Source organism: Oncorhynchus tshawytscha, linkage group LG15 (assembly GCF_018296145.1).
Source record: "Oncorhynchus tshawytscha isolate Ot180627B linkage group LG15, Otsh_v2.0, whole genome shotgun sequence".
In the NCBI taxonomy this organism is placed as follows: Eukaryota; Metazoa; Chordata; class Actinopteri; order Salmoniformes; family Salmonidae; genus Oncorhynchus; species Oncorhynchus tshawytscha.
The window spans coordinates 18,509,312-18,637,298 of record NC_056443.1 but is presented as its reverse complement, the minus strand read 5'-3'; the positions used below and the strand labels follow the sequence as shown (position 1 = coordinate 18,637,298).

The 127,987-nt window shown below is 42.6% G+C and overlaps 6 protein-coding genes and 1 long non-coding RNA gene across 23 annotated transcripts in view; 4 read left to right on the top strand and 3 right to left on the bottom strand.

The window, feature by feature from the left end:
• LOC112214556 (cerebellin-1) overlaps positions 1–747 on the bottom strand; it is a 5,670-nt gene extending 4,923 nt beyond the window's left edge. Inside the window, exon 1 of one of the 2 annotated variants that reach the window (XM_024373387.2) lies at positions 591–747. The gene's annotated coding sequence lies outside the window, so the exon portion shown is untranslated. The remainder of the gene's footprint in view (positions 1–590) is intronic. The other variant, XM_024373388.2, reaches the window with a different exon arrangement.
• Positions 748–19,064: 18,317 nt separating this feature from the next.
• On the top strand, positions 19,065–28,887 carry LOC112214555 (E3 ubiquitin-protein ligase TRIM39). The gene is made up of 8 exons (XM_024373386.2): positions 19,065–19,320; positions 22,284–22,861; positions 23,127–23,222; positions 24,360–24,593; positions 25,125–25,272; positions 25,482–25,508; positions 25,681–25,862; positions 27,683–28,887. The coding sequence occupies exons 1-8, from the start codon at positions 19,314–19,316 to the stop codon at positions 28,046–28,048; spliced, it is 1,638 nt and encodes a 545-aa protein (XP_024229154.1). The 5' UTR covers positions 19,065–19,313; the 3' UTR covers positions 28,049–28,887.
• Positions 28,888–33,204: 4,317 nt separating this feature from the next.
• LOC121839391 lies at positions 33,205–42,742 on the bottom strand. Its single transcript, XR_006078929.1, has 2 exons — positions 42,125–42,742; positions 33,205–34,150 (listed from the first exon to the last, which is right to left on the bottom strand). It is a non-coding gene; the product is annotated as an uncharacterized LOC121839391 (long non-coding RNA).
• Positions 42,743–59,015: 16,273 nt separating this feature from the next.
• LOC112214554 (E3 ubiquitin-protein ligase TRIM39) lies at positions 59,016–63,318 on the top strand. Of its 3 annotated transcripts, none has more exons than XM_024373382.1 (8): positions 59,016–59,070; positions 59,590–60,260; positions 60,417–60,512; positions 60,736–60,969; positions 61,118–61,265; positions 61,361–61,387; positions 61,667–61,848; positions 62,127–63,318. In XM_024373382.1, exons 2-8 carry the CDS (start codon positions 59,685–59,687, stop codon positions 62,523–62,525), a joined length of 1,662 nt encoding a protein of 553 aa, XP_024229150.1. In that variant the 5' UTR covers positions 59,016–59,070; positions 59,590–59,684; the 3' UTR covers positions 62,526–63,318. The 3 variants fall into 3 exon arrangements, with proteins under 3 accessions (XP_024229150.1, XP_024229152.1, XP_024229151.1); XM_024373384.2 differs by having other exon boundaries at positions 59,017–59,070; positions 59,683–60,260; XM_024373383.1 differs by having other exon boundaries at positions 59,029–60,260.
• Positions 63,319–66,874: 3,556 nt separating this feature from the next.
• Positions 66,875–78,425, top strand: rpgrip1 (RPGR interacting protein 1). Of its 3 annotated transcripts, none has more exons than XM_042298232.1 (28): positions 66,875–67,069; positions 67,368–67,601; positions 67,834–67,947; positions 68,299–68,416; positions 68,547–68,758; positions 69,211–69,313; positions 69,820–69,963; positions 70,247–70,352; positions 70,456–70,479; positions 70,575–70,721; positions 70,830–70,903; positions 71,015–71,235; positions 71,542–71,648; positions 71,796–71,846; positions 71,964–72,143; positions 72,408–72,525; positions 73,001–73,513; positions 73,765–74,060; positions 74,316–74,667; positions 75,528–75,724; positions 75,830–75,889; positions 76,015–76,353; positions 76,737–76,812; positions 76,934–77,031; positions 77,168–77,357; positions 77,475–77,559; positions 77,727–77,860; positions 78,036–78,425. In XM_042298232.1, the coding sequence occupies exons 2-28, from the start codon at positions 67,514–67,516 to the stop codon at positions 78,284–78,286; spliced, it is 4,398 nt and encodes a 1,465-aa protein (XP_042154166.1). In that variant the 5' UTR covers positions 66,875–67,069; positions 67,368–67,513; the 3' UTR covers positions 78,287–78,425. The 3 variants fall into 3 exon arrangements, with proteins under 3 accessions (XP_042154166.1, XP_042154167.1, XP_042154165.1); XM_042298233.1 differs by having other exon boundaries at positions 67,834–67,887; positions 69,817–69,963; positions 78,036–78,424; XM_042298231.1 differs by having other exon boundaries at positions 69,817–69,963; positions 78,036–78,424.
• A 216-nt stretch (positions 78,426–78,641) lies between these two features.
• On the top strand, positions 78,642–96,559 carry fam113 (family with sequence similarity 113). Of its 4 annotated transcripts, none has more exons than XM_042298229.1 (13): positions 78,642–79,315; positions 79,724–79,805; positions 80,163–80,242; positions 80,828–80,908; positions 81,061–81,212; positions 92,806–92,956; positions 93,181–93,427; positions 93,626–93,691; positions 94,548–94,634; positions 94,937–95,014; positions 95,228–95,343; positions 95,632–95,815; positions 96,056–96,559. In XM_042298229.1, exons 1-13 carry the CDS (start codon positions 79,313–79,315, stop codon positions 96,208–96,210), a joined length of 1,482 nt encoding a protein of 493 aa, XP_042154163.1. In that variant the 5' UTR covers positions 78,642–79,312; the 3' UTR covers positions 96,211–96,559. The 4 variants fall into 4 exon arrangements, with proteins under 4 accessions (XP_042154163.1, XP_042154162.1, XP_042154164.1 ...); XM_042298228.1 differs by having other exon boundaries at positions 78,643–79,315; positions 94,548–94,646; XM_024373375.2 differs by having other exon boundaries at positions 78,646–79,315; positions 94,548–94,646; positions 96,071–96,559.
• A 71-nt stretch (positions 96,560–96,630) lies between these two features.
• On the bottom strand, positions 96,631–123,789 carry LOC112214550 (dynactin subunit 1). Of its 9 annotated transcripts, none has more exons than XM_042298226.1 (32): positions 123,610–123,789; positions 119,369–119,623; positions 117,962–118,046; positions 117,606–117,637; positions 117,409–117,426; positions 116,723–116,746; positions 116,247–116,300; positions 115,375–115,545; positions 115,033–115,056; positions 114,437–114,634; positions 114,016–114,220; positions 110,944–111,022; positions 110,645–110,804; positions 108,440–108,544; positions 107,851–108,042; positions 107,505–107,621; positions 107,148–107,300; positions 106,849–107,015; positions 105,462–105,630; positions 105,078–105,146; positions 104,796–104,917; positions 104,625–104,715; positions 104,295–104,456; positions 103,494–103,625; positions 103,185–103,310; positions 102,876–103,018; positions 102,392–102,558; positions 98,701–98,831; positions 98,212–98,410; positions 98,026–98,099; positions 97,832–97,921; positions 96,631–97,738 (listed from the first exon to the last, which is right to left on the bottom strand). In XM_042298226.1, exons 2-32 carry the CDS (start codon positions 119,594–119,596, stop codon positions 97,601–97,603), a joined length of 3,825 nt encoding a protein of 1,274 aa, XP_042154160.1. In that variant the 5' UTR covers positions 119,597–119,623; positions 123,610–123,789; the 3' UTR covers positions 96,631–97,600. The 9 variants fall into 9 exon arrangements, with proteins under 9 accessions (XP_042154160.1, XP_042154158.1, XP_042154159.1 ...); XM_042298224.1 differs by lacking the exon at positions 123,610–123,789 and adding an exon at positions 121,431–121,543; XM_042298225.1 differs by lacking the exons at positions 115,033–115,056; positions 123,610–123,789 and adding an exon at positions 121,431–121,542.
• Between the last annotated feature and the right edge of the window lie 4,198 nt (positions 123,790–127,987).

Here is a 127,987-nt window from a genome sequence, read left to right as displayed (position 1 = left end):
GGAAGCCAGCTGGACACAGGAGGAGGGCAGGAGAGGGGGAGGGGAGGGAGGAGGAGAGGCCTGCATCATCACTTCTGAGCTACCATCTGTAGGACACACTCTCCTCACATTCCTTTACACACACACACACACACACACACACACACATGCATACACACACACACACACACACGCACACACACACACGTACACTTACGCACGCATGCGTAATCGCCCATGTATTTGCAATTCCATATATTTATCCATATACAAAAATGCACATAGAAACTGTACATTTCCCCATTGTTCCCCATAGTCTAAATTCCGTTAAGCTCATTGGATGGTGAAGGACACACAGTTCAAAATTAGCAGTTTTACATAAGACGTCTATATTTGCCCCATGTGGAAAATGTTCTCTTTATTGACAAAGATTATTACAGAAAACATAAATGAAAGAGTAGTAAAGTGACTGAAATATGTCATGACAACAATATTGAACCATTTTCAAAAAAACATCTCACATTACCATGGAAAATGTTTTTTTTTTTGTGTATAGCAGGAAAAACAATACATAATTACAACAGTGAAAAAACCGAAATATTAAATCTTACCTTTTACGATGAGTATATTTCCTGTATCGATGTGGAAGATACTCTGTCCCAAGAGGCAGATTCCCCTTTCTCTGTCTCTTTTCACCGACTCCCTCTCCCTTTCTTTTTCTCTCACTCACACTTTCTCTCCCACTCCCCACCTCTCTCTCTCACACACCCACTCTCACACCTCTCCCCCCTTTCTCTCCTTCCTCGATCTCATCCCACCCTCTCTCCTTCCATCTCCTCCCCTCTCTGTCAGGGAACCCCTGTGTTCAAACAGACGTTTAATCATATCACAACCATCATAAATCGTGTTTTCTCTCGCCCACAAACGCCTACCTGTTCCACACTCCTCCCTCTTCTCTCCATCATCTCAGATCCTCTTTCCATTCTCTATCCTTTCCCACTCCCTTAAATGCCATTGAGCTACTGATAAAAGGTGATTTTTGCTTACACTTGTTGCACATTTAGACACTTAGATTTAGAAAAATGTAAGAATTGAATATAGACTTCTCACAGTAGAATAAGAATATCTATATCAGTAATTTGACCTTACGTGCTTACAAAATGTTGATTACATTTGTTTTATCCGTCCATCAGTACAGTTAGTTATTTCTATTTCTGGCCAGTATTGAGAGACGATCTCTAGTCAGACAACAGTCTCAGAACAACGTGATGTGATCGAACGGATGATTGACGGCTCCTCAGTCAGGAAGTTAAAGCTTGATTGCAAATGGGTCTTCCAAATGAACAATGACCCCAAGCATACTTCCAAAGTTGTGGCAAAATGACTTAAGGACAACAAAGTCAAGGTGTTGGAGTGGCCATCACAAAGCCCTGACCTCAATCCTATAGAACATTAGTGGGCAGAACTGAAAATGCGTGTGCGAGCAAGGAGGCCTACAAACCTGACTCAGTTACACCAGCTTTGTCAGGAGGAATGGGCCAAAATTCACCCAACTTATTGTGGGAAGCTTGTGGAAGGCTACCCGAAACGTTTGATCCAAGTTAAACAATTTAAAGGCAATGCTTCCAAATAGTAATTGAGTGTATGTAAACTTCTGACCCACTGGGAATGTGATGAAAGAAATAAAAGCTGAAATAAATCACTCTCTACTATTATTCTGACATTTCACATTCTTAAAATAACGTGGTGATCCTAATTGACCTAAGACAGGACATTTTTACGAGGATTAAATGTCAGGAATTGTGAAAATTTAGTTTAAATTTACTTGGCCAAGGTATATGTAAACTTCCAACTTCGACTGTATAAACACAATACATGCCATTTATCACCTTCAGCAAACCCTTACAGTGCTCTGTGAAGTCCTTTAAAGCACAGTTGATGCATAACTCAAGTCGGCGGCGGAAGCACTCCTTACAGAGGGGGCACTCAAAGCGGTCGCTGGTGTCCCAGTAGCCTTTGACACAGGCCAGGCAGAAGTTGTGGCAACCGGGTATAGAGAAAGGGTTAGTGAAGATGTCTAGGCAGATACAGCACTGGAACTTGTTACAGGAATCAGGGATCGAAAGAAGAACCTTCACTCTGTTACATCACCTTTTATGTGTGTTTTGCACATGTGCAATTATGTTAAATAAGCCTGAACCTGTTTCTTTGTTTGTATGAGATTTACAACTAGACTACTTTACAACTAGCTGAAGCATTAAAGGGTAGGTAGCATAAACGTAACCACATGTAACATATGCATTTGCATTAGCATACACATCAAAGTACCTATGCAAAGTTTTACCTTATTTTCAATTTTTTGTTGTTATTACATAAAATCGATCAGAATTCCGATGTCGAAAATTTTTTTTCTGGGGTGTGATGTCATATGGAGGACCAGGCAAGAGCCTATTCCCTATCATGTAAACTCCAACAGAAATAACTTAAAATGTACAACTTTAAATTAAACCAAATTGTTGGCACTCATCACTACTGGTTTTAATTATATTTTCTGCCAATTTACAAGCAAACATTTTATGAATGTATTGTTACAAATCAACTTGCAAGGTTGCTAGCCAACTAGCCTGCTAACAGTAGCCCTACTATTCTGCTAACGTTCAGCATAACCAGTCAGTTAATGTTACGTTAGCACTGAATGAGTCAGCCAGTTGCTATAAACACCTAGCTTACAGCTACATTAAAGTGTTCGCCAGCTAACATGAGCTATTTAGCCAACTAGCTATTAGCCTAGCCAGACTAGCCAACCACCATGGTTATGCTTGGCAAGCTAGAGCCCAACAGCTAGAACACAACTAACACACCACAACACAACTAAAATATAAATAGTGGAGAGACTTACAGACTGATGCATGGGGCCCCATCTGATGGTAAAACTTTTAAAAGAGTGCAGACTGAGTTAGCTGCCAAAGTGAGTGCAGACTGAGTTAGCTACCAAAGTGAGGGGGAGGTGGGCGCTTCACCGGGCCGAAATCCCCAAAAATAGATTCCAGATATCAGTCAGCTAGCATGCTAGCACTAAGCCAAGGTGGTAAAAGTTACAAAACCCATAACCTACTATACAGAGAACATGTCGAAAAGTAAAAAATAAAATAAAAAGTCAAAAAATAAGAAAAAAAAAGCAGAACAGACAAGGTACTACACAATTAGAGCAAGCAGATATGATTTTCTCTTTAGTTTTGAGCCCACGGCAAGAAAGCACCGGAGCCTGCCAAGCTAACGTTTCCCATTAGATAACCCAGCCACAAAGTCTGTGAATAGTTTGAGGTTTGGCTAATGTTAGCCAGTTTGAGCTAGCTACCGAGCTAGCATTTCGAATTCTGCTTTTTACATTTAATTTTTTTTATATTTTTTTATTTATTTTTTATTAATATCAAATCAATACATAAAGCACATGAGGGAACACAAGCATACATAGATTACAAACAATAGACAATCGAGCTAGGGGGTACAATATCACCTTACAATTACACAAGGACCTTAAGGGACATGCATATACTTACAATTCTAGAGCATTTAACCGTCTTAAAATACAGTTCAATTTCTTTTTGTAGGGTACGAAAATGTGGTTTTCTGTTTGTAAATTTACATTTGTGTATATGAAATTTGGCCAAAAGAATAATGAAATTAATTACATAAAAATGATTCCGCTTATTTCTATTGTATGTAAAGAATCCAAACAGTACATCTCTCCACAATAGTGTAAAATCTTCATAAATGTGTTCAATTATAAACCTACTGATATCTTGCCACAGTTTTCTTACATGCATACAGTGCCAAAAAAAGATGCACAACTGTTTCTGGGTGGTCATTACAAAAGGAGCAATTTGAGTTGATGTTTTCCTTAAACTTCTTCATATAGTGGTTGGCAGGATAATATTTATGAATAATTTTAAAGGAAACTTCCTTAATTTTTGTTAACAAGTAGGTATGTGTGTGGCAACATCCAAACTTTTTTCCAACATATATTATCAATAAATCCATTCCAATAAGGCATGACATAAGGTATAGATACAACATCCTGCTGAAACAAGGATCGTATCGCTCTGTTGTTGAATGGACCAAAAGAGAAACAAATCTTTCCTACTGATGAGTCAACAGGGTCAACAGAAGGTAGGCTCTGAGGGTCAGGTCTTAACATGTTCCTGAATAACATAGCAACACCTGAGGGAATGGCATCTAAAACAATTGCAAAATCTTTAGGTGTTACAGGGACCTTGTAAAGTGATAAGAATTCTTTATAACTGAGTAAAAGACCCTCTGCATTTACCAGTTGGCTCACCAATAGGATATTATTTCGGAACCAATATTCTAAAAACAGAGAGGTATTTTTATACAATATATCCCGATTATTCCATATATAATATCTGTGTGGAGAAAAATTGTGTTTATAAATTAAGGACCATGACAAGAAAACCTGCCGATGAAAAGCAGAACGTTTCACTGGAACTTTGTCAATATTATAATTGCAAAACAACATGAAGTTAAGGCCACCAAAAGTAGAGAAGACATGATGAGGAATAAAATTTCAGATAGAAGTGGGTCTTCTTAGGAATTGTTTTATCCAATTGATCTTAAAAGTATTATTTAAAGTAGTAAAGTCCAGAAAATTCAGTCCACCATTCTCATAAGTGTTCATTACAACAGTTTTCCTAATGTAATGGGTACGGTTTCTCCAAAGAAAGTTGAAAAGCATCTGGTCTATCTCCTTGCTTATTTTACGGTCAAGATATAAAGATAGAGCACCATATGTTAGTCTAGAGATACCTTCAGCCTTGGTTATTATCATTTCGAATTCGGCATCACAGAGTAGATCCTCCAAATGACGTTGAGAAATAGTGCATTGTGGGAAGTTTAGAAGTTATCCGGAAATAAATAAATAAATATGTATTAATCCCAAAACATAACTATGTTTGTACTTACACGTAACTAGATCGTGACTACAACTAAGTTACTAAGTAAAATCTCATGCTTCCTACCCTTTAAATAACAACCAAATTGACCTCAGACAGGAGGCCTTAAGTTAGACAGAATGGACCTAAAGTTAAGTACAGGAATCCTAAGGCCTTGGAGTTCCATTTCATGTGTTTTGTCATCCAAAAGACAGGGAGGGGGAAGTTGAGGTACATGAATCAGGATTCAGGGTAGAGTACTATAAAATAGCCTGTTGATGCCGAAGGGAGGACAGAACTCTTAACTGTGTTTGTTTTGTTTATTTGAATACATGCTGTTACCCTGGATCTACTACAACACCTGAAGCAAGGGCAACCAAATTGACCTGAGGAGAACATTTACTGAAAAGCTGCAGCTGATGATTTGAGTCATTACCAGAATGTCAAACCATTAACTGGTTAGGTAGCACACAAACTGAAACCTTAGGAAAACAAAACAGTTTTTCATTGTCACATGACTGGAAATTCCTCGTCCGTAGCCTTCTCCTACAGTGACTCAACAGTGCTTGGATCACATCCTGTGAAATTGCACAACAATCCTTCTTCTGTTCTTATTCTTTTACGCTACCAACAATGGAATGCTGCTGAGCTTGTGCAGGAATGATGGTATGATAGAGCTGGTGCAACAGTGGTGTAGTGGTGCCTGGAGAAGTGCATGTACTCTAATTTTGTCAATTTGTTCAGGTTTTCTTTTTCAAAGTCACACTTAAAGTCACACTTTTGAGGCCTCTAAGACATGTTGATTTTTGACAGTAGTTACCCTTTAATTGAAGTGTGCAGGCACTGAGCACTATTGTTTGATCAGCAGTGTTTTTGTAGAACATGAGATGTTAAGGGTGTTGAGCCAGTAACCAAAAGGTTGCTGGTTTGATTCCCCGAGCTGACTAGGTACAAAATCTGTCGATGTGCCCTTGAGCAAGGCACTTACAAGCATTTCGCTACACTCGCATTAACATCTGCTAACCATGTGTATGTGACAAATAAAATTTGATTTGATTTGATTTTAACCCCAAGTGCTCCTGTAAGTCTCTATTGATGAGTGTGTCTGCTAAATGACTAAAATGTCAACTGCATCATAACAAGCCAATATCTACGAAGAATATGTGTATATGTCTCTATATGAGATGTGTTTTTCATAGATATTGGATTACACAAACAATGTAAGATTGACTCTCACGTTCAAGGGGTGATACAATTGTGCAATGGATATAATTACGTAAAAGTTGTTTTAAAGTGTTCGTCCCATGTTTCATGAGCTGAAATAAAAGATCCCAGGAATGTTCCAAAGCTTGTTTCTGTTTGTTAACATACCTGTTAGTGATAATGGTATCCTTTGGCAAGATAATCCATCCACCTGACAGGTGTGGCATATCAAGAAGCTGATTAAACAGCATGATGTTGTTACGTTTTTTTTCGGGTGAAAGAGAGTCGGACCAAAATGCAGCGTGGTTAAATCGATACATGTTTAATTACCGAATAAACACGAACAATACAAAAACAATAAATGTAACGTGAAAACCGAAACAGCCTAAACTGGTGCAAACTAACACAGAGACAGGAACAATCACCCACGAAACACTCAGAGTATGGCTGCCTAAATATGGTTCCCAATCAGAGACAACGAGAATCACCTGCCTCTGATTGAGAACCGCCTCAGGCAACCATAGACTATGCTAGAAAACCCCACTAAGCCACAATCCCAAAACCTACTAAAAAAAAACATACATAAACACAACACAAAATAAACCCATGGCACACCCTGGCCTGACCAAATAAAGAAAGAAAACACAAAATACTAAGACCAGGGCGTGACAGAACCCCCCCAAGGTGCGGACTCCCGGCCGCACACTTAAACCCATAGGGGAGGGTCCGGGTGGGCGTCTGTCCACGGTGGCGGCTCCGGCTCAGGACGTGGACCCCACTCCAACCAAGTCTTAGTCCCCCTGTAACGCGTCCTTTGATTGGCGACCCTCGCCGCCGACCTTGCCCTAATAACCCTCACCAAGGACCCCACTGGACTGAGGGGCAGCTCGGGACTGAGGTAGAAGAAGCTCGGGACTGAGGGGAAGCTCGGGACTGAGGGGAAGCTCGGCACTGAGGGGAAGCTCGGGACTGAGGGGAAGCTCGGCACTGAGGGGAAGCTCGGGACTGAGGGGAAGCTCGGGACTGAGGGGAAGCTCGGGACTGAGGGGAAGCTCGGGACTGAGGGGAAGCTCGGGACTGAGGGGAAGCTCGGCACTGAGGGGAAGCTCGGCACTGAGGGGAAGCTCGGCACTGAGAGGAAGCCCGGTACTGAGAGGAAGCTCAGGCAGGTAGTTGGCTCTGGCAGATCCTGGCTAGCTGGTGGTTCTGGCAGATCCTGGCTGACTGGCGGTTCCGGCAGATCCTGGTTGACTGGCGGATCCTGGCTGACTGGCGGATCTGGAAGATCCTGGCTGACTGGCGGCTCTAGCTGCTCTGGCTGCTCCATGCAGACAGGCAGCTCTATCTGCTCCATGCAGACTGGCTGCTCCATGCAGACTGGCAGCTCTGGCTGCTCCATGCAGACTGGCAGCTCTGGCTGCTCCATGCAGACTGGCAGCTCTGGCTGCTCCATGCAGACTGGCAGCTCTGGCTGCTCCATGCAGACTGACATCTCTGGCTGCTCCATGCAGACTGACAGCTCTGGCTGTGCTGAACAGGCAGGAGACTCCGGCAGCGCTGGAGAGGAGGAAGGCTCTGGCAGCGCTAAACAGGCGGGAGACTCCGGCAGCGCTGGAGAGGAGGAAGGCTCTGGCAGCGCTAGACAGGCGGGAGACTCCGGCAGCGCTGGAGAGGAGGAAGGCTCTGGCAGCGCTAGACAGGCGGGAGAATCCGGCAGCGCTAAACAGGCGGGAGAATCCGACAGCACTGGAGAGGAGAAAGGCTCTGGCAGCGCTGAACAAGCGAGGCGCACTGAAGGCCTGGTGCGTGGTGCTGGCACTGGTGGTACTGGGCCGAGGACACGCACAGGAAGCCTGGTGCGGGGAGCTGCCACCGGAGGACTGGTGTGTGAAGGTGGCACAGGATGGACCGGACCGTGAAGGCGTACTGGAGAGCCTGAGAGCAGGACTGGCACAGGACGTGCAAGGCTAGGGAGGTGCACAGAAGGCCTGGTGCGTGAGGCTGGCACGCACAGAAGGCCTGGTGCGTGAGGCTGGCACAATCTTCACCAGCCGACTAACACGCACCTCAGGACGAGTATGGAGCGCTGACCCAGGTGCTATCAAATCCCCGACACGCTCCGTCGGGCGAATATCTTGCATACTACGCCAAATCAACTGCTCTCTCTCTTCACTCTCCTCCAATTCGCCATTCTGTCCAATAATTCCTCGACCCTCTCAGACTCAGCCCTCAGCCCTCAGCTTCGCCGATAGCTCCGATAACATCCATGACTCCTTACGGTAAACAGGGGAGTTGGCTCAGGTCTGAACCCTGACTCTGCCACACTCTCCCTGAGCCCCCCCCCCAATTTTTGGGGCTGACTCTCGGGCTTCCTTCTGCACCGCTGTGCTTTTCTCTTCAACTCCATTCTCCTATAGCTCTCCTCGCACTGCTTCAGCGAATCCCAGGCGGGCTCCGGCACTCTCTCTGGATCGACCGCCCACCTGTCTATCTCCTCCCAAGTAGTATAGTCCATACTCTTGCTGTCCATAACGTCCTCCCATGTCCATTCCTCTTTTCGCTGCTGTTGCTGTCGCTGCCTGTCACCACACCGCTTGGTCCTCTTGTGGTAGGTGATTCTGTTACGGTTTTTTTCAGGAGAAAGAGAGTCGGACCAAAATGCAGCGTGGTTAAATCAATACATGTTTAATTACCGAATAAACACAAACAATACAAAAACAATCAATTGTACCGTGAAAACCGAAACAGCCTAAACTGGTGCAAACTAACACAGAGACTGGAACAATCACCCACAAAACACTCAAAGAATATGGCTGCCTAAATATGGTTCCCAATCAGAGACAACGAGAATCACCTGCCTCTGATTGAGAACCGCCTCAGGCAACCATAGACTATGCTAGAAAACCCCACTAAGCCACAATCCCAAAACCTACGAAAAAAACCCCATACATAAACACAACACAAAATAAACCCATGACACACCCTGGCCTGACCAAATAAATAAAGAAAACACAAAATACTAAGACCAGGGCGTGACAGATGTCACACCCTGACCATAGTTTGCTTTGGATGTTTCTATGTTTTGGTTGGTCAGGGTGTGATCTGAGTGGGCATTCTATGTTGGATGTCTTGTTTGTCTATTTCTGGCCTGATATGGTTCTCAATCAGAGGCAGGTGTTAGTCATTGTCTCTGATTGGGAACCATATTTAGGTAGCCTGGGTTTCACTGTGTGTTGGTGGGTGATTGTTCCTGTCTCTGTGTTTTGCACCAGATAGGGCTGTTTTTGGTTTTCCACGTTTTTGTTAGTTTATTCATGTCTAGTGTCTTTATTAAAAAACATGAATAACCACCACGCTGTGTTTTGGTCTGCCTCTACGTCACCTAAAGAAAACCGTTACACATGATCATTACACAATTGCTCCTTGTGTAGGGGATAATAAAAGGCCACTCTAAAATGTGCAGTTTTGTCACACAACACAAAGCCACAAATGTCCCAAGTCTTGAGGGAGCATGCAATTGGCATGCTGACTGTAGGAATGTCCACAAGAGCTATTTAATGTTAATTTCTCTGCCATAAGCCACCTCCAACGTTGTTTTAGAGAATTTGGCAGTGCATCTAACCGGCCTCACAACCGCAGACCACAGACCAAGTATCTCAACATCTGGCTTCTTCACCTGCGGGATCGTCTGCGGGGTATTTCTGTCTGTAATAAAGCCCTTTTGTGGGAAAAACTCTGATTGGCTGGGCCTGGCTCCCAAGTGGCTGGGCCTATGCACTCCCAGGCCCACCCACGGTTGTGCCCCTGCCCAGTCATGTGGAATCATAGATTAAGGCCTAATTAATTTTTTTCAATTCACTCATTTCCTCATATGAACTGTAACTCAGCAAAGTATTTGAAATTGTTCCATGTTGTGTTAATATATATATATTTTTTACCTTTATTTAACTAGGCAAGTCAGTGAAGAACAAATTCTTATTTTCAATGACATCCTAGGAACAGTGGGTTAAACTGCCTGTTCAGGGGCAGAATGACAGATTTGTACCTTGTCAGCTCGGGAATTTGAACTTGGAACCTTTCGGTTACTAGTCCAACACTCCACTAGGCTACCCTGCCGCCCTGGCTACACTACAGGCCTTCATATTTATGTTCAATATATACAGTACTAGTCAAAAGTTTGACACACCTACTCATTGAAGGGTTTTTCTTTGTTTTTACTGTTTTATACATTGTATAATAATAGTGAAGACATCAAAACTATGAAGTAACACATATGGAATCATGCAGTAACCAAAAAAGTGTTAAACATATCAAAATATATTTTATATTTAAGATTCTTTGAAATAGCCACCCTTTGTCTTGATGACAGCTTTGCACACTCTTTGCATTTTCTCAACCAGCTTCATGAGGTAGTCACCTGGAATGCATTTCAATTAACAGGTGTGCCTTGTTAAAAGCTCATTTGTGGAATTTCTTTCCTTTTTTTGTGTTTGAGACAATCAGTTGTGTTGTGACAAGGTAGGGGTGGTATACAGAAGATAGCCCTATTTTGGAAAATACGAAGTCCATATTATGGCAAGAACAGCTCAAATAAGAAAAGAGAAACAGCAGTCCATCATTACTTTAAGACATGAAGGTCAGTCAATGCGTAAAATGTCAAGAACATTTCAAGTTTCTTCAAGTGCAGTCACAAAAACCATCAATCGCTATGATGAAACTGGCACTCATGAGGAACTCTACAGGAAAGGAAGACCCAGAGTTACCCCTGCTGCAGAGGATGACTTCATTAGTTACCAGCCTCAGAAATCGGCAGTTAATTGCACCTCAGATTGCTGCCCCCAAAAAATACTTCACGGAGTTCAAGTAACAGACACATCTCAATATCAACTGTTCAGAGGGGAACAGGCCTTCATGGTTGAATTGCTGCAAAGAAACCACTACTAAATTAACATGTTTGGAATACAGTGGGCAGTATTTTCACGTTCGGATGAAAAGCATGCCCAGAGTTAACTGCTTGCTACTCAGGCCCAGAAGCTAATATATGCATATTATTAGTAGATTTGGATGGAAAACACTCTGAAGTTTCTAAAACTGTTTGAATGCTGTCTGTGAGTATAACAGAACTCATATGGCAGGCAAAAACCTCAGAAAAATCCAACCAGGAAGTGGGAAATCTGAGGTTTGTAGTTTTTCAAGTGATTGCCTATCCAATATACAGTGTAAATGGGGTCATATTGCACTTCCTATAAGGCGTCCACTAGATGTCAACAGTCTTTAGAATGTTGTTTCAGCCTTCTACTATGAAGGGGGAGCGAATAAGAGCTGTTTGAATCAGGGGTCCTGCAGAATGCCCTGAGCTAAGTCTCGCGTGCTCGAGCTCCGTTCCTTTTCATTTCTAAAGACAAAGGAATTGTTTGGTTGAAACATTATTGAATATTTATGATAAAAACATCCTAAAGATTGATTCTATACATCGTTTGACATGTTTCTACGAACTGTAATGGAACTTAATTGACTTTTCGTCTGGACTTATTGCTCGCGACTTGTGAATTTTGATTGGTGAACTAAGCGCGCTAACAAATAGGAGGTATTTGGACATAAAGATTAACTTTATTGAACAAAACGAACATTTATTGTGGAACTGGGATTCCTGGGAGTGCATTCTGATGAAGATCATCAAAGGTAAGTGAATATATGGCATGTTCGTCGTATGAAGGAGACCAAGCGTACCCAGCGTGGTATGTGTACATTCTCTTTATTAAAAGAATGAACACTGAACAAACTAACAAAATAATAAACGAAACGTGAAGCTATACAATATAGTGCTGACAGGCAACTACACATAGACATACAAAAACCCCTAGACATACAAAAGCTAGAGTACCCACCCTAGTCACACCGTGACCTAACCAAAATATATAGAAAAACAGAGATATCTACGGTCAGTGCGTGACAATATATTTATAATGCTATTTCTGACTTTTACTGACTCCACAACATGGCGGGTATCTGTATGGCTTGTTTTTGTGGCTGAGCGCTGTACTCAGATTATTGCATGGTGTGCTTTTGCCGTAAAGCTTTTTTGAAATCTGACACAGCGGTTGTATTAAGGAGAAGTATATCTTTAATTCTATGCATAACACTTGTATCTTTCATCAAAGTTTATGATGAGTATTTCTGTAAATCGATGTGGCTCTCTGCAAATTCACCGGATGTTTTCGAGGCACAACATTACTGAACATAACGCGTCAATGTAAACTGAGATTTTTGGATATTAATATGAACTTTATCGAACAAAACATACATGTATTGTGTAACATGAAGTCCTTTGAGTGCCACCTGATGAAGATCATCAAAGGTTAGTGATTAACTTTATCTCTATTTCTACTTTTTGTGACTCCTCTCTTTGGCTGGAAAATGGCTGTATGTTTTCTTGTGACTAGGCGCTGACCTAACATAATCATATGGTGTGCTTTCACTGTAAAGCCTTTTTGAAATCTTATGGCTAGATTAACAAGTAGTTAAGCTTTAATTTGGTGTATTGCACTAGTGAATGTATGAAAGTAAAAAATTAAAAAATTTAAACGTGAATTTCACGATCTGCCATTTCAGCGGATGTTGTCGCTAGCGGAACCCCTAGCCATAACAGGTTTTAAACCAATAAGAAAAAGAGACTTGCTGGGGCCAAGAAACACGAGCAATGGACATCAGACCAGTGGAAGTCTGTCCTTTGGTCTGATGAGTCCAAATTAGAGGCTTTTGGTTCCAACCGCTGTGTCTTTGTGAGACACAGAGTAGGTGTACGGATGATCTCAGCATGTGTGTTTCCCACCGTGAAACATGGAGGAGGTGGGATAGTGTTGGCTCAATTTCCATTGAGTACAACAAATTCACATTCCTTTGTTAACTGAACCAAATTGCTCTTTCACTGTTTTCACTGTTTTCACAATGCAATTCTCACACTACATTATAGTCATTGTTGTCACTTCTTATTCCAACTGCTCAAAACGGATAGCTACAACAACTAGTTTGAGAATTGCTAAATTCAGTCAAATATATACAGTATTTTAGATAATAAATATATCAATTAAAATCAATTTACTTTGGAAGGTAAAACATCTTTACCAAAAGATGTGAGGAATGAGTACCTTCGTCAGCCACTGTGCATCAATATATAAGACAAGGTGGAAAGAGTCACGATACGCTAACATTTTATACAGAGAATCCAATTACGAAAACTTAGCTCTCACACTTCAATTCAACGTATATTGCGACAGTATCAATTAAGAAGATCGGTGTTTAACTTAAAATGAAAGATTTTCGGTCAGAAATAGTTTTTTTTTATGTCAACTGTTTGTACTCAAATTGGGTGCATTGTTTACTTCACAGGGCTTAAAATAAGACTAATAAATAAGACTCATAACGCATCCAGAGTTAACAAAACAATTAAGATTGGTTTAAAATTTCAGAGAACTATCCCTTTTCACCCCCTAGAGTCGATTGACCAACCTGTGCATCAATCTAAGTTACACAAATCCGTCAGTTTAAGCTAGAGAACAGTATTTGTTGTATTGGATGCATCTCAATCCACTGCATCTGCCAGTGTCACACTTCCACATATGCCAGTGTCACACTTCCACATCTGCCAGTGTCACACTTCCACATCTGCCAGTGTCACACTTCCACATCTGCCAGTGAAAGGTGGCATTGCAAGAGCGGTGTTTGTCAGACCATGAGACATCCTGAAAAATCAATCTTCTCACGAAAATGTAGCATCCGAATAGTTTGACCTACAAACTCTATGGAAAGTGGAGCTTCTCATTGAACATTATGGTGTTCTATTTTTACGCTAGGGTCCCCACATGTGTCACGGGACTGTCTGAATGTAACTGGTACAGGTAAAAAAAATAAAAAATGAAAGTATGAAGGTAGTTGTGCCTAGCCAAAAAAGGGGGTTAAATGTATACGTAAAAAATACAATTGGAAAAAAGTATATACAAATGGAAAGTATTCAGACCCCTTGACTTTTTCCACCATTTTTTACTTTATAACTTTATTCTAAAATGTATTCAATTGTTTTTTTCCCCCTCATCAATCTACAAACAATACCCCATAATGACAAAGCAAAAACAGTTTTTATAATTTTTTTCAGATGTAAAAAAACTGAAATATCACATTTACATAACTAATCAGACCCTTTTCTCAGTACTTTGTGGAAGCACCTTTGGCAGCGATTACAGCATTGATTCTTCTTGGGTATGATGATGCTACAAGCTTGGTACACCTGTATTTGGGGAGTTTCTCCCATGTTTCTCTGCAGATCCTCTCAAGCTCTGTCAGGTTGGATGGGGAGAGTTGCTGCACAGCTATTTTCAGGTCTCTCCAGAGATGTTCAATCAGGTTCAAGTCTGGGTTCTGGCTTGGCTGTGTGTTGAGGATCAGGTTTTCATCAAGGATCTCTGTGCTTTGCTCCATTCATCTTTTCCTCGATCCTGACTAGTTTCCCAGTCCCCGCTGCTGAAAAACATCCCCACAGCATGATGCTGCAACCACCATGCTTCACTGTAGGGATGGTGCCAAGTTTCCTCCAGACGTGGCACTTGACATTCAGGCTAAAGAGTTCAATCTTGGTTTGATCAGACCAGATAATCTTGTTTCCCTCCCCCCTCCCCCAAAGTGTTAGACTCTAAGGAATTAAATACTGGCACCTATTTTAGTCCAATTCAAGCACTGAGTAAGACTCATAAAAATGAATGACATTGGGGTAAAATTTCAGAAAACTATCTCCTCAATACATTCACTGCAAATAAAGATAAAATCTATTATAAATCTATAAAAACATTTAAAACATTTTATTGGTCCATATTTACAAAAAAACATAAACTGATTAATTACTCAGTTTGGATAATTCAGTTTATATTCAGAAATTTTAATTAAAGGATATTAACCTGTTGAGTGGGTCTGGCCTGGTCTCTCTCTGGTCTGTGGACTGAGGTCTCCCTCTTGTTGTGTGTCTGGTGCCGTCTCTGTCAGTGGTTGTCTCTCCTCTATGCAGAGGTCCTTTAGAGGGCTAAGATGCAAAGTAACCCTCCAAACAACGCGTTACAGTGTCTTTCCACTTCGACAGGTGAAACAAAATGGCCGCCGCTGCCGTGACTCTAAGTCATCCATTAGAGACTCCTAATGACTGGTCATTTCCCTAGCCTCGCTCACCATGTTAATCGAATTGCATTGCTTACCATGGTAATAGGCACTCCCTATATTAGCCTGTCAAATGCCAGTGGTCATTGATGAAAATGGCTACAAAGGCACTTGGGTTGGAACCTGGGTTACCTGTCTTCACCAGATGACTGTGTTAGCCCTCTGAGCTAAAGCATATAGCATAGGCATTAGGTTGCCAACATGGGGCGTTGAGTGTAATTTTTAGCACTTTGTGACAACTGATGTAAAAAGAGCTTTATATAATACATTTGATTGAAAAACATGTGTTTCTACTGTGCTCCAGGATGATGTTACACCTAGGTACAGATCTATGATTAGCTCCACCTCCCTCATTCCTTACCTTTAACATTAGTGGGGGAAATTCAGAACTGTCCCTGGTTCAGCATCTATGGGCAACTTCCCCTAAACCTTCCACTGTCACCCCCCCCCCAGCTGAGACTGAGGATGGAGCCCGTTAGAGGTCCAAGTGCACCAGGTCCAAACCTTCATGAAATTGTCACACAGGCGCAGAACCATTATGGTCCTGAGGGGCTGCGAAGAAAAGGGGATGAATGAGAGAGACTGGTGTAGGGTGAAGTTTCCCCTAGACACTGATCTCGGGTCAGTTTCTCATTTTCCCTACTAATGGTTACGTTTGGGATGGGGGAGGGGAAGCTGATCCTAGACTTGCAACTAGCAGAAACTTCACCCCAGAGCGAAAGAGACTGAAGAGAAAGAGGAGAAAGTGAGGGGGGAAGAGGAAGATGAGTAAAGGCAGAGATCTGGGCCTTTTCTCGTTTGGGCAAAAGTCCATCCTCTGTCCTCTCTCCTCCGTGCTTTCTCCTCCAAGACCCGGAAACCGATAAGTGGTCAAGTGGTTCAGAAGCATGTCAATTCGTTAGTAGGCAAACGGAAGAAGGTCCTCACCTCATCGATAGCCTCCTTTTAGCGAGGAAGCACAAGTGTATCATACCACGGAAGAGTTTTGACATCTGCCACACCCCCTTTGATGTTGCATTGCTAGATGACAAAAAGCATGCACGCAATTTTTTTCAATATGCTACTTACAGTGCCTTCAGAAAGTATTCATAACCTTTGTCTTATTCCACATTTTGTTGTGTTATAGCCTGAATTCAAACTGGATCAAATTGTTTTGTTTTCATCACCCATCTACACACAATACTCCATAACGACAAAGTGAAAATATGTTTTTATACATTTTTTTCGCTAATCTATTGAAAATTAAGTACAGAAATATCAATACAAGTCAATTCAGGTTACAACTGTGAGTCTTTCTGGGCAAGTCTCTAAGAGATTTGTACACCTGGAATGTACCATATTTGCCTTTATTCTCTTAAAATTCTTCAAGCTTTTTCAAGTTGGTTATTGATCCATTTGCAGATGTTCAAGCCCAATTTAAGTCAAAACTGCAACTAGGCCACTCAGGAGCATTCACTGTCTTCTTGGTAAGCAACTCCAGTGTATATTTGGCCTTGTGTTTTAGGTTATTGTCCTTCTGAAAGGTGAATTTGTCTCCCAGTGTCTGTTGGAAAGCAGACTGAACCAGGTTTTCCTCTAGGATTTTGCCTGTGCTTAGCTCTGTTCCATTTCTTTTTATCATACCCATAACATGATGCAGCCACCACCATGCTTGAAAATATGAAGAGTGGTACTCAGTAATGTGTTGTGTTGGATTTGCCCCAAACATAATGCTTTGTATTCAGGAAATGAAGTTAATTTCTTTGTCACATTATTTGCCGTTTTACTTTAGTGCCTTATTACAAACAGGATGTAATGTTTTTGAAAAATGGAATTCTGTACAAGCTTTCTTCTTTTCATTCTGTCATTTAGGTTAGTATTGTGGAGTAACTAAAATGTTGTTAATCCATCCTTAGTTTTCTCCTATCACAGCCATTGAACTCTGTAACTGTTTTAGAGTCACCATTGGCCTCATGGTGAAATCCCTGAGCGGTTTCCTTTCTCTCTGCCAACTGAGTTAGAAAGGACTTCAGTATCTTTGTAGTGACTGGGTGTATTGATACACCATCCAAAGTGTAATTAATAACTTCACCATGCTCAAAGGGATATTCAATGTCTGCTTTTACATTTTCTACCTGTCTACCAATTGGTGCCTTTCTTTGAGAGCAATGAAAAACCTCCCTGGTCTTTGTGGTTGAATCTGTGTTTGAAATTCATTGCTCGAGTGAGGAAGCTTACATATAATTGTATGTGTGGGGTACAGAGATGAGGTAGTCATTCAAAATATAATTTTAAACACTATTACTTCACACAGAGTGATTTCATGCAACTTATTGTGACTTGTTAAGCAAATTGTTACTCCTGAACATGTTTAGGCGTGCCATAACAAAGGGGTTGAATACTTACTGACTCAAGACATTTCAGCTTTCCATTTGTAATTAATTTGTAAAAATGTATAAACACATAATTCCAGTTTGACATTATGGGGTATTGTGTGTAGGCCAGTGACACAACATCTCAATTACATCCATTTTCAATTCAGGTTGTAACACAACAAAATGTGGAAAAAGTCAAGAAGTGTGAATACCTTCTGAAGGCACTGTATTCTTTTAATCATAAAATGTCTTGCACAACTAACTTCATTTGTTTTTATCACTTCACACATTTATTTTGGGATTCACCCCTGTAAACATCATTTGCTTCATGATGCACGAATGGAGAAGGAGCTTCTTGTTTCATACAAGTGCATTTTCGACCACGTTCCCTCTCCTCGCCGCTTCTCCTCGATTACCTTTGACCTTTTTTAATAAGAGAAGGCGAGGGAGGACACATTAGGGAGGATGCAGGAGTTGATCAAATCTAATTGAGAGAAGGCCCTGGTTGGATTGAGGATGGGATACTCATATCAGGAAATGAACAAGAGGGTATGGAGGATCCAGCCCTGACAGACACAGATATATTGATACTTACTACCCCCTCGAGGTTGCTGTTGAGATGAGCAGCTCTCTTCAGTCATTCTAAATAATATGCTAGTATTGATATTGAAAGAGATCCAATTGCCTGGGTTGTCTGAGTTCCCATTTGTCAGTAAGAGCTGGAGTGGGAGGGACTTAATAGATGCAGGCAGCTCAGGTGCTGCTGTCGAGTCATGACACAGTCACACTGATTCCACATGACCTCATAGTCACACCCATAGCCTAGTTAGTGAACACACCTTGGACTATTGTACTTATCATTTGATTTATGATTCATAGTGCCTAGAGTTTTGCAATTGTGTTACTGTAATGAACTTCAGTTTGTCAGTGTTATGTTACTCTGACCTCCTTGCTTGGTTGTTTGTGTGTGTGTGTATGTGCGTGCCTATGTTTGTTCAGCTTTAATTTGGAAATGCAGCATTCCACATGTCAGGTGGTCAGCTGCCCATTTAGGTGAGTCATCATGGCTGGAAAACGTTGCCACATGGACTGAATAGGGACGCCCCTAACACACACACACACACACACACACACACACACACACACACACACACACACAAATAAGTCATTGCATTGTAAAGTGAATGCGTCTACGCAAAACAAATAACCACGATTGTGTTTTGTGGTGAATGCTTTCGCATTAAGGCAGGTTTTAAACAGAGAGAGAGAGAGAGAGAGAGAGACAGACAGAGAGAGACAGACAGACAGACAGACAGACAGACAGACAGACAGACAGACAGACAGACAGACAGACAGACAGACAGACAGACAGACAGACAGACAGACAGACAGACAGACAGACAGACAGACAGACAGACAGACAGACACCACTGAGGCACATGAACGGGAGGGGTTAACTGACCTGTGAATAACTGCATTGATACCTTATGACATTTACCTGATTTACAGCTAGCCTTACAAAGTCTACCTGCCACACTCACAAGTCACCTATCCCGATGTGCGTTAGAAGAGATCTTCAGGGCTGGCTGCTGCTAACTGCAGAGAGCTGAAGTAGGTACCCAACACAATGAAGAGTAAGTATCGATATTTAACATTCAAGAAAAATTGACAGTGTAACCGATACTGTTATGTTGACAGCTACAGTGCAAGGGACTGTATGATCTATTGGAGGGACAGTAGTTATATGCTTGGACTGTCATTATGTGTCAGAGAAGACATACCGTACCAGTCAAAAGTTTGGACACACCTACTCATTCAAGGGTTTTTCTTTATTTTTACTATTTTCTACATTGTAGAATAATAGTGAAGACATCAAAACTATGAAATAACACATATGGAATTTGTAGTAACCAAAAAGGTGTTAAACAAATCAAAATCTATTTTAGATTCTTCAAAGTAGTCACCCTTTGCCTTGATGACAGCTTTGCACACTCTTGGCATTCTCTCAACCAGATTCATGAGGAATGCTATCTCAACAGTATTGAAGGAGTTCCCACATATGCTGAGCCCTTGTTGGCTGCTTTTCCTTCACTCTGTGGTCCAACTCATCCCAAACCATCTCAATTGGGTTGAGGTCGGGTGATTGTGGAAGCCAGGTCATCTGATGCACCACTTCATCACTCTATTTCTTGGTCAAATAGCCCTTACACAGCCTGGAGGTGTGTTGGGTCATTGTCCTGTTGAAAAACAAATGATAGTCCCACTAAGCGCAAACCAGATGTGATGGCGTATTGATGCAGAATGCTGTGGTAGCCATGCTGGTCAAGTGTGCCTTAAATTCTAAATAAATCCCTGTCAGTTTCACCAGCAAAGCACCCCCACACCATCACACCTCCTCCTCCATGCTTCACAGTGAGAACCATACATGCTGAGATCATCCATTCACCTACTCTGCATCTCACAAACACACGGCGGTTGGAACCAAAAATCTCAAATTTGGACCAGACCAAAGGACAGATTTCCACCGGTCTAATGTCCAATGCTCATGTTTCTTGTTTCTCATGTTGATTGGCCCAAGCAAGTCTCTTCTTATTGGTGTCCCTTAGTAGTGGTTCCTTTGTACAAATTCGACCATGAAGGCCTGATTCACACAGTCTCCTCTGAACAGTTGATGTTGAGATGTGTCTATTACTTGAACTCTGTGAAGCATTTATTTGGGATGCAATTTCTGAGGCTGGTAACTCTAATGAACGTACCCTTTGCAGCAGAGGCAACTCTGGGTCTTCCTTTCCTGTGGCGGTCCTCATGAGAGCCAGTTACATCATAGCGCTTGATGGTTTTTGCGACTGCACTTGAAGAAACTTTCAAAGTTCTTAAAATGTCCCAGATTGACTGACCTTCATTTCTTAAAGTAATGATGAACTGTCATTTCTCTCTTTGTTTATTTGAGATGTTCTTGCCATAATGTGGTCTTGGTCTTTTACCAAATAGGGCTATTTTCTGTATACCACCCCTACCTTGTCACAACACAACTGACTACCTCATGAAGCTGGTTGAGAGAATGCCAAGAGTGTGCAAAGCTGTTATCGAGGCAAAGGGCGGCTACTTTGAAGAATCTCAAATATAAATTATATTTTGATTTATTTAACACTTTTTGGGTTACTACATGATTCCATATGTGTTATTTAACAGTTGTGATGTCTTCACTGTTATTTTACAATGTAGAAAATAGTACAAATAAAGAAAACCCCTTGAATGAGTAGGTGTGTCCAAACTTGTGACTGGTACTGTACAGTATGACATTAAAAAGGCACTGTCACGTTTTACTATTTCAATGGTGAGAAATATACTGAACAAAAATATAAATGCAACAATGCAACAATTTTAATTATTTTACTGACTTACACTTCATATTACGAAATCAATTGAAATAAATGAATTAAGCTCTAATCTATGGATTTCACAAGGCTGGGCAGGGGCACAGCCAATAAGAATTATTATTTTTTCCCCACAAAAGGTCTTTATTTACAGACAGAAATAGGTCCTGGGGTGACGTAGTTACACGTGGTCAGCAGTTGTGAGGCCAGTTGGACGTACTGCTAAATTCTCTAAAACAACATTGGAGACTGCTTAAGGTAGAAAGAGTAACATTCAATTATTTGGCAACCGCTCTGGTGGAAATTCCTGCAGTCTTTGGCACTGCACATTTTAGAGTGGCATTTTATTGATCCCAGCACAAGGTGCATCTGTGTAATGATCATGCTGTTGAATCAGCTTCTTGTTATGACACACCTGTCAGGTGGATGGATTATCTTGGCAAAGGAGAAATGCTCACTAACAGGGATATAAACAAATTTGTGCATACAATTGGAGAGAAATACGCTTTTTGTGCGTATGTAACATTTCTGGTATCTTTAATTTCAGCTCATGAAACATGGAACAAACACTTTACATGTTGCGTTTATATTTTTGTTCAGTATAGTTATTTAGAGTGTTATAATCCGTAAATTGCATCGCAATGCCAAGGGTGTTGTGCTAATAATGTTTATGTTCAAGTAGTGTTACAAGGGTTTGTCTTTTTAGTTTGGAAAACAAGGGTGAATACGGGGTGTTATCTGTAAGAACGAAGCTTGACTCATTTTCCAGTGTAACCTTATTTATATAACAATCAATATAGGAAAGAGAATCTACTAAAATGATTATCAGGTAAAGAAATTAGAATACTGAAGGCGGAGGAAACGCACACCTGGTTAAGCGAGGTGCTGGCTAGCAGAGTAGAACACTATCAAAAATAAAGGAGAGCCGCACCCTGTAGGAGCTCAGATAAGATATTTTAATACCAACGTTTCCGAAATGAGAAATAACACTTTTTTGAATTGTTATCATAGCACAATTGTTATCATACCGATCTTGTATTGCTTGTCATTGGTCGTCCACTCAACACTGACTTCCTCTCTCAGTGATCATTATGGACTGTATAATATCAAACTGTCTGTGTCCTAAATGTCACCCTATTTCCTAGGGCTCTGGTCAAAAGTAGAACACTACATAGGAAGTAGTTTGCGACGTACACTATATGTTCCTCTTTTCTCTCCAGGGATGGCTTCCCCTACTAGTCTGTTATCAGAGAATCAGTTCCAGTGTTCTGTCTGTCTGGATGTGTTCACTGACCCAGTCACGACCCCATGTGGCCACACCTTCTGCATGGCCTGTATCAGAGGGCTCTGGAAGATCAGTTATGGCTGTAAGTGCCCAACCTGTGAGAATACCTTCACAGTTAGGCCCCAAATCAGCATCAACGTTGCATTCAAAGAAATCACCGATCAATTCAAGAGGATTCAAGTTGGCGTCTCAAACCTAACTGTGGCTAAGCCTGGTGAGGTGGCCTGCGATGTCTGTACCGGAGGGACGATCAAGGCCCTCAAGTCCTGCTTGGTGTGTCTGACCTCTTACTGCGAGCCTCACCTGGAGCCTCACAAGAGAGTTGCTACGCTGAAGGTCCACAAACTGATTGACCCTGTGGAGAAGTTGGAAGACAGGATGTGTAAGAAGCACGAGAAGCTCCTGGAGTCGTTCTGTAAGACCGACCAGATGTGTGTCTGTCAGTTCTGCACCGAGACGTGCCACAAAACTCACCACACAGTTGCTATAGAGGAGGAGTGTGGGGAAAAGAAGGTACTGTAGGCATCGGGGGATGAATGTTGATACACAATAGTGATTAACTTTTTCGTGATCAATTGCTTTTTATTATTTTATTTTTTTTAAAGGACAAGAATCAATAGGGCCCAAACTCTGATATTGGGTTTAACCCCAGTTTGGAAAAATCTACTCCTGCCAGCTCATCTTGACCCAGATCTTCACCCAGAATTGCAACAATTACTTCCAGACTAGTACTACTACACCTTCTTCTTAGATGGTTTGCCTCTCCTTCTTTCTGTAGGCTCAGATAAAGAAGATGGAGTCAGGAGTTCAGCAGATGATCCAGGTCAGACAGAAGAAGGTGGAGGAGATCAAACATTCAATGGAACTCAGTAGGGTAAGTTCTGCAAACAATCACAGATGGATGCGCAATCAATACGGCAGGGTTGAATTATTGTCCAAATGTATTTAAACTTAAAGGTGCAACCCTATATATGTAGCTGTAAGCTGTCCCCAAATGCAATATTTTGTAGAGCATTTCTGTCTTTGTGGGGTAACATAGGGTCAGTAGTATAAAATACTTAAGTAAAAACACATGACTATTTAAAAAAAAAACATTTTTTACAACTTTTACTTTTACATTCCCAAAGGAAAGATGATACTTTTTACTCGATACATTTTTCCCGGCACCCAAAAGCACTCGTTACATGTTGAATGCTTTAGCAGGATAGGAAAATGGTCAAATCACATACTTATCAAGAGAACATCCCTGGTCATCCCTGCTGCCTGATCTGGCGGACTCACCAAACACCAACGCTTCATTTGTAAATGATGTCTGAGTGTTGGAGATAGCCCCTGGTTATCCATAAAAAAATGTATTACAAATAAAATAAAAATGGTGCCGTTTGGTTTGCTACATATAAAGGAATTTGAAATGATGTATAAGTTTACTTTTGATACATAGCCTTTCCTGCAGTCAGATGACCTAGTGGACTCATGGGTGGAATGTTATTAATAGTTTTCATAATTTCATAATTAATAAACTTTATTTTAAAGATCCTGCCAAAAATACGTTGTTTCTATTTCACACAGTTTTGCTATATTTCAGTGTTCTGTGATGTATATAAAGTGTAATATTGGGATTCAAACTTGAATACATTTCAGCTCTATATCTGACATGGTACAGGTTTCTTCTTTTTTGTAAGCCCATAACCATGTGTGTGAGGTGTATACTTTTGTTCCAAAATAGATTTGTTTAAAACTACTAAGAAACACTCTGCGTGACCCTGATTTAGCCAACTTCAGTAAATTAAGTATATTTTAGCAATTACATTTACTTTTGATACTTTTGATACTTAATTATATTTCAAACCAAAGCCTTGTAGAATTGTGCTGGGTGACTTTCCATTTTACTTGAATCATTTTCTATTAAGGTATCTTTACTTTTACTCAAGTATGACAATTGGGTACTTTTCCCACCACTGCACAGGGTTCAAGTCTCAGTCCAATTTTTTTCGAAATGTATTTCATTTAGATAACTTCTAAGAAAGAGATGGAAGATGGTGCACAGATCTTCACTGCTCTGGTGAAATCCATCGAGAGAAGCCAGGCCGAGCTCAATGAGGGGATCGAGGAGAAGCAGTCAGCAGCAGAGAGGCGAGCTGAAGGGCTTGTCAAAGAGCTGGAGCAGGAAATCACTGAGCTACAGAGGAGAAGCACTGAGCTGGAACAGCTATCAATCACTGAGGACCACCTCCACCTCTTACAGGTTAGTGTCCCTCTATCTGGTCAATATGGACAATTGAACTTATACGTTGATTTTAAGACTTGACTAACCAATAGACCAGGGGTCCCCAACTACATTCAGTCACGGTAGTCGGGGGACCAGAACATAACTACAAATCATTTGTACGTTGTAAATTGACTGCAAGAAGCCCAAACAGACATAGCACTTGACAAAAACATAATAATTTCAAACCTTGATGACATTGATTAAATTGGTATACGATCACATAATGTCTCTCTATTTATGTGTGGGAATATTTGGGGAGAGATTCACTTCATTGCAATCACTTGGAGCTGATTTCCTGGTGAATTACAGTCTTTTAGGTACAACAATGAACATTTTTATCAAATAAAATCCTCCGAAAACTTGGGTGACCAAATAAAATCCTACACAGGCAGAATTTGGCCCCCAGGATGCAAGATTGGGAACCCTGCAATAGGCCAACTAAACAATCACAAGACAAGACATCATTCTCCAGAAAGATGGACGTGTTTCTTTTTTGTCCTGTCTTAGAGTTTGCCATCGCTGTGCACCACTCCACCCACCAAGGACTGGTCTGAGATCAGTGTTGACTCTGACATGTGTGTGGGGAATGTGAGGAGAGCTCTATCTCAACTAGAGGACACACTTAAGAATGAGTTAGAGACCCTGAAAGAGAGAGGTAAATTAAACGCATTCTACTTTTTTTAGGACTTGCGGAAAACCTATGCATATGCACAGATACAGTATCAATGAAGTGGGAAATTATACTAATCAAGCACATGACTATAATATTATACTGAATGTTACTTTCATGATGAGAATAATATGTAGTTCTGGTAATGTATTCCTGTAACAACTGAGAATATTTCATTTTCTATTGTGCCCCAGAATTTAAGAGGATCCAGAAGTATGCAGGTATAACTTCCCTATTACTATTTTCATAATGACTCTCACTATCTTCATCATTCTCACTATCTTCATATTGCTCTATGCCTGCAACTCTGAGGTGCCATGACTGTTTCTAAAAGGCAATATAACACTTCATAAAGCATTTACGAGAATTTCCATGCTCTCTGTATCTCAACAGTGGACGTGACTTTGGACCCAGACACCGCACACCCCAACATCGTCCTGTCCTCTGACTGCAAGCAGGCACGGCGCGGTGACATGTTGCAGATTCTCCCTGACAACCCCCAGCGCTTCGACCCGGTGCTTTGTATCTTGGGGAAGAGAGGTTTCTCCATTGGGAGGTTCTACTTTGAGGTTCAGGTAGACAAACATTGGGCGAATCCTAACTTCCACTGATATTAGATCAGTTTCTGCAGTTTTTCTTTGCCTAAACCCTGTGTTGGGGAAGCTACTCTGAAGATGTAGTTTACCAAGCTAACCCTGTGTTGGGGAAGCTACTCTGAAGATGTAGTTTACCAAGCTACCAATTACTTCACAATAGAAGAAGTTAAGCTACCCTAAAGCTACCATTATGAAAAATATAGTTTAGTTAAATAAAGTTACTTTGAATAAGTAGTTCACTACATCTAAACTATCATATCTAAATCTGAAACGTCATAGACTACAAATTGCAAGAACAGATCACACTGGAGTCAGCCTACAAAACAAAAAAACTGTTTGAAGTGATAATTTGGCATGTCTGACATTCTTGCCTATGTAGCCGATGTGAAATGGCTAGCTAGTCAGCGGACGTGTGCAAGGGCGAGGGGACAGACGTAAAGTCTATACTGTTACACCTACTTCACCCATATTTTCATTTATTTTGACAAAAAAAGTAGGGTGTATTTCAGTGGAGGCTCCTCAGAGAAGGAAGGGATGGACCATCCTCCTCAGTGAATTTCATAAAAATAAAAATAGTGAAAAATAAAAGTAATCCTTTTTAGATAAAACTACACTAAATATTTTCACATACCAACAAATAATTTATAAAAATACACTGTTTAGCAATGAAGGTCTATAGTAGCCTCAACAGCACTCTGTAGGGTAGCACAATGGTGTAGTCGGAGGACAGCTAGTTTCCGGCCTCTTCTAGGATACATTGACTTCAATACAAAACCTAGGAGGCTCGTGGAACTCTTCCAAGTCAAGGTAAACTTTTGTTTTTATTAATTTATTGCCAGAGGGGCTCCCCGGTATGACTGCTAAACTGATTGCTAACTGTACACCGCACTGCACGATTGTAGCAGGTTTACTATTGTGTTAGTTCTAGTAGCTATGTTTACTTGACGTTAGCTAATATGTTTGTAGCGTTAGCTGTTATGAAAGTTTGCCTTGGAAAGTATTTTTTGCCTGGTCACAGACAGCTGATGTATTGAACACTGAAGTCCATAGGCAAGGGGAAAAGGTGAGAGGAGGAAAGCGTGTAGATGCAAAAAGGAATTATACAATTATTAAAGGGATCATGCTGTCTGTATGTGGCTGCTATGAAAGCGAACTGTTTGCGTGTGATCAGGGGGGTATTTATTCCACAGATTCTGTTGAAAAACATTTCTTAAGCGGAAGCAAACAGAACGAAACAGGGATAAACATGCCTGAATTTGTCCAATAGAAACTCTTGTTTGCAACTGTTGGAGTAATGATAATGATTACACCCTAGATCAGCTAGAAGAAGGCAAGAGTGTGCAAGGCGGTATTGAATGTGTCAGTCTGTCCACTTGGTAAAGTTTCATTCATAAGCTAGGTTGTAGCAACTTCATGATGGGTGTAGAGATATTTCGGTTATCATGTAGTAGCCTAAAACTATACATTGAGCTGGGTAAGTGGAATATGAATGACAGTCATCCAATATGCTGTAATAGAAATAAGACCACGCTCATAACTAAAATTACCGTCCTCCCTTATCTTAAACGGCACCAACCGCCACTGGTGTAGATCCAGTACTACACCGCTACATGGCAAAAAGTTATTAATTACTGAAAACACTACCTAGATTTAAATTTAGTTCGACTACCACCAAGCTACTGCAAATTTGGTTTGATTACTTGTTGAACTACACATAGTTCACTACCCAACACTAAACCTAAGCCTAAACTTAACCCTAACTCTAGCCCTAGCACTTATCATATTTTTGGTCTTCACAGGTGGGGGACAAGACCTACTGGGATCTGGGCGTGGTCAGAGGGTCCGTCAACCGGAAGGGGATGATAACTTCGACCCCAGAGAACGGCTACTGGACCATTAGGCTCAGAGGAGGGGAAGAGTACCGGGCCCTTGCATCCCCCTCCATTCTCCTCTCCCTGGGGGAGAAACCCCAGAAGGTTGGGGTGTTTGTGGATTATGAGGAAGGGTTAGTGTCCTTTTACGATGTGGAGGCCAAGGCTCATATCTATTCTTTCACTGGATTCTCCTTCACTGAAAGGCTCTATCCATTCCTCAGCCCCAGTGTTAGTGATGATGGTAAAAACTCAGCCCCATTGGTCATCTCCCCTGTCAATCATGAAGGTTAGGTTTCTGATTTGCCTCTAACCATTCCTCAGTTCCAGTAGGTGTGTTCAGCAGGACACAACGTTTTGGAACTTTCAGATAGAAATATGGATTGTAGAACACACATGCCTCTCTGACATGTAGAATAACGGTTCATGTCAGCTCTATTTATGGCATTTCAATCTGCAACATTCAACAATGTTTGGTTATTTAATGTGGCACACACGACACAATACGAATGCAGCCATTGTAAAAACATATTTTACTTGTATTTTACCTGCTTGAGTGAAAACACATTCTCATTCACAACAGTAACCTGGGGAATAGTTACAGGGGAGAGAAGGTCAGAATTAAATGAGACAATTGGAAGCTGGGGATAATTAGGTGGCCATAATGGTATGAGGGCCAGATTGGACATCGGGGTTAACACCCCTACTCTTACAAGTGCCATGGGATCTTTAGTGAACACAGAGAGTCAGGACACACGTTTAACATCCATCCAAAAGACAGCACCCTACACATGGCAATGTCCCAATCACTGCCCTGGGGAATTGGGATCATTTTTTGGACCAGAGGAAAGAGTGCCTCCTACTGGACCTCTACCACCACTTACAGCAGCATCTTTGCTCTCCCATTCAGGGATAAAATAACCTTGTGATTAAAGACAAACAAGTCGCTTAAATGCTTTGATTGACATTGCACTTAATCTTGACCAGTTGTCTACAAATTCTAATAAATGTATTGTTTTAGATTTTTCAATTAAACTGTCTCTGATAAAAGTTTGCATCAATACTTGTCACATGACTTATTACGCCCTATGTATTATAATACTCAATGGGAATAAACATTTTGAATGTGCTCATTTACTGTAATGTCATGCTTTTCCTTCCATCTGAGTGTAACTTACTTGTTTGCATCCACCCAGAACCAGAGTTTCCATGTGTTTTGCATAGGCCTACTGGTGCTGAGAGCTCAGATGCATGCAGAGACCTTAGAGGACATTGTCTGCATCCCAAATTAAACCATATTCCCTTTATGGTGCACCACTTTTCACTGGGGCTCTGGTCAAAAGTAGTGCACTATTTACTGTAGGAAAGAGGGTGCTATTTGGGACTTGATAATTTGCTAAATGAACCATGGATATAACCACCTACTTTTTTAAAGGGGCAATCTTGGATCCAAACAACAACAAAACTTGTTTATTGTAAATGCCTCAAATTACCGATGATAGTGTTCTTCCACGTCTTATCAGTCAGTGAACCATACCAGGAATGCTCAAAAAATGTTACATTCTCAGGTTCCAATTCCAATATTTATATATGCTTCTAATTCTAATAGTTTACTATAGGGTTCTCAAAGTTTTTGCGTCCGGGGACACCTTTCGTGTTGGCAAATTCATCAGGGATCCCCTTCATAATCAGAACCCCACTCGAGTGCGATAAAAATAGCCTACAAGGAGTTGTACTATGACGTCTTCAGTACATGTCTGTACGAACCAAGTCTCTGGCCCGGAGAAAGAACATTTAAAAGGCCCACCTCTTGGCATCGGAGAGAACATTTAGCAGTTGTCAAGCTAATTACCTGCAATTCAAGGGGAAGAGATATTTTTTGTTACTGCAGCTTATTACATTATATTGTATTGTATTACACACTTTACACTTATTTAATGGATCCCTTGACTTAAAGTCGTTTAATCTGTTAGTAATATTGATTAAAAAAAATGAAATGCACTTTTTTTGTTATGTATTTTTTGATCTAACTACGGACTCCCAGCAATAACTGGGCGGATCCCCCACTTTGAGCAAACCGGGGCTAGTAGACCCTACAACTCTAACGGCCCACAGAAAGAGATACCTATTGCATTTTGAAGGTCAGGGTCAACTTGTGGACTGGAGAATATGTCTTAGAAACAGCATGTTTACTCAATAAAGGAAAACGTGATTTGGTTGACATAGTGACAGTGATCTAGCCCTAACCCTAACCTTAACCCTTACCCTAACGTAACCTTAGCAAGCAGTTGCTTAGCAACATATAGTTTGTTGATAGTACTACAGATTAAAAATCAGGACTATCCAAATAAAGTGTGACCTGCATTTCCCCCACTAATGGTTAGGATTGAGGAAGGGGAAGCTGATCCTAGATCTGTGTCTAGGGGTAACTTCAAGGAGCCTAACACACATGCTCACATACAGGTGACTGAGTAAAGGGGAAGGAGGCCATGTCACCTATATGTCTAATGTTTGCATCTTTCCATTTCATCCCAAATGGCACCCTATTCCATGAGTAGTACATTACTTATGACTAGGGCTCTGGTCAAAGGAAGTGCACCATGTAGGGAGCTAGGGCGTCATTTGGGACACAACCTCCAGGTCAGAGAGAGAAAAGACCCAACTGCAAAGGAGGAGGGACAGATAAAGAAAGAGGGAGAGAGAGAGAGTGCGGCAGTGTATCTCTGGGGTTGTCTGTGCATCATACACAGAATTGCATTTCTCCACAGGGCTGTGCACCCTCTCCTCCTGCCTCACCCATGAGTACAACTATGTAAACAACCCTAAAAACTGGACTGAGGCACAGAGCTACTGCAAAGAGAAGTACACTGAGCCGGTCACCACATTGAAGACATGAACCGGCTGTTCAACACTGATAATGGATCAGTCTAGATACGCTGGAGAAGGGAGACACCATGGTGTGGCAGTGGTCTCTGGCAGACAAACATTACTACAGGGATGGATTAACCAGTATTTTCCATTAGCGCCGGTTGTAGGCAATGTAATTTAATTCTAATTAGCGCCAATTTAATTCTGAATTTAGACGAGGTACGCAAAAACTGTCACACCAGTCGTTATAGAGGGCCAAGAAAGCAAGAAATATGGTGATGGCACAAGCATGGTATGCATTGCTATGGTAATTACAGTAAACAAACAGTGCAAATCAACATCCGGTAGATAACAACGCTACAGCAGACGGCAAAAGTTTAAATATTTGAACTCAACAGCATTTACGTTCGTTATCTCATTGAAAACAATGACATCTGGTTTGTTGTCTACCATCTACCCGGTTCCATCTAAACACAGCATACGCGGTAAAGAGTCAAAAATCACTTAGCCTAATTATTGTTTTCTGGCACATTCATTTCTTTTCTTTTGCGTGTTTCACATAGTCAGCCAAGCGGAGTCTAGACGTATTTCAACTATTGACTGTGCTTTGATTGACAACTGAATAGCAAGTGTTTACTAATCGATAAAAGATGTCGAACTGACTGAATAAACTCGATCTCCTATATCCCTTTGCCATTCATAAATCATGCAACGTGGTTATATGTCCATGGTATCACATCCCGAAAAGGAAATCAAATTATTTCCTAGGTTTCCTTTCTTAGGATGTCGGGGCTTGCTAGACAGTGGCGCCAAAGTGAGTGACTCTTCCCTTGTCAGTCAGTGTAGCCTACCGAATGAGAGCCGATCATTTAGCTCCCTAATTTGCATAGGCCACTGGTAGTAGATCTAGACATTTTGGAGATTATCTGCAGAAAAATTATGAAAACATTCGATGAGGATGGTGAATCATCACTGCAGGAACAATAGAGAGAGAGCCTCATTCTGGTCCAAATGATGTAATCAGGGCCGTCACAAAATCCAGGCTTTGAAACAGAATTCAACAATATTCAAAAATGTATTGACCTTAGTAGAGAATAAACTAAATGTAACTATATCCAAAACCCTAAATTTCTCTGATTGGTCTCCTGGTGTGATTTAAGAACTGTTTTTATTTTACCCGTCTACCAATCAGTGCCCTTCTTTGCGAGGCATTTCAAAATCTCCATGGTCTTTGTGGTTAAATCTGTGCTTGAAATTCCGTGCTCGACTGAGGGACCTTACAGATAATTGTATGTGTGGTGTTCAGAGCTGAGGTAGTTATCCAAAAATCATGTTAATATTGCACACAGAGTGAGTCCATGCAACTTATTACAGGACTTGCTAAGAACATTTTTATTCCTGAACTTATTTATTTAGGCTTGCCATAACAAATGGGTTGAATACTTATTAACTCAAGACATTTCAGCCTTTCATTTTTTGTTATCTGTAAAGTTTTCTAACAACATAATTCCACTTTGGTCTTATGGGGTTTAGGCCAGAAACAAAATATCTCAATTGAATCAATTTTAAATTCAGGCTGTAACACAACAAAATGTGGAAATAGTCAAGGAGTATGAATACTTTCTGAAGGCACTATATTTCTCTGGGAGTGAGTGGATATATAGCATTTAGCAAAAAACATTATTATTTGTCTGTAATAGATTTTCACCAAATACATGTCTGTTACTCATGCCATGATTAGATAGCAAAAAACCCTCAAATCTCTTCTATAATTTCTTAAAACAATAAAAGCTAATTTACCAACATTTCTGAAAATGGACATATAGCATTTTGGAATTAAACTCTTCATATGTATGATCCATATAAATCATGTTTGAAATTAATTATAAACGTGTTTGTAAAATACTAATTCAATACATGTGAGTTAAACCTTGTAACTCTGGGCAGTGAAATAATTTCCACTTCTGTGTGATGATGTCATGGCCGCTGGTAGTGTGACTGTGAAGGTTTGGGCCTGATGCACCTTGACCTCTCACCTGCTGCATCCTCAGTCTCAGCTGGGAGGGACAGTGGAAACACTGAGCTTTTCCGGTCTGTCATTCAAAGCCACATGTTGGCAGCCTAATGCCTAGGCTTTAGCTCAGTGGTTCTCAATCCTCTCCTTGGGGACCCTCAAGCATTTAAACATTTCTGAACTACCTTATAAAGGCCTTGAGGATGAGTTGAAAAGGTGATTCAGGTGTGCTAGCTCTGGAAAAATATAAAAATCATGGAATGGCTGGGGGTCCCCGAGGAGAGGTCTGAGCATCACTGATTTAGCTCATAGGGCTAATAGTTGTCTGGTGAACACAAGTGACCTGGGTTCAATCCCATTTGGTCACCTTGGTCACATTCATCACTGGCCATTGGTATTTGCTAGGCTAATGAAGGGAGTGCCTATTACCATGGTGAGCGAGGCTAGGGAAATGACCGGTCATTAGGAGTCGCTAATGGATGACTTGGAGTTTCACCTGTGTTAGTCTGCTTATGTGCATTTTCACGGTAATGGAATTATGCTTTGAATCAGATGTTACACTTTAGAATGGCACTGTGCAGATGCAAAGTTTATTAACAGAATTAGGGTAAAATCTCTGGAGGGTAAAATCTCCCCCAGTTTCTTTATTCGACCACATTTTCCAAAAACTCCAACTTGAGATTCAAATGTCTGCAGAAAGAATGGGGTGTCAGTTATGACATGACATCTTGAGTTTGAAAAAAAAAATATATACCAATTTGTTTTGGTTACTGAACAACAGTAGGTGAAGTGGATTTACATCCGGTAACCAAATTACATCATGGGTCCATGATCTGTACTATACAGAAATGCATAATTATGTTTATAAATATAATTCTCTTCATGGTGATGTACATTTACATTTGAGTCATTAGCAGAGGGCCAAGAGTCCAGAGATGGCAGAGTGGAGTGGTTGGGTTGTAGAGTTTGAGCATAGTCTGAAGGTAGCATAGTCAGCATAGTCAGTTCCTCTTGCTTCTCTATAGGCAAGCACCATGGTCTTGTAGTGGATGAGAGCTTTGACTGGAAGCCAGTGGAGTGTGCAGAGGAGTGGTCTTTGAGCAGACAGTATTCCTCGGGAGGAAGAGCAGTGCCGTCTTGTCGAGGTTGAGCTTGAGGTGGTGGGCCGACACCCAAGCTGAGATATCTGCCAGGCACGCAGAGATGCGTTTTGCCACCTGTGTGTCAGAAGGGGGAAGGAGAAACGTAGTTGAGTGTCATTCACATAGCAATGACAGGAGAGAACATATGAGGATATGATGGAGCTGAGTGACTTGGTGTATAGAGATAAGAGAGCCTAGAACCAAGCCTTGGAGGACACCAGCGAGTACATGGTGCAGACAGATCCTCTCCATGTCACCTGGTAGGAGCGGCCTGCCAGGTAGGATGCAATTCAAGAGTGTGCAGAGCCTGAGAAGCCCAGCCCTGAGAGGGTGAAGAGGAGGATCTCATGGTTCACGGTGTCGAAGATAGATCTAGGAGGATGGGAACAGAGGAGAGACGAGTCAGATTTGGCAGTGAGGAGAGCCTATGTGACACAGAAAAGAGCAGTCTCTGTTGAGTGACCCATCTTGAAGCCTGGTTCGGGCCAAGAAGATCGTTCTGAGAGAGATAATGAGAGAGTTGATGAGAGACAGCACGCACAAGTGTTTTGGAAAGAAAAGAAAGGGATACAGGTCTATAGTTTGACGTCAGATGAGTCGAGTGTTGGTTTCTTGAAGAGGGGAGCAACTCGGGCCATTTTGAAGTCAAAGGGGACGCAGCCAGTGGTCAGGAATGAGTTGATGAGGAAATTAAGGAATGGGAAAAGGTGGTTGACAAAGTCGTCTGCAGAGAGGGGGGTGGAGGATTAAGGAGGGAGGGATAGAGGCAGAAGCTTGACGTTTAGAAAGTGGCTTTAGCTGTGGATACAGAGGAAGAGAAGGTAGGGAGCGGGCCGTGAAAGGACAATAGGTCTTCCGGAAGTTTAGTTTTCCATTTTCGCTCAGCTGCTCACATACCTGTTTTGTAAGCTCGCAATGAGTCACTCAGCCACGGTGCAGGAGCGGAAGGCCAAGCCGGTTGTGAGGAAAGGGGACAGTATGAGTCATAGGATGCGGAAAGGGAGGAGAGTAGGGTCAAAGAGGCAGAATCAGGAAACAGGAGGGAGAAGGATTTAGCAGAAGAGAAATTATAGGACAGAAGAGGAGAGAGTAGTCGGAGAGAGAGCGAAGATTGTTAGGGTTGGGTTGGAGGAAAGGGAGAAAGAAAAATAAACAAAGTAGTGATCAGAGACCTGGAGTGGAATTGCAGTGAGATTAGTAGGTGAACAGCCTCTAGTAAAGATGAGTGTATTTGCCATGCCCTGACCTTAGAGAACCTTTATTCTCGATCATTATAATGATCGTGACAGAAAATCCCACCACACCTGGACCAAGCAGCGTGCCCGGGAGGAGATGGCATCCTGGTCTTTGGAGGAGGTCGAGGAGAGAATATTCTGGATTTGGGAGAAAGTCTTGGCAAGATGTGAAAGCCTGCCGGGGAAAGAGACGACAGGAGAGAAGGGAGGACAGTGACGACGCCGGGGTTCGCGGCCACCGAGTAAGCCCAAAAGACGTGACACCAGGAGGAGCGTGACACCAGTCCGGTGTCATATGCACCAGTTTCACGCATCTGGCCTCCAGTGCACCTCCCCAGTCCGGTACATCCTGTGCCTGCTCCTCGCACTCTCCCGGAAGTGCGTGTCCCCAGTCCGGTACGTCCTGTGCCTGCTCCTCGCACTCTCCCTGAAATGCGTGTCCCCAGTCCGGTACATCCTGTGCCAGCTCCCCGCAGTTGCCGTGCGAAGATTGTCATCTGTCCAGGACACGTTGTGCCAGCTCTACGCACCAGGCCTCCAGTGCGTCTCCCCAGCCCGGTACGTCCTGTGCCGGCTCCACGCACCCGGCCTCCAGTGCGTGTCCCCAACCCGGTACGCCCTGTGCCAGCTCCATGCACCAGGCCTCCTGCAACGGTCTGCAGTCCAGAGCCTCCAGCAACGGTCTGCAGTCCAGAGCCTCCAGCGAAGGTCTGCAGTCCAGAGCCTCCAGCGACTATCTTCCATCCGGAGCCTCCAGCGATGGTTTCCAGTCCGGAGCCTCCAGCGACGGTTCCCAGTCCGGAGCCTCCAGTGATGAGCCACGGCTCAGAGCCTCCAGTGAGGATCCATGGCCCGGAGCCTCCAGTGATGATCAGGCCCCGGAGCCTCCAGTGATGATCCATGGCCCGGAGCCTCCAGTGATGATCTATGGCCCAGAGCCTCCAGTGATAAGCCATGGTCCAGAGCCTCCGGCAAGGGTTCCCAGTCCAGAGCCTCATGCGAGGGTCCCTAGTCCAGAGCCTCCTGCGAGGGTTCCCAGTCTGGAGCCTCCTGCGAGGGTTCCCAGTACGGAGCATCCAGTGAGGGTTCCTAGTCCAGAGCCTGCTGCGAGGGTTCCCAGTCCAGGGCCTCCTGCGAGGGTTCCTAGTCCAGAGCCTCCTGCGAGGGTTCCCAGTCCAGAGTCTTCAGCGAGGGTTCCCAGTCCAGAGCCTCATGCGAGGGTTCCTAGTCCGGAGCCTCCTGCGAGGGTTCCCAGTCCAGAGCCTCCTGCGAGGGTTCCCAATCCGGAGCCTTCAGCGAGGGTTCCCGGTCCGGAGTCCCCGGCGATGATCCACGGTCCGGAGCTTCCGGCGACAATCCACGGTCCGGAGCCTCCGGGGACGATCCACGGTCTGGTTCCTCTTGTGACGATCTACGGTCCGGTTCCTCCGGCGACGATCCACGGTCCGGTTCCTCCGGCGACGATCCACGGTCCGGTTCCTCCGGCGACGATCTATGGGCCGGAGCTTCCGGCTTAAGGTGACAATCCCCGCACCAGAGTTGCCACTGAAGCGGGCGGATCCGCGAGCGGAGCGGGGTCTACGTCCCGCACCGGAGCCGCCACCGAGGCTAGATGCCCACTCGGACCCTCCCCTATAGAGTCAGGTTTTGCGGCCAGAGTCTGCACCTTTGGGGGAAGGTACTGTAACGCCCTGACCTTAGAGATCCTTTATTCTCTATTTTGGGTTAGGTCGGGGTGTGACTAGGGTGGGCATTCTAGTTTTGTTATTTCTATGTTGGCCTGGTATGGTTCCCAATCAGAGGTAGCTGTCTATCTTTGTCTCTGATTGGGGATCATATTTAGGCAGCCTTTTCTCACCTGTTTGTTGTGGGATCTTGTTTTTGTGTAGTGCCTGTGAGCACTGCATTGACTTCACGTTTTGTTTGTTCTGTATTGTTTTGGTGAGTTTAATTTTATTAAACATGTGGAACTCTATGCACGCTGCGCCTTGGTCCGACATTCATGATAACGATCGTGACAGTATTGCCTGCCTTGTGAGTTGGAGGGGATTGGGAAAGAGTGAGGTCAAAAGAGGCAAGGAGGGGAAAGAGAGATTTGGAAAGAAATTAATCAAAGTCTGACATCGGGAGGTTGAAGTCGCCAAGTACGAAATGCGGTGAGACATCGTCAGGAAATGAGCTTATCAAGGTGTCAAAAAATTTTAAGCTTCAGTGGACAAGTGACAGTGACAACATGGAATTCTAATTAGCAGATGGACAGGTGAGAGAGAGAGAAAAGAGAAAATCTCCAGTTAGGAGAAATTAGTAACCCTGTGGCACCACCACGATGACAAGATGCTCTTGGACTATGAGAGAAAACGTAGCCAGATGGGGAGAGCAGCTGGAGTAGCAGTGTTCTCTGGGGTGATCCAAGTCTCCGTCAGGTCCAAAAAGTCAAGGGACTGAAGGGCAGCATAGGCTGAGATGAACTCTGCATTCTTGACTGCAGATCGGCAGTTCCAAATGCTGCCAAAGACTTGGAATTCCACATGGGTTGTGGGCTCAGGGTACACAAATTTAGGACGGGTTGCAGCCAAGGGGTGGGGAGCGTCTGTAAAGCCTACAGGGAGAGGAGCGTAAAGGTATAGAAAACACACATAGTTTCCAAAGTTACAAAAGCGCAAAATGAGATCATCAGAAAATAACTAGGTAAAATGCTCAAGTGAGAGTGTGGTGTGGAGACTTCCTGTCTTTTCTTCCTCTGAGAACTCTGAACCATCTTCCTCGAAGAACGCAGAACCATCGTTGTTTTCGGCGACGAGACTGCCACTGACATGTCCACCGCTTACAGCTGCCGCTGAGAGGCCAGGGGAGACTGAAGTACTAACACAAATTGTTAAATGCCTAGCAGAGGTGAATAGAACACCTCCCTGTACTAATTGCCAATACAAGTCACAAATTGCCCTGCCCCTTGATCTTGGATGATGTGTCAACAATCATCTGCAAGTTATGAGCAGTCAGCACTTCACACACCAAGTAGGCTACTGGGAAGACAGGCAACATTTAAAATAGATGGTCCTAGCTAGCAAAAAGACAGTACTAGAGAACAGATAAAGACATGAAGATATCAGGAGTCCTCAAGCAAAATATGATTTTTTATTTAACTAGGCAAGTTAGTTAGGAACTAATTATTATTTACAATGACAGACTAGGAACAGTGGGTTAACTGCCTTGTTCAAGGGAGGAGCGACAGATTTTTACCTTGTCAGCTTGGGGATTTGATCCCAACACCCTAACCACTAGGCTACCTGCCGCCCCAGCATATAAAGCCTGATGTATCCTGAATAGGTAAATAAGGTAAAAATATGCACTATCCTGCTTTTGCACATGTGGGTATAATTCTACACAATGGCTATTATAATAAGGAGCTCTGCATAGGGCTGTTACCATGACCGTATTACTGCCACACCGGCAGTCACAAGTCATGACGGCAGTCAAATTGGGCTTTCCAAGCTCTGATGCTGCCGATGGTCATTAGTAGCCTACCAAACTTGCTAACTGCCTGGTACTCAACACTATTGTCCCTCTAACCACTCTAACATCAATGAAAATCTAATCAAAAATCTAATCAAACACTTGTTATGCAACATTTTTTATAGGCTATGCAATTACATGAGAAAGCAGTGATGGCCTCTATTAAAAAGAGGAGGATTCCACCAGCTTTGTATAGGCTAGGCCTACTATATTTATTTCTCAACTTTCCTAATATGTGAACGACCGGCTCAATTCGGTCTCATGTAGCAAAATTTGAAATGGTGTTTTTTGGAATCATTGGATAAAAGTAGGGACTCAGAGCTAGAAAATGGTATATCATACACTACAGTTGAGGAAGAATGGGAAAGTAATTATGTTTTGAAAGTTGATTAACTTGTAACCTCACTTTTGAGAAAATGGTCCTTGAATGTTTTGATACCTATTGGAGAGTTGTTCTTTGTCTACACCCATTGAGCATAGTTAACACCCTCTTAAGCTTTAGCCCCACCCACCTCTTTAAGGATTCACATGAGAGGCTATGTACTAAACAACCAAAGAGCACAAGACTATAGGTTGGTTTAAACTACAGGTGTGTTCGTAAATGTAATCTGGAGTGCCAGAGTGGGCTCTGAGTGTTAGAGTATTGTCAGATTGTCCGTTCATAAATTCAGAGAGATTCGCTCTCAGAGTGTTCAGAGCGCACACTGGATGCTCTGGACGAGGAGTAGTGGTTGATCCGAGTGTTCTGACCTAAAAACAACAGTCGATGCACCCAAGCTAACTGGCTAACGTTGGCTAGCTTGCTAGCTACTTCCAGACACAAATAAGAGAACAGCTCACTGACCATTGAATTTGCCCTTGCAGAGCTGATTAGGCTGTTTTTATGTTATCCAGAGCGTTGGTGACTGCAACTGTGCTGCTGGCAACAATTTCATTGCAATTTTTTGCCAACGTTTGCTGACAACGGCCATATTCAACTGGTGTTGAGTGTTCATAAATTAATCAGTTATTCTGCGCTCTGGCACACTCAGACAAGAGTGCTCTGAAATCGGAGTAGATAGCCAGACAGAACATTCTATTGAAATAGGTACTTGCATAGCGGAGTCGTTTGTTTAGACATGTAGCTAGCCAGCTAGCTAAACAATTAACCATAATCCCAAACTTGAAACTCACACATATAGCCCAAAGGCGTATATGTTTTGAAAAGGTTTGTAATCACAACTACAGTGGCTAAATAACTTCTTAAAATTAAGCACATTAACCCGCTTTACAACTGGTGTAGAGCCTAACTGGCCTACATACGCAGTGTGAGTTTCAAGTTTGGGGAAGATAATTTTCACCATAAAAATGCACCTTTATAATAAAAGCATTCCATGCATAATCACATTTGCAGTCACTTTTAAAAATGGTGTTTTTCACTAATGGAACATTCGCGCTTATAGCCTGCTGCCGTGTGCGCATTGCTGTGCTTATAAAGTGAAGAAATAGCCTAATAGTTTATCAACATTTTAAACTAAACGTTCTCATCTGTTACGTCAGGCTCATTGCTTAAAACATTTTTTTATTACTAGTGGTTGTATTAATTTGGGATCTATCACATCCCACCACTGTTCTAAACTATGTTTGGAATATTTATTTTTTGCACAGAATAGAATAGGTCAACTTTGGTACTATGGGGGATAGTAGATTGTCACAGGCTAGAGCTTTTGCTGTTTGTTAGGCCTACTCATTTTGTTGGCTGACGAAAAGTAAATGTCTACAGTTCTTCCAATATCTTCAATATAAGCGCAGTTGCATCCCCGATGTGTCTGTCTTCACTTGGAGCCTGTGAGAATGACCCGATCACGTGGCGGAGAGACCTGTGAGTGAGAGATGCTTCGGCATGCAGCTGGGAGAAGGGAATTATAATTACTATATTCAGCCCAAGGGCACAATGGTCAGTGGCTGCAAAAGGCCTGGATTTGTTTAGGGGGTATTACAGCCACACAAAGGGGATGCAGTTGGGAAATTCGAGGCATTATCAAGTGCTCGTCAAATTGGGAATGAGAGACTGATGAAGTGTGTGCAGCCTGAGCAAAGAACAAAGCAGAGCTGATGCCTTTCATGCAACTTTTTTCAAATCATCATTGGAGTCGCATCATGCAGCCTTAGAATGTATTTAAAAAATCTAAACATATAGCCAAACATTTGTATCACAACTAAAATTACATAAATAACTCTAAATTAAGCATATAGGAGTACCTATGTCTTTGTTAACTGCTCAACACAGAATAGCCACATGTGCGCACTCATTCAAATCATTTAGAGGAGAAAATATCCTTTCTATTTTATTCAGCTATGTTAAATTGTATTCCGAATACAATAAAATATATAAAATAATGCCACGGAATTCGAAGCAAATCTTGTCTGCTATGTGAACAAGTGTAGCCCACAGCCATACGGCATAGCCAGATCAGACCCTAACATAAGGACAACTCAGAGTATGCTATTCATTCTGTTTTTCTGATATAGACTACATGTTCTTCATATCATGTTTCTTTCGACCTGTCTAAAATAAATAATGGATTTATTGTGATGGTGTGGGCTATATTAGATGGATTTATTATATATTTTTTAATGTAGATGTTCCAAAGGTCTGCATCAGTGGCTTGTAGGCTATGCGTGGAAGCCAGGAGATTCTAAATGTGTTTATATTCATTAACGGTCAATTACCATGAGGCTGGCAGTTATTTGCTTGACAATCACCAGCTGACAAAATTACACGACCGCCACAGCCTTAGCTCCACCCCCAAACAAGACCACATTATGTTGGTCCGACCAGACCAAATATGAAACAATTATAGATGTCTGTGTTTCACACGTTTGGACATCACAGTACAGCACAGTAGTGTTCAGTACAGTACAGTACAGTACAGTAGAGTACAGTACAATGCAGTACATTATACTGTACTCTACTCTAGTGTGCTCTACTGCATGTACTGAACTCCACTGTACAACAATCTACTGTACAATACTGCACTCTATTTGTCTCTACTGTACTCTGTTGTGCTGTCCAAACCTGTAAAACATAGACGTCTATGATTGGTTCAGATTTGGTCTGGACTGACCAAATTTCAACTACTTTTCAACGTCCATAGACGCCCGGTGTCGGTCGGTGCTCAGGCATGAGGATGCTTGTTACAGTAAATGGAACGGTGGTAGGTGGTAGGTATCATGGTACAGTAGGTGTCAGTTAGAGCCGGGAGAGTATACATTAACTGGAGAGAGAGAAGATAGAGAGCGCCAGAGAGAGAGGGAGATTGAAAGTGAGGGGGTTCTCCAGACTGTTTTCAAAGTCTTGCTTTGACCACCAGACAACAGAAAGATAAAATTACTCAATAATTCATAATGCAAGGTTCTGAACAAATAGAGTATAAATTCAAATGAACGAGTAGGAAAAAGCTCAAACCAAGTTTATTCACCCCACTGGGTCATACAGCTGCAAAGACAACATACAAGTCAAACAAGCACATCTTTATACCGTCCAACTAGGTGGAGTCATCTACTTGTATATGTCTAAGATAGACACTCCTCTGTTGTTAGGAAGGTATTTACTTACTGGTATTTTCATTGTCCTTCTGAAGTCTAGGACCCTCATGGGCGTGGAAATGTGTCTGCTAGATAGGACTGTAATCAGATGGTCTTTGAGGTGGGCCCCTGTGGCCCACCTCCCAGCAGTCTTATCTCTTCAACTGTTGACGTTATCTGGAGTTGAGTTCCACATCCCTCAAGGTCCTGGTCCCGCACAGGAACTGCCTTATCAGGAACTGAAACTAGACTGTTGCACTTTGCATCCCTCCTTAGGAACATTCATTTTCAACAGCAACATATTTGAACAGAATATGAACTTTCTGCACTTCCCCCTTTCTCACTCAGTAACTTTCCATACCACTCAGTAACTTTCCACACGCAAAGTTCTAATTTACCCTTCCTTGACCCTTAACATATACATTCTTATACATAATTAATAACATAATTAATAATTAATTAATCCATTAATCATTTCTGGTATGGTAACATGAATAAGTATATTTCAAGCTAGAATTCAACAGTCCCTGCTTTTTGAATAGTAACTCCATACGGTTCAACGTTACACAAACTTGAAATTACTTATAAATGAACAGAAAAAAAACATGATTAATATTCTCACAATGAATTTGTATGTTCACACCTCCGAGGCTTCTGACTATGTAATCTGCTTCCATGGCATAAGGCCCTGGTCTCAACTTCTCATCACACTAAGCACACTCCTACTTCCCCCTATCTGCCATTACTCCTCCTATTGTAGAACTGATAATGACATTTCAGCTGGAGCTTTTGACTTTCTCATCCCTCTTCGGGCTCCTAAGAGAGTGATAGCAAAAGACTTGAAAAGAAAAACACCAAATATGACAAGTTTTGGTAATGCGTTAACCTATGCACAGGTTTGATAGGTTCTCCCTTACTGACTATATACGTTAGGGATACTATTCTACAGGGGTCCACAAAAACAAAGGCTCTATACAACTCCTCATGCTAATACCCAGACGTCCCCCTCCTGGCTGCAGGTTTACAAGAGGTGTTCCCACGCGATGTCATCCTCACTTTGTCCTCTATTCCCAGACAAGCCCTCCCCCCTCCTGAGTTTAGGATGTACAATGAATCTCTGTGGCTAGACAGGTGGTGTTTTCGTCCCATCCCGAGTCCCGAACATTTGGTACTCCTCCACACATCTCCCAGTCTTCTTACAAGTAGGGAATTCACATTCTTGCACCCTGCCCCAGTCTATTGTTAATTATCCAGACTCAACCACAAAGAGCTATTTGAGAACAATACTCAAGTGAATATCATGATGCAAAACATAGAGAGAATACAATAATATAAAACAGGGAAGCTATAAGACTATGTTATAGGGCTATAGTTCACTATCTATAGTATTTGCTCTATCATATGACTCCTATCTCACCCTTACGGAAACATTCTGTCTCAGAGAAAGGCCCCCTTTGTACTTTGCACATAGAACATTCCATCTAACCCAAAACAAGTTGGTCACTACTGCTAGGCCACTTACAGTGCCTTGCAAAAGTATTCATCCCCCTTGGCGTTTTTTTCTATTATGTTGCATAACAACCTGTAATATAAATATATTTTTATTTGGATTTCATGTAATGGACATACACAAAATAGTCCAAAATGGTAAAGTGAAATGAAAAAAAGAACTAGTTTCAAAAAATATAAAAATGGAAAAGTGGTGCGTGCATATGTATTCACCCCTATGATAGAGAAATTAACATTCAATTATCTGGAAACAGCTCTGGTGGACATTCCTGGAGTAAGCATGCCAATTGCAAACTCCCTCAAAACTGGAGACATCTGTGGCATTGTGTTGTGTGACAAAACTTCAGATTTTAGAGTGGCCTTTTATTGTTCCCAGCAGAAGGTGCACCTGTGTATGATCACGCTGATTAATCAGCTTCTCGATATGCCATAATCGTTAGGTGAATAGATTTTCTTGGCAAAGGAGAAATGCTCACTAACAGGGATGTAAACACAAACACAACATTTGTGACAATTATGCTTTTTGTGCACATGGAACATTTCTGGGATCTATTATTATTTCAGCTCATGAAACATGGAACCAACAGTTTACATGTTGCATTTATATGTTTTTGTTCGGTGTATATTACACTCCTGTCTATGATGTGGACAGTATGTGTTAGTACATTACACAAGCTGAAGTTTTGACCACATCGAATTGGGGGGAATTACACATTATTTTTACCTCAGATTGGTGATGTTTGTATAAAAGTTTTAAAACTTTTTAACACAATAACACAAGATCAATTGCGTAAAACAGATCAATATCTTTGGTTTTGTATTGTTGATTTTGTCATACACGCTGGGGGTGTAGGACTGAGAATGGAGCTATCATTTTCTTTCTCAAAATAGAATGGATAATTTGGGGTGGTCTCTCTATAAAAGTCGCTAGCCCCACACCAATAAACTGATTTGAGAGTCAAACTATTACTTAAATAGCAGCCAACCGTTGTCACTTTTGATATCCTATGCCGGGTCGTGATTCCTTGAAGTTAAACTAACAACAACAACAAAAAGTGGTTTTCAAAAATAAAGGAGGACCAAGGCACTCTTCATCTTCAGATAATTAATTAAAATGGCTTTATTTGTATGGCATGTTCATTGGACACGCCATAGAAATAAAGGCATTTTAATTAATTATATGAAGAGTGCCTTGATCCTCCTTTCTTTTTGATGACCAATTTAACCCTTTTACTAAAGAGCACATTCTGCCTACCAAAATCTACTATTGTGTACCTTAGCAGCGCTTCCCTTCCTCATCTTTTTTTTTTTTTTACCAGAAAAAGTTGTTTGTTCCCTTTTACGTGATGGCAGCCTCCTTAAATCAACATCCACTATTCCAAAATATAGATAGAAGCCTTCTACCAATTCTCATCTAACCAACCACGTATAGGCTATTCCAGGTTTCTGTGTGTCCTTTGAATAGCGTTAGTTTAAACAGCTCTATGTTTGTACCGTTCTATTGATTTCAGAGTGATATCTATGGGAGTCATTTTTAAAAAGGTGTTGCGTTACACTAACCGCACTGGTGACCTTCTTGAATCAAAAATGCAACACTTCAAAATGTAGCTATCTGTCTTCTACAAATTGTCCTCTAAACAGTGATGTACACACTATTCCTGGTCTGTGTGCTTCTTGAGCTGTGTTAGTCTTAACAGGACGTGCAACCTCATCTACCCCCTCTCCCAATTCTTTTCAATGTAATAATCCATCGGAGTTATTTGACAAAACAGTTTGTTTCTCTTTCTGCTACCAAAATGTCGCTGACTGTGTTCGGCAGGTTGTCCTCTAACCAGTGCTGTAAAAATATGTCCAACAGCACATATCCCTCCTAATCGATGAGTGATTTGTTGTCACTTGACAAAACAGGGGTTTTGGTTTGTGTGTAGTTTATAAGGTGGTTGTTCAAAAAAATACAAGTAATATGATTACTAGTATCGTTTTAAGGAAACCAATGCTAATACACTGCACCGTGAAAGTCCAGCATGTTCGTTGCACTTGGGCCAGTCAAGTTCATTTGAAATGCAAACATTTGCTTAAATAATACCCACCCAGGATGATTTTAAAACCCATCCACAACAAACATCTGAGATTTATCATAGTAAATGAACCCCAAAAAAGCTGGTGTGATGCTCAGAGCTACTGCAGAGTTCACTACACAGACCTGGCCAGTGTGAGGAAGCAGGATTAGATACAGACACGAGTAGACAATGAGGCTGTGTGGCTCGGCCTGTTCAGACTCCTGGAAGTGGTCAGACGGAAGTGACTCCTCCTTCAGATACTGGTGGCCTTGACAACCCAATAATGACAGAGGGATTCAGTCCTGTGATGCTGCAGTGCACAAGGCACGAGACACGTGGTCAGACAGATGGTTCAATTGGAACTGGAATGACAGCTATCCTTTCGTTTGCTACAGTTGTGAGTTACTGTATAGACTCTTCTACTAAAGTGACAACTGTATTTCTTGTGAAAGAAATACAGTATTCTGTATTCTTCCATTTGTGGTCTTTACAAAATTATAGTGTTGCAACCGTGAAATATAGCTATAAACAGTTTTCCATAAACAAGGTCTAAAACATGTTTGATGCAATTTGTAAGTAAAAATTTGTGCAGTACAAAATGACGGTATAACTTTCCTTTTACTTTGTAACATTCACTGTGATCAACATGACGTTTTATCCACGTCAGTGTATTTCTAAGCTCCTCCAGTGATGAAGACAAAGTCGGTGGTGAGAATGAGGCTGACCCCAAATTACCAGAACATGGACCTGAATGAACCTTGACTTATTCCACATTTTGTTGTGTTACAGCCTCAATTCAAAATGGATTAAATCGATTTTTTATCTTTCACCCATCTACACACAATACAGCATAATGACAAAGTGAAAACCTGTTTTAAGACATTTTGCAAATCTATTGAAAATAAAATACAGAAATATCTCATTTACATAAGTATTCACACCCCCTTTGCTATGGCACTCCAATTTGGGCTAAGGTGCAACCAGTTTCCTTTGATCATCCTTGAGATGTTGCTACAACTCGACTGGAGTTCACCTGTGGCCAATTCAATTGTTCGGACATGATTTAGAAAGAAACACACGTCTATATAAGGTCCCAAAGTTGACATTACCTGTCAGAGCAGAAACTTTACCATGAAGTTCAGGGACCTGTCCGGAGATCTCTGAGATACAATTGTGATGAGGCAAATGTCTGGGGAAGGGTATACAACTATTTCTAGAGTGTTGAAAGGTTCCAAGAGCACAGTGGTCTCCATCATTGGCAAAATTCAAAAATCTGGAACTTCCCAGACTCTGCCTAGAGGCACGTGAAAGACTCTGAGATTATAAGGCAAAAGGTTATGTGATCTGCTTAGAGAGAACTGTAACTCTTTGGCCTGGAGATACCCAGGGACAGCTCATCACCCGTCTAACACCATTTCTACCGTGAAGCATGGTAGTGGCAGCATCATGCTATGGGGATGCCTTTCAGTGGCAGGGACTGGAAGACTGATAATAATAGAGGGAACAATGAATGGAGCCAAATACAGGCAAATTCTTAATGAGAACCTGCTTCAGAGTGCAAACGACCTTAGACGGGGCGAAAATTTACATTCCAACAGGGCAATGACCCCAAGCATACAGCCAAATCAATGCTGGAATGACTTCAGAACAAGAATGCAAAAGTTCTTGAGTGGCCCTGCAAAAGCTCAGACATGAGTCCCGTTTAAAAAATATGTGGAAAGACTTGAAGATTGCTGTTCACCATGTACTGTTTCCAGCTAAAACAGTCATTTACAACATTAACAATGTCCACACTGTATTTCTGATCAATTTTATGTTATTTTAATGGACAACAAATGTTATTTTCTTTCAATAACAAGGACATTTCTAAGTGAACCCAACATTTTGAATGGTAGTGTAGGTCCTAGATAGCAGGAAGCTTTGCCCCAGTGATGTACTGGGCTGTACGCACTACCCTCTATAGTGCCTTACGTTCAGATGCAGAGCAGTTACTATACCAGGCGATGAGGCAACCGGTCAGGATGCTCTCGATGGTGCAGCTGTAAAACTTTTTGAGGATCTGGGGATCCATGCCAAATCTTTTCAGTCTCCTGAGGAGGAAAAGGTGTTGTCGTGCCCTCTTCACGACTGTCTTGGTGTGTTTGGACCATGATAGTTCATTGGGGATGTGGACACTAAGGAACTTGAAACTCTCGACCCGCACCACTACAGCCCCGTCAATGTTAATGCGAGCCTGCCTTTTACTGTAGTCCACGATCAGCAACAAGAGGTTGTTGCCCTTAGTTTGAAGTTGTCATCTGTAGCCTTCTGTGTTCTCTTTTCGACCCAGTCTGCATATTTGCAATCAAACGCCAGAATTGTCACCATCTCCTTAGCTTTCACATTCTACTTCCACTGATGTCAACACTTGGTCATCCAGAAAGTGGAGAGCATCACTTATGCAGTTCTACTACGTGACATCTTTCAAAAAAGCTGTGTCAGAAAAGATTACCTACACATACTGACCAGCTCATATTATAGCTAGAAGCGTGCTACATGGTAGACCAATCCGAACTCATCTCTCGGCATGTTCAGTCCACTCATTATCTCAACCAATCATGGCTAGCAGGAAGGTTTGCCGTATTTTTCCATGGCTAAACAAACTAGGCTCGTAATTTAACAATTTATTTCATATTTACAGATGGCATACAAATTTGCCATTAAGGCACATGAAAGCTCACATGTTCCAGAAGGCATTTCTGCCAAAAAATGCATTTGGATAAAAAAATAAATGTCAAATGGCGCTCCTGTGAGGTATTGACACATGATATATGCTTAGTTTTCTGAAACGAGTCACATTTGGATAATAATGCATTTAAAGACTGACAATTAGTTGATTTCCAGATTTTAAATATATATATATATTTTTTTAACAATGATTGACGGGAAAAGTATCGTCATACCCATCTCACTGGATCCTCATTTACCATGTCTTGAAATATGAAGACAGACAAATTAAAAGTACATTTCCATTGTAATACTTCTGACAGCCAACTCTCTAACTCCGCCCATAAACTTTGTACTTTATAACATTCCCAGAAGGCATGGATTTTTATTATGTAATGAAAAATTTGCCTGGTAATCTAATTTAATTTACTGTGGGCCTAAGACCTATGGGTTTAACCTTATGAATGTATTATTATATGAGTTCCCGAGAGCCCATCCATTACACAAAAAGAATAACAGGAAAGTATTTAGCCTTATTGCTTTTATGACTATATACAGTAGGCTATTAAACCTATTTTCCTGCATGAATTAATTTGTCTGCATGTCTATTCAGCAGCATCAATATAGCTTCCCTCCCTCTCCTCGCCCCTACCTGGGCTCGAACCAGGGAACCTCCGCACACATCGACAATCGTCAACCTCAAAGCATCGTTACCCATTGCACCACAAAAGCCACGGCCCTTGCTGAGCAAGGTGAACAACTACTTAGTCTAAAGTAGGCTAATGCAATTGAAGGCAATAAATAGTTGCTTACAAAAACTCCCAAAGTCGTCCAATTTTTTTAATAGGATTTGAAGCAATAGCCTACACGCGTGTGTCCAACTATTTCAGCACCGTTTTGCGCTGCTTTGAGACTAGCATGGGGATTGGTTTCGATAAATCCGATTTTTATTTTCACTGAATCTTTGTTTGGATATTGGTTAGGCTACAATTAGGCTGTGGAAATGCAGTGGTGGAAAAAGTACCCAATTGTCATACTTGAGTAAAAGTACCTTAAGATACCATAATAGAAAAGGACTAATATAAAAGTGAAAGTCACCCAGTAAAATAATACTTGAGTAAAAGTCTAAAAGTATTTGGTTTTAAATATACTTAAGTATCAAAGGTAAATGTAAAAGTATGAATCATTTCAAATTCCTTATATTAGGCAAACCAGACGGCACATGTAAAATTTTTTTTTACAGATAGCCAGGGGTACACTCAGACAATTTACGAACAAAGCATTTGTGTTTAGTGAGTCCGCCAGATCAGAGGCAGTAGACCAGGAATGTTTCCTTGATAAGCGTGTGAATTTGACCGTTTTCCAGTCCTGCTAAGCATTCAATATGTAACGAGTACTTTTGGGTGTCAGGGAAAGTATATGGAGAAAAAAGTAAATTATTTTCTTTAGAAATGTAGTAGAGTAAAAGTCGAAGTTGTAAAAAATATTAAAAGTAAAGAACAGATACCCCCAAAAATTACTTAAGTAGTACTTGACACCACTGTGGAAATGTTAGGATTATTTAGGTGTACTAAATGACTGGTCAAGGTGTACAGCGCCACATTTTCCTAACGGAAACCCTGAGGCCTACATATGCTACTGTGAAATGCATTTTTTGTTTTTCTTGGAATAGAAACACCATAATATTGATCAAAGATGCCCTCTGGTGGTTGAACTAGCATTAATGGCAACAATGGCGACAGTAAAATACTATGATGTCATGCACTCAAACATGCCATGCCATACCATACTTACTGCAAGCTGTGCTGTGGTATGACGCAACTCTTAAATGAGGACCCACTGTAGTATTTGAAATAAAGGTTTTAGTATATCTACCATACTGTAATGTGTGTTTATTCTTAGATAAATTTTACTATAGGAACACTGTTTTTCTACTGTATGGGGGGGGGGGGATAAAATAGAACACTGTTGTCATAGCATGTTCTACCCCCATTGGACACTTGAAAACAATTTACTGTGTTTTGCTTGGGATACGTCCCAAACGGCACCCTAGTCCCGGCCTATATAGTGCATTACTTATACAAAAGTAGTGCACTATATAGGGAATAGGGTTGCATTTGGGATGCATATGTAGCGGTCTTTATATGTACCATAGAATAACCAAGAAATGAAAAGCGACACCACGGCTGTCTTTTTGGGCTTTTATGCAGATCTGCAATAATATTATAAAAAGACAGGACAGTAATACATCAGTCTCCAATGCACCATAAGACAAGTTGTTCTTTCTCTCAGTGTTTTCTCTGACTCACACAATTACATTCATGCATATAGCCATAATGTATAGAATATTTAATACAATGACTATATAATAGTAATTCTTAGACAGTAGAACCATACCTGCAATAGTATTATGAAAAGACAGGACAGGAACACATCAGTCTCAAATGCACCATCTGACAAGTTGTTCTACAGAGGAGCATGAAGAAAGGTAAAACACAAACCCTGTCTTACATCTCCAATACATTACTAGGTGCTTTCAGTGTTAACAGTATTAAAATACAACAACTCGTGTACAAAAACACCGTAATACAAACAAGCTACAACGTGAAATCGCATTTATCCCGTTCAGACCTTTGAGGGTTAAAACTACATCTCCCATAATGCAATGCTAGAATAAATAAACAGCTCAGCTAACCATCTGCACCACAGAAAGACATGCTAGCTCTGTAAAACTATATCAATAACGATAAAACTCTGAAAGTTACATGTTTCTATAGTCTCACACTCCCTTATAACAATACCTATAGCATTAACCTTGGGATGCGTTATTAGTTAACGTTATGGATTTCTAATCTGCGACACACCTTTCTCTCAGTGTTTTCTCGGATTGAGGAGAACGGGTAGTACCAGGGTGATTGTAGGTAATGTATGCACCCAGATGAAATAAAAAACATTTAATTTAAAAAAACGAAGATGTTAATATCATCCAGCTACTGTAGCTGCCTACGTAAAATCAACAGGCAGTACTAGTAGTTCAACAATTGAAAATAGAAACCAAAAGTAAAGTTCCTGTTGATCATAGCGATCTGACTCCCCCTTCTGTCTGAACTTGGAAGATTCCCTTTCGCGGGTTTTGGCAACTGATTCTTAACCTGGATATATTTTCTACATTGTGTACTATTCTAATAATTTCAAATTTGATGGAATAACCATATTAACTCTCCTACACATCCATGGTCCCAAAAACTACAAGGAAACATTTGGTAAGGAACAGAAAGGGTAAGCCCTTAAGTGAGAGGAAGCCACAAAGGTTTTCTGAGATAGAATGACATCCTGGATAGTATCATTCCATTATGTAATGTTCTGAGTGTACTGCATTTACATGGAAAGGTGTCGAGTCAGCTCCAGAATTCATGCTCCCTTAATGTACAGCATGTGTCACATTACGACCTGTGACTATAAATGGAAACAACAGTAAAACGTCACATTACAGTGCCCTTTTTACTATGTAGATTTTATCCAAGTGTTACCATAATTGGCTTACTGGCATGGTGAAACATGGCACTCATAAACATGTGACATAATATCTGTGGTCTGTCTGATGATAATGTTGTAATGTAGTTCATTCATCCTTGTGGAAATACGAAGTTACTGTAGCTGCCAGAAACTAAGGGTGTGTCCCAAATGTCACTCTATTCACTATGGGTCCTGGTCAAAATTAGTGCAATAAAAAATAAGCTTCCATTTGAGGCACAACCTGACAAGAGAAACATTTTTTTTAGAAAAGAGATTTTGATGAGGAGCTCGCACAACCCTGAACACTAAGGAAATGCAAATAACCATTGCCATATATGGATCTGTGCCATTCACTTTGAACTGGGCATGTATAGGTCGGAATGCGGTTGTTTTGAAATCAAAGCGAAGGCTCCAAGTAGCCACATGGGCACATTTGTTCATATTCTTTGCTAGTAAGTGAGTTATTAGCCCAGTTATAGCTAATTTATAGTCAACAGTGGTTGCTTTTAACAAGAGCACAAAATGTGTGCATTTCTAGCCATCTTTGAAAAGCATTCACGTAGAGAGCGTTTTTTTGTCTTAAAGGGGCAGTGTTGTATTTTGAGACATCTTGAAAAAGCTAAGTAGCCACTAGGCAGAGTTTAGCGTAATTTGTCTGATTGTCTGTAAAAATAGTATGTGAATAATAATGCATTTTATTTTGTCAATTGATTTCTTTCATCAAACACAACATTTTAAGTCACCTCCTTGTCTGAAAGACAGGTGGATAAACGGGTTAATGTCAAGCTCTGCATTTTTTTCCCCCAGGAGTCTCATGGAATGGTAGGCCTACATTGAACACCACACCTTGGCTGCTACTGTAGGCTGAATGATAGAACAGCTATTTCCATGTTAAAATGTTATGGAATACATTTTCTCCACGTTTTTGATGGTAGGCCACTCTGGTAGGCCTACATTATGATCAAATAGCCACAGTAACTTACTTGGCCACTGTTAAAACTGGAACTTTGAGCAGGTACAGCCTCAGTGTTCACAGTAAACGCGCACCGGAAGTTGCACGTCATTTTTAGTTAGGGCTCAGCAGACCTGAAATCAGTGCTGAAAATTCTTTGAGGGAACATTGGTAGGGGTGCTATCCTGGCCACAGAGTAAACCTAATCATGGAATAAAAAGTATTTTCAATTGAGATTCTCCATTAGGCCTAGTAATAGACGTAATTTAAAAGTAACAATGTATTACTGCCACGTTGTATAATGATAGGAGACAAGCGCAGGAATACGTAATAGTTTTTAAAATTTTCTCCACCCAAACAAAGAGCGTGGTGTAACCCTCTAAATAATACACAGGACGAGACCCGTAAAACAAGTGCACAATAACACATAGCATGGAAGCCGATACAACAGCACAGGTGTTCACAAGACCAACGGACATGGTAACAATAACCGTCAAGGACAACGGGGAACACACATATACACATACTAATCAGGGGGAATGGGAATCAGGTGTGTGTAATAAGACAAGACAGTCCGGGGTTGCTGGTAATGATTCCAGTTCAGTGACGCCTAGAAGGCCGGTGACATAGACCTCTGGAGCTGGTGAGTGGAATGAGCAGCAGTTACAGGGGGATCCTTGACAATTACCTGATTGTTAAACAAATCACTTAAAAAAGTAGGCTACCTGTGCATGTTTGTCCACTCCAAAATAATTCCAGCATCCAAACGGTGCGCTGCATGTACACTCGCTCCATCTGTTAACAAAACACCAAGCAGTGTGCCTTATGACATTCAGTGATTGCCATTGATTAGGCCTACATTAATAGATGAGTCTTGCTGACAAATTGACTTTTGTTGTAGCCTGAAAAGTTGGGACACCTGAAATGGGGCTGAAACTGTCCAGGGAAAAATGGGATGATCACCCTAACACACATGGCCATGTAACGGATCTCGTCCTCCTCTTCTGAGGAGGAGTAGCGAGAAGGATCGCAGGACCAAAACGCAGCGTGGTAAGTGTTCATGATGTAATATTTAATGAATCAAAACTGAACACTGAAATACAAAAACGTGAACGAACGAAAACCGAAACAGTCCTGTCTGGCGACATACACAAAGACAGAAAATAAACACCCACAAAACACAGGTGGAAAAAGGCTACCTAAGTATGATTCTCAATCAGAGACAACTAATGACACCTGCCTCTGATTGAGAACCATACTCGGGCACAACACAAAAAGCCAACATAGGAAAACAAACATAGACTGCCCACCACAACTCATGCCCTGACCATACTAAAACAAAGGAACTAAGGTCAGAACGTGACAGGCCAGTTTACTAGACTAGGCCACAATGTGTATTACCATGAACATCAAATAGGCCTACCGGTAACAGTGACGTGGTGGTAAAGAAATAGGTGGGTAGACTCTGATCACCGGTCACGGTGAAAAAAGTACTCTCCCTACTCTTTCAACAATGCATTTTTTGGGGAAAAAAGTGGGTAAACTGTGTTTACTTGCGTTTACGCCTGAGTAACAGGCAGTTTGGGCACATCAGGCACTTTGGGCACATCAGTCATCCGAAATTCAGAACAATAACCAGTATGCCAAAGAAGTTATTAAAGCAGCAGAGAGACAGGCTGAAGCGCTCGTCAAAGAGCTGGAGCGGGAAATCACTTGGCGACAGAGAAATGTGTGTGTGTGTAGACAGAGGTTTCTGGACATCACGTCACAAGGAAGTCGAGTGCTTAAGAAGTAGACTGGTACATATTGTTATCCCATTGAGTGGGACTGCCAAACTATGATTCACACTCAGTGGAATATCACATCCTTGAAACAGTTCAATTCAACTCTTGTCTAGCTAAAGTGAAATCAACCCAGTTAAGCCATGGTTTATTTTTGACCTTTCACTACTAAATATTTCACAGGACTAACAAATCATTGTCTTCAGTAAGGTGGGGTTTAAGACATTATTTTGAAGATACTGCAGATAATGAATCATAAATCATTTTGCACCAAACAACTCACCTGAAGATAATTCAGGCTAAGATAATTCCAGGTGTTTTTCCCTACCTTTACCATGGGATCACTTACACATGTCCTTGTTTTTGAAAGAAAAACTACATTTTATGTCCATTAAAATAACATCAAATTGATCAGAAATTCAGTGTAGACATTGTTAATGTTGTAAATGACTATTGTAGCTGGAAACGTGTTAAGGGATTTTTGGTCAATAATGACTAATTATGTATACATTTCAATCAGGACTGAATAATCAGAATACTATTGTTACTGTATGAATTTTCTTTTAATCCTAGTACTGAATATAATGTGTGTAAATATAATCAATAATTAGAACAATGACTGTCTGTTGCTTGGTAGAAATGAATGAACTTATCGTCAGACTGGCTAGAATGCTTATCTACACAGGGAGACCTTGGCTCGGTCATAAATTATATTTAATTGGTGGGAGACGATGTGGGAAGGCTTGAGATACTGCCTTTGTACCAGGGTGGAGAAGAGACGGGACAGTTCGAAAACTAATGACGTCATTTTCAGTTTATAACCTGTGGTAAACTGTATTGTGTTCGGTACTCTCGAGAATAAACGCTACTGATTGATTTTGAGACTGGTCTCTGTCCATTTTATGCAAATAAGGGTCTTACAAATTCTTAGGAGTGGACAGAGTGTTTAATTGAATTGGTTAAATAAAACATAAAGGAATTTAATTCCTGTAACAAAACGGCAGATTTTTTTATGGAATATCTACATGGACGTACTTCTAGACAGAGTTGCAAAGAAAAAGCCATATCTCAGATTGGCCAATAAAAATAAAAGATTTGTAACGGTTTTCTTTAGGTGAAGTAGAGGCGGACCAAAATGCAGCGTGATTGTTATTCATGATTTTTAATGAAGAAAACTATACATGAATAAACTAACAAAAAAACAATAAATGTGAGAAAACCTAAACAGCCTATCTGGTGACAACAAACACAAAGACAGAAACAATCACCCACAAAACACTCAAAGAATATGGCTGCCTAAATATGGTTCACAATCAGAGACAACGATAAACACCTGCCTCTGATTGAGAACCACTCCAGACAGCCATAGACTATGCTAGATACCCCCACTAAGCCACAAACCCAATACCTAACAAAACCCCAAAACAAAACACACCACAATAAACCCATGTCACACCCTGGCCTGACCAAAATAATAAAGAAAACAGATTAAGATGAGCAAAATAACTCTTTAATGAAGCTGCCAGTTGGGTAATTGTGAGGCAAACTGAAATGGTCCACCCACACAGACAGCATGGTGAAGAAGGTGCAACAGTCCCCCTTCAACCTCAGGAGGCTGAAGAATTTTGTCTTGTCACCGAAAACACTCACAAACTTTTACAGATGCACAGTCAAGAGCATCCTGTCGGCCTGCATCAAGGCCTGCATCCACCCACAACCATAAGGCTCTCCAGAGGGTAGTGCGGTCTGCACAACGCATCACCGGGGACAAACTACCTGCCCTCCAGGACACCTACATCACCCGATGTCACAGGAAGGCCAAAAAGATCATCAAAGACAACAACCACCTGAGCCACTGCCGGTTCACCCCGCTATCATCCAGAAGGCGAGGTCAGTACAGGTGCATCAAAGCTGGGACTGAGAGACTGAGAAACAGCTTCTATCTCAAGGCCATTAGACTGGTAAACAGCCATCACTAACATTGAGTGGCTACTGCCAACATACAGACTCAAATCTCTAGCCACCTTAATAATTAATAATTGGATGTAAGAAATGTATCACTAGACACTTTAAACAATGCCACTTTATATAATGTTTATATACCCTATATTACTAATCTCATATGTATATACTGTACTCTATACCATCTACCTGATCTTGCCTATGCCACAAAGCCATCGCTCATCCATATATTTATGTGTACATATTCTTATTCATCCCTTTACACTTGTGTGTATAAGGTAGTTGTTGTGAAATTGTTAGATTACTTGTTAAATATTACTGCACTGTCGGAACTAGATTTGATTTGATTTGATTTGATTTGATTAGAAGACAAGCATTTCACTGCACTCGCATTAACATCTGTTAACCATGTGTATATGACCAATAAAATTTGATTTGATTTGTTGTTGTCATGTTGTGTTGCTACCATGCTGTGTTGTCATGTGTTGCTGCCTTGCTATGTTGTCTTAGGTCTCTCTTTATGTAGTGTTGTCTCTCTTGATGTGATGTGTGTTTTGTCCTATATATATATTGTATTTTTTTTATATCCCAGGCCCCCATCCCCGCAGGAGGCCTTTTGGTAGGCTGTCATTGTAAATAAGAATTTTTCTTAACCTCTTGAAACTAGGTTGTAAATAAGAATTTTTATTAATTAACTGACTTGCCTAGTTAAATAAAAAATTGAGTCCTGTTCCTTGAAAGTGACAGGTTTGGCTTCTGTTGGCTTCTGTTTGGGGTATGTACGTACAGTCACTGTGGGGACGACGTCATCGATGCACTTATTAATGAAGCCAGTGACTGATGTGATGTACTCCTAAATGCCATCGGAAGAATCCTGGAATATATTCCAGTCTGTGCTAGCAAAACAGTCCGGTAGCTTCGCATCTGCTTCATCTGACTACTTTTTTATTGACCGAGTCACTGGTGCTTCCTGCTTTCATTTTTGCTTGTAAGCAGGAATCAGGAGAATATAATTATGGTCAGATTTACCAAATGGAGGGTGAGGGAGAGCTTTGTATGCGTCTCCGTGTGTGGAGTAAAGGTGGTCTAGAGATTTTTTCCCTCTGGTTGCACTTTCAACATGCTGGTAGAAATAAGGTAAAACTGATTTATGTTTCGCTGCAATAAAGTCCCGGGCCACTAGGAGCACCGCCTCTGGATGAGCATTTTCCTGTTTGTTTATGGCGGGACACAGCTCATTTAGTGCAGTCTTAGTGCCAGCATCGGTCTGTGGTGGTATGTAAGGCAGCTACGAAAAATGCAGATGAAAACTCTCTAGGTAGATAGTGTGGTCTATAGCTTATCATGAGATACTCTACCTCAGGCGAGCAAAACCTTGAGACTTCCTGAGATTTCGTGCACCAGCAGTTGTTTACAAATATACATAGACCGTCACCCCTTGATTTACCAGAGGCTGCTGTTCTTTCGTGCCGATACAGTGTGTATCCCGCCAGCTGTATGTTATTCATGTCGTCGTTCAGCCACGACTTGGTAAAACATAATATATTACAGTTATTAATGTCCTGTTGGTAGGATATACTTGCTTTTAGTTTGTCCAATTTATTATCCAGCGATTGTACGTTGGCCAATAGAACCGATGGCAAAGGCAGATTAGCTACTCGTCGGCAGATCTTCACAAGGCACCCGATCTCCTTCCGCGATACCTCTTCGGTCTTTTTCTCCTGAAAATGACGGGGATGAGGGCCTGTTCGGGTATTTGCTTTTGAGAAATCATGGAAATGTATTTTTTGTCCTTCTTAATACCTGCCTATTTTTTTGTCCTTCTGAATACCTGTCTGTTTTTATCCTTCTGAAAAAAATATATATTTTACCTTTATTTAACTAGGCAAGTCAGTTAAGAACAAATTCTTATTTTTAATGATGGCCTAGGAACAGTGGGTTAACTGCCTGTTCAGGGGCAGAACAACAGATTTGTACCTTGTCAGCTCAGGGATATGAACTTGTAACCTTCCGGTTACTAGTCCAACACTTTAACCACTAGGCTACCCTGCCACCCCAATACCTGTCTGTTTTTTGTCCTTCTGAATACCTGTCTGTTTTTTGTCCTTCTGAATTACCTGTCTGTTTTTTGTCCTTCTGAATACCTGTCTGTTTTTTTGTCCTTCTGAATACCTGTCTGTTTTTAGATGTCTGTTTTTTATCCTTCAGAATAAAAGGAAAGGGAAAGAGAACACAATACCTTCCTGTTTGACAGTCACTTTTTACATTGGAGTAGCACCAGGAAGAAATCTTTACTATTGTTTGTGTTTCTTCAAGTATTGTGATGCAATGTTATAATGTGTGTCAATGTAGCTCAGTGGTGAAATGGAGTGGAAAGAGTTAATCCATCAGGAAGGTCACATGCATACACTATCCCACTGTATGAGGGGAGGGGCTTGAGCAATTGATTGGAACACAGCAGAACCTAGATAACTCTACTCTGCCTGCCAAGGTAAGTGACAACTTTGATGAGGATAAGTTTAGTTTCAAGGAAGAGGTTATGACTTCACACCGAGGCAAGAATTAAGGAGAGAGAAACTCTTCAATGCAGTTATTTCCTATTGACTCTAACCTAAATCGCTGGGTTGGCTGTCACAGTACACTGGTTTCCTGCTCTGAGTATGGGCCATGATGACTCTTTGTACTTTGACCGCTGATGTTTTTCACAGACAGCTGATAAGGCACAAGGGCTGTATTCACTAAGAATCAAACAGGTCAAAACGGGGAGGGACTAACCTGAACTTTTCCAATAAGAAACACTAGATTTCATAGAAAAATGTTCTGCTATGGTGTGCACTAATGAATACACCCCGGGGCTGAGTTTTAAGGTCATGGTTTGTCGATAAAACAACTGCATGCAGGGAGCTACACTATAAGTTTGAGTTAACTGTTTGATTTACTTTCTCTGAAGCATAGTGTTTTACATGGGATTATAATACATTTGAGTTTTTTTTTTTTATGATCAAATTAGGGAGTATTTGATTCCATTTACAGCCAAAATACATTTGAAAGACTGCTTTATTTTGGGCTGCCTTTCTGAAACGGTGTTTGATCCTATCTGAAGACATGGCTTCTTCAGGCGATATATTATCTGAAGAGCAGTTCCAGTGCTCTATCTGTCTGGATGTCTTCACTGAGCCAGTCTCCATCCCATGTGGCCACAGTTTCTGCATGGCCTGTATAAAGAGACACTGGGATAGCAGTGATGCCTGCTATTGTCCCAAATGTAAGAGGGTGTTTGCGGGACGCCCTGATCTCCTCGCGAACTCATTCGCTAAAGACATTTCAGAAAAGATCAGGGCGAACAGACGGAACGGAATCAAGCAATCGGATGCCAAATCTGGAGGCGTGCACTGTGATGTCTGCATGGGGAGAAAGCTCAAGGCCCTGAAGTCCTGCCTGGTGTGCCTGACTTCTTACTGCGAGACTCACCTGGAGCCTCATCAAAGAGTGGTGACTCTGAAGAGACACAAGCTGGTGGACCCTGTGGAGAAGCTGGAGGACAGGATGTGTAAGAAGCATCAGAGACTCCTGGAGCTGTTCTGTAGGAGTGACCAGAGATGTGTGTGTGTGCTCTGCACGGAGACGGAGCACAGGGCTCACGACACCGTTCCAGCAGAGAGAGAGAGTACGGCCAAGAAGGTAATGCTCTGATTATTCTTTCATTTAGACTAAATCTCATATGTATTTTTAGCCAAGACAAATTCCTACGTTCCTGATTTTCATTCGGAATCTGATTCCAATTCTGGTTCCATTTCTGGTTTCAATTCTGGTTCTTCATCTGATTCTGATTGACAGGCTCAGATGAAGAAAACTGAGGCAGAGGTGCAGCAGATGATCCAGGCCAGATTGAAGAAGTTGGATGAGATCAAACACTCAGTCAAACTTAGCAGAGTGAGTCCTTATGTTGAGCATCTTGTTATCTACTATCACTGATTCAGTTCCATAGGCACACCCGAATGTGACTGTTTTCTACAGTATTTCCTTGTTGTCATCAAGCAAGTTCCAAGAAAGAAATAGAGGGAAATGTGCACAACGTCAATGTTCATTTCTGGGTGGGGTACCATAGGGTTCAACTCTCGGCCTAACTGTTTTCAAATGTATGTCATTTGATCAGATAAATTCAAAGAAAGAGATAGAGGATGGTGTGCAGGTCTTCACCGCTCTGGTGCGCTCCATCGAGAGAAGCCAGGCTGAGCTCATCGAGTTGATCGAGGAGAAGCAGTCAGCAGCGGAGAGGCGAGCTGAAGGGCTCGTCAAAGAGCTGGAGCAGGAAATCACTGAGCTACAGAGGAGAAGCACTGAGCTGGAGCAGCTCTCACACACTGAGGACCACCTCCACCTCCTAAAGGTCAGTGTCCCTCTCTTAAGTTGAATTTTCACCTACTCCCTCATTTCCATCAATGAATGACTAAATGAAAAAGTGGAAGTTAGGATTCACCTCACTGTCAACATCAGAGGATGTTGTCTGGAAGTGTTTCTCCTGTTTCCCATGGTAGATTTTTCCATGCCTGTGCACCCCTCCACCCACCAAGGACTGGTCTGAGATCAGTGTTCACTCTGACCTGTGTTTGGGGAATGCGAGGAGAGCTGTATCTCTTCTGGAGGAGACAGTGGAGACAGCAAAAAACAAACTGTCAATTAAAGGTCGTTGTCATCTTCTGTCTTCTCACTACAGTTATAAAATCCATTGTAAGACGTACATTTTTATGCTGTGTTTTCTGTGGTTCCTTACCTTGCAGAGCATGAAAAGATACAGCTGTGTGCAGGTAAAGTTTTCTTTGGTGTTGGAAATGGAAATGTATCATTTGAATGAATACTTTTTCTCTTCATTGTTCAGCTGTTGCTTCCGTGATGGTGATTCCCTATAGAAGAATGGCCATGCAGTACAAATATAACAGAATCATTTGAACGTTGACACATGTAAATGTTCAATGTGTTTAATGTTATATGCCTGTTGTTACCTTTTGACCCTGTAAATTAGCGCACCAAAGAAAAAAATGGACAATAACATTTTGTTTTCTTATCTATTTTCTGTCTCCTCAAAGTTGACGTATCCCTGGACCCGAGCACTGCCAACCCCTGGCTGGTCGTGTCTGAAGATGGTAAGCAAGTCTGGGACGGGGACATGGAGCCGAGCCTCCTGAACGGTCCTCAACGATTCGACACGGCACCCTGTGTCCTTGCCAAGGACGGCTTTGCCACCGGGAGGCACTACTGGGAGGTCGAGGTGGGTTTGTACTGAAATTAAAAGGAAAAAGCATGTTATATACGTTGTTTAATTGATGTAGGTCTATCAGACTAAAACATTGGTTAAAATACATGAAATCTGTGGGGCATCATGATCACCAAAGTTCTGGAGATTCTTTTATTTTTCAGTGTACAGTTTTTCTCCATACCCCTGGTAATACTGTAGGTATAGGTAAGCCTATAGGCACCTTACCTTTAAGTATTGGTAAAGCTACTGGACTATAGGGGTGTGAGTTATACTTTTTTCAATTGGTCAAGGTCGGAGACAAGACGGCTTGGGACCTGGGTGTGGCCAAGGAGTCCATCAACAGGAAGGGCATGGTCACACTGAGCCCTGAGGACGGCTATTGGACGATATGTTTGAGGAGAGGAAGTGAGTACAGAGCATGTGAGGGACAGTCGGTGTTGCTCCACTTCAGAGAGAAACCACGGAAGGTTGGGGTGTTTGTGGATTACGAGGAGGGGAAGGTGTCGTTTTATAATGTAACCGACAGGTCTCATATTTATTCGTTCACGGGCTACCAGTTCACTGAGAGGGTGATCCCTTTGCTCAACCCAGATATGCGTGACAGCGGGAACAACATATCACCGCTCATTATATGTCCTGTTGGTGTTTTCAATGGAGGCGGTAGTTTGGATGATGACATAACAATATGAAATTTACTTTGTCATGGACAATACATTTCATTTTGAAAGTGTCCTAAAGAGGAAAATAGAAAACAAAATGGACTTGAATTGCCATGGACTAAAATTGATAAATGGGTTGGTTATAGAAAGATTCAGTAAGATTCACTCCATTTAATTTTGCTGAATTCAATTAAATTATGAATGCTATTTTAAATGCAGATAGGTTGTGTTTTATTTATTTATATTTTATGTCATTGTCTGAGAAGAAGACAGAAGTTAATGCAACTATCCAAACCAATCTTTATTAGCTCATGTCATTAGCAACGGTCATCAAAATTGTTAAAAGTTTTTTTTTTTAAACTATTTGAATGAATGCAACAGTTGTACAATAGATGAAGATATTCCAAACTTTTCAAATCCATCATATACTGACTGAATAAAACATTGTTCTAGCATGGACAAATCATTTATAGATTTGGGGTATTTAGGTTGGAATTCAGGTATTCAATGTACTGTAAAATGTTTTTAAAAATATATACATTGTGAAAAATAAATCTATATGTGCCTCATTTGCATACAGTCTATACCCTAGATGTATTTGCATACATTAATACATTAATATAAAGGGGTGGAACAGGGCTACAACCACCAAAAAATGTATCCGTCTCAGACTACCTGAGCTGTCTAGACCGCCTCATTAATACTTTTGTCACATTTTATTACATAATTTAACAAGTGTGTCAAGAGAAGGATGATGTAGTAGCCAAAAAAGGGTTAAACAAATCAAAATTGGTAAAAGACAAAGTCCATATTACGGCAAGAGCAGCTCAAATAAGCAAAGAGAAACGACAGTCCATCATTTCTTCAAGACATGAAGGTCAGTCAATCTGGAAAATTTCAAGAACTTTTAAAGTTTCTTCAACTGCAGTTGCAAAAACCATCAAGCGCTATGATGGAACTGGCTCTCATGAGGACCGCCACAGGAAAGGAAGACCCAGAGTTACCTCTGCTGCAAAGGATACGTTCATTAGAGTTACCAGCCTCAGAAATTGCAGCCCAAATAAATGCTTCACAGAGTTCAAGTAACAGACACATTTCAACATCAACTGTTCAGAGGAGACTGTGTGAATCAGGCCTTCATGGTCAAATTGCTGCAAAAAAACACTACTAAAGGACACCAATAATAAGAAGAGACTTGCTTGGGCCAAGAAACACGAGCAATGGACATTAGACCGGTGGAAATCTGTCCTTTGGTCTGATGAGTCTAAATTTGAGGTTTTGGTTCCAACCGCTGTGTCTTTGTGAGACGCAGAGTAGGTGAACGGATGTTCTCCTCATGTGTGGTACCCTACCGTGAAGCATGGAGGTGGAGGTTTGATGGTGTGGGAGTACTTTGCTGGTGACACTGTCAGTGATTTATTTAGAATTCAAGGCACACTTAACCAGCATGGCTACCACAGCATTCTGCAGGGAAACGCCATCCCATCTGGTTTGCGCTTAGTGGGACTGTTTTTCAACAGGACAATGACCCAACACACCTCCAGGCTGTGTAAGGTCTATTTGACCAAGAAGGAGAGTGATAGAGTCGTGCATCAGATGACCTGGCCTCCACGATCACCCGACCTCAAACCAATTGAGATGGTTTGGAATGAGTTGGACCGCAGAGTGAAGGAAAAGCAGCCAACAAGTGTTCAGCTTATGTGGGAGCTCCTTCAAGACTGTTGGAAAAGCATTCCAGGTGAAGCTGGTTGAGAGAATGCCAAGAGTGTGCAAAGCTGTCATCAAGGCAAAATGGTGGCTACTTTGAAGAATCTCAAATATAAAATAGATTTTGATTTGCTTAACACTTTTTTGGTTACTACATGATTCCGTATGTGTTATTTCATAATTTTGATGTCTTCACTATTATTCTACAATGTATAAAATTATTTAAAAAATAAAGAAATACCCTTGAATGAGTAGGTGTGTCCAAACGTTTGACTGGTAGTGTACGTTTGCGAGATCAGACATAATATTACTATAATTCGAGTGCTGATTTTTGGAAGATGCTTTTATATGCAAACATTTCGACTGTATTAAATCTTACTTTTTCAATTGCACAAAGAATTAACACCCACCAAAATAAAGTTATCTTTCTTCTCTTTCTTGTGATGTAACTGTCGAGCAAAGCTTTAGCGCTCTTATCGATGCAACAGAAAGCCAATGTATTCCATTGAGCCCATTTTAGCCATTGCCGGAGTGTGTTTGACAGGTCATTACAAATGTTTCCGCAATCGTTATGTTAACAGGAAAACACTAATGTTACAAGCAAGTGTGGGAAAGATTTAAGTGACACATGGATTTTAAAAGCAATCAATCCAGCGAGATGTAGGTGCAGTAGCAATTTTAGCATGTATATCTTGGTGTGGCAAAACAAACAAAAAGATATGCATGCCAGCAAGGCCACTACAAAACACAACACTAAACAGTACATTAATTGCACTATAATGGTGACAAACGGTGCCCACAAACTGTTAGGGCCTACATAAAGCTGTCCCAACAGCAGTCCCAACACCTTACCACTGGTACACCTGGCTATCAGCAGAGCCTTGCCTGGCAGCGAAACAGTTCATTCAGCCTCATTTACTGCCTTTAAAAAAAACATACCTGACTTGTTTAAACAAATGTGGTTTCTACTGACAATTGAGATGTACAAACTATGGCATAAGGGAACGATGAGCGGACAAGAGGCAATCCGTAATGTAGATTAAGATATTAATGAGCGAGCTAGGACGGACGTAGTGAATATAACTATTTGTTCAGCACTTTTGAAATGTACAGCGACAGAATTCAGGACATGGCCCGTTCTTACCTTATTCTCCCTGTACACCAAGTCAGAACCGTAGGATAAATAACAGAAGCAGACAATGAAAGCTCTTACACTATTCAATGGTAACATGTCTCTAAAACAGGCTATAGGCTACATGTGCACCACCAAGTCAGAACAGTAGGTGAAATCAAGACCAGAAAAGGGACCAACTTATTATCAAGAGGCACATGGGCTACTAACAGGTTACTACACAATATACACTTAGTATTACTTTCTTTGCTACGGTATACATATCTCCCTGACATATTACATAATTTATGCAGCAACATACAATACATTTTTGGAGCTGTGTTCACTTCCTTCCAAACAACTCATTGTTGAATTTGCGATTTCCAACTTGTTGTGTAATGTTTATGTCCATGATACGTTTTATCTATAATTTCTCTTCATTATTTATCCTCATATGACAAGGATTGAAATGGATTTGCCAGTAGATTGTTGACTTGATTCGTCTTGATGACGACTGCTAGCTAAGATTTTGAAAGTATGATATTGGCATGATCAGTCCAATCAAAGCTACTGTACATATAACGTGATTTGACATCATTTTATCTGTGGCCAATGACATTCCAATGTAAATCTATGGCAGCTCCCAAAGAGCTAGAATTTTCAATGTCTACCCTTAGACTTTGCAGTGACGTAGTGTCCCCAGTGACAGAACATTGAGCCAATCACGGTGCAACGCTCTGTATTTTCTGCTGGCTTGCCCCACCACCACAGAAAGCACTGAGCTAGGATGAAACACCTGCATTTTGGAGCTGCCTAACTCAAGAAAACAAAAAAGAGACCATGTTTGTGCATATAGCCTAGCTCAGACTGTATTAACTCAATGACATGTTTTTTTTTTACATTGTTCGCGAACTGATATGTTACATGTATTAATATTTATACTTTTTTTGCTAAAAATGTGGGGCTCAAAACAGGTTCTGCCCCACCTGCCTTTAATGACAGGTTGCCACTGATTAGGTGATTAGGTGATTACGTGGATGTTGCACCCCTCAAACACAGGAAATAGATTGCTGAAAAGGAAAGATCCTCAGGTGGGGCATGCATGTTGCTAATGTCATGTATCCCTCCTTCTTCCTTTCCTTCTCTCCTCCTCCCCCTTCACCTAATAACCACAAGTGGCCCTGCCCACCTCTCTTCCTCTCACCCTCTCCTCCTTGTCCAGTTGTCTGTACATATCTAGGATCAGTTTATCCTCTCCTAATCCTAACCTCAGCCAGTTAAGCCAAAACCTAAAAACTGACCCCCAGTGTCTAACTTCATCCTAGACCATTCCTTCAGCCTAGCTAATCAGATTAAGACTGAGATAGGATTAGTAAAGGAGCAGGTGGGACACTAAGAGTGTGTCTTAAATGGCACCCTATTCTCTACATAGGGTCCATTCGGGCTCTGGTCAAAAGTAGTGCACTAAATAGGGTGCCATTTGAGATAAAAGACTGAGACAGGCTGGAGGCTGTACACCAAGCGGGGGGGGAGAAGTGGGGGAGGGATCCTAAGGATTAGTTCTATTGGGCTCTATCATAGTAGCTGAGTTAGAGACACTTATAGTGCCTGGAAGATTGTGACGGGACAAAATGTAACCCTCAACTACTTCATTTTCATAATTGGTATCGTCATCATAACATTTAACAGCATCGACTTTGTCATCATCAACACTTCTTCTGTAACTGATTACCTGCATGCTACTGTGACGAAACAGGTAGGTGACAACACTGCTAGCTACCATACTGACACTGTGCTGTGCTCAATGAGCTGTAAAAGGAATTCAGCTTAATGTCTGGGCTTGAAATGTCAGTGAAGTAGAGGTAATATGCTCAAAGGTAAGGCCCTTACTATCGTTTATGTTAAAAGTACAGAGTAAATAGGCATGTTTCTTAAGATCTATTCTCTACCAGGTATGAGTCATCTGTGTGTTTTCTCCTAGCTCAGAAATTATTGTAAGGGACAACAAACATAATATCTGGAAGTCTACTGCATCGTATTCTGTTGTTTATCAGGAAGCACCAAAAGAAAATGGATTCTGTGATCATACCGACCCACTACGTGTGATGTCAGTCCCATCCTCTGTGATGACATCACCACCAGAGCCCCATCTCCATAGAAATAAGCATTGTGATTGGCTGAACCTTCATTAGGACCAAGCATGTCTCTGACAGTGGACGAGACAGCCGGAGATCTACCAGTGAGGGACGTAGGGCTGATGAGAGGAGGGCTGATGCCCACCGTACCAGGTAAGAAGGATGGAGTGGGGGAGAGTGAGATGGGAGGGGGTGGGGGGAGAAGAGTGAGGGGACAAGAGAAGAAAAGAATGTAGAAGAAATTAGTAACTGAACAAAACAGTGCATTTACATTTTAGATTCATGTCGTATAAAAGGTTAGTATCAGGAAATAAATAGATTTGATTGAAGCAATGTGGTTTAACACCCTGTCTCCTTCGCTTTCTGTCTGTCTCTCCTTTGCCAGACTCTGTGAGAGACGGAAGGTCATGGAAGAAACCACAGGTGCTCAAGTTAAAAGGTCAAACAAAACCAGGAACTCACAGATCAAAAGCAGGAACTCACAGATCAAAAGGACAATGTATCTATTTCTGGGAGTTTTTCACCTCTAATCCCTTCTCTATCTTTCTTCCTTCTCTTGTCTTTCTTCTCTTAGTCTCTTCCTCTCTTTTTTCTCCCTTCTCTCTTTAATCCCTCCTAATTACATTTCTTTCTCCTCCTCTTCACTGTCAGTTTCTTCCACCTCTCCCTCTCTCTTTATTCCCTCTCTCTTTCTCCCCTTTCTCTTTATTCCCTTTCTCTTTATTCCCTCTCTCTTTATTCCCTCTCTCTCCCCTTTCTCTTTCGCTCCCCCCACACTTTTCCTCACCTCTGTTCCATTCTCTTATTTTCCCTCTCCTTCTTCCCTCTTTTTCTTCCTCCTCTCCATCAGACCGTCAGAGGGTGTTCCAGGTGCCCAGGGAGCAGCTGGAGGACCAGTGTTTCCGTCTGCAAGAGGAGAACAACCTACTGAGACAGCACACACGCACACAGGAACAGAGGCTACGGCGGTACTTTTCCAATGAGACACGCTTCTTTTTGTTCTGCATTACATAACGTTTTGCTATGGTGTGCCCTAAATCAACACAGCCAGCTGAACCAGACCACCCAGTGTATATCCTCCATGTCCTCTCTCCTCAGGATGTCCACCAAGTTGATGCGTCTAAGGGAGGGGCGTCCGGGTGAGGCCGGTACCAGGGTCAGGGAGGGGGACACGGAGGACATGATCCAGGAGCTGGAGGCGCGTGTGGCCACCTTGGAAAGCCAGAAGGGGGCACTGCAGAGCAAACTCAGCATGGCCAGGCAGCACATCATGGACCTGGGGCCTGGACGGAGTTACCACAGACACAGAGGTACTTAGCTGTCTGTGTAACTATAGAGCGATATTTTGAGTCATCTTTGTGAAAATAATTTTACACAATATTGTTTATGAAATTATATTTATTTGTCCTCCCTCCCTGTACGTCATCACTGATGTGACATGACTAAATCTCCACCTGGTACAGCCAGAAGAGGAGTGGCCAACCCTCAGAGCTTTGTTCCTCTCTAGGTTTCTTCCTAGATTCCTGCCTTCTAGGGATTTTTTCAGAGCCACTGTGCTTCTGCATCTGCATTGCTTGCTCCTCGAGGTTTTAGGCTGGGTTTCTGTATATCACTTTGTGACAACTGCTGGTGTAAAAAGGGCTTTATTAAATACATTTGATTGATTGAGTAAAGGAGTGAAAGCTATCCAGTGGATCCTCTGTAGGCTTTCACTGATCCAATCACATATCCAATCATACACCTTTTCCCTTTCTCCTTTCAGGGCGGGGAATGGATGGGCAGGGAGGAGTCACACGAGCAGCACAGACAGCTCCGCCCTGCTACGGCCTCAGCCTGGAGGACACCAGAGGAGAGACAGAGAAATTGTAAGGAGAGAGCGAGGGAGAGGGAGAGAGTGGGTGTGTGTGTGCACGCAAGAGACCATGAGCAAAAAAACAGTTGAGTAGAGAAGCAAGTGTCCAACATTCGTCCAACGTTCTTCCTTCCTCCCCTCCACCACTGTACCACTACTAAACAAACATACGCTCCTCAGGTCTGTGAGTGAATGCCTGTCTGCATAAAAACATACCATTACAATTGCAAATCACTCTGCTGTAGAGCTGGGCAAGCAACCCATGAGGCAGATCATAGGCCATGTTCCAATATCCACACAAGCAAACCACTTAGAATACATGCTTCATTTAATACATTGCTTCGTTCTAAGTGGTATTACTATGAAACCACATCAATTTCCTAACAGTACACTAACAGACCCATAGATGACAATGCTTTGCTGTGAGGCCTGTGTGATCTTGCCTTACCAGAAGCATAACTACTCCTCTTTCCTCCCCCTCCTATATTTCTCCGTCTTCTTTCCTCTTTGATCCAGCAGGTCCAGTGTGATCGAGACCCAGAAGGTGAGGGTGACAGAGCTGGAGCAGGCTGCCCAGTCCCTGAGAGACACACTTGGGGAGAAGGAGAGAGAGATAGAGGACAGTATGAAAGAGATGAGGAGACAACAGGCCAACGGACACAGGTGGGGGCAGTTCACACACACACACGCACGCACGCACACACACACACACACACACACACACACACACACACACACACACACACACACACACACACACACACACACACACACACACACACACACACACACACACACACACACACACACACACACACACACACACACACACACACACACACACACACACACACACACACTTACACACTTACCCATTCCTACTTATTAGCACACCTCTGAGCTGTAGTATGTTGTGAATCTGAACGATGACCTTTTCCTTCCCCAGGATCACTATAAAGGACAATGTGGACGTGATCCGCCTGCAGAAGCATCTGTCAGACAAGAGTGCTGCCCTGCGTGTCAGCCAGGAGAAGTTCAACGTGTTGCAAGAGGTGGGGGGGGCTCTCTCTACCTCGTTCATCCTTCTTTCACTTCATCATGATGAGAAACTGACAACTTCTACCTTGTTCTTTCTTTTCTCCCCCCCATTTCTAGGCTTATGAAGCTCAATTGGAAGAGGTAGTAAGAGAAACCTTCAGTGTAACTATGAACAATCAGTCAATAACATGAAAGAACTTGTATTGACCGTCTAATATTCCATGTGTCCGCTAAAGGGTCAGAGGTCACTGAAGGAGAGCCAGGGGGCATTGCTGGAGAAGGTAGAGGAGCTGAGTGAACAGCTGAAACAAGAGAGACAGAGAGCGCTGACACTGGAGGGACAGCTCACCGCTGCCACTCTTTCTATGCAAGCCCTCGAGGAGGTATTGCAACGAGTCTGCAAGTAGGGGTGGAGGAAGTAGGTAGAAGTTGTCCCTCCCTACCCATTGATACAAGGCCAAATACTTCTAACTGTATACTATTCCATTCAGTTCCAAGAGAGAGTGTCAGACCTGGAAGGAGAGAAGAATCTACTGAAGGACAGCTATGATACACTCCTGGAGAGGTGAGGAATTAATTAACTATAGTAAATGGACTGACACTGTTTCTGTCTTTCTCTTTCTTCACCTGCCCACCTCTCTCTCTCTCTTTCTCTCTCTCTCTCTCTCCTTCTCAGCACTTTATCTGCCCACAGTCATGTGGAGGAGAAGGTGGATAGAGAGAGAGAGCGGGAAAAAGATAGGGAGAGAGAGAAAGAGGAGATCTGGAGGATGGACATAAAACGGCTTGAGGAGATTCTGCTAGTGGAGAGGGAGGAACGAGGGAGGCTGGAAGAGGAGAAAGAAAGGTTGCAACTGGACAAAGAGAGGATTGAGGAACAACAGGAGAGGGAGAGAGGTGAAGGAGAGAAAGATTAAGTTCAATACTACTTATTGGTAAAGCCAAGAGTTTCTTCTTGACCATGTGACCTGACCTAGGATGTGTTCCAAATAGTACACTGGCTATTCCCAATTTTAGTGCACTACATGGGGAATAGGGTGCCATTTGCACAAAGCTCTGGCATATAACTAGGACCTAGGGCTTTTCCTGGTCAGGTCATGTGGTCTAGAAAAACTCATTACTTATTGGGTATCAATTGTGTTATAAATATCATAGGCAGTCTATTCTGTTGTTTGACAATTCTTTTTATATGCATTTTCATAGAGTCCGTTGAGTCGATTAGAGGAAAACATGATCGAATGGAACAGGAAGTTCTACAGTACAGACAGGAAGTGACATCACTGCAAGAGAGACTGGACTCAGTCACAAAGGTGAGAGATTATTATTGACACGAATAACATGTAAAGAATATGTTAATAACAACTTAATAATATACTGTATGTTATAAAACTGTTTTGCTCCGTTTTTCATGTCTCTCCATTCTCTCTTTTTCTTCTTTCTCCCTCCGTTTCTCTCAGGAGTTTGACATGAGTGTTGAGGACCTCAGTGAAACCTTGATACAGATTAAGGTTAGTCCCTTCTCAGATTAGTTAAATAACGACAATATAACGAGGTAACAATATAAGAGGTCCTTTAAACCTTATTAACTTTCTCTCTTACTGTGCATTTTGAAATCCCTTTCGTAGACATTTAGGTTACAGCAGGAGGGCCGTGAGGGTCTGCGGTTCCTCGGGATTGATGGGAAGGTGGAGGACTCATCGAGAGAGCTGAGGGACCTCCAGGCATCCCAAGCAGAGACTGTGTTAGAATTACAGAAGACCAGAGACTTACTGTTACTGCAGTACCGCATCAATAATGATTTGCAGGTAGGCAGATAGGCCTACCTGTTTTTCTTTTTAATTTCTATAATTGTAAAGCAATTTTGGGTCCTTGAAAAGAGATATATAAATCCCATGTATTATTATTATTATTATTAACACACACACACACATGCTTGTCTGTGTGGACGCTTGCATACACACAAAGGTAATTATAAAGGTTATCTTCAATACTCTCCTCTTTCCTTCCTTCCAGCCTTCCATCTTAACCCCCTCTCCTCTGTTCTCCTTCCTATTCCTGTCCTGTCATAGGCTGAGTTGAACACAATGATAGAGAGAGCAGAAAGAGAGAGGGAGGAGACCAAGAGGAGGGTAGCGGAGAAAGATAAACTACTTGGAAGAAGAGCCTTGCAGATCAGCACTTTACAAGGTACGAAGAATGTGGTAACACTTTATTTGAAGGTACACATATTAGCCACTCATTTGTAGTTTATAAGTGTGTAAATTAGTAGCTTATAAGGCCTTTATAATGTCTTATTAGCCATATATTAGGTCTTAAGGAAGTGTTTTCTAATTCAAACATTATAAGTCACGTTTTACCGGCCAATCCTTAATAACCTCATTGTAAGCCATAAGAGCAAGTTACACAAGAAACACACTCTTAGTAAGCGGTCTGCATCATATGATTCATTTTCATGATGTGGCAAGTTACGCTTTTCGTTTTAAAAGTCCAATATCTTGAAAACTTGACTGCTGACATGCAAAACATTTTGGGCAGAAATGAAAAAAATACATATAGTTTTTGAGTGAATTATTCCTTTAATATCAAAAATTAAATTGAGCGTTATCTACTAAAGCTCAGCTCAATGAGTTTAAAATCACTTTTTTCTTCTTCTTCTTTAAAGCGCAGCTGAAAGAGTTGGCCTACAGCCCTAGGAACTACAAACGGAGCATACCACTACAGTACACCTGGCCGGGGTGGGACCAGGAAGTGGTACAGCCCATTGAAGACGACACCACTTTCTCTCAACTACGAGCGGGAGAGTCCCTTTTGGAGATCCACCTCAGGGGGGCAGCTTTCACCCCTGGGGGGCTACGGACCATGGGGGGCGCCGGGAAAGGGGCGGGGTCAAAAGATGAAGCGGTCGTGACCTTTTGCACTTACGCCCTCCTGGACTTTGAAATGCACTCCACACCCCTGGTTTCGGGAGGGCAGCCCAACTACGGGTTCACATCGAAGTACCCCCTCTCTGCCCGTGATTTGGGGAGGCTCGGGGGTCAGGGGGGAGGGGTGCTGGTGGAGCTGCACCAGGCATTGGGAGGGGTGCGTTTTGTGACCCGAGGGGGGGCGCAGGTGCCACTGGTTGGAGCGGTAGAGAGGAGAGGGGAGCAGGTGAGCGGACGAGTCAACATCGCAGGTAAGTCTTAACATCACCTGGTGTCATTATATTGCAGCAACAACGGTTTCAGCTATCATGGATCAACCACTGTTATAGCCACAATTGTGGCTTTATTATGAGTTCTAATGTGCATCATTATTAGCAGACACTATGCGAGGCCATTCAAATTTGGCCCAGTAGATCTGAAACATTAGATATACAGTATACCAGTAATATGACATACTGTGTGATTGCGCCCATCACTGAGACTCACCTATTATCCCTTGAAGGCTCGGAGGGAGATGTCATAGGGATCCTGGACTTCCGGGTGCGTCTCTTCCCTCCTGCGGAGCCCGTGGACACACTGATAGAGAGAGGAGTGGACAGAATGACAGAGAGAGGAGCAGACAGACGGATAGAGAGAGGAGCAGACCGAATGACAGAGAGAGGAGCAGACAGATGGATAGAGAGAGGAGCAGACAGGATGACAGACAGACTGATGGACAGAAGGACCATCAGTCCACAGAGACAGTGGAGCCCCATCTGGGCCCAGAGAGGTCTAGGCTTGGAGGACAGTGTGCGTGAGGTAGGCTACTGAGACAATTTTACAACAGGTCTGTCATTTAAAATCCCCAGGTTTTATAGAAATCCTAATTGGAAGATTTCCTGATATCCAGCTTATTCCCTCCTGATTCCAGGAATCTTCTAACTGGGATTTCTGTATACCTGGGAATTTAGGGAAAGTTACCGGAATATTGTAAGCCTAGCTCTGCTCTTAAAAGACCAAAGATTCACTGGGTGGTTGAATTCATGCAGAGCACAATGTTATTTTCCACTACAGCAGGAACTATTTGACTATGGCAGAGGTATACCCAATGAGCTGGAGGTGGTGCTAGAGCATTGCGTGGGTCTAAGCGCCCGTTGGCCGGAACTACTTCCGGACTCCTACCTCATGTACCGTCTCTACGACCTGCCGCCTCACACCTCCACCACAATACCGTGCAGCGCCGACCCACTGTTCAACGACACGGTCAACTACCCTCTGGCCGTGACCACTGACGTTCTGGAGTACCTAAGAGGGTGCAGTCTCTGGGTCTATGTGTTCGATGACAATGATGATCAGCCTCCACCTGCTTACCTGGCCAAGACACCCATACCACTCCGCCCGCTGGCAGCAGGACGACCTATCAGAGGTGAGAAAATGACAGTTGTCATCAACTCTAATCCTACCCTATCTATCACCAATTCTGTAGAGCTACAGGGTGCCCTTGATTAGATCCGTCAGGTGTCTTAGTGCTGAGTTGGAGTAAAATCCTGCAAAACCTTAAACTCTTCACATTGTTAAAGACATAATAGATCATATTGATTCATAGAAATAAAAAGTATGTCTCACCCTCATGCTCTGACCTCTCAGGTGACTCATCCTAAAGGTCTGTGGTTCCCAAACTGTGCCCCCTAGCTCCCAAACTGTGCCCCCCCTTCCCCCTATGGAACTCTGTCCGGCTTTCAACTTACTCCTGAGAGTTGTAATAGTTGAATGCACAAGGTGCAATTTTAAAACTAGGTATTGAATCAGCAGCTTTCCTCTTGTCATGTCAGTCATTGCAGACCTTAGAGAGCTATTTATAACTTGTCAGAAATGTCCAGATCAACTAGCCCATGTCAGCTACTCAAATATCACATGAACACACATAAGAGATGGCAAAATGTGCAGAAATGCAGGAAATTAGCTTCAAATCTGCAAAATTGTCTCTGCACACCATGACAAAATGTGTAGAATGAAAGGAAATTAGATTTAAAACGCACCAAAAAAAAGTCTCCATCCTATGGCAAAATGTATACAATTGCAGAATATAAGCTTTAAACCTGCAAAATGTTCTCTCCGTCAACAAGAGGGGTGTGAACAGTGTGTCATGAAGCTGATCCTAGATCTGTACCTAGGGGAAACTTTGGTCGCACCCCGAAGCCATGCTTCCTGCTATACCTCGCTTCCAACTGCATCTTCCTTCCTTCCTTCCTTCCTCCCTTCTTTAATTCCTTCCTTTACTCTCAGGTGACTATGTTCTGAGGGACACGGGTGGCGGCCGGCGGGGGATGGTCCGCGTGTTCATACGATGGATTTACCCCTTCCAACCACCAGAGGGCAGCACCCAAAGACACAAGGAGATGGACAGGATGGAGAGAGCGATGGAGAGGAGGAGCGAGAGAGTAGAGGAACTGCCGAGGCCTATTGCCAAGCCTAGGGTGAAGGTATGGTTCACATTTCATTTTTACATAGACTGGTCACATTAATTGTTAGCATCTCCTTTCTCTTAAAACCTTTTTCTACCTCTCGTTGTATTCTCCTTATTTCAGTCAAAGGCTGTTGAGCCCAGAGTGGACAGACCTGCTGCACATAAAGAGACCAGCATTCAGGTATGGCACACACTTGCACACAAACAACCAACCATTGTCATCTGAATATGCAACAAAGTATTTGCTCTATTATGAGATTTGAAAAACTCAAGAGATACTGAGTTATCACTCTCTCTACTTGTTAGCCCAAGCCCCGTCCTCCACCAATCAAGCTGCGATTACCCCAACCCAACGCCCAATCAGAGCGAGCCACACCTGTGACGTCCCCGGAACCCAGTGTCGCCACACCCCTCCAATCTCCAGCGAGAAAACGGGCCACGCCTCTTAGATCACCTGCCACACTCTTGACACCTGGGACGAGTCAAGCCACGCCCTCCCAGTCGCCCACCAGGAAGCAGGCAACCCCTCTGAGGCTACCTGAGGTCAGAGGTCAGAGTTCGCCTGTGTCAGAGTTGACCCCATCTCGACCTGACTCGGCTCGTTCCACCAGGAGTTCCGCCAGCGATGATAAGAGTTATTTTAAGGTGAGTGGATAACAAAAATGTAAATGCAGACAAGGGCCATAAGCAGTGCTGGAAAGACAATTGGGCTCCCGAGTGGGACAGTGGCCTAAGGCACAGCATCTCAGTGCTAGAGGTGTCACTACAAGACACGCTGGTTCGAATCCAGGCTGTATCACAACCAGCCGTGATTGGGAGTCCCATCGACCGGTTTTGGCCGTCGTTGTAAATAAGATTTTTTTTATGTCTATGTCTAGTTAAATAAAGGTAAAATATATAACGAATTATAGAGAATAATTGCAAAAGCAGGATCACATTTAAAAGGTGTGTACTAAAAGGACTAATGATTTGATCATTATACGTTTAAGAGTGAACGTTTGACACCTTTGTCTCTTCCTCCCTCTCAGGACGCCCCCTCACTGGAACAGGTGTCTATGGAAGAGGAGGAAGAGGAGGAGGAGCAGGAGGAGAAAAGTGACGAAGGTGATCATTCATTACAGTGCTATCTATATCCTATTTAAGAACAATAAAGTACTCTTGTCCTGGAGTTGAATAGGAATCTCCTGATGTCATGAACAGTCATTGGTTCTACTTCCCTCTGTAGCCAAAGTGGATAGTGAGGTCATGGAATTCAGAGAATCAAGGACCTCCAACCGTAGTGACGTCCTCATTATTCCTCCATCTTCAAGGAGAATCAGAAAGGTAAGAATCAATCAATCAATGTATCAATCAATTGGGTCTGGTGACTAACTGATTGAGGTAAGAATGAGAAAAATAGAAAATAGACATCTTACATTTTTCTCTCATTTTCATTGAAGTCTTTATTTCTGTGTTTCAGGGAGACAAGTTGAGAGTGGAGATTCTCTCTCTCTCTTTTGAGCCCACCTCCCGAGTGGCTCTCGATGAGTCAGTGCAGCGCGTCTATGTGGAGTACCGCCTCCTGGGAGTTCCCATGGAAACCACAGAGACACCCATGTCCCTCCGTAAACCATCGGAAGGGGAGGAGATACATTACAACTTCACACGAGGTGTGTGTGTGTGTGTGTGTGTCTCTGTATGTGTGTTTGGATGGGTGTAAGTGTTGATACTCAAAATCCCTATCTCACCATATATTCTTTATTTCCCTCATTCTCCCCTTCTCCCAGTCATCTATGTGGATGGCTCTGAGGCAGCCCCACTAAGACAGTACCTGTACACCATGCTGGAGGGAACTGACCCAAACCAGGGCAGGTGAGAGAGAGAGAGAGAGAGAGAGAGAGAGAGAGAGAGAGAGAGAGAGAGATGACCCCCCCCCCGCAATTTATAGTGTCACCAGCCATCACTGGATGATACCCCTGAATGTGTATGTGCCCTTTCCAATAGAGTCAATACATGCTATAATGTGTGTGTCTACCCAGGTTGAAGTTCACAGTGGTCAACGAGCCAATGGATGATGACGATGACGAGGAGTGTACCGACGTTGGCCACGCTTTCCTGGACTTACAGGAACTGCTGCTAACAGGAAATGACATCACCGAGCGGCAGATCGACAGTGAGATTCTATATTTCTATTGTTGTAAATATTTCTGTGACATATTCTGTAATATCTCCTCCCTTATGCACTGCATTTCTTACTCTACTCACCCCTATTTCTCTACCACTCCTCTTTCTCTTCCTCTCTCCTTCTCTCCATCTCCCCCTCTCTCTCGCTCTCTCTCCCTAAATAGTTGTCAGTGTGGATGTAGAGAAAGAGGTGATGGGAAAACTCAAAGTCTCTCTGGAAGCAGCAAAGACTTTGACTGGGATATACTGGGACTATCGCCAGAAGAGAGATCAAGAGACCAAGAAGGATGAAGAGAATGACGAGAAGGAGGAAGATAAGGAGCAAGAGGAGGAAGAGAAGGAAACATTGAAGAAAGTAGACAAAATACAAGTGATAGATTATGACATTGATGATGATGACAGTGACTTTTACTAAAAGTGGAAATATGAAAAGGATATCATGAAACAGATAGGAATTGTGGTCCCTGTGAATAGATTGTGTGACTGACAAACTGGCCACTCTTAAATAAAGAATATTGAATAACCGTAAACGTCTGACATTGTATAATAAACATATTACTGTCTGATAAAGTTATTATGTTTCGGCGTGTAAACTAACAAAATACTGTATAAATAATATTTGTCGAACCTTGTAGAAATGGAGATCAAACTGCATCTAAAAAAATTGCTGCATGTTTGTTTGATCAATGAGTCCAATGGCAATGATACTGTTTATCATCTCGTTATGATCACAGTGACTTTAATTTACTACCATCTGCTGGACAAAGTTTGTCATTACGACCGATGAGCGCTCTTTACGACTTGTCATAATAAACTCGACGCCCGCTCCGCCAAGTTCTCAAATCAAATTTCACGGCGCGAAGGGTTTGCAGATAGATGGAAGTCATCGGACCCAGAGATTAGCCACATTTCGATGCAAAATTATTACAGTGTTTTATCAAACCATAGAGAACTTATCGTCTAACGTGCGTCTAATGCTAATTGAAAATACATTTCTGTTGATGGCTTTCTCGCAATGCAGGTGGAATTGGACTTCTCATTCCCTGTCTTGCTAGCTGGCTCCTACTGGCTAGCAATACAGGTGCAAATTGGTGTTGCAATTAATTCGCGTGCGAATGACTAGTCATATGTTCAATAAAATCAGACGAGGATTGTTGTGGCGAAAGAATCACGTACAAAAACTGCATATTTAACCAAACCGCTCTGGAAAATCAAGTTACCAGCAAACGGCATTACTTTTTTTCGCTCCAAAAACTCAACAGGTTTGCTAACGTTACTAGCTAATTGTAGTAGCAGCAGCCAACTAATAATTGGATCATTTGGACAATAACTCGATTATTCAGATCAGGGGCGTCCTGGTTAAGACAGATTTGACTTCAACCAACTGCATACATTTATTAATGTTAATAGCTAAATCAAGATAATTAAAGTTCAACCAATCATGGTAAGTATGGTGACCTGGTTGATAGCTCTGGTCCAGTGCGTTAGTGTCCGTGAGGAACGAGCACGAACGCCTTGAACCAGAGCTAACCTGAGACATTATCAAGGATTTAACATCCTTGTTAATAACAGTCTGAAATAGTTGCAATGAGTTACCAGATAGCCTTTTGGCCTGCTTAGCAATGTGTGTTAGCTTTATGTGGAATCTGCAACAATTGGACCCCATGCATTGGTGACTATTGAAGTGAGTAGGCTACTTCCCAGCAATGTCTATGAACACACCACTAACTATATAATTGCTACTCTGTCCTCTGAACCTCTGTTATCCAATCAGTGCTCACACAATTTTAAATTAAAGTCTGATAGGCACTCCTATAAATATTGGGAACCTAATCTGTACTTTAATGAACAGAGGGAGAACATGAAGGCTGTGAGCCAGCAGCAAGCCAGCCAGCTCTTACACAACAAGTTTGTTGTTGTCCTGGGGGACTCAAGTAAGTGAACCACTGACATACATTGGTTTGTACAGTCTTGCATAGCTCCAGGTCCAAGAAGCCCTAGCCCAGGGATATCATATCTTACCCAACGACGTCTGGATACTGCAGTTTTTTTTGTTCAACCTGTTAATGAATTGCACCCACCTAGTGTCCCAGGCCTAAATCATTGCCTGATTAGAGGGAAACAAATAAACACTAACAAACAAAGCAGTAGAACTGGCTTCCGGGGTCCAGATTTGAATTTGAGTGCTTGCCTGTGGTTATCAAATTGAATGTGCAGTGCACCCTTTGGATGACAAATTGCCAACTGAACTTACGTTGTCAGTCAATGTCCATAATTTGTGTTCTCCACAGTTCAGCGCTCAGTGTATAAGGACATTGTGCTTCTGCTGCAAAAGGACAAATATCTCAGCTTGGCTCAGCTCAAGAGTAAGGTAAACCTTGACTCACAGATTTGGTAGGTGAAAGTGAGATATCCCATGCAACATTTCTAGAAAGAAATTTGATCTATAGATTAAGTCTGGGTGATATATTGTCTTTTAAGATATAACGGTATGGATCCACATACCGGTATGGATTTTTACAATACTGTCTATAAAGGTATTATCATACAGTGCTAAATAAATGAAAACTTCACTGTCAGTTTGGTTGACTGTTTTTATACAAATACAACATTTGATTGGAGAAAGCACATTAAAACCATTTAGAATGCATTAGTTGCCATCCTAGGGTCATGCACTACTCATAAAATAGATAACTTGTATTATTCAGAAACATAAAATACTATCATAACGCCATGCTGTAAAAAAAAAAATAAGAAAAACATTATGATATTTTGACCATATTGTCCAACCCTACTGTAGATACATTCTCTATCTCTATTGTAATATTTTTGCAGCTTTGCTTTCAATGTGTCCTAAAAAAATTATTAAAAAACAGATCCATGATTGATTTAATAATACCAGGACTAAAGTGGCTTCTAGCTTCTTCCCCCTCACAATCTTCCCCCTCATCACCAGGGAGAGATGAGCTTCGAGCAGGACATCCTGGTGGAGGGCGGACGGCTGGGTCAAATGACCAACGGGACGGAATACCGTGAGGTGCGTCACTAGGATGAGAAGACGGTGATTCTTTAGGAAGTATACCTGCACTGGGAATGAATGGTCCTATTTGACACAATTATAACTCTTGGCTTCCACGTGCACTCCCTGATCTCTTATGACATCGGTCTTCTCCTTTATCTCGTCCTAAGGTGCGTCAGTTCCGCTCAGACCACCACCTGGTGCGGTTCTACTTCCTGACGAGGATCTACTCGCGCTACATGCAGAGCATCCTGAGGGACTTTGAAGACGGTCTCAAACCAGATGTCGTCATCGTTAACTCCTGTCTCTGGGACGTCTCCAGGTGACCAGTCTGTTAAGGATGTCTGCTGGTTTTACACACACTTGTTTTCCCCGTCAAGCATTCATGATACCTACTAGGTCTGTTTTATAGTGTTGACATTGTTAATCTTCTCAATCTGAAAAGTCCATGAAGAAAAGGGGGCAATCAACTAAAAGGCAAGACGAGGACAGTCTGCTTATGGATAATTCCTGTTTTCCTTTCATGTCTTCAAATCCGAAATAAGTTTAAGTTGTCATATTGCTGAAAACAAAAAAGCACTCATTATACAAGTAGATAATGATGAGCGAAGATAAAGAATCGGTTCCATTTCTCATTACTGGTGATGCGGGTGGGGCTAAATCTCTAGTCCTGTATCAAAATAAGAGTTTGGTGTATTGTGCGACAAATCTTTGTTTTAGTTGCAGATGCCAATGCTGAATAAACCAATAAGCCATTAGACTGAATGGTTTTATTGGTTCTGTAGGGATGTGTAATGGACTCTAGTTTTCTTATTATGGTAAAGTGTTTCCTAAAAATGTTTTTGCTGTGGCGGTTGACTTTGCATTGCCTCCTTGAGGGCTGGCTGCTACAGTCATAGCTTTAGGCTATTGCATTCGGAAGATATTCAGACCCTTGAATTGTTCCACATTTTGTGACGTTACAGCCTTCTTTTAAAATTGATTTAATAGTTTTTTCCCCACCTGAATCTAGCCCATAATGACAAAACCATTTTTTAAAAATAAAAGAAATGTAAAAATAAAAAAAATATCACATTTACATAAGTATTCAGACCCTTTACTCAGTACTTTGTTGAAGCACCTTTGGCAGCGATTACAGCCTCAAGTCTTCTTGGATATGACGCTACAAGCTTGGCACACCTGTATTTGGTGAGTTTCTCCCATTTTTCTCTTCAGATCCTCAAGCTCTGTCGGGTTGGATGGGGCGTATCGCTGCACAGCTATTTTGAAGTCTCTCCAGGGCTCTGGCTGGGCTGCTCAAATACATTCAGAGACTTGTCCCGAAGCCAGTCCTGTGTTGTCTGGGCTGTGTGCTTAGGGTCGTTGTGCAAAGGACAGATCTCTGTCCTTTACCCTGTTAATATTTCCCTTGATCCTGACTAGTTTCCCAGTCCCTGCTGCTGAAAAAATCCCCACATCATGATGCTGCCACCACCATGCTTCACTTTAGGGATGGTGCCAGGCTTCATCCAGACATGACGCTTTGCATTCAGGCCAAAGAGTTCAATCTTGGTTTCATCAGACCAGAGAATGTTGTTCATCATTGTCTGAGAGTCCTTTAGGTGCAAACTCCAAGTGGGCTGTCATGTCTTTTACTGAGGAGTGGCTTCTCTCTGGCCACTCTACCACAAAGGCCTGATTGATGGAGTGCTGCAGAGATGGGAGAATCTTTCCAGAGGGACAACCTTCTCCAGTGACCATCGGTTTCTTGGTTACCTCCCTGACCAAGGCCTTTCTCCCCCGACTGCTCAGGTTGGCCGGGTGGCCAGCTCTAGGAAGAGTCATGATGGTTCCAAACTTCTTCCATTTAAGAATGATGGAGGCCACTGTGTTCTTGGGGACCTTCAATGCTGCAGAAATGTTTTGGTACCCTTCCCCAGATCTGTGCCTAGACACAATCCTGTCTCGGAGCTCTACGGACAATTCCTTCGCCCTCATGACTTGGTTTTTGTCAACTGTCAACTGTGGGACCTTTTTATATAGACAGGTGTGTGCCTTTACAAATCATATCCAATCAATTGAATTAACCACAGGTGGACTCCAATCAAGTTGTAGAAACATTTCAAGGATGATCAATGGAAACAGGATGCACCTGAGCTCAATTTTGAGTCTCAGCAAAGGGTCTGAATACTTATGTAAATAAGATATTTCTTTTTTTATACATTTGCAAAAATAAACTGCTCGCTTTGACATTATGGGGTATTATGTGTGGATTGAGGGGGGGATGTTTAATCAATTTCAGAATAAGGCTGTAATGTAACAAAATGTAGAGAAAGTCAAGGGGTCTGAATACTTTCTGAATGTACAGTATATATTGTGCTAAGGATTCTTAGCTACATGTGATCTACATAACATGCGGAAAACCTATGCCAATCTTATGCAATTTTCTTAATTTGGGCTCAAAAGAAGTGTCCCCCTCTTACATCCGGTAGGCCACTTTTATATTTCGCTGTATTTTGTTGTATCTGCCTGGTTTTTGTGCTTTGGAAAGGCACGGTAGAGCCGCCCTATATAATGAAGCCAAAGCAAGTCTCAGTCATTCATAGTCTTACCTAGCCTATCAATCACAATGTCCAGAAGACTCAGACAAACCACCAGCCGCCCTGTCCGCAGGAGCCGCCGTCCCAGGGTGTACAGTCCAGGCATTGCAGGAGCGAAGGTTGCGGGAGGCGTTAGACAGTCCGGGTAACCTACGTGCTCTAACCGTCCCCCTCACAGGTTTCCCTCCCAAACCGACCCCTAGTGTAGTTCGTCTGCTTAAATAAAAGATGGGCTTTTAATTAATGCTATTATGATGTTGACCTTTTTATTGTTACCTGGCTTATGTTTGTTTTAAGTAGTAGAAATATGTAAAGTTTATAATGTAGGCCTGAGTTCATGAACCATTGTAGAGGTAAATCATTATTATCAAATCGAACTATATTTGTCACTTGCGCCGAATACAGCAAGACCTTACCGTGAAATGCTACTTACAGGCCCTTAATCAACAGTGCAGGTTAAGGAAATGTTTACCAAATAAGTTAATGTAAAAAATGAGTAACACAATAAAATAACAATAACGAGGCTAAATACAGGGGTACTGGTACAGAGTCAATGTGAGGGGGTACAGGTTAGTCAGGGTAATTTGTACATGGAGGTAGGGGTGAAGTGACTGCATATATGATGAACAGTGAGTAGCAGCAGTGTACAAATCAAATGGGTTTGGGGTGGTGTCGTCAATGTAAATCGTCTTATGGCTTGGGGGTAGAAGCTGTTAAGGAGCCTTTTGGTCCTCGACTTCGCGCTCCGGTACCGCTTGCCGTGCAGTAGCAGAGAAAACAGTCTATAACTTGGGTAATTGGACACTGCCTAGTACACTGCTCAAAAAAATAAAGGGAACACTAAAATAACACATCCTAGATCTGAATGAATGAAATATTCTTATTAAATACTTTTTTCTTTACATAGTTGAATGTGCTGACAACAAAATCACACATTATCAATGGCAATCAAATTTATCAACCCATGGAGGTCTGGATTTGGAGTCACACTCAAAATTGAAGTGGAAAACCACACTACAGGCTGATCCAACTGATGTAATGTCCTTAAAACAAGTCAAAATGAGGCTCAGTAGTGTGTGTGACCTCCACGTGCCTGTATGACCTCCCTACAACGCCTGGGCATGCTCCTGACGAGGTGGCGGTCTCCTGAGGGATCTCCTCTCAGACTTGGACTAAAGCATCCGCCAACTCCTGAACAGTCTGTTGGTGGATGGAGCGAGACATGATGTCCCAGATGTGCTCAATTGGATTCAGGTCTAAGGAACGGGTGGGCCAGTCCATAGCATCAATGCCTTCCTCTTGCAGGAACTGCTGACACACTCTAGCCACATGAGGTCTAGCATTGTCTTGCATTAGGAGGAACCCAGGGCCAACCGCACCAGCATATGGTCTCACAAGGGGTCTGAGGATCTCATCTCGGTACCTAATGGCAGTCAGGCTACCTCTGGCGAGCACATGGAGGGCTGTGCGGCCCCCCAAAGAAATGCCACCCCATACCATGACTGACCCACCGACAAACCGGTCATGTTGGAGGATGTTGCAGGCAGCAGAACGTTCTCCACGGCGTCTCCAGACTGTCACGTCTGTCACGTGCTCAGTGTGAACCTGCTTTCATCTGAAGAGCACAGGGCGCCAGTGGCGAATTTGCCAATCTTGGTGTTCTCTGGCAAATGAAAAATGTCCTGCACGGTGTTGGGCTGTAAGCACAACCCCCACCTGTGGACGTCAGGCCCTCATACCACCCTCATGTCTGTTTCTGACCGTTTGAGCAGACTGGAGGTCATTTTGCTGGAGGTCATTTTGCAGGGCTCTGGCAGTGCTCCTCCTGCTCCTCCTTGCACAAAGGCGGATGTAGCGGTCCTGCTGCTGGGTTGTTGCCCTCCTACGGCCTCCTCCACGTCTCCTGATGTACTGGCCTGTCTCCTGGTAGCGCCTCCATGCTCTGGACACTACGCTGACAGACACAGCAAATCTTCTTGCCACAGCTCGCATTGATGTGCCATCCTGGATGAGCTGCACTACCTGAGCCACTTGTGTGGGTTGGAGACTCCGTCTCATGCTACCACTAGAGTGAAAGCACCGCCAGCATTCAAAAGTTACCAAAACATCAGCCAGGAAGCATAGGAACTGAGAAGTGGTCTGTGGTCCCCACCTGCAGAACCACTCCTTTTATAGGGGGTGTCTTGCTAATTGCCTATAATTTCCACCTGTTGTCTATTCCATTTGCACAACTGCATGTGAAATTTATTGTCAATCAGTGTTGCTTCCTAAGTAGACAGTTTGATTTCACAGAAGTGTGATTGACTTGGAGTTACATTGTGTTTAAGTGTTCCCTTTATTTTTTTGAGCAGTGTATATAGGTCCTGGATGGCAAGAAGCTTGGCCCCAGTGATGTACTGGGCCGTACGCACCGTCCACTAGCGCCTTATGGTCAGATGCTGAGCAGTTGCCATACCAGGCGGTGATGCAACCGGTCAGGATGCTCTCGATGGTGCAGCTGTAGAACTTTTAGGATCTGGGGACCCATGTCAATTCTTTTCAGTCTCCTGAGGGGGAAAAGGTGTTGTCGTGCCCTCTTAACGACTGTCTTTGTATGTTTGGACCATGTGTGGACACCAAGGAACTTAACTCTCGACCCGCTCCACTACAGCCCTGTCGATGTGAATGGGAACGTGTTCAGCTCACCTTTTCCTGTAGTCCATGATCAACTCCTTTGTCTTGGAGAGGTTGTAAATGTCAGGGAAGACACTTGCCAGTTGGTCTGCGCATGCTTTGAGTACATGTCCTGGTAATCCGTCTGGCCCAGCGGCTTTGTGAATGTTGACCTGTTAAAGGTCTTGCTTACATTGGCTACTGAGAGCGTTATCACACAGTCGTCCAGAACAGCTGGTGCTCTCATGCATGCTTCAGTGTTGCTTACCTCGAAGCTTGCGTAAAAGGCATTCAGCTCGTCTGGTAGGCTCGCGTCACTGAGGGTCTCCCTTTGTAGCCCATAATAGTTTTCAAGCCCTGCAACATCCCGAGGAGCATCAGTCGGTGTAGTAGGATTCAATCTTAATCCTTTATTGACGCTTTGCTTGTTCGTCTGAGGGCAAAGTGGGATTGCTTACAAGCGTCCGGATTAGTGTCCCGCTCCTTGAAAGCGGCAGCTCTAGTCTTTAGCTCTGTTAAGTTCTTACTCTGATAAATAGAACCTGACGGACACCTTGAAAGCTTAAACTAGTGATGCACCGATAAGACTTTTTTTTTTTGGTCCGATACCGAAATCCAATATTTTCCTTGCCCAAAAAAACGATACTGATAACCGATATTAAATGTTAGTGGCCTTTTAAGCATTCTAGTACAGTTAACTATTTAACAGGCACACGGACGCAGTGGTCTAAGGCACTGCATCTCGGTGCAAGAGGCGTAACTACAGTCCCTGGTTCGAATCCAGGCTGTATCACATCCGGCCGTGATTGGGAGTCCCATAGGGCGGCGCACAATTGGCCCAGCGTCGTCCGGGCCATCATTGTAAAACTGTCTTAGTTAAATGAAGGTTATACCCACACACACATACACCACACTGACCAAAAAGTTATTTTGTTGGCATTTACTTTTTGTCCCCATTACCAGTAAAACCGATTTTTTTCACTTACTTGCTGTGCTGTTTTGTTGTTCAGTCATTTCATTCTCAACCAGGATTTCTATTGAATGGCGTTTGTTTTTGTGTGTCAAAAAAGATACACGTCAAATACCACTACTATTTGACATGTTAAGTAACACTATTTTTACCAATCAGGACCTGAATACAACATAATATGACATCACATAATTTAATACGTTAGTTCATTTGTTACGTAGTTATTACACATTGATTACACTTTCCCTCATATTTCATATGTCACAACGATTCATCGATACTTATGCTATGAAGCTGGTAAAGTTGTCTCAGGCACCTGCAGGGCTGGTCATAAAAAAAATGCTAGCTAGCTTATGGATGCAAACAATGTTCTTCCCCCAAAACATAGCAAGCTAGCTAACTATATAGCTAGGTGTCATCAAAAATAACCCTAATTTATAAGACAGTTATTTGATTAATGGTGGTCGGACCCATCTATGTGAAGCTAGCCACAATAAGGATTTGCCACAATAGTGGACTTTGCGGTTAGCCTTCAAAATCAAAGTTTGGCATAATTCTATTTGTATTAATTTGCATCACTTATTTTTAAGGTAAACTTCAAATTCCACTTTTGTGCCTAATCCTTATTATGGCTAGCTTCACAACACATTACTCGGTCCGGTCAAGCTCTCTAGACTGATGAAGCTAGCTGGCTGCTTATAACGTTAGCTTTGGGCAACAGGGTTAAGTAGCTGGCTAGCTATTTATTTTCATGAACTGAAGTTCAATTTCAATAGACTAACAACAAGTGGCAACCTAGCTAATACTTACTCACAAGGATTCCTAAATCATTGCTAAGAATAATGAAAATGACTGCAGTTTCAATTGGTCATTGTTTTCAGGCTGGTTGTATTGGTGCTTGCTAGGTACCAAGCTAAAGCTAGCTATCCCAGAAGTTGCGGTATTGTAAACACATCATTTGTGGTCTGTGTTTGCTTGTTTGCAGACTTTTTTGTACAGCTTTGACAGTGCTACTGTATCTTTTTTGACACTCAAAGACCAAAACGGCATTCCATAGTATGTATGTATGTCGTGAAGCTAATAGCAGTGACGCTATTACTGTGTAACTCTGGTAGGGCAACATCTGAAAAATAGCGCACTTGGTAGTGTGTACCGGTGCTCGACCAGTCGGCAAAAGCCAACATCCACGACAGAGAACGGTGATTGTCAAGGGCTTTAATGGATTTCACCTTTGAGTTGTCTCGCTGAAATTCTCTTACTCTTTCAAATGACTGCTTGACTTGTTGACTGCTCTTTTCACACAGCAGTCATTGTGTGTGCTAGGTTAGGAATTTTGTGTTGCCACGTTAAATTTTGCGCCATGTACCTATGTTATATGGGTATGCATGGTAGCTTTGACATCGGTTTTTAACATCAGTGTTAAACTAGACATCGGGCCGATACCGATGTTGGCATTTTTAGCGAATATCGTCCAATTCCGATATGTTCACCCCTATATCGTGCATCCCTAGCTTAAACCAAGTTTATTCTTCCAAGAGGGTCAATACAGCTGCATCAGACAGACACGGTTCCACCCGTGGTAGTATACATACCCCAATTTGGGTGGAGTCTCCTCCTTATCGCTAAACATTCCATATTTATTGCTTGGCAGGAAACTAAGTGATACGAGCAATAAACGGTTCCCTTAACGTGACCTGACCTTGACCCCCTTATCAGTACTTCCACATGTGACCATTTTCCCTGCACTCAGCCCATTCCAAGCTTAATTGCTCCCACCATAACCCTTCCTCCTACAGATAACCACTAACTCCAGATATCCATTAAGACCCTCGGCTATGGCACCCCTCATGTCTCTTATAACTAATGATTAATAATGGTTAAAGCTCGGAAATCCAAACCCATCAGCTCGGAAATCCAAACCCATCAGCTCGATGCAGATGTTGCCTGTAATCCATGGGTTCTGGTTGGGATATGTACGTACGATCACTGTGGGGACAACGTCGTCAATGCACTTATTGATGAAGCCGGTGACTGAGGTGGTATTTATAAGAGTTAAAACGGCCAAGAAGTAGCCAATTCTAATGGAGGCCTATTCATTTTCTAGAGTACAGACACAATTAAAACATTGACAGATTAAATTGTTTCTGTAGGGCCTATAAGAAAAAATAAAATAAATGGGCACATTTGAAAACGGGCATAGAGCCACTTGGACCATGAGATCAAATCTTTCCCCAAAATGCTTTTCTGGCCATCCCTTCCCATTTTCAAATCCCCATTTGCAGCTTTTTTCTTAACTGAATTACACATGTTAATGCCACTGAATAGTGGCTACAAAGCACAATAAGGCCGACATCAAACGCCATAACGGCTACTCAGTGAAAGCAAACGCAGGACAAAAGTGGAAATAAAAGGCATAAATCAAAGGATTGGTTACACTAATCAAGGGAGCGAAGAAACTTGACTGAACAAATGGAGAAATCAGGAAGTAGGCCTAGACTACAAAAGAAAACTCCACGTTTTTAAAGGGAGCCGAGGCCACACCTGGCCTTATTCAGCACAGCTTAACGGACAGTGCATCTCCTGCATCTCCACTCTTTGACACTGGTACGCCTATAGCGGAGCTCTGTGGTGCTGAAATGGACAACTCCTCTGTTCAGTTGGCAATAGATACTGTATATCCCCTTTAGGGGAATGCTTGACAGGTTATAGGCGTTGTCCTTTTTTGCCTCAGTGGATTAACATGAACTTTTTCTGACCAGAAAGTTGATGCAATTTAGTGGCTGCAAGGGGAAGGTATTTGGCCCACTAACCGAAATGGAATAGAATGCTTAAAACCTTGGTATTATATCTATGGCTTAAAACACACAACCACCTTTAAGGTCATACACTTGTAGCCTAAGCTTGCCAAATCATGGTCCTTTGCTTTCACAACAAACGCTCAACTCTTATTTTGAAAGCTAGGTTGGACAGGATATGCATATGGTAAATGAGATGGGACTACAGATATAGCCCCACCCACATAACAAGTGATGAGAAAAATAACCAATTCCTTATTTTCTCTCATTTTGAAAAATAGTGCTTTTTGGCCGTTTTTAGGCTAGTTCCAACTATAAGCAACTTGTTTTTTGATATTATGGATTTAAAGACATGAAAATGTGAACAAATGTATCGTACTTGGAAATATAATTAAATTTTGAATTATGTGGAAAAGCATTTAGCATCTGACAATTTTGGGCATAAAAATGGCCTAATATGTTTTTCACTGTTACTACATTTTGATTAATTATTGGAGTGGCTCGCAACGCGAGTGAAGTGGATACGTAGATAGATACCTTTTCATTTCGCCTGTAAGAACAAGTTCTCCAGTCTGACTAGTCTTCGCTGTCACTGCTATAGAGGAATAACGGAGCACAGTGACAGTCATGCTTGTGCCTTAACATCACTGAAAACTGCAAGTTTCTAGCCCAAACCCCATTCTACCGCATATGTTATATAATTTTATAAGCCATGTCGCAGGCTGTTTTTTAAAAATTACTCATGGTCTGTGAGGTTTTTGGTTTGATAACACACGACCATGTTTAGTCATGTTGCCTGGCTTGCTAGCTAACATGGTACCCCTTGGTGATGCACACATTTGGATGGCAAAAGAAAAAGGGATAGTTGGCCTACGTATAGTAGTGCCTCAAAAGTAGGAAGTGTATGCCTAATCAATGTAATTCTAAGCTAAATCTGAATCCAAAATCCATATTTTTCTGGTGTTCCTTATTCTGTTTGGTGCCTAACTTTAGGGAGCAGTGTGTGTGTGAGAGAGAAAATGGATGTGTGTGTGAGAGAGGGAGCGTGTGTAGGCTGTGTGTAAAGTTGTCTGAAGAGTAGGCTAAAGATGTGGGGTCCCCCGCCTTTCTTAATGAAAAGGCAGATCATTATGCATTTATTACTTACCTCATTCCTCCTGCCCACATGTAGGCCTTTGGATATGTGCAAATCAGCTATTTTCTGCAATAGCCTTTTCTATTATACAGTAAAAAGTTCAGTGTTTCCCCTATATTAATTTAGGTCACAGTTATGAAAACTTAGGACACTAAAGAGGCCTTTCTACTGACTCTTAACACCAAAAGAAGGATACCCAGGGTCCTTGCTCATCTGCGTGAACGTTCCTTAGGCATGCTGCAAGGAGGCATGAGGACAGGGCAATAAATTGCCATGTCCATACTGTGAGACGCCTAAGACAGCTCTACAGGGAGACAGAACGGACAGCTAATCGTCCTGGCAGTGGCAGATCACGTGCAACAACACCTGCACAGAATCTGTACATCTGAACATCACACCTGCGGGACAGGTACAGGATGGCAACAACAACTGCCCGAGTTACACCAGGAACGCACAATTCCTCCATCAGTACTCAGACTCCGCATTAGGCTGAACTGAGGGCTTGTAGGCCTGTTGTAAGGCAGGTCCTCACCAGACTTCATCGGCAACAACGTCGCCTATGGGCACAAACCCACCGTTCCTGGACCAGACAGGACTGAAAAAAGGAGGTGGAGGGTCCGTCATGGTCTGGGGTGGTGTGTCAGAGCATCATTGGACTGAGCTTGTTGTTATTGCAGGCAATGTCAACGCTGTGTGTTACAGGGAAGACATCCTCCTCCCTCATGTGGTAACCTTCCTGCAGGCTCATCCTGACATGACCCTCCAGCATGACAATGCCACCAGCCATACTGCTCGTTCCGTGTGTGATTTCCTGCAAGAGAGGAATGTCAGTGTTCTGCCATGGCCAGCTAAGAGCCCAGATCTCAATTCCATTGCGCACGTCTGGGACCTTTTGGATTGAAGGGTGAGGGATAGGGCCATTCCCCACAGAAATGTCAGAACTTGCAGGTGCCTTTGATGGAAGAGTGGGGTAACATCTCATATTAGGAAATGGCAAATCTGGTGCCGTCCATGAGGAGGAGATGCAATGCAGTACTTAATGCAGCTCGTAGCCACACCAGATAATGACTGTTACTTTTGATTTTGACCCCCCCTTTGTTCAGGGACACATTCCATTTGTGTTAGTCACATGTCTGTGGAACTTGTTCAGTTTATGACTTAGTTGTTGAATCTTGTTATGTTCATACAAATATTTAAACATGTTAAGTTTGCTGAAAGTAAACGCAGTTGACAGTGAGGACGTTTCTTTTTTTGCTGAGATTGTGTGTATGTTTATTTATTTTTATGAGTCAGTCTGATGGCATAACAACATGGCAAAATGTATAGAATTGCAGGAAATTAGGTTTAAAACAGCAACATTTTCTCTGCGGCCAAGAGGGCCTATATAATCTACAGTCAGAAACCGCTCTATTGTCCACAGCCACTACTACGCCCCGCCACTCCCCCATGCCAACTTTGCTGCTGATGAAAAATATCCTAGGGGAACACTGAACTGTGAAGTTAAATTCAATTTGTTGTATTGTGTAGAGGTGTAACTATCAGGGACAGGTTTTTGTGCAGAATGTATCCAAAACCGGAACATGCGTTCTGGGGGGGGCAGGGCTAACCCCTTGGGTATCCCGATACTACTCTGTATTGCGATCTTGAGCAAAATGATGGTATTGTGACAACTTCATCCTGAAAATAGACACATTTTCTTGCATTATACAACTTTTTTGTGTGCACATTTAAACATTGAACTTTTTTAGGGCCTTCACCAGTTTGTCCCTGGTCTTGTCACCCAGGTATAACCCTAAATGGCACGATGAGTACCAGGAGAACCTTCATAAGCTCTTTGACAAGATGAACTCCATCCTGCCTCCTGAATGTCTGGTCATGTGGAACATGACCATGCCCCTGGGGAAGAGGATCGTAGGGGGCTTCTTCGTTCCTGAGGTAGATGGATGACGAGGCCGGGTCGTGTTCAATAAGCGCGGATTTGGAACCATCTTGATTTACAACCCAAACTTGAATGCTTATTTTTGGCATTCTGCTTTAAGAATGTTTGCTCCTATTTAATGTGACCCAGTAATTTCTCAATTATAATAAATGATGTACAGTGCACAACAATAATGGCTAAAGAACTATTATAGCTTCCCCTTTTAATTTCTCCCAACCAGATAGAGCACAGGGGCCCAACGCTGTGCTATGACGTGATCCAGGCCAACTTCTACAGCAGCAAAATGGCCGACGCCTACGGCCTTGACGTCCTGGACCTTCACTTCCAGTTCCGCTTCTCGCTTGAGCACCGCATGAAGGATGGGGTCCACTGGAACTCTCTGGCCCATCGACGCATCACCACCTTACTGCTGCAACATGCTGCAGAGGCCTGGGGAGTGGTGCTGCACTGTCCTGCCACTACGATTGGTTAGTACACACATACACACTGGAACTCTCTAGCTCACTGATGCATCACATCCTTACTGCTACTGCACAGGTCTGGGGGTTTGTGCTACACTGTCCTCTCACCACACACATACAGTATAAGAAATATACATACACACATCACCTGTCTGTTTTTGAATTTGACTGTCAGTTGAAAGACTGGTATTCTTCTCCCTGTAGAGCACAGTTATCATTCAGAGCAGCAGCAGCTCAAAGCCTACACAAAAAACATGACCAAGAACACAGGTAAGTGGTGGCTTCCTCCTCACTGTATTGGTCAGTACAGTTTTACCATGCCAGGTTATTGTGACGTTGAGGTTATAAGAATATTTTGAAGATAAATACACAACACAGAGGATGAGAAGAGTAAAAACTAGAGTACTAATGGGGAATTGTAAATAGGAGTTGGGTTTCAGTTCAGAATCTGTGGAATGTCACTCTTGAACTCAGAGCTACGTGTGCTACAGTCTGTACATTGAGTCTGGAGCAGGATACTTATTTGGCCATTGGCCCAGTTGTACTGCAAAGACTTCTCAAATCAAATTGTATTTGTCACATACACATGGTTAGCAGATGTTAATGCGAGTGTAGCGAAATGCTTGTGCTTCTAGTTCCGACAATGCAGTAATAACCAACGAGTAATCTAACTAACAATTCCAAAACTACTACCTTATACACACAAGTGTAAAGGGACAAAGAATATGTACATAAAGATATGAATGAGTGATGGTACAGAGCGGCATAGGCAAGATGCAGTAGATGGTATCGAGTACAGTATATACATATGAGATGAGTACGTAAACAAAGTGGCATAGTTAGTGGCTAGTGATACATGTATTACATAAAGATGCAGTAGATGATATAGAGTACAGTATATACATATGAGAAATAATGTAGGGTATGTAAACATTATATTAAGTAGCATTGTGATTGGTCAACCCCAGGCTAGGGTGGGGGGGGGATTATAAATGGCATCCTGTTCCTTTTGTTCTGTGGACAAAAACTGAGGACAGGGGAGACTGAACATCTACCTCCCAGCATAACATCTATGATTTGTCCTTCTCAAATAAACCTATTTTTCTCCCCCTGATTTGCTTTGGAGTTGGTGTTATTCCCTCATTGCTACACACCTGGCACTACCCCCCAGAGCCTCATTTCAGGAGACCAGACCCCAGGATGATGAACCCAGGTCACTGCAGTGGTAAAGTGATTGACTTGACTGCCTGGTTCACTTGACTACTGTGGAGTTTAACCTGCATCTTCACCTAATGCCACTTTAAAAAGGCTGCTGTCATTCACACCCACTTGACTTGCCTCCACACCTGTCCCTCTGTGCACAGCACCTGAGTAACCAATTCATTCACAAGTCCCACAACTGTGTAATGATTCATGACCACAGGTTATGGGAGGGTTTGGATCCTAAGGAATCTTTCGGTGAGTGGAGACAAATGTATGTATAATGTGTACTGACCCTGCGATGTAATTCACCAGTTGTCTGGGCAACGGAGAGGTTTGGACACTATGACGGATACGAGCCTCAGGCAAACTATTTCACTCCCAATTCAGCAGGTATGAATCAGATATTTGTATAATGACAACTTCATAATACAGCTCTTGTGAAACCTTTCTGGGAAGAACAATTCTGTAATTCAACATCAGTCTCTCCTCGTGTCCTGTATCTCTAAAGGTGGCAGCCTGCATTTGACTCTGTCCTTCAGATCTATGGAAGGATAGCTTACGTACATTAAACTGAACAACATTTCTTTTTCTTTTCTTTTTTAGCTCTAGGATGGCATCCTGCTGAGGACTCGGGCCTTGAGCCCTACAGACCAGCTTCGGATGAACCCTACAGGCCTCTGGAAGGGAAATACAATGACTGCGGAGAACAGTTCTACGAGGTAAGGGGCAAACACCATTGAGGGTTTTAAAGGGACACTTCACCACTATTTCCCATTTTCTCATGTAGATACGGGTATGTTGCCTAGAAATTATGACCACTTTAAAAGTGGTGAGGTTGAAATTGCACTTAACTCCACCGTTTTAGCTTGGCCTTTAATCTGTGATTTGATTGCCTTTTGTTTGCTTTTATTTATTTTTATTGAAGTGTTGCGAATTCTAAATGCACTTTTAAATTGTCAAGTCACAATTTAACAATGAAGACACACAATTTGACTTGATTCTATGAGGACGCGCTCCCCAAGTTCGGCGCTGGCTACTTCGGCTTCGAGGAGAACCAAGCCAACAAACCGGTCAACAGACGGCCGACTGCCCCAGTGCATCACAGACACACGGCGGACTACAGACATCCCCCAGTCAGACACTCACTGAACAACAGATGCAGTGAAAATAACAGGATGGTCCGGAACAGTAGTAAGTTGAAACGCGTGCACACAGTAGTTTAATCATGGGACCTCTGACACTGGCCGTAGTAGGCAAGACAGATTTTGGACACAGCCATGAAGTGTAATTCTTTGTACCTATCCCTCTAGATTCCATTGTGAAGTCTCTCCTCCCTTGCTTGATGCAAAATGAATTTACAAGTAGAGCTTCTGCTCTGTAGCCAAGAATTGTATCAATCCTGGGGTGATTGGGCTATAAATTACTGTTTAGCACTCTCTCTTCCAGCTGGACACTCCAGGCCGGTGCAGCATAATGAGGCCTACCACCCCAGACCCTACGTCCCTCGCCGTCCTGAGAACAAGTATGTGATGAGGAAGAAACAACCCAGGAAGCACTACACCCCATACACATGCCAGAGATACTGACTGGAAAGTTCTTATACAGGCCATGTAGCTCTTTGCTGTGGACTGTGCAAACTAGGACAGAGCTTTTCCTGGTTGGATTAGGGGGGGAAACTCCTGGACCATGTATATAGTGTTCAAACTCACTGTACTTGCAGTGCTTAAAGTTATTTCATAATTCTGTCATTTGCTCTTGCCTCACAACTACATTCCTAGAGGGCTGTGTTGTCTTCTGCTCAAGATTTTTTTTTACTATTTTGAGGCTGAAAGGCTGACATTCTGTCAGTCTATATCTTAGTATTTTCTTGTCCTGGTAGGGGTTGGTTGTATGTTTAGGCATACTGGAAACATTTTACAATAAAATTACACTGATTTAATGTTTAGTTCTCATTGAGTCTCCTTGTGTTTTAGTCCAGGTCTAGGCATGGAAGGAATTTCATGTAATCAATTTTGTTAGGTAAGAACTTTATTGGTCTGTTTTTGGATACAGGACAGATGGATAGTCGCTCAGTCCACAATGAACACTGTTGGAGAGTAGGTATATATGGTTGAAATGTTCTGCACTGAACACGTTATACAGTATAATGGCTTTTGAGATTAGGATGTGGCTAGTGCTGAAAGTTAGACTATTCAGCATTTACAATTCATGTCTTTTCCACCCAGACATACTTGCATTCATCTACCATAATGACACCGGTACATATGATAGACCACAGTTGAATGACTAACACCAACACTATTTATAAATCAGTGAAACCTGGTTGCTGTAGGCATGTCAAACACCCTACATTTCTCAAATTAGCGTCCCATCTCAACATAAGTTAAAGGTGTCTGAATTGGAACTTCATTGTCATAGGGTGCCTTGACACCTGGATTTAGAATACATTAGTCCATCTCAAACGGGAATCACACATTAACGTGGCTAAATGGCATTTATTTCAGTGGTGAATTTGCTTGGTCCCGACTGCTGGTTTACACAGGTGTAGATTTAAATAATCACCACAGTACAAAAAAAAAAGTGCAATGCATGAATAATTGTGCCATCTGCCGTTAACCAATTTCTGCTCCATCATCTCGCTTGGTGTGCATACATTTTGTTATTTGTTTCTCCATACTTTTAAATCAATTCTAGAGATGCAACATTTACGAGTCAAGTCGTTTTAAAGACTTCTGACAATCATGTAGAGCGTGTTGGTAAAGAATAACAATTACTATGTATTATAACTAGACGAGAACACTTGTGTGTCTCTTTGGCATAGATCGGTAATACCTTTTGACCAGGTGGTGTAGTGTAACCGTGTCCTGAGAGAATCTGATGAATAGGAAATGGACTGGAACTGAAAACATTTTTTGCATCTGCTGTGATCTGATGAGCTTGCTATCACTTGTGGACGCAGGCCAATGGGATGGCATCTTAGGTCATGAGGAGGCGGTGCACCTGCTGCAGGTGCTGCTGTGATAGGACAAGACGGTGCACCTGCTCCTGGCCCTTGGCACATGGGATGGCCACGCGCCCTATGAACACCGTACCCCCCTGCTTCTCCTCCTTGGCCTGAGAGGACAAGAGAGAAGAACAGGTCAAAGGACAACAAATACAGTCTTCTGCCTAAACCAGGTATTTGAGTGCCTACAATGTGTGTTTTACCTTGACGAAGGAGGAAATGGGGAAGGTGGCAAAGTCAGAGGAGACCTTCGCCCCAGGTTGCTGAGAAACCACATGCTCTGACACTTCACCCTGAGAGAGAGAGAGATGTGTCCATTTCCATGATAGACAAAATCTGTGTGGTGTAGAGAAATACCATGATTATTACTAGGGTTGATCATATAAATTCAGGTCACCTTCAGTTTGTCCAGAGCGTCACTCAGAGACTGCAGTCGAGCTGTCTGGTCCAGGAGCTGAGCACTCGCACTCACTGTAGGGGAGAAAGAGACGGTACATATGGGATTTTATTATCTAACTCAACACGTACTGGAAAACTACGCTCCACACTCACAAAACCCTTCACACACCCACATCCCTCCCACCTGGAGTCTTCCCGGTGATGTCGACCACCTTAACGGCGGCACTCATCTTGAGCAGGGTCCCCAGGAGCTGGTCTGTCTTCCTGTAGAGAGCCCCGTGGAGAGGCCCCTCAGCAGGGGGAGAGGTGGAGGCCTCTCTCAGAGGAAGCTTGGGGACGTGGAGGGGAGGGAGGGAGGCTAACTGGGCTCTCATCTTCTCCGCCTGGAGGAGAGCGATATACAGAGTTATCAATAGAGACAGAGACACAGTCATCAACACAGAGCCAACTACAGTCAAACATACATGCATACATTAAAATGGACAACTAGTGAATATATGTTCCATGGTAAATAGACTTCAGTGAACTACATCAAGAGAAGCATACAACACAGACTTCAATGATCTGCAAAAATACAGTTCTCGTTACTGGTAACAAGAGAAAGAATGAATCCATATTTTGATTAGGACAATAGAGATGACACACACAAGTCAGTTCCCTGCAGTGTTCTGACCTTCAGTCTGTTGTTCTCGTTCTTCAGGTGTTTGATGCCCAGTCTCTGGGTCTCCACCTGCTGACGGAGGAGAGGGGAGTCCACCACCTGCATCGGCCCAGACAGGCCCCCTGCTCCTGGGGCAACACCCGCTGGAGAGGAGGAAGGGAGGGGGAATAGGGAGGGGTAAGACATTTGTAAATTAAAACAGTCGGAACATATTTAGCAGATTATAAACCCTAATCACATGGCTTTAGGATTGGATGACATTATGATACTATCGAGGATGATTGACAGCCATCGATGGTGATATGACAGATGATACCAAGCCTATTTCAGCTTGACTGTGGCCGCACAGTAAAAAGAAGAGTCAGGCAAAGCCAGCAGAGAGTTTCATGGGTGACATTGAGCAAATGGCCTATATATTTCTATTGGCTATAGTCCATTTAAAAAAATATGTTATATTTACATGCAAGAGAACAACGTAGACAGCTAAGAGTTTCACCAAAGCAGCGCAAAATGTTATTTTTTTCTCGAATGTCAGCTGATCTGGGCCAATAAACAAAGTACATTTTTATAGTGGACACACCGGTATCTTATTGATTTAAAAGCCTAATTTTCTCTCCATTTGATATGAATATGACTTGGTCTATTAAGGCACTCTTTCAGTTTAATGCATACTGGATTTCTCCCACCGCGCTATTTCATGATCTATCTCAGAAAGTTGCGTTTTATTTTAATAACCTGAATTGCCTAAAAACATGGTAGGCCTGAGGTATAAATGAGAGAACAAACCTTAGGCTACAGTTGAGCAAAGCATTATAAGACAGACATTATGCATGAGAGACCCTTATCCTACTAACTGAAATATCATAAAAGCAGTATCCCTTTCCACTCACAGTCAGTCATGCCTTATACGGGTTGAAATGGCAGATTGTCATTGACATTCGCTGTACAGTAACATGCTATACATGACGTCAGAGCTCAGGTTCTCTGCTTCACAGCGCCGTTATAAATTAGAGCACCGCGCGTGATAAGACACCTACCCCTCCCTCCCGCTAATTGGGCTACTTTTGCACATTTGCTGTCTGAGTGAGGGAAATGCTGTAAATCGAGAAGAGTTGATGTGTTCTGAAAGATGAGACGTTAACAACGACAATAAATACCGCTTTGACGTCATACAAGCAAACCACACACGCCCATGAGTCCAAATGTGCACTCTACATTCCCATATTTGAAAACTCATGTCATTTACACTATCAACAATTACGATCGCTCTGTTCGATCAACATTTGAATGCACTCCAAAATTACAATCTTTTTGTCTGAAGTGCCTTTTGAAAACCTAACACTAAGATCATATTTTAGAACTTAGCTAGCCATGTTGGCAATAGAACCAGCTATCAAATGATGCCTACCTGACCCAGATTGGAATTTATAAATGGACCGTTTTTTTTGGCTAGCGTAAACAGCAACAGTAATGTGTGTGATGGTGGGGATGCAGGGCTGTGTTCCAAACAAGCGTGCTTGCTTCAATTCCTAAATGGCAAAGCTACGAGCTCAACAAAAAAGCACCTGGTAGTTGAAGACTATTTCCTGGAGTCATAAAAGTCCATGGAAATTACTTAGTAACTCTGCACAGTCTGGGAGAGGTGTATGGCCACTTGAAGACACCAATTAGACCACTCGCTCAAAACCTTGCAATCGTGTTTTTCTTATCTTGCACTACTTCAAAAAAAGTAAATGAATATTCGTATTGTTACTGGATGTAACACGGGTATTTTCAGATTTCGACATTTACAAAATGTTGTGAAAAGTACAGTAAATGTAAAATGCACATAAAATCAACAGTCTTGTATCAGGTCGAACAACTATTGCGTCCTCACCTTTGGTCGGATCCTTTCCTCATCATCTGCAAAGTGTTCTTGTCAATTGCTACCATGGTCATGCATATGCTTTTTATAGTTCTTCTATTAGGAACATTTAACATCACCTTCAGCATTCAAATGTTTGTAAAATAGCTTGCGCAAAATTACGCTTTATTAGTTGAGCGACAACCAATGTAATATCGTAGGTTATTTTTTATCAAATGTGCTGTTGAATGGTGTTTTACCGGAATAAGAGTAGCATAAGTTACCGCCAGAGATAACTCATCTGGCTCACATGCTGATCGGGGGGCACTTACATTCAATTTCATTTTATTGCTGAGGGTGAGGGTGAACCTGAACAATTAGTTTTGCTTGAAACAAAAATCTGTATATTTTAGATATACATGGTAAAGTTGATCATTTCACAACAAGGACAGCAATCACCAAGTCTTGTCCAAATGTAAACTGTCTAAATCATTCGATTATGAGACGGAGTACATCCAAAGTTGTGCTTTATATTCATTGGCTATGTTATACCAAATGTTTTAATTCAATCTTGCTCTAACACTTTTTATAAAATGACAAATTAAATAGTGGGTGATGTTGATTTCAGATCAAAAGTGTGGGGGGCGGGACGACAATAGCTAACATTTAACAGGCTGACTCATCTGCGTTGCCAAGAGCTAAAATAAAAGTCAGTTCTGTTTGTGACGCAGATCGCGGTGCAAGTCCTGCCTCTCCCATCTCCTCATTGGTTTATAGAAGCAAGTACCCACGTGCCATCTCCTCATTGGTTATACCCACGTGGGTGACTGAACGAGGTCGGTGGCGGTAATGCACCTAATTTATGAAAGTTGCCAATCGCAATATAAAGTCAAGAGAAGAAAAAGCCTAGAAGGAGGAGATATGACTAGAAACTATTCGGTTGACCGTTTTGTGTGTGGATTAATTGTCGGAGTAGAGGACCTTGTGCATTTTAGCAACTGCAAGCTAGCTAGCTAAATTGCCATAAATGTTTAATGCTTTTCGACCTGTCCTCAAATTAATATAATTGGTTCAGAGTTTGTTTTGATATTTTAACCTGCGTGTTGTGATAGCGTTTGGTGTGGGGGGGCAAAATAAATGTGTGCACGATGGCGCACGTGCGCAGCCGGTTTGGGTTCCGTGTGATAGTGGGGTGGTAAGTTTCCCTTATGGCTTAGCTCAGGTGCCTACATACACCATACACACACATATCACCTCAGACAGATCCAGCTCATGATCTCCATCAGCAGAAGATTTTCATTTAGAACGGAAAGCTTGTGTGTATGCAACAAATTTTAATGCACCGGATTGTACCGCATCGATCTCTTCCCATAATCAAACCAATCGCATCGCTCATGTAACGTTTCTGAGCCAATGTATCGAGATACGTACCGAATTGTCTTGAAAAGGGAAAGATGCATATCCCCCCAGAGAGGCCTACACACCTCTTTCGTGCCACAGCTCCACCCAAATGGAACAGGGCAGGCTACTGGAAAATATTTAGCTTCAATAATTTGCTTCGTCAATGTCATGGTAACCCTGTCCCTCCCGTAGCATGCGAGCTCGCTGTCTTTAAAAAATAAAAAAAACGACGTTAGTATTTGACATTTTTGGGATGGACACTAGGAGGCGATAATATTGTCTATCGGGCGATTTTCTAAGTACAAACTCACGACTAAAGTTGATTTCGTCCAAACCCCACATGGCTTTTTACATGTCAATCTTCTGAAACAGCTTCATCAGAATATGAGTGATTGTATAATGTGAGGAATAAGGTGTGTTATATAGGTATAAAGGCGTGTGAGGTATCATGAGACTCACCTCCGGCGGTTCCTGAAACGATGGATGCGATGCCAGAGGCAGGCGGGGCCCTGAGGCCCTCAATGGTCACCTTTGACTGGTTGGAGAGACGCTGCTTCAGCTCTGCTTTCTCTGCCTCCAGCTGGTCGATGTCTGCCTGCAGGGCATCCATGGTTTCCTCAAACTCCCTGGGTTGGGGAGGGAGAGTGAGAGAAAAAAAACGTAGGTTATACACAAATACTTGATCAATGTAATACATTCACTATGTGAATTAACAGAATGTCCTCTTCTGGCTCTACAGCAGGCAACGATGCGAAAATATGCCATCTACCATATTCACCCCTACTCCTCTCTTACGTCTCCCATATGTTGATCTGAAAGGCACTGGGATAGGAGAAAGCAAAATTCTTTGCACACAACTATACACAGACAGAAGTATCCTGATTCTATAACATCCTCCTTCCTTCCTTAATAGTCCCACAGCCACCGTGTTCCCCAGTCCTACTTCTCTTTCTTCTTGAGCAGGGCGAGGGTCTCATCCAGTTTGGTCTGGATCTTCTCCACACGTTCGTCTGCATCTTTAGTGGACGTATCCAGCTTCTTCTCTAGCAGGCTGAGACGGACGTGGGCCTCACTCAACTCCTCTCCCTGGGTTAGAGAGACAGGAAGGTGGAAGAGAGAGATGGAGAGTGTGCGGGTGTTAATGTGAGAGATGGTGAGTGCATGCGAGAGAAAAATGTGTGTGTATAAGAAAAAGTGCAAGGATGAGAATATTTGTGTGTGCGCGAGAGAGAAAGGAGAGACATGTCCGTACTTTGATCTTCAGGGACTTCTTGAGCTCCTTGATGACAGTGTCTCTGTCCTCCAGTTTGACTCCCAGACCCTCTGCGTCAGTGATCTCTGCCCTGAGGGCCACTGCACGAGCCTCTACCGGGGGAGTCTATGCAGGGAGGGGGGAGACAGGAAGGGGATGAACTGTGAATGTCAATTAAATGAGGGGAAAATGTGCTACAGACGTAGTGTTCTTAGTTTTGAAAAGGCTAGAAAATTTGAAGAAATTCAGTCTCCAGCCATACCTCCCGCCTAGGGCTGGGGGGGAGTATGACACTAGTCCCGTACATACCTTTCCCTGTGGTCGCTCGGCGTCATACTCTCCCTCCTGCATGGCGGTAGCCATCTTGTTCATGGTGGAGATGACAGAGCTGCAGGACTGACGCAGACACTCATGGGGATTCAGGCCATGGGACCCATACACCTAGAGAGGAGGGAGAGACAGTCGGAGTGTTTGAAGGGGTCAGTTTGAGCAAGACAGAATCACTACTCTTGATCACAAAGTAGTTCTTCGGGATGTAAGATGATATTTTCTGTTTATTATTGTTATTCTTTTTATTGTAATTTCACCCCATTTTTCTCTCCAATTTCGCGATACACAATTGGTAGCTACGATCTTGTCTCATCGCTGCAACTCGCCAACCAGCTCGGGAAAGGCGAAGGTCCACCATGAACAGCCGAGCCACACTGCTTCTTCACACACTGCTCCCTTAACCAGGAAGCCAGCCGCACCAATGAGCCAGAGGAAACACCTTTCGACTGACGACTGAAGTCAGGCTGCAGGAGTCCGGACCGCCACAAGGAGTCGCTAGAGCGCAATGAGACAAGGAAAGTCCCCCGGCCAAACTATCTCCTAATCTGGACGGCGCTGGGCCAATTGTGCGCCGCCCTATGGGGCTCCAGGTCACGGATCAAACCCCAGACTGTAGTGGCACCTCAGATCTGCAATGCATTGCCTTAGACCGCTGCGCCACTAAAGAGTCCCTCAAGGGGATTTTTAATATTAGATCAATGATTCCGTGCAATCCAACTGCAATGTAGTCAATCGCAAACATGCAATGATCAGTCTATATTCAGTATATGGTCACAGTACCTGTTCAACAGCCTTGAAGGCCACGTCCTCCAGTTTGAGGGTGTTGAGCCCCTCCTGTTCTCCTAGAGGGGCGACCATCTGCGCCCCCGCCGCAGCTACCTCCTGTAGCACGGCAACCACCCGAGTCAGCTGACGCCTGCAGTCCGTTAGAGTCTCTGACACCTGCCATTGGTCCACAGAACTGTCAGTCAAATTCTCATGCAGTAGTCCCGGTTCCACAAATGCAAAGTTGAGTTGCATTACTGTACTTTGAGCTACTGTAAACACTTGGCCTAGGGCTAAAACTCACCAACCTAAACATAAGACCTAAGCATAGCACTCGGCACATACCGGTGCGCCGAAGGCCAGAGCGGCGGGCACCCCTGGCACGTCGGTCCCTGGCATCCTGCGTCTGATCTTCTTGCAGAACTGTTTGATGTCGCTGCAGGGGGTAAATAACAAAAATATAAATTGAGATAAATTGATCTACATAGAAATGACATATTAAGTATTGTATTCGACCTGCAGGATGTGTCTAGGTCCTTCAGCAGGATGTTCAGGTCAGCCCCCTCTTGCCCCGGCTGCAGGAAGGCCCTGAGACGCACCACCTCTGCACCCATACAGTCCAATGCACTCTGGATGAACTGGAGGTCAGAGGTCAAATTCGGTTCAGTGTTATAACTGATTTTATGTAAGATATGTTTGTAATAGGCTACAAGGGTATTTTCTTTTTTTAAATATAGTCTTTCTAGCAATTGTATAATAAAATGTAATTGCGCTTTTGTTGATCAAGGATGGTTGTACCTTGATGTGATCAGCCAGCTGCACGGTGCAATCTTCAGTCTGATCAGCCAGGTGGATGCTGTACAGTTGCTGCAAAATAAAAACAGATTAGTCAATGAGTGGCTTACAAGGCCTTACTCATAGCATTGATTAACTTGATAGTATGTCAGTGCTGGGGTGTGCGAGTTGAGAGAATGAGCACAATTGAGTGGACAGAGCGTGTGGAGTGTTCTGTCAAGAGTGGCCAAATAATGGTATGGTGAAGCAATAGTACGTCTTGGTCCTAGCGCTTTCTCAAGAGTGTACAGCATGTGCGGTCAGTGTGTTATATATTGAGTGTCAATAAGAGTTTGTGTGTGAAGTGTGTGTTCTCTGTAGCGAGTGTATGGAGTGTGTATTGCCTACCTGGTAGTACTTGATGGCCTTGGTGAGAGGCTCCACGTGTACAGTCTCATCCAGCTGGTCTTTGTGCAGCAGGTCTATAAAGAAGTCTAGAGAACGCTCATGGACACTCATCTCTGAGTAGAGAGTCCCCATCCGCTTATACACCTCCACACTGCAGCAGTTCAGAGATCTGAGGGAGAGGGGAGAGAAAAGGAAATGTATGAACTTCCTGATTTGGCCTCGTTTTCAGTAAGAAATTAAGTGGCCATGACTGGAGCCAAACAAGAGATGTCTTGGGGGGGGTTAATGTGGGTCTCTCGTGTGTGTTCGCACGTGGCAAGTGTTTGTCCATTCACTCTGCCAAAACAGTACAAAGTTAGTCATTCACCCATTTAGATAACTTACCAGGTCTTGTGTCTTGAAGTCACCTAGGCTAGCTAGTGCTAGTCAACTTTTCTCACCAATTAGTTTCAGCTGGCTGGTGTGCAACCGTGGTAAAGATGGTTTGGCATTGGATAGCCTATCTCTGTGGCTAGTTATGGATCGTAAATAAATGAACACAATGTAAATGTTACACATCTTAGTTCTCATTAAATGCTATTAATATTTGTATACACATTTCTAGAATGCATAGTTGGTTTGAGGTTTTTAAGTTATTGAAATTCAGAGCTATCAACCTTTTAATATATTGTCCAATATTGTGTAATTTACTGATGGTCCCCAACTACCCCCATGGGGATATCAAATGTCAAACCAAATTGACCATGGACATTAAGATCGGGCCATGTGCAGCTGCACTCCAAATTGATGCTTACTTGGGTGCAGGATTGAAATAAACCCAACCCAAGAAAAACTGTTACATTACCCTTCATTCCGTGACATGCCATTTTTTCCTATCATAATCTGTTTTGGACGAGGCCGACTTCATGACCAAAACGATCCTATTTACACGTTGTAGTCCATTTTACACTAGAATAAATGTTTCTGACTCAGATGCTACATAGGCCATTTTCAAAACAAGAAGTTGCTTTTTTTAGGGGCATTCGCTCTTTCAAGAACATGGTACTCCTTGATTTCCCCTTGCTCGATTATCATTAGATGTACACTATTGGAAAACAAGTGTGATCAGGCGAGAGAGACAAAGCAACCACTTCAATATGCTGTTACTATCTTAGAAGTATAAGTGAGATTATAAACTGGGTGGTTCGAGCCCTGAATGCTGATTGGCAGTATTCCACAGGTATGACAAAAAAAATATTTGTACTGCTCTAATTACATTGTTAACCTGTTGATAATAGCAATAAGGCACCTCTGGGGTTTGTGGTATATCACCAATATGTATCCAGGCACTCCGTTTTGCCCTTAGCTGTGGTATATTGACCATATTGCTTAATTCTATCCTCCTTACTGTTCATATTTGTGCAGCGTGGCCTGTAGCAGGGTTAGAGAATACACCAGTCCAGAGGCAAAGCTGAGTTGTTCTCCAGGTGGTCCTCTCATCTTCATCCCAGTCCTCTCCACTGGGTTACCATTCAGATCAAACTTCTCTTGGGCCTGCTTGCTGATCAACTCAGCCTACAGAGAGGGAGGAACACACACATTAGGCACACTCACACACAGTAAGAACCTTAAATACTCACACACATTCCTCGTCAAATTCTGAGCTTGTAATACTAATCAACTGGAACACACAGACACACACAATACCTTGCAAATGAGTCTTGGTATGAGCAAGAGCACCAGAATACAGTCGTGGTCTCCTCCATGACGCAGGAAGGAGTCGGGCATGAAGGAGGTGAGGAGAGACACCTGTCTGTTGGCCTGGCCCACCTCCATCTTTCTCAGCTCCATCTCGATGGCCTGGGGAGACACACGTGAATAGGATAAACATGTTATTTGTTGTTGTAATGGTAGAATCTCACACATCCTGCAATAATAGGCCTTTAAACTACTACATTCACTGATAAATATTTGATGGAAAAAATAAATTAAAAAACAGTGATCTGGTGGTCCCTGTAAAGGAACCACTGCACTAAACTGTATGTGTGTGGCACACTTTCTTACCTTGGCGTAGGCCTTGGTCTCAGCAAACTTGATCTTGAAGTCAAACAGCTCTGCAGGTGGCTGTTGGACCTGCTCTGCATTGGCATTCTGAGCAATGGTCAGCTCCCTGTTGGTATCCTACACACACAATTCATATACAAATAACCAAAATAAACCAGTCAGCTAACAAGACCTTTCCCATTTTGCCTAAAGGCTGATGTATTCAGGATGTCAGTAAAACCCTGACTGAGACAAAGAAGTTCACAGAATCGTTTTTTAAACTATTAACAACGATAGTGTTAAGTGTCCTTCTCCCGATTGCATGTTGTATGACACTACACCGAAACAATGAATTCAAACTCTATACCTGTAGGCTGGTGGTCAGCTCGCGATACTTGTTGATGGTCTGCTGATAGTCAGCCACCGTCTCCTGAGCGGCCTCCACCCTCTTCTGGGCCTCTCTCACCCTGGCCCCGTTCAAGTCCAGCTGCTCCCTCAGCTCCATCTCCGTCTCCCTGCTGTTCTCCTGCAGCTCGTCATTCATCTCGTTGATCGCTTCCTGGAATGGGTCAGAGGTGGTAGAGGTGTCTTATGTGGTGGTGTGGGGAGTATTGAGTGGACAGGGTTCAAACACAAAGGGGTGTATCTCAGTCTCTAAAACAGTGTCCTTACCAATATAGTGTGTGCACATCAGGGGCATAGCGTTGACAGAGTTGGTTATTCAAAACATACCAACAGAGTTGGTATGGGTGTGTGAACTCAAATCACTGACTACTCAAACCATACAAAGTAACAGGGTTGACATTGATATTAAGGTAACAGGGTTGATATTAATATTAAGGTAACAGGGTTGACATTGATATTAAGGTAACAGGGTTGACATTGATATTAAGGTAACAGGGTTGACATTGATATTAAGGTAACAGGGTTTGATAGGAGTATTGATTTGAACTCACCAGGTCTGTGACAGTCTCTCTGAGCTCTCGGACTTTCTCCTCCAGGTCCAGATTCCTCTCAGTCAGAGTCTCCACCATCTCCTCTGCCCCGAGAGCAGCATCAACCTAGGACACACAAATATGTATGTTGCAAAGCTCTTAAAAGCAACCTAGGCATATACAAAAAAATAATAATACACATACAGATGAGAGTAATCCGAAGTGACACTAGCATAGAAATACTTCCTATGTTGTTCATGGAGATCATTACGTAACCTCAACCTGCTTCATCACCTCAAGTAGTATACAGTGCATTCAGGAAAGTATTCAGCCCCGTTGACCTTTTCCATATTTTGTGTCACAGCTTTATCCTAAAATGGATTAAATAAAAAATGTTCCTCAATCTACACACAATACCACATAATCACAAGGTGAAAATAGGTTTTTAGAAATGTTGGCAAATATATAAAAAAAATAAAAAGAGAAATACCTTATTTAAGTATTCAGACCCTTTGCTATGAGACTAGAAATGTTGCTCAGGTGTATCCTGTTTCCAATGGTCATCCTTGAAATGTTTCTACAACTTGATTGGGTAAATTCATTGGACATGATTTGGAAAGGCACACACCTGTCTATATAAGATCCCACTGTTGACAGTGCATGTCAGAGCAAAAACCAAGCCATGAGGTCAAAGGAATTGTCCATAGAGCTCCGAGACAGGATTGTCTCGAGGCACAGATCTGTGGAAGGGTACCAAAAAAATTCTGCAGCATTGAAAGTCCACGAACACAGTGGCTTAAATGGAAGATGTTTGAAAACACCAAACTCTTCCTAGAGCTGGCCAAGCTGAGCAATCAGGGGGAGAAGGGCCTTCGTCAGGGAGGTGACCAAGAACCCGATGGTCACTCTGACAGAGTTCTAGAATTCCTCAGTGGAGATGGGGGAACCTTCCAGAAGGACAACCATCTCTGCAGCACTTCGCAAATCAGGCCTTTATGGTAGTGGCCAGACAGAATCCACTGCTCAGTACATGACAGCCCGGTTGGAGTTTGCCAAACAAGATTGAACTACAGTGCCTTGCGAAAGTATTCGGCCCCCTTGAACTTTGCGACCTTTTGCCACATTTCAGGCTTCAAACATAAAGATATAAAACTATTTTTTTGTGAAGAATCAACAACAAGTGGGACACAATCATGAAGTGGAACGACATTTATTGGATATTTCAAACTTTTTTAACGAATCAAAAACTGAAAAATTGGGCTAAAAAGTTAGCACAGCTGAAAACTGTTATGATTAAAGAATCAATAAAACTGGTCTTCTTTAGACTAGTTGAATATCTGGAGCATCAGCATTTGTGGGCTCGATTACAGGCTCAAAATGGCCAGAAACAAAGACCTTTCTTATGAAACTCGTCAGTCTATTCTTGTTCTGAGAAATGAAGGCTATTCCATGAGAGAAATGGGCAAGAAACTGAAGATCTCGTACAACGCTGTGTACTACTCCCTTCACAGAACAGCGCAAACTGTCTCTAACCAGAATAGAGTGGGAGGCCCCGGTGCACAACTGAGCAAGAGAACAAGTGCATTAGTGTCTAGTTTGAGAAACAGACACCTCACAAGTCCTCAACTGGCAGCTTCATTAAATAGCACCCAAAAAAACAGCTCTGGGTCTTCCATTCCTGTGGCGATCCTCATGAAAGCCAGTTTCATCATAGTGCTTGATGGTTTTTGCGACTGCACTTGAAGAATCTTTCAAAGTTCTTGACATTTTCCGGATCGACTGAGCTTCCTGTCTTAAAGTAATAAACTGTCCTTTCTCTTTGCTTACTTCAGCTGTTCCTGCCATAATATGGACTTGGTCTTTTACCAAATGGGGTTCTTTGTATACCACCTCTACCTTCCACAAATTAACCGCTTACAAGGCAAACCTGTTAATTGAAATGCATTCCAGGAGACTACCTCATGAAGCTGGTTGAGAGAATGCCAAGAGAATGCCATCATCAAGGCAAACGGTGGCTACTTTAAAGAATCTCAAATATAAAATACATTTTGATTTGTTTATCCCTTTTTTGGTTACAACATGATTCCATGTGTTATTTCGTAGTTTTGATGCCTTGACTATTATTCTACAATGTAGACAATGGTAAAAAGAAAAGAAAAACCCTGGACTGACAAGGTGTCCAAATGTTTGACTGGTACTAAAATATAAATAAACTGGCTGACTAACCTGCTCCTTCAGCTCATCAATGGTGGCCTCAGCCTGCTTCATCTCCTCCTGTAGCTTCTCCTTCTGGGTCCTCAGAGTCTCCAGCTCTCCATTCTTCTTCTCCATCTGCTTCTGGAGCTTCACATGCTCCTGCTTCTCAGAGGAAGACAGGTCACGCATCCTGGGAGGAGAGATAGTTATGTTAAAGCTCAAACCAAAGGAAAAAATTATGGGTTGGTTTTCTGGACACACATTAAATTGAATCCTGGAGTAAAATGCATGTTCAAGGGAGATGGGTGTGTTTTTTTAAACACACTCACCTGACCAGAGCCTCTTTCAGTCTGCTGTTCTGCTCCTCCAGCTGCTTGACATGGTAACTGGAGGCAGCTCCATCAGAACCTGGTGAAGAAATGCAGTTAGGTTATGTCTCAACTTGCCAAGCAATACTGGATAAATCCTCTTAAAGAATAGCTACTTTGTTTGTTTGTCTAAGGAAGTCTCAAGGTTTTGCTCACCTGAGGTAAAGCATCTCATGATAAGCTGTAGACCACACTATGTATTGTTCGTAGCTGTCTACATACCACCACAGACCAATGCTGGCACTAAAACCGCACTCAATGAACTGTATACCACCATAAGCAAAGAGAAAAACGCTCATCCAGAGGCGGCGCTCATAGTGGGTGGGGACTTTGATGCAAGGAAACTTAAATACATTTTTCCTAATTTCTATCAGCATGTTATATGTGCAACCAGAGGGGGGAAAAATTCAAGACCACCTTTACTCCACACACAGATGCATACAAAGCTCTCCCTGTCCTCCATTTGGCAAATCTGACCATAATTCTATCCTCCTGATTCCTGCTTACAAGCAAAAGTTTAAAACAGGAAGCACTAGTGACTTGGTCAATAAAAAAGTGGTCAGATGAAGCAGATACTAAACTACCGGACTGTTTTGCTAGCACAGACTGGAATATGTTCCGGGATTCTTCCGATAGCATTGAGGAGTACACCACATCAGTCACTGGCTTTATCAATAAGTGCATCGTGGACGTAATCCCCACAGTGGTTGTACGTACATGCCCCAACCAGAAGCCATGGATTACAGGCAACATTCAAACTGAGCTAAAGGGTGGAGCGGTACTTATAAGAAATCCCGCTATGCCCTCCGACGAACCATCAAACAAGCAAATCGTCAATACAGGACAAAGATCGAATCTTACTACACCGGCTCCGACGCTCGTTGGATGTGGCAGGGCTTGCAAACCATTACAGACTACAAAAGGGAAGCACAGCCGAGAGCTGCCCAGTGACATAAGCCTACCAGATTAGCTCGATTACTTCTATGCTCGCTTCGGGGGCAAGTAACACTGAAACATGCATGAGAGCATCAGCTGTTCCGGACGACTGTGTGATCACGCTCTCCGCAGCCGATGTGGATGTTGACCTGTTTAAAGGTCTTAATCACAAGGCCGCAGGGCCAGACAAATTACCAGGACGTGTACTCCGAGCATGCGCTGACCAACTGGCAAGTGTCTTCACTGACATTTTCAACCTCTCCCTGTCTGAGTCTGTAATACCAACATGTTTCAAGCAGCCCACCATAGTTCCTGTGCCCAAGAACACTAAGGTAACCTGCCTAGATGACTACCGACCCTTAGCACTCACGTCTGTATCCATGAAATGCTTTGAAAGGCTGGCCATGGCTCACAGCTACACCCTAGACCCACTCCAATTTGCATACCGCACCAACAGATCCACAGATGATGCCATCTCTACTGTACTCCACACTGCCCTTTCACACATGGACAAAAGGAACACCTATGAGAGAATACTATTCATTGACAACAGCTCAGCGTTCAACACCATAGTGCCCTCAAAGCTCATCACTAAACTAAGGACCCTGGGATTAAACACCACACTCTGCAATTGGATCCTGGACTTCCTGACGGGCCACCCTCAAGTGGTAAGGGTAGGTAAACAACACATCCGCCACGCTGATCCTCAACACGGGGGACCCTCAGGGGTGCGTGCAAAGTCCCCTCCTATACTCCCTGTTCACTCATGATTGCACGGCTAGGCACGAATCCAACACCATTAAGTTTGCTGATTACAACAGTGGTAGGCCTGATCACCGACAACGATGAGACAGCCTATAGGGAGGAAATCAGAGACCTGACTGTGTGGTGCAAGGACAACAACCTCTCCCTCAACGTGACCAAGACAAAGGAGATGATTGTGGACTACAGGAAAAGGAGGACCGAGCACTCCCCCATTCTCATCGACGAGGCTGTAGTGGAGCAGGTTGAGAGCTTCAAGTTCCTTGCCATCCACATCACCAACAAAATAACATGGTTCAAGCACACCAAGACAGTCGTGAAGAGGGCACAACAAAACCTATTCCCCCTCAGGAGACTGAAAAGATTTGGCATGGGTCCTCAAAAGGTTCTACAGCTGCACCATCGAGGGCATCCGGACGGGTTGCATCACTCCCTGGTATGGCAACTGCTCGGTCTCCAACTGCAAGGCACTACAGAGGGTAGTGCGAACGGCCCAGTACATAACTGGACCAAGCTTCCTGCCATCCAGGACCTCTATACCAGGCGGTGTCAGAGGAAGGCCCTAAAAATTGTCAAAGACTCCAGCCACCCTAGTTATAGACTGTAATCTCTGCTACCGCATGGCAAGCAGTACCGGAGTACCAAGTCTAGGTCCAAGAAGCTTCTAAACAGCTTCTACCCCCAAGCCATAAGACTCCTGAACAGCTAAATCGAATGGGTACCCAGACTATTTGCATTGCCTCCCCCCACACTGCTGCTACTCTGTTATTATCTATGCAAAGTCACTTTAATAACTCTACCTACTGTACATATTACCTCAATTACCTTGACACCAGTGCCCCAGCACATTGACTCTGTACCGGTACCCCCTGTATATTTCCCCACCATTGTTATTTACCGCTGCTCTTTAATTATTTGTTATTCTTACTTACTTTTTGGAGGGTATTTTCTTAAAAACTTGGTTAAGGGCTTGTAAGTAAGCATTTCACTGTGTTGTATTCAGTGCATGTGACAAATATGATTTAAAAATGAGTAATTTAAAATAAATTAAAATACATTTGAGTAGCTACTCAATAATCCCTGTAGTAAAAAGGGATTGACATTAAGCTCCAGGAAGAACGAAACGCCATAAATGTAGCAATTGTTCACACCAACACACTACTAGTGACCTCTGACCTTTCTCCTCAACCTCACAATCAGAATTGTATTACTTCCAAATTTGGTAACATTAGCCATAAGGTCCATTCAATCCAAACAACTTTATTTTCCCCCTTAAGAGTAGGTCAACATGCTACCAATCAATTAACATTACCACCCTGTAGAGTGAACTCTGACCTTTCTCCTCGACCTCGTGTTTGATGATCTCCAGGTCCATGGTGAGCTCCTCCACCTTCTCCTTCAGTGACTCCACCTCCACCTGCAAGCTCTCCGACCGCTCCTCGGCCATCTCCTTGTCCAGTGTGGCCATCTCGATGGCGTCTGCCGTGTCTGACATCTCCTCCATGTAGCGGTCCTTAGACTCCAGGGCCTCCCGAGCATCCTGAATGACGAGAGTTGACATCAGTAATCTCACTTCACATACAAGACAATTACATCAGTTACCCTATAAGAAAAAGAAAAATTTCTGCCAAATAGAATATCATGTTTTACTGTTCATTGAAAATGTTTCTTATCTAATAGGGAAAGTGGACAGGTACCCATAAAGAGACATCAACGTGATTTATTCATTTCTATGGTGGGTACTATTACTTGTTACCTTCTTGGCCTCCTTGAGTTGTTTCTGCAGGTCGGCCTGCTGCTCCTGCATCTTGGTCTTCCATTCCTGCAGCTGCTCCAGCTGGATCTTGTACTTCTCCAGCTCCTTCAGCTTGACCTTGTCCTCTGCCCGCTTCATCTTCAGGGTCTCCAGCTTCTCCTCTAGATCCTTCACCTGACCTCGCAGAGACTCCTCCTCCTGGGGGAAGAATGGAATAAAGAAGTGGAAAGAGAGAGGCAAGAGAGAGGTGCACACAGAGAATCACTTCATGTTGATGTGTGGTCAATTGGGAAAGGCATTTTTAACAACGAGAGAGGGGATAGTTGACATCTCAGAGAGTGACTGGAGTCTAAAGCACCTGCATATAAAACACCCACATAGCTCAAATACATGCTCCCACCACCAAGGACCATCGTTAGTGACACAGTTCCACTGACATGAAACTAAAGATGGAAACTCTGCCCTCTGTGGGCACATTGGGGAAGTGCAGTAGTAGTGAGGTTGAGGAGAAGCACTCTTCTGAAACACCCTGTGAACTCAGTCAAACAACATGCCCAGGCCAGATCTACGCATGCGTCCAGGTAATGTTACCCTACCTGCTTCGCTACGGGAGGCTCAGCCTGTTTACAATGGCAACATGAATAGAACAGTCAACAGATGATATGACAAATGAGGAAACAATGGATTGAGGTGATACCTTGGCCTTAGATTAGTGTTCCCCAACTCTGGTTCTGGAGAGCTTCAGTTAAGGCAGGCTTTTGTTCCAGCCCAGCACTAAAAACATCCATCAACTTATCAAAGTCATAATGACTATTTGACTATGGTGTTTTCTTGCTGTGCTAGAACAAAAGCCTACACACAGTACACACACAGAACCAGAATTGGTGTACACTACCTTAGCTAATGATCTGATTGGCTAGGGTGGGTTGTGGACTGACCTTGCTAGGGGTGGCAGGGGGAGGAGCACCGGGCGTGGTGGGGGTGCCGCTGGGCAGGGGGACAACTGGAGCCCCCAGTGCACCCTTGGAAGACAGGCTGCCCTCACTGACATCCTCCCTGGAAAGAGAGCTGGACAGACCAGAGGCCGGGGTGGCTAAGACTCGGGGGGTCTGGGGAGGGATAGAGTAGGGGGGCAGGGACAGATGGAGAAAAGATAGAAAGAGAAGAGAACAGGAAGGAATCGAGAAATAAAAGTAAAACGCATGTAAGAGAAAACAACATCCGTGAGACAGTACCATTACCTGTTAATCCCAGTGATCATAGAGGAAACAAACTGCCACCCAGAACACATGTACATAGCCTGGTCCTAGATCCATTTGCTGTTATTTGCCCATAAGGAGTTGGCAAGAGAGCAAAAACAGACTGGCACGCAGGCTAAGAACAGACAAACAAACCCAGGTGAACTAAGGTCAACCCATGGTAAAGTGAACCGGTCATAGTGAGTCAACACACCTGGCACACAGGTGATAGAACGCCACACCCAGTGCCATATAAGTCTCCCCTTACAGTACTGATCTGGCCTACACTAAAAAAGTATCAACTGTCTTTGAAGGAACTGACACAGGTTAACTGAACTATATGGAAAAAGGTGAACTCTGGTCGTAGATGATTGCTAAACTACAGCAGCAAGTTACTGTTTCCCTTTTGTGGGGACTTGGTTGAAAAACAAACTATATACACGCTGTAGTCATTCCAGTTATTGTAGGGATTTTGACCTTTGACCAATGACCAGAAGGACCAGAGTTCACCCCTCCAGGATGTGAGTTGGTCTCTCCCTGGGGGAGGGGGTGGTTTGAGGCCTGGAACGTACCATGAGGAGGGAGGGGAGGGAGCTGGAGGAGGAGAGGCGATCAGGAGTGTTCAACTGTTGTTGTGTGTGATAAAGTAGACTCTGTTAGGGCTCGAAGAACTGTCTGCTGCTGTGATCTCTCTTCCTGTGGGCATTCTCTACATATCAACCTTACACACTACTACACCCACATTCTATAGTTAGGCTGATGCAGATACACACACTCCATGTAGTGTGTGTGAAATACTGCATGTTAATTATTGGCTACTATCAGATTAGACCTATATGATGTACACTGTAGCAGGAATATCGCAATCTGAACATAATTTATAGACTGTAGATGACCTAATCTGTTACATTCCTACAACATCCATACCTAAGAGCTATAACCCATGTTTCATTTCATGTGATACACAAAATGACAGACAGGTGAACTCTTCCCTCTTAGTACCCCTGTTACCTCACTGAATGCCTCTGCCTGATGTTCAAAGGCTCACCTTGGTACTACGGCGGGTTACGAACTGGAGGGTGGGTAGAGGCGGAGGAGAGGATAGAGGACACATACACAGATAGACATACATAGGCCCAGCAGAGGACGCGAGGGCAGCAATTAGCAGTACGAGAGGAGCAGAAATACACAGGGTTAAGATTAGTCTACACACACAGATATCACTCTACAGGCAGGATTACTACTGTGTGTTACTGGATTAACCACTTAAGTCTTTATGCAAGTATGTACTGACCATAACTACTGTGTTCAAAATCTGAAGACATACTGTAATAGATTAGTTGATTTTTAAAAGTATATCAAATTAGTTCAAATTCAAAACCCAAGTGATGTGCAGGCACAAACACGGTGCATCACAATGCAAGCAAGCATACACTTGTCTCAGAAAGGTTAACCAAAAAATACAATCTAAAAAAATGTGCGTAACAGCCCAAAAATGTGAAACCATGCTCCCAAATGTCTCAAGAAATCAAAGGGGGAAAAATGAGCACACAAAATGTCCATGTAAAACAGTTGAGGTATAAACTGCGAAAGACAAACTACAGAAAATATATTACTGTTGAGCACAAATATAACCCAGAATAGACTGATTCTAAATAAAAAAAAGTGTTGGAAAAGAAAACGTGACAAGCAAAGCACCATGGCAAGGCAGATGAGCAGTTTAAATATCTATACCTTCTTGGGAATGGGCATCTGTAACGGTATTCGGGGGGGAAAGGAGAGGGAGAGAGAGAAGTAGGGGAAAGGGAAGACAATCACTTGAAAAAGGAGAAATGGGAGGGAGGGGAAGAAGAGAGGGACAGGGTATAAATCAGCACAAGGGCACAAATCATTCTAAAACAACCCATATATTGTCTGTATTGTTACTGCACCTGTTTGACTGATTTCGGAGTCTCAGGAATGTCTGGGGGGGGGGAAAAAGATTTATCTCAAACTCATTGTAGTTTATAAAGTACTTAAATACTTTTTTGGTATCATCAATGTAAAGTTTTACAGTGTAGTCTTATGAGTGGAGCATACGAGGAGCACCAGGGTCAGTATTCACAGTCTATGTACGAGTGCTGATCTAGGATCAGGTCCCCTCTGTCCATGTAATCTTACTAATAATCATTTGAAAAGGCAAAGCTGATCCTAGATCACACTCCTGCTCTGAGACGCTGTATGATCATGGGTCCAGACCCTGTAGGAGGCCTAAATGAGAGTATAAAAGCGTTGTTATCCAGCTCACCTTTCTGCTTGGGCAGGAACTTGGCAGTGGCCGCCTCTGGGGTGTCTGGAGAGGTGGCACTGGATCCATCTTCCACTAGCTGGATCTGACAAAGATAAAGAGGGAGAGAGATGCTCAATACGTCAGTCCACCACAGAGTGTGTGTTTGTGAATACTATTGTTCCAATGCAAGTAGTTTATGCCCACTAAAATGAATGTCTCGTCATCAAATATCTTCTCTTCCCCTTATGCGTGAGTGCGTGCATCTGCATTGGAGTGCATACAGTGCATTCGGAAAGTATTCAGAACCCTGCTGTTTAATTATTTGTTATTTTTCTATTTAGCACATTTTTCTTCTTAACTTCTTAAAGCATCGTTGGTTAAGGGTTTGTACGTAAGCATTTCACTGTAAGGTCTACACCTGTGACAAATGACAAATAAAATTGGATTTTTTCCACATTTTTTAACTTTACAACCTTATTCTAAAATGGATAAAATAATCCACCCCCCTCTATCTACAAACAATACCCCATAATGACCAAGTAAAAAAAAAAAAACGGAAACATCACATTTACATAAGTATTCAGACTTTACTCAGTACTTTGATGAAACACCTTTGGCAGCAATTACAGCCACATGTCTTCTTGGGTATGACACTACAAGCTTGGCACACCTATATTTGGGCAGTTTCTCCCAGTATTCTCTGCAGAAGCTCTGTCAGGTTGGATGGAGAGTGTCGCAGCACAGCTATTTTCAGGTCTCTCCAGAGATGTTTGATCGGGTTCAAGTCCAGGCTCTGGCTGGGCCACTCAAGGACATTTAGGGACTTGTCCCGATGCAACTCCTACATTGTCTTGGCTGTGAACCTTTGCCCCAGTCTGAGGTCCTGATCGCTCTGGAGAAGGTTTTCATCTGTACTGGATCTCTGACTAGTCTCCTAGTCCCTGCCGCTAAAAAACATACCCACAGCATGATGCTGCCATGATGCTGCCATGTTTCGCGTAGGGGTGGTGCCAGGTTTCCTGCACTGTCAAGGGTGTGACCATATAGACAGGTGTGTACCTCAATGTCCAATCAATTGAATGTACTACAGCTGGACTCCAAGTTGTAGAAACATATCAAGGATGACCAATGGAAACAGGATGCACCTGAGCTCAATTTCGAGTCTCATAGCAAAGGGTCTGAATACTTATGTAAATAAGGGATTTCTGTTTTTAATTTTTAATAAATTTGATGACAGTTCTAAAAAACTTTTTTGATTTGTCATTATTGGGTATTGTGTGTAGATTGATGAGGACAAACAATTTAAATCAATTTTAGAATAAGGCTGTAACGTAACAAAATGTGGAAAAAGTCAAGGGGACTGAATACTCTCCTGAATGCACTGTATGAAGTGTCCATATTGTGTGACGTGTAAACTTAGCTTACCTGGGACTGGCGCACGAAGATACCACAGTTCTCATCACACTGAAAGTATCTCTTCCCCTGGACCGTGCCGTCGTTCTTGCCCTTGGGCTCGTCCAGGATCACGCCCACCCACTTACCAGTGGCGAAGAGCGTGGCGCCCACGTAAGCCACCGTGCCACGCTGACCCTTACCGATTACCTCCACCACCGAGCCCACCTTGGCAGGCTTGCCGCCCCCGTCTGCACTCATCTTGCTCAGGAGGGGGCTGCTGAAGAGCTGGGGAGGGAGGAGAAAGAGAGGGACACAGCGGGTCATTAGAGGGTGGAGCAGAGTCCACTAATGGTTGCTGGAGGGACAGAGAGCAAGGACTGTTGTTGTACACTGAGCCACTGTAAGTGGTCAGTAAGAATACTTTGATTTTGTTATCATTAAGACTTTAAACCATGAAATGTGTCATTTAAGTGAATAATAGTTGTTGAGGGGGAATGGATATGCCATCAACTCAATGACCCATTAATTGCCTGGCTACCCAGACTCGCTGCACCAACACTGCACCACACCCAATGACATTAGTTTCTTCTCTGCAAGGAGTCTGGATCAGAGTACCTCCCCGACCCTTCACCGAATGTGAACACATTTGGACCCATCTGATTGGTCCAGAAACTGATGAGTTGGGTCGGAACACGTGGGTAAAGCAGTTTGTAAATGTATCATTGGCTTTGATACTCTGAATGGTTAGAGCCAACCCAATCGCCGATGACTTTGTTTTGCACAATGCCTCACGTCGCCAGAAACAACTTCAATGTTGGCAGTCTCAGACTCAAGTGAAGAAGTGGGCTCCCAAGTGGCACAGCGGTCTAAGGCACTGCATCTCAGTGCTAGAGGCATCATTGAACACCCTGGTTCGAATCCGTCATCACAACCAGCCGTGATTGAGAGTCCCATAGGACGGCACACAATTGGTCGAGCATCGTCCGGGTTTGGCCGGTGTAGGACATCATTGTAAACAAGAATGTGTTCTTAACTGACTTGCCTAGTTTAAAAATATATATAATATTAATATATAATATATATATATTTTTTTTTGTTTTGTTGTTGTTGTGAGCCATTAGGCATAGTTCCCTGTGAATATCAGACAGCTGATTTCTGTCTACTAGCTTGGCCATATAGACAGCTAGGAAGAAGCTGAGAGGGAAAATATATGATAAAAGGCCTATTCCACAACAAGAACTAGATTCAAAAAACATATTGTTAATGACATATCATTAGGCCTAGTTCCCTTTGTCTGAATGTCAACCAGCTGACTCGTCGATAGCTAGGACACAGACAGCCTGAGGACACAGTCACACACCCAGTCATATGGTTCAGCACCCTGTAACCATTACAGCCAGCAGACACACAGAGAGCACCACTCACTGTCGAGACACAGAGGAACTCATTCATAAAAATGGTCAAATGGGGGCAGTGGAGGATCTTGGTCTCGGTCTTCGGCGAGGCAATGCCATGTGAGAGGAGACCAGATTCACGGTAGCTAGCCTTCTGAATATCGTCCGAAGGGCAGACAACTAGGAGGACTAGCCAGGATCCAATCATGGCAGGAATGGTGTTAGAAACAAGAGAAGAAGGAGAAACTGAGCTCCCATGTATGCCATTGGTAATAACATTGGAATAAAAATGAACCACCAGGAAATACCCTTCAAAACTGGAATAGACCACCCATCCTAACAATGACTTCTTCAAATGAAGAGGTGAACAGATCATGGAGCCACAACATGTTAGATCATCATCACCAACATCATCATCTACAGGACCTTGCTGTATCGCCTGCACTGTGAGTAAAACCATTATTTTATCTTAATTTCTTTGCCAGCAGAATCAACAGGAAAACTCCCCTTGATACAGTTCTGTTATCAAAAGGTGGCACAATAACAAAAAAAAATTAAATGTAAATCAAATCAAATGTAGATGGCCAATTACTAGTCATAGGCAAAAATAGCTGACTGTTGCTGTTTGTTCAATCAAATAAATGTAGCTATAGACTAAAGACAAGCCTAGTCTTAGGCAGAATATCAGATAGACTCACCAAGCTGCCCCGGCCAATACCCAGGCCCATCGCCGGGACGGCCACAGAATGCCGCCTGCGCATTCCAGCCATATTGACTTGTCTTATTTATCACCAAAAACAATTGTATAAAACAAGGAGTGAAAGCTTCTCTCTCTCTCTCTCTCTCTCCTCTTATATGTCCTTGCAAGAGGAGACAGGAGAGGGGTGCAAAAGAGGAGGGCCTAACCGGATGCTATAGAGTGGTGAGGAGGAGTCGTCTACCGTGTCCGGAAGAGACTTCACTCAAACAATGTTTAAATCTTTCCTTTAGCATTAACAGTTAAAAATGATTTTGGGACTGTAAATCGATTGGCTCTCTTTAAATAGATATCATCTGATGTAGCCTATTGTTTCAGTCTCTGAATTGTTTCATCGAACTTTCGCTGCCAGCTCCTGATATTGAGGGGCTAAAAAAAAAAAAATCTGTCTCCTGAATTAACCTAGTGTGCATGTGCACCCAGCTAAATGCTGTTCCAAGCTTGTTTTTCCCAGTTTTCCCTTGCTAAACTATTCCAGTTATCACCATTGACCAACTTCATAAATACTAGACCCTCAACTTCAAAACTCCTTTGCTAGTTAGACAATAATTTCACTAAGAAATCCACTGGAAAGAAACTTACATTATTTATTGTTTGTAGAATAGTCATGACTGGTTCAAACCATCAGACAACACTGGCAAAGGATATAATTTCTACTTAACGCAGATCCATGTTGAATTTTGAGATCCACCGGCGTCATTGGATTTATTTAACTAGGCAAGTCAGTTAAAAACAAAATCTTATTTACAATGACGACCTACCCCGGCCAAACCCTAACGATGGTTGGGCCAATTCTGCACCGCCCTTTGGGACCACGGTCTGTGGTGATGCCTCAAGCACTGAGATGCAGTGCCTTAGACCACTGCACCACTCGGGAGCCCCCAAGGTTTAAGGTTAGCTGGACGTTTCTGACTGGTCTTGGAACTGTGACAACTGGCAGCCTCTCCCTGCTTGGCTCAATGGGATATGGAGTGTTTTTTTCCAACAGACAGAACACAGTCTGGTACCTTTAACGTTTTATAAACTGACTATCATATTTCTTGATTAAATCAGACTTTATTCATATAATGAGTAATCCAAGAACATCACAAGCTAATTGACACGAGAAAACTAGAGAAAATAGCAACTCTACAGAACGCAAAAGGTGTACAATGAATGGCTAAATTACTTCCGGACACAAAGAGTCTGCAAAGCTCCTCCTCACCATTATTTTTGGTGCTTCGGCATTCAACAAACCTCACAATTCTTTTAAGTGAACCGGTGTAATTCTGCCCAATCCCAGTAAATAAACAATAACATTGTAGTCTCCCTGTAGTAGACTGATAAGGATCTCTGTAGCTACTAAAAAAAAGAACATCACTCAGTGTGAAAGAATGCGTTCCTGATTATGCTCACGCCAGCACTGTCATTGTCACCAATGGAAATGCTCATCCTGGGGAGTATCTATTTCAGAGGTTGTTAGTATCATCCTGCCCTGTAAGGTCAGGTGAAAGTATCTTTGTCATTTAAATGAACAATTTTGACTTTTAAAAAGTTACCTGTCACCTTAAAAGTAACAATCGAAATGTAATTGCGGGACCAAGCTAGGTGAAAGCGTCATCAAGCACAAACATTATGACAGTTGGCAAGCGAAGATAGCCAGCTAGGTTCAGTGGTTCAAGTTAAGGGAACGTCAGTTAGCTAACTGGTGAGAGGGACATTACCGGCGTATGCGCGACTAGTTAAGATAGTTAGGGTGTGTTTCGCGGAGGACGAGGCAGTTAACGTTACACCAAAGATTATGGTAACGTTTGCTAACCAGCTAGCTAACGTTAGTCAAAATATGATTGTAAAGTTAGCTCGAGCAAACACATCAGCTAACGTTAGCTAGTTAGTCTGTCAGTACTGTTAGCTACCCTGACTACTCTACTAAATATCTCTTCATAGCTTCAGTTTTCCAACAAAAAGTAGCACTAACGTTAGTGATTTATCAACTAAATTCATTTGCTGCTAGCTACAGTAGCTAAATCAACAACAAATGCAATTTCATAAGCTAGCTAGTGAACGTTAGCTAAATGCTAACGTTACATGGTAGTCTAAACGTCAATCATCTTGAGAAGATAGCTAGCTAAGCCACTTACTTGCAAATAGACAAAGTTATGTTCGTTGAAAAAAATCTACTGATTTCCCAACGAACTTGTTGATATAACACTAGAAAAATATCTACAGGTAGGGTTAGTTAGCTAAATACAATGTCCACCTAGCTAACGTTACACCAATTTACAGTGTTCGTTGCACATTTTTGTCAGAATAAAAGTCGTCTACTTCCGCTTCTTTGGAATTCAGTATAAAAGTCCGTCTGACAAAAGTGACATTTGAAATGTGTTCATTAGAATTTTATTACAGTAGTTTCAATAACAAGGCCCAATACATAACACATTTCAAAACATCTGAGCCCTATACTACGAATCAGGTTTAAGTCAGCAAGGTCAAATGAGTTCAACTCCACGAAAGTGTCTCACCTTTCAGCTAGATACATTTCTATTTTATTTATTTATTTTATTTTACCTTTATTTAACCAGGTAGGCAAGTTGAGAACAAGTTCTCATTTACAATTGCGACCTGGCCAAGATAAAGCAAAGCAGTTCGACAGATACAACGACACAGAGTTACACATGGAGTAAAACAAACATACAGTCAATAATACAGTATAAACAAGTCTACATACAATGTGATTAAATGAGGTGAGAAGGGAGGTAAAGGCAAAAAAGGCCATGGTGGCAAAGTAAATACAATATAGCAAGTAAAACACTGGAATGGTAGTTTTGCAATGGAAGAATGTGCAAAGTAGAAATAAAAATAATGGGGTGCAAAGGAGCAAAATAAATTAATTAATTCAAATTAAATACAGTTGGGAAAGAGGTAGTTGTTTGGGCTAAATTATAGGTGGGCTATGTACAGGTGCAGTAATCTGTGAGCTGCTCTGACAGTTGGTGCTTAAAGCTAGTGAGGGAGATAAGTGTTTCCAGTTTCAGAGATTTTTGTAGTTCGTTCCAGTCATTGGCAGCAGAGAACTGGAAGGAGAGGCGGCCAAAGAAAGAATTGGTTTTGGGGGTGACTAGAGAGATATACCTGCTGGAGCGTGTGCTACAGGTGGGAGATGCTATGGTGACCAGCGAGCTGAGATAAGGGGGACTTTACCTAGCAGGGTCTTGTAGATGACATGGAGCCAGTGGGTTTGGCGACGAGTGTGAAGCGAGGGCCAGCCAACGAGAGCGTACAGGTCGCAATGGTGGGTAGTATATGGGGCTTTGGTGACAAAACGGATTGCACTGTGATAGACTGCATCCAATTTGTTGAGTAGGGTATTGGAGGCTATTTTGTAAATGACATCGCCAAAGTCGAGGATTGGTAGGATGGTCAGTTTTACAAGGGTATGTTTGGCAGCACGAGTGAAGGATGCTTTGTTCCGAAATAGGGAGCCAATTCTAGATTTAACTTTGGATTGGAGATGTTTGATATGGGTCTGGAAGGAAAGTTTACAGTCTAACCAGACACCTAAGTATTTGTAGTTGTCCACGTATTCTAAGTCAGAGCCGTCCAGAGTAGTGATGTTGGACAGGCGGGTAGGTGCAGGTAGCGATCGGTTGAAGAGCATGCATTTAGTTTTACTTGTATTTAAGAGCAATTGTAGGCCACGGAAGGAGAGTTGTCTATGGCAATGAATCGTTCAGAACTAACCTGCTCTGGGGCAGGTTAACTCAGGACTAACTCCACAACCCAGTTAACAACAAATGTTCCCATAACTTTTGGGGCAGCGGGTAGCCTAGTGGTTAGAGCATTGGACTAGTAACCGAAAGCTTGCGAGATTGAATCTCAGAGCTGACAAGGTTCTGCCCCTGAACGAGGCAGTTAACCCACTGTTCCTAAGCCGTCATTGAAAATAATAATTTATTCTTAACTGATTTGCCTAGTTAAATAAAGGTAATATAAAAAAACTTATAAAGAACTTCCCCAAGACATAGACATATCTGATATTGGCAGAAAGCTTACATTCTTGTTAATCTAACTGCACTGTCCAATAGTACAGTAGTTATTACACTGAAATAATACCATGCTATTGTTTGAGGAGAGTGCACAATTTTGAACATGAAAAGTTATTAATAAACAAATTAGGCACATTTGGTGAGTCTTGATACAACATTTTGAACAGCAATACAATGGTTCATTGATCAGTCTTAAACTTTGCACACACCTTGACGACATCTAGTGGCCGAAATCTAAATGGCACCTGGGCTGGAATAATACTTTCTCTTGCATTTCAAAGATGATGGTACAAAAAAATACAAAAGAACGGTTGTTTTTTTTCTTTTAATTATCTTTTACCAGATCTATTGTGTTATAATCTACTACATTCATTTCACATTTCCATAAACTTCAAAGTGTTTCCTTTCACAGGGCCTATCCTTGCTTCAGGGCCTGAGCTACAGGCAGTTAGATTTGGGTATGTCATTTTAGGCAAAAAAAAATTTAAAAGGGGCTAATCCTTAAGAGGTTTTAATGTTTGAGACATGTTAAATGAGAACTTTGCAAGAACATTCATGTCCGTTCATGTCCAGTTTTCTGTGGGTTAGGAGAATAGTCCATCAACGTCCCACCAAACATACACAAAACATGGATGCCTTGTTCTCAGAACATAAGATATTAATGTTCTAGACGCATTTTATAGGAATGTTTCAAAAAACATTTGTGTCCCAGAAAAAACTAAGCTATATGGAATTATTTTAAGAAGGTCATATCGAGAATCATTTTGCAGTATGGCTGGTGGCTTTGTCATGCTGGTTCGTCATGTCAGGGTGAGCCTGCAGGAAGGGCACCACATGAGGGAATCTTCCATGTAATGCACAGCGTTGAGATTGCATGCAATCACACAAGCTCAGTCCGATGATGCTGTGACACACCGCCCCAGACCACAATGGACCCTCCACCTCCAAATCGATCCCACTCCAGAGTACAGGCCTCGGTGTAATGCTCATTCCTTCAACGATAAACGCAAATCCGACCATCACCCCTGGTGAGACAAAACAGTGAAGAGCACTTTTTGGTCCAGCGATGGGTTGGGTGGGTTTGTGCCCATAAGCGACGTTGTTACCGGTGATGTCTGGTGAGGACCTGCCTTACAACAGGCTTACAAGCCCTCAGTCCAGCCTCTCACAGCCTATTGCGGACAGTCTGAGCAATGATGAAGGGATTATGCATTCCTGGTGTAACTCGTACAGTTGTTGTTGCCATCCTGTACCTGTCCCGCAGGTGTGATGTTCAGATGTACCGATCCTGTGCAGGCGTTGTTACACGTGGTCTGCCAATGCGAGGACGATCAGCTGTCCATCCCATCTCCCTGTAGCGCTGTCTTAGGCATCTCACAGTACGGACATTGCAATTTATTGCCCTGGCCACATCTGCAGTCCTCACGCCTCCTTGCAGCATGCCTTAGGCACGTTCACACAGATGAGCAGGGACCCTGGGCATCTTTCTTTTCGTGTTTTTCAGAGTCAGTAGAAAAGCCTCTTTAGTGTCCTAAGTTTTCTTAACTGCGACCTTAATTGCATTCCGCCTGTAAGCTGTTAGTGTCTTAATGACCGTTCCACAGGTGCGTGTTCATTAATTGTTTATGGTTCATTGAACAACCATGGGAAACAGTGTTTAAACCTTTTACAATGAAGATCTGTGAAGTTATTTGGATTTTTACAAATTAACTTTGAAAGACAGGGTCCTGAAAAAGGGATGTTTTCTTTGCTGAGTTTATAAATTTGGTGTCATTATGATATCTTATTGACTGATGGCTAACTTGATGGCAGTATAATATATTGACATTGTACATGCATTGTACATTTGGACAGTGCACATTTCCAATGTATTTAATGAGGGATTTACCATCACCAAATGGACAGGCTGAAATCAACACCAACGAGCAAGACATTGCACCAACGTGACATTGCATCTCATTGCACCAACGAGCGATGGAGAGGAACCACTTTAACTGCTCGTCCATCCCGAGTTCAGCGAGCCAGTCAATTGGGCATTTCTGCACTATATTAGACCATGTCCAATTTGTGATGGTAAATGCCCATTGTAAGACATTGCAAATGGACAGTTTACATTTGTCCATTTCCAATGTATTTAATGAGGGATTTTCCATCACCAAATGGACAGGCTGAAATCAACACCAACGAGCGATGGAGCGGAACCACAATCACTGCTCGGCCATCTCGAATCCAACGAGCCAGTCAATTGGGCATTTCTGCAGTATATTAGAGCATGTCCAATTCAGGATGGTAAATGCCCATTGTAAGACATTGCAAATTGACAGTGGACAATTGTACATAAAGTGTCTGTCCTATATCTGAGAGCGATAAGAAAGATCAGGAATTATATTTTTTTTTTTGTACATGTATTTGTACTGCTTATTTCTGGCACTAAACAGTCTCAATATATAGTGTACTACCATTTATTTTCATA

What these genes read in the sequence shown, in the direction of transcription:
- LOC112214555 (XM_024373386.2), top strand. An exon ending in ATTCAATGGAACTCAGTAGG is followed by an intron (nt 23,223 to 24,359) that starts GTAAGTTCTGCA and finishes TATTTCATTTAG; the next exon opens with ATAACTTCTAAGAAAGAGAT. An exon ending in GGTTCTACTTTGAGGTTCAG is followed by an intron (nt 25,863 to 27,682) that starts GTAGACAAACAT and finishes TGGTCTTCACAG; the next exon opens with GTGGGGGACAAGACCTACTG.
- LOC112214554 (XM_024373382.1), top strand. Translation starts at nt 59,685, where the DNA reads ATGGCTTCTTCAGGCGATATATTATCTGAAGAGCAGTTCCAGTGCTCT. An exon ending in ACTCAGTCAAACTTAGCAGA is followed by an intron (nt 60,513 to 60,735) that starts GTGAGTCCTTAT and finishes TCATTTGATCAG; the next exon opens with ATAAATTCAAAGAAAGAGAT. An exon ending in AAACAAACTGTCAATTAAAG is followed by an intron (nt 61,266 to 61,360) that starts GTCGTTGTCATC and finishes CTTACCTTGCAG; the next exon opens with AGCATGAAAAGATACAGCTG.
- rpgrip1 (XM_042298231.1), top strand. Translation starts at nt 67,514, where the DNA reads ATGTCTCTGACAGTGGACGAGACAGCCGGAGATCTACCAGTGAGGGAC. An exon ending in ATGAAGCTCAATTGGAAGAG is followed by an intron (nt 70,480 to 70,574) that starts GTAGTAAGAGAA and finishes TGTCCGCTAAAG; the next exon opens with GGTCAGAGGTCACTGAAGGA. An exon ending in GGAGGAGAAAAGTGACGAAG is followed by an intron (nt 76,813 to 76,933) that starts GTGATCATTCAT and finishes TTCCCTCTGTAG; the next exon opens with CCAAAGTGGATAGTGAGGTC.
- fam113 (XM_042298228.1), top strand. An exon ending in TGGCTCAGCTCAAGAGTAAG is followed by an intron (nt 80,243 to 80,827) that starts GTAAACCTTGAC and finishes CCTCATCACCAG; the next exon opens with GGAGAGATGAGCTTCGAGCA. An exon ending in ACGGGACGGAATACCGTGAG is followed by an intron (nt 80,909 to 81,060) that starts GTGCGTCACTAG and finishes TCTCGTCCTAAG; the next exon opens with GTGCGTCAGTTCCGCTCAGA.
- LOC112214550 (XM_042298224.1), bottom strand. Translation starts at nt 121,502, where the DNA reads ATGGCTGGAATGCGCAGGCGGCATTCTGTGGCCGTCCCGGCGATGGGC. An exon ending in CCGAGCGACCACAGGGAAAG is followed by an intron (nt 103,311 to 103,493) that starts GTATGTACGGGA and finishes CTCCCTGCATAG; the next exon opens with ACTCCCCCGGTAGAGGCTCG. An exon ending in ACGAGAACAACAGACTGAAG is followed by an intron (nt 98,411 to 98,700) that starts GTCAGAACACTG and finishes GCTCTCCTCCAG; the next exon opens with GCGGAGAAGATGAGAGCCCA.